The 144,179-nt window shown below is 36.9% G+C and overlaps 2 protein-coding genes, 1 non-coding gene and 1 pseudogene across 3 annotated transcripts; 2 read left to right on the top strand and 2 right to left on the bottom strand.

The window, feature by feature from the left end:
• Positions 1-24,205: 24,205 nt before the first annotated feature.
• Positions 24,206-116,656, bottom strand: LOC144252900 (DNA polymerase alpha catalytic subunit-like). The gene is given in 28 exon segments (XM_077794947.1): positions 24,206-24,295; positions 25,340-25,462; positions 25,889-26,038; positions 28,375-28,499; positions 30,312-30,411; positions 32,479-32,598; positions 33,083-33,212; positions 36,022-36,197; positions 37,432-37,548; positions 40,574-40,663; positions 41,985-42,046; positions 42,960-43,044; positions 45,933-46,087; positions 46,957-47,083; positions 47,982-48,056; positions 49,667-49,783; positions 50,532-50,644; positions 56,786-56,961; positions 57,504-57,705; positions 57,962-58,049; positions 58,481-58,573; positions 59,402-59,464; positions 59,932-60,047; positions 66,026-66,106; positions 67,136-67,232; positions 71,284-71,399; positions 76,409-76,687; positions 116,560-116,656. Coding segments are annotated over 28 exon segments (3,363 nt in total).
• On the bottom strand, positions 29,223-29,355 carry LOC144252931 (small Cajal body-specific RNA 24). Its single transcript, XR_013343083.1, has one exon.
• Positions 116,657-118,029: 1,373 nt separating the features above from the next.
• Positions 118,030-137,613, top strand: LOC144252899 (dedicator of cytokinesis protein 8-like). The gene is given in 12 exon segments (XM_077794946.1): positions 118,030-118,167; positions 118,520-118,620; positions 119,260-119,452; positions 124,419-124,562; positions 125,741-125,872; positions 126,320-126,454; positions 127,834-127,923; positions 132,174-132,244; positions 132,246-132,405; positions 134,873-135,016; positions 136,243-136,349; positions 137,520-137,613. Coding segments are annotated over 12 exon segments (1,509 nt in total).
• A 2,062-nt stretch (positions 137,614-139,675) lies between these two features.
• LOC144252898 (Golgi apparatus membrane protein TVP23 homolog B pseudogene) lies at positions 139,676-140,364 on the top strand (annotated as a pseudogene).
• Positions 140,365-144,179: the final 3,815 nt, after the last annotated feature.

The following is a 144,179-nucleotide window of genomic DNA, read 5'->3' as shown; positions in this document are numbered from 1 at the left end:
TCCTCCTAGTGACTTTATTCTTTCTTTTTTTCTGACAAAATCTTGATTTTACTCAAAATTTGGACATCTTATATCTGTACTTGCTCCAAATTTAATTTAATAGAATCAGGAAAGTTTTGGAAGAACATTAAATAGGGTCTGTCAGAATCATGTAAAAACAATTTTATACAAAATTTTGATGTAGTTCAAAACCTACTCATGTCTAAAAATATTACTAACAAAAAGTTGGAAAGTTTTCCTCAGATATAAAATATTGGTACCTTTGTTTAAAAACAAATTAATCTAAAGTGAGATTGTTCATTATGTTCAATCTTCAGAAGAATTTCTTTGAAATCAGAAACACAACGTAAATACCTGCTAACAACTGTGAAACACGTAATATTTTAAATGCACATCTTCTATCATTCAGTAATTTTACCAAAATCCTTCAATACAAAAATATAGGTACATGTAAATATTCATGCCAATTTATTTGTAAAATGTAAATTCAGCTAGGCATAGTGATGCATGCCTGCAATCCCAATAACTCAGAAGCCTGAGGCAGGAGGATTACAAGTTCAAGGACAGTCTCAGCAACTTAGAACTTGTCTAAAAATTAAAAAAAATAAAATTAAAAGAAATGGGGATATAGCTCACTGGTTTGGTGACTCTGGTTGTTTCCACATAGGAGCCTAATTGCACTGTGACTTTTGTATATAAAATTGTGTTTTTATATAGAATGTAAACAAGATTGTATACAGAGGGTGCAATGATGAAATGCATAGCTTCACAGTGAAATCAAAATATCTTTCTTATATTAGGAAATCAACTGTAGTGTGAATGTCTTTTTTATATAAAAGAGTGCAATAAAAAGATACAACAATGTACACAATTCATAATATAATGTATAATATTCCATAAAATATTATGCTTCATATCTCTAAATAAGAAACATGGATCCTAAGGCAAATTAAAAGATTAATTTTGTTTTAAAATTAGCACAACATGTTACTAAATTGTCTCATTTCTAATAAGATTTTAGTCTATCATTTTCTAATTAGACAGGATGAAAAATACTAATGACTCAAAATCAAATGATAAACAACATAAAGAAAATAATGAAGAAATTAATATAAGCTGTACACAGAATGATGAGATTTGATCATTAAAATATCTAAATTTCTTACTTGCAGAGAAAATACCAGATTTTGGTTACACAGTTTTATGTTTAAAGCCTTGAAATTTGGTAATTTTTTTTGCTATATCTAAGAGATGAAGATACAATAATCAGAGTGAGACATGTGTATATATAAATAAAAAATATCTAAGTATATTATGGCTAACATAATTGTAAAATGATCTCATTTGTCTTTAAATCAGTGGCTAACATAATTTTAAAATGATCTCACTTTTCTTTCAATCAGTGGCATTCAGGAAATGAAAATATAATAAATTTTTTTATGAATAAGCATGCACGTGCATTTCTAGTGATTAAGTTTATGCATGGATTCCTCTGAGCCACTTGTCCCCATATGTTTGGTCAAATATTATTCAGATGATGCACATGAAGGTGATTTTTTAATGAGACTGATTTGAATCAGTAGAGTGTGAAAGCAGATTACCATTTTTACTGTGGTAGCTCTTACCCAATTTGAATGTTTGAATAGAACAAAATATTATGATTAACTGAGTAAGTAATATGGAGCTTCTCACACCTGATTACCTGAACAGAAACATCTTTTTCTGCTTTGTTTCTGCCATTGGACAAAAACTGAAACATCAGTTCTTCTTTGATCTTGAATTGTCTGATGTTTAGACTGGAACATATCTTCCCTCTTCCTCTTCTATATCCCCAGCTTGCCTACTGCAGATCCTACAACTCCTCAGCTTTTATAATTGCATAAGCCAATTTCTTAACATAAGTCATATTTATGTCTGTACAAGAATGAATGTGTGGTGTGTGGATACAATGTTTTTTTTTTCTATTTCTGTAAATAATCCTGACTATCTCACTATGGAAATTAGATACCAGTAAATTTACCATATAATTTATTCAACCAGAATGAGATTTTGAAGAAGTTTTAAGTCTCCTAAAAATTTCCAAATGAGGAAAGGAATATGCAGACTTCAATCATCATGTGAATTATTCATGGCCCATATCACACTTCCCCTAAAACCTTTTTAAACTGAAATACAATGAGAATGTAGGGAAGTACTATGTAAAGGAAACAACAGTAAGAGCTGTTTGTAAAATCAATATACAGATTCTTCACCATGGTTCCAGATTTATTTGCCTACATAAATTAGAGTGAAAACAGCATCTAAGACATTAGGAGGAAATTATGAGTATGTGATTTTTCTAGAACCATTAGGGACAGTTTTTTTTTAATATTAGAGTAAAAACCCTTTCCATGAAATCTATGGACACACTTTCCTTGCCTTTTACAGTCACCTGTTCAAAACTTTCATTGAACATTTATTGTGTGACATTACATCTTCTAAATTTTGTAGATAAACTGGCAAGAATCAAGGACTACAAGATGCTTTTATGTAACCTGTTTCATAAAGGAAAAATTACAAGTAATGAAAAAACATATTTTCCAACAGCATCTCCTTCCCCTGAAAAAAGACAGCAATCAAAATTAATTTAAAAAGAGCATCATGATGCCACAGAGAGTGAGGAATTTAGAGCATGTACAACAACAACAACAACAACAACAACAAATATATCCTTTTAATTCCAGAAACACAGGAGGCTTGTGGCATAAGGATTGAAAGTTGGAAGCCAGAATGGGTAACTATCTCAATATTAAACAACAACAACAAAAAACTGGGAATGCAGGTCAGAGGTAGAGCACTCTTGGGTTCAGTTTTCAGTGCTGACAGCAAAATCAAACTATACAAAAAAGAAAGAAATCACCAAATAAATTTCTTGACTATGTGCCTAAAATGTATGTACAATAATTATTCTGACATTTATTTAATATTTTTACTAAAACAACTAGATGGAAAAAGTGTAAACAGGCTCTCTGAAGCAACATAATCAAAAGAAGTAAATTAGGCCAGGTCTGCCTGTAATCCTAGCAGCTCAAAAGGCTGAGGCAGGATGATTACAAGTTCAAACCCAGATTCCTCCACAATGGTGAGGCACCAAGCAAATTAGCGAGACTCTTTTGGAAGGAAAAGTCAAAATAGGGTTGGAGATGTGGCTCATTAATTGATTGCCACTGAGTTTAATCCACAGAACTCCCCCAAAAGAAAGCAAGTACAAAATAGTCAAGCAGAAAATTCATTTGCTTTTTAAAAATGTTTGAGAAGAAAATTTCAGTGAACAATATTTGTTGGAATCACACCTGAAAAATCAAAAGCAATCTGAAAGTAGACGAAAGTGCTCTGATAATAGCTGAAATCAATGGAAATTAGTAGCACTTGTGGAGGGAAATGAGATTGGATGGTTCCAGAAAATCTCCTTCTCCCACATGACTCTTTGGTAGTCCCTCCTGCTTTTAAAAGATTAAAGGAAAGTGCGTGGGCACTTGAAGTGAGAAAAGAAACTCATTGATTAGTTTTGATTCTTATTTAAGGACAGCAGTTACTCTCTCTTACTACGTACTTTAAAGTTTTAAATAATTTTTACAAGGAAACCACCCATGTGTAATCAACAAAACTATAATCCTTGGCATAAATATGGAATATTATTAGTTTTAATTCAAGCGTGGCAGATTTGAAAAACAAGAAGAAGTGTAGAATGGAAGGATAAGCCAAGAGAAGATACTTAAAATGGGGAAGAATTTTAATAACTCCACAAAAGTTTATCCAAATGGCCAGTGAAAATATATTCAATCTCATTATTACTACTCAAGGAAATACAAATTAAAACCACAAGATACCATTACATACATATATATGACAGAACTTAATAATTGAAAATATGTACAAAGAGCAACATGATCTTTTATGTATTCTAATAGCAGTAAAATCTGTACTAGTTTGGAAAACTGCTTAGTATTATTTCTTAAACTTGAAGATATACATACTTGATGACAAAACATTTCTATCCCTGAATATGTACTACACAGTAATTAACTGCATAAGTCTACCAAGAGACATGCACAAGAATAAAATTATGTCATTTGCAGGTGTAATGGTGGAACTAGAAAACATCATGCTAAATGACATAAGCCAATTCCAAGAAACCAAAGGCTGAATATATTCTCTGATAAATGGATGCTGATCCACAGTGGGAGTGGGGGTAGGGAAGAATGAAGGACCTTTGGATAGCACAAAGGAGAGTGAAGGGAGGGGTGAAGCATTGGGGATGGGAAGGACATTACAATTAAACAGACACTATTAGCTTATGTATATATGTATAATTACAGTACTGGTGTGACTCAGCACCATGTACACCCAAAAGAATGAGAATTTATGCTCCATTTGTGTACATTGTGTCAAAATGAATTCTGCTTTACTGTCATGTAAAACTACTTAGGAAAAAAATCACAGTACCTGGCACATAGTAGATGTTCAATAAATATTGTTAAAGTAATTTACACAAAAGAATGTTCATAATAGCAAGTTTTATCAGTAATAGAAAAACATTGTTGGGCTGGGCTTGTGGCTCACTTGTAGAGTTCTCACCTAGCAAGTGTGAGGCGCTGGGTTTGATCCTCAGCACCACAGAAAAATAAAATATAATAAAAGCATAAAAATTATCAACCATAAAAGAATAAATTACATCTTATGAAGAAAACTGGAAGAAAATTTAGTACAACACCATTATCAGTGATGCTTACATATAAGAGATGACAATATTCTTTTGTATATATGTACCACATTTTGTTTATCTGCTCATCTATTGATGAATTCTTGAGATTCCTTCCACCTTTTGGCTACCATGCACATCTCATTCTGTAAGGATTAGTGGTGTTGAGTACCTTTTTGGCCCTTTTTTTTGGAAAAATAACTAGGTAAGTCCTTTGCCCATTCTCTAACCAGAATTTTAAAATAATTTATAAATAGAAATTCTTTATACATTCAGGACATGTATTGGAGACATGATTTTCATGATATTATTTAGTATTTTAGTACTAATTAGTACTCACTCAAAATAAGTTCAATTTCCTGTTACTTTGGAATGAGAATCATAAGAAATAAGGCTGGACTAGTGTGACTTAAGGTTATCACTTTCTTTAGGAATATAAAACACAATATCAGACCATATTTAAGCCACTGTTTTAATTTAAAGTGGCTATCTACTTCAGTGACAATAAAAATCTATTTGTGAAATTACTATTTAAATAGTTTTTGAATTTTATTTCCCCAAAGCACATACATTATATGGTCAGATGGAAAAACATTTATATAATGAGAAATTGTTAGATATCATACATACACAGTTGCCTAAAATTTATTTTCAAATACATTGTTGAATTGCTGTTACTGATAGCAATATTTTAAAGTTCTTTTTGTAGAAAACACTTTTCTTTTTTGTTCTTTACAAATTGGTCCCCTCCCATGGTTGATTATAAATCTTGTTTTTCATTTTTTTCCTCATATTAATTCATATGAAGCCTCTTTATAAAGATGAATTTTAGTTTTTAAAACATTCTTCAATCATTATTTAATAGGAAGAAGAAAATAATCTCATTTCCCAATTTACAAACTCTTTATGATACAATTTTATATTCACATGAAAATATCAAGTCTGTCCTTCATTGCTAAAGACATATGTACTCTCTGACTTCAGCAAATTTAGAGTAAGCATTGGTTCCTTTTTTAGGAGGTCTGTAGTTTAAAGCTTCAGGGGAAGGTGTATTGTTACACCTCCTAAACCTTTTAGGCACATGACTTCACTTCTCTGTACTTCACTTCCTTTATTTGTGCCATGTTTATGATAAAAAGGCTTACCTTACAGGGATGTAATAAAGATTAATAAGCTAATGCATAAGAGAACATGGACAGAGAAATGCAAAAACAGTCATCTTTCTTTGGTTTAATATCTAATTTTTAAGTGTTTATAAAATAAGTCATTTATTTTAGTAAATTCTGCCAGTTTTGGGGGGGTACTTACCATGTGTAGGAACTCTAGTAAAAATGAATATAAATAAACTGTAAAATATCCACACAGGAATACTATAGAGCAGTTCAAATCAGTGATCAGATCTGATATCAACATGAATATCATTCAAAAATATAATGTTGAATGAAAAAAAGAAAGCTGTAAGCTCAAATATGATATGATGCCATTTACATAAAGTAGGCACATTAACAGGTAACAAAAGCATATAAAAAGGAAAGATATATATCAACATCATAATAGGTGCCTGCTTAGAGGGAAGGAGGAAACTAGAGAATTTACACACAAGAGACTAACAATCCATGATGTTTTCTTTTTTAAAAATGTTTTTAGTTGTAGATGGACACAATACCTTTATGTTATTTATTTGTTTGTTTGCTTTTTAAAATATTTTTTAGTTGTTGATGGACATTTATTTTATTTATTTGTATGTGGTGCTGAGAACTGAACCCAGTGTCTCTTGCATGCTAGGCAAGTGTGCTACCACTGAGTCACAACCCCAGCCCCTATGTTATTTATTTTTATGTGGTGCTAAGGATCAAAACAAATGACTCACACATGATAGGCACACTGAGCTACAGCCCAAGCCCATGATGTTCTTTTATTTAAAGGAAAACCTGAAGCAATTATGACAAACTCTCAACATATTAATTCTGGGAGATGTGTACGCAGGTATTTGCTATTTTATGCATTTTATCTTATAAAAATTGTGGGAAAATGAAAAAAAAGTCAATTTGAAAATAAGAAATGGTGTTGAGCTGGATGGACCTATTTAGGAAGAGTAGTCAGGGAGATCTTCACCAAGAAGGTGACATAGAAGGGCTGGGACTGTAGCTCAGCAGTAGTGCACTTGCTGGCATGTGTAAGGCACTAGGTTCGATCCTCAGCACCACATTAAAGATATTCTGTGTCCATCTCCAACTAAAAAATATATATTAAAAAAAGAAGGTGACATATAAGCTGAAACCTGAGTTGAAAAATGCAAACCCTGCACAAAGTTCAGGGGGGGGGGGTTTCCAGACAAAAGGAACCACATGCATAAGGGCTCTATGGAGGAAAAGAATTAAATATGTGTGCAGAATACAATAAAAATGGTGACCCATGTGGCTGAACTAAAGCAGGGATGTGGGTGAAGGGGTCAGCAGGTAGGTAGCACAAAGGTGAGGTGATACAAATTAACACCTTGGAGTCCAAGGTAAACTGAGATGGGATCCACTGAAGGGCTTGCAGATGCTATTATACTTTTATAACAGAGTTCCATCTGCTATTGGGACTATATTAGAAGGGATAAGAGAAGAAGGGAAACACCAGAGGAAGGCTGCTATGGTGATCCTAGTCACAGAGGATGGTGGCCTGACCTTATCATGGGGGTGGCAGTATCATTGAAGAGAAATGGATAATCAAAATATTTCAAAGATAGGTTGGCAGGACTTAACTGAAAACAGGATATTAGAACTGGGATGAGAAGAAAGTAATGGAAAGAACTTCTTCTTAATATAAAAATATTTGGTGTTTGCCCTTTTGTGCCCACTACTTTCAAGCATTCTATTAGATGTTGCTGAAAGATTAAAAAAAATTCCCAGCCCCTGAAACTGTTTTAAGAAAATGGAATGAACAAGCATATCAAACTCATGAAAATCTAACCTGTAAGAGTGAATGAATGTAAACGTAACCTGATGTCATTAAATTGGAGAGTGAGGAAGATCAGGTTAAATCACTCATGGAAAGTGAGTTGTGAAAAGTGAGTTGTGCACAGAAATTTGCGGTGTGGGTGGACAAAGGCAGAAGAAATGGCAAAGTAAAAACACAAACTTGAAAATAATTTGGTAAACAGCATACAAAAAAGCAGACTATACAGCCCTCAAACAAAAGAAAAACATAATTGGAGGTAAGAGAGGCTCTCAGGCCAGAAATAACAGCAAAATGTGTTTATTTTCTAGATAACATTTACTGAGTACTTTCTATGTATCACACATGCAACAAGGCATTAGCACCCATTATTCATTTAATTTTCTCAACGATCCCATTGGGTAGATACCATTATTAAAAAGAGGGAAGCTAAGGCTCAAGAGAGGTTAAATAGACATGGATTACCACTGGGGAAACAACAGAGGCAGAACAGAGTTATGTTTGCTGCCTCAGTCTACATGCTTAGCTGGTAAGCCAGGAGCCTAGAGGTGGTAGGCAGAACAGTTAGAGCAGGGAGTCTGAGGTTCCTGGGCCACTTAATAAAGTTGTTCTGCAAGTCACCTCCCTGTGCCTCAAATTTCTCATCTATAAACTGTGAATTATATCTTCCCATAACAATTCAACCTTTCCACCATGGTTGCACTCAAATAGCACCAACTGAAGGCATTGATCACTTCCCTGTTGCAAAATTCAGTGCAAAATTTTCAAAACTATCATTATTGTCTCTTCCTGAAAGCTGCCTACTACACCTCCCTGAAACACTCTTTCCTGGCTTCCATGACACCACTTGTTGCTATCTTTTCTACTTTTCTGGCTACTTTTTATAACCTACTTTTTAGGTTCATTCTCCTTCAGCAAGCTGAGGATCCTTACACCCATTCTTTTTCCACTCTCTCCTCTCTCCCAAAAAAATCTCATTCATCTCCATGGCTTAATTTACCACTTATATATCAATGACTCACAAGTTTATATCCTGCCACTTCAAACTTAACATATCCTTAACAGGGTGCTGTGGGATAGGAGAAATAAATTCTAATGTTCTATAACACAGTAGGTTAATAATGAGTGAAAACCTTTAATTGAATATTTCAAAATAGCTATTGGAGAGGATTTTGAGGAACCCTACCACAAACAAACAAATACTTGCAGGGGTGGATATGCCAATTGCCACAGTCTAAGCATTAAATATTGTATACATGTAATGAAATGTCACATTGTGCCCCATAAATATGTACAATTACTATGCAACAATTAAAAATTTAATAACATTTTTTAAAATTAACACATCCAAGATCAAACTATTCATTATTCCCTCTCCCTGCCCCAAACTTGGTCATATTCCAGTCTTCTCTACCTCAGTAAAAGGCACCTCATCCATCTATCTGCACAAATCAGGCATTCAGGAGCTGACCTTCATACTGTTCACATGCAAAACTCCACATCAAATTTATTACCAAGCTTTGATGATATTTCTCTCTTAATCCTACCCCAAATGCTATCATCAGCGAAGCTACCACCATATCTTGCCTGAAATATTCTAATAACAACCTACTAATCAGTTTCCCCTCATCCACTGTGACCCATACAATTCACTCAGAATGATGTTCTCAAAATGTCAGTGTAAGCCAATTGCTCTCATCTCCACATAAAACCCATTAACATTTGCCCCTTACTCAAAAATGGCCTGCAAGGCCTGTATGGCCTGACTGTGGCCACTTCCCAGCCTCGTCTCACATCACTCCCTACTTCTTTAGTACAATCCTGTTAAATCAGCCTTCTCTATATTCCTTGGCCACATAATGCTTCTACCCACCAAAGGGCCTCTGCACATGCTATCTTTCATCCTGGAATACTTGTCCTACAACACTTTTTCTAATTAACTCCAGCCCATACTCTGCAGACTCAAGGGCTATGGGTTCTGGAATCCTGTTTCATTCTAGGTCAAGGGCCTTCCACTGCTATCAGCACTCAGAAATTTATGTTTCTTTTCTTAGCACTTATTTTCTTCAGAATGGCATAAATATTCACTTGGCCATTTGATTAATTGCTCTCACTTTCCAAAATGAAAACTCCATGAAGACAAAATCCTTGAATACTTACTCTTACCATCAATTCTCCAATACCAGAACCATGCCTGATACCTAGTAGGTGCTCAATACCTTGCACAAACGCTTCCTCTGGGTAGTTCTAAGAAACAATAGTAGAAGGACTACACTATGCTAAGGACTTTGTAACTGAAGCCCACTGTTACCTCTGACACTATCATCTTCTGACAAGGAAGAATGACATGCTCAAAGCAAATGAGTGGGTGAACATGGCACCCTTGGTGTCTATTCTAGGGCCTTCTCCAGTGCAAATGCTGGCATTTCCATGTGGTTTTGTACCTACAGAAGATCCTTTCCCTTGTTTACTAGTAAGTAATCATGAGTTTTGTCTTCCAAGCTCTTGCTCTAGTTTTATTGGAATCATTAGCTAAGGTTTTCATCTCAAGCTGGCAGGTCACTAGCAATGTCATTTGTCTCCATTTCCCTCCATGGTACACACTCAGCAAATATTACTTGAAGAATTTCTGGCTATGAGGCAAGAAGCAGTAATTGAATTAAATATTTTCACTGTCTCTAAGTCAGTCTGCTGAAAACAAATTATTTTCTCTGCCCTATCAGGACACAATTAAAGAAGAAATATCCAGATTTTTTCTGTGGTTAAATTATCAGCTGTCCATTGCATCATGCCATGCAGTCCAACGTAAATAGAACATGTACCCTTCCCTGTTGGCCAGTGCTCAGAAATATTACATGTGGTCTCAAGAACAATGTACATTATTAATAGCCTATGAGCTTATGCCTTTCCCCACCCACCCCCAACTGTTCTCCCTACCACCCTCCTGCACAGGGCTGAAAATGTTGCCTGCCACTACATCAGCATGGGAAAAAATACTGAAACAAATATAGACAAATGTCTGATAATCCAAATTATGAAAGAAACCTAATAGCTTTTGTTCTACTCCCATCCTTACTCAACTCAGCCTCATCACTAGTTTCAAACCATCAAAGCTTTTGTTAAATGTAAAAAAGCCAATAAAAATAGGTAACAGAAAAATAAGCCCCAATCTGTAAGGAAGAATTAGTAACTAGAACAATTCCAAAGATTACATATAAACTGTTTCTGGAAATCACTCATGCTTTGCTGTCCTTTTTTAAATGTGATTAGTGATTCACTTTTCATTTACATTCCATTTCAGACTGCTTTTCAAAAGAGAGGGAATTTTCAAAGAAAAAGTTTAGATTTTTGAGACTGACACATTGAAGTTTAATATTGGGATATAAACTAATTCAACCAAAAAAAATAATAATAAAAAGGAAAAAGCTGAAAATCCAACAGTAGCACTCAATTTCAAAGGAGGGACAACATCTCTAAAACAATGACTACAGGGCTCAGGAATCTCTGGATTAAAATCAAACAGCTTCTTCCCAAATATATACATACGCAAAAAAACTATTCTCCCCAACTTCCAAAACTCCTACAACTTACCAAACTCAGGTCACTGCAATTTTACACAGTATTTATGATCTGGTGAAATGACACAGGCTTACTCTGCTCACTAACATGATGAAACACAAACAGAAAGAGCTAATTCTATTAGTTTTCCCTCAGTTAATCAGTCCTAAGCCATAAGCCCAGCAAGTTTGTTTTGTTTTTAAATTTGACATGGATATACCTTTAATGTGCCTGACTATACGCTTCGAGCCACCATACAGCACTGACAAAAGTAAATTCCTCCAATTAGCAATAAATATACCCAGCATGGCTAAAGTAGGGAAATAGTGTAGTAAAATGTTATACACTGCAGATGCAAACACTTGGGCATCTGATTAATTTGGGGTTGGGGAGGAGGAAATATGCAAGGTTGTCAAAAGCTGCCATGCCACTCATAAATATATTATCTGAGCAGATGAGAAAGGAGAAAACCTACGGGGGAGAAAAGGTCAGTATTTTAATTTTTAGCAATTCTTTCTCTTCAATCCATTTACTTACAATTTATGAAAAGAGAAAAATGGATACAGGGGGAGAAAAAGTGAAGTTATATGGTATTTTCCTCTTAGAGTAGTTTTATCCTGGAAATAACCTATGCAGACTGACTGTATAACCAGACAATTAAAGCGTACACCAGTTTCTATGCCACTGGTGAATAGTAATTAATAACTTCACACTTTTTGTCTCTTAACAAGAAGGGAATGTCACTTTCAAAATCATTACTGCTCTGTCATCTTGGTTCATTGCCAAAGCAAGGAGCTTCAGAACACCTGTCAAATAACACGCAGCTTGTGGAAAAGAAACATATACCAAAATAGGATCATATAAAATTTTCACGTATGTAGAGAATGGAATGAATTTGGGTTAACAAAAAGTCACTCATTCTGACAAGCTTTGGGGGAAGAAAGGAAGAGATTTCCAAAGAATGTATATGACTGGAGTCAATATAATGAAAATCTACCTCAGCAGTGATCAGTGGCATCAACACAAAGTCTAATAGTAGTTATATTCTCAGCCTTAGCCACATTTCCAATTGTTTCAGTAATTAAAAGGACAAAATGCCTCTGCCTTCTCAAATAAGAATGCCTAAGTCAAATGTTTAACTATCCTTTTCCTTATTCTGAGTATCCTGTCCATTCTTATAAACTAAAAATAGGTTTCCATACCAAGATTCTGTTAAAAATATTCATCACCTCACATACACCCATCTATAACTGCAAAAACATGTAGGTGAGTATCATCCCAGAGGTAAGGCAAATAAACATCTATTGCATGGTGCACAGGCCAAGATCAAATACAAACATTTAAAGCATGATCCCTGAACCATTAAACAGAAGTGGAGATTAGAAAATATAGAAATAATTTGAAGTATAGGCTTTCCTTTTATTTTTATGTTTGTTAATTAAAAAAATCAATTTAAGTACTGATACTAATTTTGTGCAGATCCATTTTAAATATAATAATAAAAAATTCAACGTATAGGTGAAAAAAGAAGCCAAACCCCATTAGCACATAGTAGGTACTAAGTTTTGTTTGTTTTAATGAACAGTTGACTATTACATGTTCTCAGTATACCATATGCTATGTGAGATTGCTTTTGTTGATGGAATTACTAATTATAAACAATATGACTTTGTAATGTCTAGTCGCTGGACAAAACTGGGACTGTCTTCATCTTTGCACTGCCAGCAGCAATTACAGCATGGAGGACATGCTGGAGACTTTCCTTGAAGATTACTGAATCCATGGAAGAACGAAGTTTCTGATAATTAGTGTTTGGCTAAGTTCAATCATTTACTAACCTGAAGGGAAGGAAATCAGGAAAAAGACCCAAAGACAATCACAAAAGTAAGATATTTTGCATATAAATGTTTGGTTAAGAACTGTCAAGAAGGTTACTACATTGATGGAGCAGCATACTTCCTAGCACTCAGCAGGTACATAAAGCTGATACATTATGTCCTCCAAAGCAAACCCAGGATAACTGATCACTCTATTTTACAATTCTAAAGAAATTTTATATTTATTATCCAACTGAAATACGTCTTAAAAAAGAGCATAAAAAGTACATTATGCTAATTGGAAAGTGGCATTATGAGAGCAATTGTATGGATCATATGCACACATTATAGGCATTGGAATGATTAACTTACATCTGTGTTTTAGGGGTAACAAGCCTCCACAGGGGTTCACTACTACTTAGTTGACTGACTTCAAAAAGCAGACAAACTGAATTATGTACACTCTATAGTTAACGCTTGTCAGTCTTTGAACAGCATCAATGAAAATCAATTTTCCACTTTCCTGCTCCACCAAAAAAATTTCCAACTTCTAAGATTAAAAATTCAGCTTCTAAGATTAATAGCCTGTGATGAAAAAGTACCTGTGTGGTCCAACATGGCATTCAAGCCACAAGACGACTGCCAGCTGGCCTGGTTACCTTCACAGCACATGCCAGAAAGCTGGTTGACAATGGATATATTTGATCAGAACAGGGCTTTGGTTGTAAATTTGTGCAGTGCTTACCCTCCACATTATGCCATGCAAATGTGCAAGTAATTGCCCTGGCTCTAAAATTCCATTGAGGCTCAAAAAAGCTCCTTTGGAGGAAAATAAGAATTAAAAATAGTTCAAGGAGGGACAAGAAGACTGAAGAAAGGGAAAGCAAGCCACAAGTACAGACTCTGACATTTACAACTTCACAAAAGCAAGTAAAACATTAAGCAGGGAATTAGATTATGTGTCTTTCTTGAAAGCTTTCCCCAAGTAAACAGACTTTCAGAAAATTGTTGCTACTACAAGGGTCCCCATTAATGAAAACACAGCCTGGGAAAGAAACAATCTGTCTCCAACACTTCTGATTGAAATGTTTAAATGAAGAGAACTAAACCCTCTACAGAGTCTGGAACAAAATCCTCAAATTTAAAATTAAATTTTGACATGGGTACTGCTATAGTTTAGATATGAGGTGTCACCCGAAAGTTGCTGTTAATGCAAGGATATTCAGAGCTGAAATGACTGGATTGAGAAAGTTCTAACCTAATCAGTCCATCCTACTTTGAAGGGATTGGCTAGATGCTAATTGCAGGCACATGGGGCATGACTGTAGAAGGTGAGTCACTGAAGATGTTCCACAAGGCTGCATCTTCCCTGTTATCATCCTTCCCTGCTTCCTGATACCACCATAAACTGAGCAGCTTTCCTCTGCTGGGCCCTTCCCTTGCGATGTGCTGCCTCATCTTGGGCCCAGAACAAAGGAGTTGGATATCTGTGGGTTGAGACCTCTAAAACCATCAGCACCAAATAAGCTTTTCTTCAGTTACTCTTTTCTGGTATTTTGGTTAAAGTGATTAAAAAACAAACAAACACTAAAACAGGTGCTCAGACAAAGGGGGTTGGGGGGATTAGAGAGACAGTCTTTTAAACCAAGGATGCTGGAACAATTTGATATCAAGAATGAAATTGGATGTGTACCTCATGCCCTATGTAAGAATTATTCAAAGAGGATCTAAATTTAAGAACTAAAACTAAAGACTTTTATAAGAAAATACAGGAGTAGAAATCAGGGATGTAATTAAAAAAATACTTAGAGGTAAAAGAGAAAACTGATGCAACATATCAAAACCTCTCGGACAATATAAGGTAGCGCTAGAAGGAAAGTTCAATGCACTGAGCTCATTCATTAAAAGAACAGAAAGTCAACAAATAAATAACCTAATATTATACCTCAAAGCCCTAGAAAAAGAAGAACAAATCAACACCAAAAGCAGGAAAGACAGGAAAATAATTAAAATCAGATCTGAAATCAATGAAACTAAAACAACAACAAAAAATCCAAAAAAAATTGACAAAATAGTTGTTTTTTTGAAAAAATAAATTGATAAACCCTTAGCCAAGCTAACAAAGAGAAAGAAAGAAAACTCAAATTACTAAAATTTGTGATGAAAAAGAAAACACAGCAGTATATCTTGACCTTAGATTAAGAAATGGTTCCTTAGATATAATGAAAAGAAAAGGCACCAAAATAAAAATAGATAAACTTAAGTTCATCAAAATAAAAACTTTTGTGCTTCAAAGGACACTATCAAGATAGAGAAAGACAGCTTAAAGAAACAGTGAAAATATTTGCAAATCATATCTGATAAGAGTCTATAATCCAGAATACTTGAATATTGAGAAGTGACATCATAACAACATATATCCATGCGATGGAATGTTATTTGGCCAAAAAAATGGAATGAAATATTGATACATGCTACAATATGAATGAACTCTGAAAACTTGTAAAGTCAAAGAAGCCAGTCACAAAAGATCACACACTCTGATTCAATATAAAAATCCAGAACAACAACAACAACAAAAATCCAGAACAAACATATCTGCAGAGAAAAAAAGGTAGTTTGGTCATTATCTAGGATTGGTGAGGCTCGGAGTAAGAAATGGAAAGTGACTGCTATTAATTATAGTGCTTCTTTTGAAAATGTTCTAAAATGGACTTTGGTAAAGATTGTAAAATTAAATATACTCAAAAGTGGTGAATGTCATACTTTATGAGAATTGTATGGCATACTTTATGTGAATCATATCTCAATAAAATTATTATATAATGTTTAAAAATTTTAAAAAAGATTTCACAGAAGTAATCTCAATTCCTTTAACATATAGCACTTCTGCATAGATGAGTAAAATAAAGCCCAGTAAAAGGTCCAGCATTAGCACTTCTTTCAATCATTCACTTGTTCATTTATTCATTCAGTAAATATTTAATAAATATTTCAGTAAACACTTAATCTCAGTAAATATTTAATAAGCACATATTATGATTCAGTTAATATTTAGTATTTATTAAGCCATGTATTACGACCAGGTGTTTTTCTAGGCATTAGAGAGAAAGACAAAAATCCCTGAGCATAGGAAGTATACCTCCAGAGGGAATATGGTGGAGAAAATACGCAATATTAGAAAGAAAAATATAGTGTGGTAGAAGAAGATAAGTATTTAAGGAAAATAAGGAGAGTGAGGAAATTAGGAGATGTTAAGAACTTACAATTTTAAGACTAGTGTTCAGGCTAGGCCTCATTTGAAAAGATGACGTCTGAATAAAACAAGAAAATAGGTGAGGAAGTGAGGTATGAGATATATGGAAGTGAAAATAAGTAGTGGATATCACAAAGGCTCAGGTGGAAGCATGCCCAGAAAGACCAGAGTGAAGATGGAGAAGACAAGAAAGAGACAAAGTCAGACAAATAACAGGAAGCCAAATCTTATAAGGTCTTGGTAGTAAAGACATTTTGCAGAAGGAGATGGGACTTTTCATTTTAATGAGATCACTCTAAACAGCGAATTGAGAGTAGACTGAAGGGAAAAGAGCAAAAACAAAGGTCACTAAGTATTTTACTGACATAATTGAGACAAGAGTTGATGGTACCTTGAACTAGAGAGACAGTAGTAGAGCTGTCCAGGTGAAGTTAGATTCTGATATACAGACACATTCATCTAGAGAGGCAGATGGCTATGAATTTGAGACAAACAGAAAAGTCAAAGAAAAATGGTAAGGTTTCTGAACTGAGCAACTTATAAGATGACTTTACACATTAAGTACTAAACACGTATAAAGCACCCAATTATGCCAAATCTACTTTACTGTGTCCTGTAATACTAGAAAATCAGTGATATATCTGTTCAAGATGTAGGTCAGCATGTAATTTACTACAGTTTTAACTATGAGCCTCTATGTAGAATTTTTTTGGGGGGGGAGGTCATTTTAGTCCAATACTTAATAAATACAAAAGACTGAGGCACATCTGTAATTACATAAAATACTAATATGGTACATTTCACTAGGGTCCTCTGGACAAAGAGATGCAGCAATATTAAGCAGAACGTCTGAAGCAGACAGGCACTCACTCTCTCCCTTGTTCAACCTAAAGGAAAATTAGCATCTGTAGAGTCCATTCCAGTCTTGACTGTAATCTAACCCAAAGGGAGAGTAGCCTATAAAAAGAACTTCTGACCTTCCCCTTCATCTGCTTTCCTTAACCATGCAAGAGGAAGCAAGTCTCAGATGTGACTGTGAAGGGAGGGTGGTGTGACTATGAGGAAGAGCACGAGAGAATTTAGATTGAGAGTGAGGAAATCCCATCTTCCTTAATGAAAGGAGGCCCTAGAACTTTGAAGGTTAGTACTGACAAAAGATTCTGAAAGATTGGAGAAGACAACCCATAACCCCAGGACCATCTCCTACTACCTCTGACATCTAGTGGTATAATGTGGGAGGGAGGGTTGCTCCTTTTCTGACAGAGACATGTATCACCATTGCAAATGGGCCCATGCCTGAATTTCCCCAAGCTCAGATGAGATAAATATATTCAAAAACTTCAGTAAATACAAGGGAAATAAGTCTAAATGGTCTTTGATGAAGCTTTCTTCTCTTATGCACACAGATCCCAGCCCATTTCACAGAGATCTAAGATAAGAATTGAGCCTATCTTTCTCTTCCCAGCTGTCTCTAACATCAACTGTTTTATGTCCACCTAAACTTAGACCTTTCAAAGTCCAAAACCCTAAAGGACACACAGAGGTCAATGTTACAGATATCTTGGAGGTGCTAGTTTCCAACTATTAAGACACGAGGATAAGGTCATGCTAAATTTGTCTCAAGTCTAAAGTTTTGGCTATTTTGAAAGAAATAGTTTCAAGTATAAAGAGTACTTCAAATCAGGTCTAAGTGTAATTCATTTACTTCTATAAATGTAATACAGTGTTATAATAAAAGACTATATGTTTATATAATAGACTATTATATATATATTATATGATTATGCATTATGACAATAAGTATATATAAAAATAAATATGTATGCATTATTTAATTTTTGGTCACTGCATTTCTCTCAAATTATTTAAAGTCTAAGTTATCATAACCTGGACTGGACTTCCATGGGCTGTTTCCCAAGTGGAGCTTCTTCTTCTCATCTTGATATTTAGCAACATCACTCTCATCAATTTTTAGAGAGGATAGAGACAAATGGACAAGAAAATGGAGATGTTCCTTAGTACAAGTTCATCAATATAAATGATCTGCAGTTAAAATGCCACTTACTTGACTGCAGAAGTTGATTCTATAGAATTTAATGACATATGACAAGAACCAAGCCTCTAAAATAACTATTAATTTGTACTAAGTACTTCAACTTATTCCATCTGAATCACCACAAATTCTGAGCTATTAGAATACAAATTAATAAAACTGAATACTACTGCATTATCAGATCTGAAGAAATGCAAAGAATTGAGAATCTAAATGTTCCTGAAATATGACAATAAAAAGGGAATAGAGCTGGGGTTGTAGCTTAGTGGTAGAGCATTTGCCTAGCATGTGTGGGGCACTAGGTTCAGTTCTCAGCACCGCATATAAATAAATAAAGGTCCATTGACAAGTAAAAAAAAAAATTAAAGGGAATAGAAGTTTCTTTGGTCTTGAATTTTATACTATAAACAACTTCAAAAGTGGTAAATTAAAAAAAAATGATAAGTAATCTATGACCACTGAAAAAGGATATTACTTTTTCTTTTATAAAATATGTCTGCTAAAATATATTAAGCCCTGATTTTATTCTTTAAAAAAAATCTCACATTAATCTTGTATTTAAAAAATCAAAATGTTAATAGGCCAGTTGAAATAAAAAATGGTCTTAATGGTGACTATTACAATTCTAGAAACAGAATGAGAACTTGCTTTCCTACCACTCATGTGGTTTACATGGGTCTGGTCTGTGAATTCTTTATTTTAGGTGACAAAAGCATACATTTTTAAGGCTTATATATATATAAAGCAACAGTTCTTTACCAGTTTCACATCAAGTATGTGAGAATCTCTTAAATGCTTTGCACTTTCTTCCCCAAAAATGCACACATAGGCACGACATACAAAATGTTACATAAAATTTTCAGTATTCACAGATCTCCCCTTAGTGCTGTACTTGATTGATAAGATGTTCACATACAACAATCAAAGAATGAGTAAATTTCAAAATTTGTATTTTTTATGTCCAAAATATGTTTTCATTCCTTCTTCCTACCTTTAATTTCCTCAATTTCACCAACTATGCCTGGCAATATTCAAAACCAGAGTTATTCTTCTGTTACACATGATTATCTTTTAGACCAGGACCAGCAAACTTTTTCTGAAAGGGTAGACAATATGTGTTTCAGGCCTTTCAGGTCACTCAATCTCTGTGGCAACTAAACTGCACACATACTCCTACCTTACAAAAAGGAAAAAAATAAGAAAAGAAAAACATAGGGAAGAACAACAAAATCAACCCTGAGAATGTAGTTACCTTAGAGGAAGACAAAAAATAAATGATAGAAGGTATGGAGAAAATGGTCTTTAGTTGTCTCTATAATATTTTACTACTTTTAATTTTAAAGGAAAAATGCTAATTTTAAGAAAAAAAGATTGGAAAAGTAAAATCTCCACCTACATTCTAGGTTAAAATGGAGGACTCCCTTAACAATTATAAGATTCTATTTTACCACTGACATCAACAAAGGCTAGAGCCTTCTGTCCCAGTTCCATTCCCAAGGCTCCTGATAAGTGCTCCCATATCACCAAGAGGATCCCAGAAAGCCTTAGTCAAGATTGTAATGTTTGCATGTAAGGATTTGGACACATTTTCTAGATGAACAAATTTCATTTCTGAGCACAACTGTAAGCTATAGTCAGTTGGCAAACAGGCTGGCAAGGACTCATTTCAGCCTACTGGGTGGGAAAATGAAAATGCATGGACTCTACGCCCAAATATTAGAGCACACACTCACTTGAAAATGCAATGAGAAATCCAAATCAAAAATAATTTTCTCAAGAGTGCAGAAATAACAGAATGCAGAAATAAAACAATACCAATGTCAGTAAGTACTAATTATTCCATAAAGACAAATACAACCATTATGCTAAGGATTATGCAATGAGTATGCTTATAAATATATAGTAAGTTTTAAATCCCTTAATAAAAAAAAACAAATTCAAAGAAGCAAAATTATATATCAAAATCATTTCTTATTTTCTCTAGATCAGCTTCTAGTACTGTGACTGAGGGAATAGTATATTGTGCCTCCATGGTCAGAGACATATTAGTTACTTGGTAGAAGCATTAGCTTACTATAATAAGTTAAATAATTAGTCTCATGAATAAAACTTGCAATTCAAATATCATCATTATTTTAAACACTAAACAGACTAGACGATTATAATCTTTTGGACAATTTTAACCTTTTATTAATAGTTTCATGAATAATAAAAGTCTAAAATGTGGACAGATTTAAGTCACTAAATGGCCTTCGCTATTGTTCACAGAATAAAATACTTAATTGATTAATGATCTTAGGGTGTCTATAGCCATCTAGTGAACAATCACTTCAATTACCACACCAGACACTTGACAACTGATAAGTTTTCATTATAGTTTAAATATACATGCCCACTTAGTGCTGTAGGCTGACCCAATTTCTTTTTTATGTTCTACTCAATACACTGAGAACAAATACAGATACAGATGGTATTTGTAGTGATTCACTTTTGAGCGTCTATAAACAATGTTTCCATATTCTCTGGAAACACTAACTTCCGTTATTCTTAAATAACTTTTCACACTGTAAGGTCTCTCATACAATTTCTTAATCATTAATCCTCTACCGCTGAGCAATTAAAAATCATGGGGGAGTTTCAGGATGAAAGATCACACCTGTGAAAAGACAATATTGATGCCCATTTGACACAACTATTAGCACTTTTATTATAAACCTATTTTTAAAGTACAATTTGCAATTACTGAGTACTCAAGTAGCCATAATATATTTGATTACAGAAATTATTAGTTCACCAGAGCCAAACATGCATGATTCCAACAAAACTGAACACACAAAAAATAGGCTTAAAAAATTAAAGGAAGGGGGAACTTCAAGGACTCCCAGACTATGCATTAATCCATCTCCAAATGCAAATTTTTATTTTTGCAAAGGTATGCCATCAGGTTTCCTTCTAATTAATTTCTGCTCTAACCTTAATATAAGGAATTGAAAAGCAAACTACTAATAAGTTCTTCAAGTTATTTTTTGTCCATTTCATCTTATCACCAAAAAAAAAAAACATTTAATAAGTTATGAAAGTATTCCAAAATCTCCTTAAAAGGACTCTCATTTTACACTTTATCCTACCTATTGTTATCCCTTTAATAACTAAGAGATGCTTGAAAATCACAGCCTTAACAGTACATATGAAAAATTCTAGCAAACACAAAGAGAGATTATCACATAGACTATTTCCATCTGCTATTGCTAATAATTACCACCAATACTTTAACAATCATTTTTATCTTAGCAAATAATTTGTGTAGAGGACTTTGAATCTTCTAGAATATTTCCAGGGAGGAGTTGTATAATTATTATTTCTCATTAACCTCATATTAAAGACCTACTTCCCATAGGTGCAATATTCATCATGATTTACTGAAAGGAATAAGGGGGGAAGGGACAGAAACAAACAATTCAAATCACATGATTATTTATACATTTGTCTGAAATTCTTTGTTTTTTAGTGAGTCGAGTAGGGGTTTTTAAATGATTTATTTAGTAAAAATTTGTTGTTGGGGCTGGAGATATGGCTCAAGCGGTAGCGCGCTCGCCTGGCATGCGTGCGGCCCGGGTTCGATCCTCAGCACCACATACAAACAAAGATGTTGTGTCCGCCGAAAAAAACTAAAAAATAAATAAAATTAAAAAAAAAATTTGTTGTTATATTTTTGTATAACAGAAAAACAAAAATTGAGCTTAGGCTCCCTATTAAAAATCTAGCTAAACCAAAATATTGCCCTTAAAATACAATGGATTAGGGGAGTGGGGGAGATTATTGGACAAATTTGGGGCTTATCATTATCAACAGTGCCCTTTTAAGCTTGTGGATTTCTGAGCCAATGCAGAAAATGTAACAACAGGGATTTCCCAACAGCAAGAGGCACTCTCCAAGGGAGTAAATTGTCAACTATTGCCTCTCATGAGAAACTTAAGAGTAACCTTGATCCAATCTCAATAGTCAACCCATGTATTATCACCCAGTTGGGGCATAGTGAGTGCATTTCCAAATACAAAAATAAGATGGTATTCTATCAGAAGCCACTGGATACATATACAGAAATAAAATTTAAATAATTTTGAAGTAAGCTTAGCCTAAGAAACTGAAAACATCCTTCTCTCACTTCAACTAGTCCCTAAAGCATCTATATCTTTCTAATGTAAAAAAAGGTCTATGTCTTATGATGAATATCAAAAACGATGACCTTCTAGAACTAAGAGGCAGAATATAAAGCAGAACCACAGTCATGAAAGATGTTCTGATATGGAGGAGATAGACCTAATTCCATAAAAGATAATCAGAAAGACATGATTCAAATTCAAAATAGCTACTTGTTATCCTTTACCTCTTTGGGGTTTTAGCTTCCTCTGCAAAAGGGGACATTAATACCCATGTCAAAAGACTCTTAGTGGTTTTTATAAAACAATGCAAATAGGTTCTAACATATCACTGGCATTCAATAAAAGCTTTGCCCTTCCTTGCTGTGCCCTAAGCCAAGACAGTGCTGCCAACAAAAGAATGACTCTAAACATCCTGATGTTTGTTTCATAATAATTAGATATGCACTATCCAATAAAGTAGCACTAGTCACATGCAGCTATTTAAGTTCATTTTAATTATAATTAAATAAATCTAAAAATTCCAGTTCTTCAGTCAGTTAGTGCTACAGGTTTCATGGCTAGAGACAATTGTATTGGACAGTACAGATAGACAACATTTCATTACCTTCAAATCCTACTGGATAGAGCTGATATAGACTCTAAAGCAGGGGTCAGAAAACTTTTTTTTCTGAAAGTGCCAAACAGCAAATTATTTAGGCTTTGCTGACCATGCAAGATTCTATCTTTTTTTTTATTGGTTGTTCAAAACATTACAAAGCTCTTGATGTATCATATTTCATACATTAGATTCAAGTGGGTTATGAACTCCCATTTTTACCCCAAATACAGATTGCAGAATCACATCGGTTACACATCCACATTTTTACATAATGCCATATTAGTGACTGTTGTATTCTGCTACCTTTCCTATCCTCAACTACCCCCCCTCCCCTCCCCTCCCATCTTCTCTCTCTACGCCATCTACTGTAATTCATTTCTCTCCTTGTTTATTTTTCCATTCCCCTCACAACCTCTTATATGTAATTTTGTATAACAATGAGGGTCTCCTTCCATTTCCATGCAATATCCCTTTTCTCTCTCTTTCCCTCCCACCTCATGTCTCTGTTTAATGTTAATCTTTTCCTCCTGCTCTTCCTTCCTACTCTGTTCTTAGTTGCTCTCATTATATCAAAGAAGACATTTGGCATTTGTTTTTTAGGGATTGGCTAGCTTCACTTAGCATAATCTGCTCTAGTGCCATCCATTTCCCTGCAAATTCCATGATTTTGTCATTTTTTAGTGCTGCATAATACTCCATGGTGTATGCAGAAAAAGCATTTGACAAAGTACAGCATCTCTTTATGTTCAAAACATTAGAAAAACTAGGGATAACAGGAACTTACCTCAACATTGTAAAAGCTGTCTATGCTAAGCCTCAAGATTCTATCTTAACTACTCAACTCTGCTATTACCACATAAAAGCAGTCACAGATGATACATAAATGAATGATCTTGGCTCTGTTTCAATAAAATCTCATTTACAAAAATAGACGGCAGGCTAGATTTGGCCCAGCAGGGCATAGTTTGCCAAACCCTGCTCTAGAGTATTCCATGCCCAGACCCCAATACAAGCATTCTACCCAGAACCACTATCTACCACCTTTAAGGATGAGTGGTCTTGGCTGGGGACGTGGCTCAAGCGGTAGCGCGCTCGTCTGGCATGCGTGCGGCCCGGGTTCGATCCTCAGCACCACATACCAACAAAGATGTTGTGTCTGCCGAGAACTAAAAATATAAAAAAATAAATATTAAAAATTCTCTCTCTCTCTCTCTCTCTCTCTCTCTCTCTCTCTCTCTCTCTCTCTCTCTCTCCTCTCTCACTCTCTCTTTAAAAAAAAAGAATGAGTAGTCTTACATTCACTGACAGGAAATAGCAGTTTAATGGAGTCAAATGAATTTAATATTTACCATAACTATTCTTTTACAAATCAAAAATAATCATGTACATAGTACTAAACAGATGAAGTTTATAGTGTTCATAAAGTCATAGTACCTAAAATGTGTTTGGTATCTGGTCTATCATTGTAAAGCACATACTCTCCATCCACATAAAGCCAGCCTGACATACTCCTGGAATTCTGAATTTACACACCCAATTAACTGCCTGCTTAATATGCCTGGAGATCTATTACTCATCTCAAAGGCAACACATACAAGAAGGAACTCTTAATCCTTTAGTAAAAGGCTACATTGGCTTTCCTCCTGACTCCCACCTTTCCCTCACAAATACCGATAGTTAAACTCGGTACCAAAAACTAGCTCCCTTATGTTTCCTCTTCAAAAAAGGCCTAACCTGACCAATCTAAACTAGTCATATAAACATTCTCTAGGCCACTGCCCTGTTTTAATTATCTGCAGAGCATTTACTTCTGTCCTAATATCTTAGTTTTTTAATGTTTGTGTATTCATTTAATTACTGTTTGTTTAACTAAAGTATCTTCTTCATAATAGCCCAGGCCTCAAAAACATGTCTCCCTGCCCCCATCATCCTAGGAAGAATACAAGCTTTGCAATAACAGAGACCTATATTCTTGCTTAATTCTCTATCCCCAGTGACTAGAACAAAGTTTGGCACATAGATGTTCAATAATTACCCCCCACCCATGAATGAATAAATTTTTATTTAAATGCCTATGTCTTAAACTTTTTCTAAAAAGTGGGTATTTAAATCTAGATAACTAGGGAGCAAACTTATCTCTCCCACACTACAAAATATATAGTTAAAAATACTCTAATATTTAGAGATGTGAATATGATTACATGATTTACCTCTCTTCCTTTGTATGTCACCAAGGCAGCCAGTGGTTTGGCGTAAAATCTGCTGTAGGAAAATCCCAGGCAACCGTACATACTGTTCGCTGTGAGCTTCAAAGCCTTCTGTTGAATGTCATACTGCAGGCCACACAAGGACGAAAGACAAACAACAATATTTGCAGATGCTTAAGAATTACATTAGGTATCTTTCTAGATCACCAATGAGAAAAAGAACCCCTCAATATCCCTGAAATAAAAAGAGCCCTTAAAATACTCTGTCTTCCAAGGTCTATGATGCCCTAACCTCCTGGAAGCAAGCATATATAGACTCCAAAGTTTCCAGAATTCAGAAAGATCTTGCACAGATACATCCATTGCAGATAGAAGTACCTCCTATTCTGAGGCAGTCTAGTGTTTTTGAATGGCAACTTACCCACAAATAAAATAAGCACATGTGCTTGCCCATAGCATCTTGAGTGTTTGTACTATTATATACTATTCCTAAATAATCAAATTGTAAAAGCTGAAATTTTCATTCAGACGTCTCTTAGTGAAAAAATATACCTGAAGAACAAGATCTGGGTTTAAATCTTGCTGTTTCATTAGCTGTTTGACTTGTTTTCTCCGTTCTACCAGTTTCCGGATTTCTCTGGGCAAAATGCCCATTTCTAAGCTTGGATCTGGCAACTCAGGGATCTGTTCTTGTTCTCCATCCTGATAAACACACAACAGAAATTTTCAGAGAGTAAAACTTCAGTAAAATAAAATTCTAAAATAATATTTGGTAGGCACTTTACCCCATGATCACATCTTTAAAAGCTTCTTTCTTATATGAGTAAAGATTAACGTTCCCTAAGAAAGAGTTGAACAGATTGCAGACCATGGCCCTTCCCACTACCACCTTCCTCCCACCCGTGTTCTATCAGCCTGTCATTCCCAATATCTCCCACCCCTGTAGTTACTCACAAATTTTGATTTCATTTAAAGGGATGGGTTTTTACACATGCTACCATCCTCTTCAACAAGATTGAGGAGCAACATGTTTGGGGAAATTGCTTTTAAAATACAAACGCTCAGACAGACTTCTAGGATTTAAAAAAAATAACCAGCAGCTAAACTACCATTTTAAAGTATTTGTACGACCAAACAAAATGCTATAGAAATTTAAAACTATGGAGAATCATAGCAATTATTGTAAATGTTTTAGACTAAAAATAAAAAGCTAAATACTAAACTAGCAAATTTCTTTTAAGAATTTGAAGCACATTTAAATAGGCCATGACATTTCTAAAAATTAATACAAATATATTCCTTAGCACTGATGTTATACTTTTTACCTATAAATTGCTTTACAATTGGCAGAAGAATAGCAACATTTTCAAAAACCAACCAGCAGTCTTCTTATATTAAAATTTACAGCAGGAAAAAGCAGGGAAAGAATTAGACCATTTTTCTCAAGTCTCCATTAATTCTATTAACAGGCTACAAAGAAAAGCCAGATGCATTTGCCCTTTCAAAGGTACAAAATTTAAAATAAACCTCTTAGCTTAAAGTATGTCAAGTCAATGCCATTTGATAAGCCAGCCTTTACAAAGTATCTAATTTTATAAAGATCAATATCTGTAAATGAACACTCTTAGAAAAGTAACAGGGACCTATTGTTTTCCAATATAGCACATGATGATAGCAGACCTATTAAAAAGATCTTGCTACACATTCCAATTTATTTACAGCAACTATGAAAGTCAAATGAAAAGTAAACTTGAAACAATCTGGAGTCAAAAAATTTGCAATCCACTCCCAGCTTCACCATCACTACCTATGTGACACTAACTGATCTGAAGATAAAATATAGTACATGAAAATGATACAGAATCCATTAATAGCTACATGTATACTTCTTAGGTGACTTCTAAAGTCCTTCTACTCTGAAAGGATTCTGTTATATATCCAAAATCCAAATTGAAAAGATCAAATAAACAAAACACTGCTGGTCAGCAGTTGGGGAAAAGGGCTGGATAATGATAATTACCACGTGCTGGTACAGTAGTAGGATAAAGCCCAAAGAACATTAATCAAAGTCAGTCACTATTTGGGAGGTTGTCTACCCAATACCACCTCTGTAAGATTATCCTCTAGTTCCATAGAAAGATTCATCTTTAACAGCCAGATTTGTACTCTGTGAACCCACTCCTGCGGTCACAAGTGATAGGACCAGAGGTGCTCACTGACCTAGGCAAGCCTATTAGATTCTCTTTTTTGGGAATATGGAATTGGAAATGAAAAACAGCTCCTGGGCAGGTGGCTGGAACTAAAAAACATGTAAATTAAGAAGCTAGAGGGCAAATAGGCATCTTCTGCTATGAAAAAAGAGAAGGAAGGAAGGAAAGGAGGACAAAGGAAAGAAGGAAGGAAAGCAAACAGGAGGTATAAAAGAAAAAATAGAAGTATCAATACATGTTACAACACAGATGGACCTTGAAAATAATGTGCAAAGTAAGATACAAAAGACCACATGTTGTATGATTCCATTCATATGAAATGTCCAGAATACACAAATCTATATAGGCAGGAAGATTAGTGATTCCCTAGAGCTGGGAGGAATGGGGGGAGGGATATGATAGTAAAATGTTTCCTTGGGAAATAATAAAAATGTCCTAAAGATGAACATAGTAATGATTACAAACTGAATAATCTAAACGCCAGGACTGCTATGTGGACTGTAATGTGTGTGAATTATACCTCAATAACACTACTTTTAAAAAGATACTGAACCAGTTTATCTCTTTCTGGACAACCTCTCTTTTTGATAACTAAGGACATAATTAATATATCCTTTAAGAAGAAATACTACAGGGACTGGGGTTGTGGCTCAGTGGTAGAGTGCTTGCCTAGCATGCGTGAGGCACTGGGTTTGATCCCTGGCACCACATAAAAATAAAGGCATAAAGAAGAAAAAGAAAAACTACAACACTAACTCCTTTGGTTCTCCTCCTCCTTTAAGCAATACTTTTAATCCTAATTTCAAGAGACCCCAGTTAAATACAAACCTCTGTAACTTTCTGTGTCTCTGAAACAACGCTTTGCACTGTTGTAAAACAAATGTTAAATTCCTGAATGATGGAAGGGTATAAACTGTTGAAGTCCAGCAGCAAAATAAACTTATCATAAAAACCTGAAATAAAAAGGTCACATAATGTCAAAAAAGTCTAAAGAAAAACACTGTCAAAACATATTAGAAGTACTCTATTAAAAAGTGTAATAGAAACCATTTACTCTTCAGCACTATAAAGCAGACAAAAGAGACAGAAGTGGACTATCACACCATAAAATGATTGGATTAGAGTGAAAGCCCAGATCACAAAAGATTGATGAAAACATTCTGTCTCCCCATGAAACCAGCTTGAACCAGTCCTTCCCCAACAGTCCCCAAATATACCATTATTATGGGAAAACACCACTCAGGGCCAATTATTTTGGAGAGAGATCATATCTACTTCCAAAAGAATGTTGCTAAATTCTCCCTCAAGCAAGCATTCCTTCCCACCCAACACCAAATAAAACACCAGGGGCTGGAGATGTGGCTCAAGCGGTAGTGCGCTCGCCTGGCATGCACGGGGCGCTGGGTTGGATCCTCAGCACCACATAAAAATAAAAGATGTTGTGTCCACCGAAAACTAAAAAATAAATATTAAAAAATTCTCTCTCTTAAAAAAAAAAAACAAAAAAAAAACACCAGTAAGTGTGTGGATATCCACTCCCAGCTTCACCATCATTATATATATATATATATATATATATATATATATTTTTACAAACACACCTTCAAACAATAAAATGGGTAGCACATTTACCTGTACATGAACTGTGCTGAAAACCAGATAAGAAATATTTATATGAATGTCAGTAGTGGAACGATCCACCCTTTTTGCTTACAAAAGGTGAACAGAAAGCTACTATATTTCTCTAGGACATTTACAAAGAGTTTCCTTCACTTTGAGAAGAAACTGAATAAAAATAATAAATGTCCAGTATTAAGACAATAACCATAAACATATATTATTGACAGCTTACCCTGTGTCAAACAATTCTATTTATTCCTTAAATCCCTCTATAGTAGATTATTCTTATGTCCATTTTACAGAAGAAGAAAACGAGTCTTATAGATGTTCAACAGGCAACACAAGATCACATAGTCAGCATTCAAGTCCAAATGTAACACCAAAGTATTACTGTTCCATGTGACTCCAACCAATAATACATCCAATTTTGTCAAAAATGTCTCCTACTCAAGAGTGAATTACTTGATAAAATTCACATTATGTCCAACAATGTGAATATGTGTAACACTACTATTGAACTGTACACTTAAAAATGGTCAAAACGGCTTAAAAATAAGATCCTTTCTAGCTCTACCACAAAACACTATCTTTGCCACTCTTGACAAGGAAAAGTTATTCTCCTGTTAAAATTCGATTTTGTGGCTATTATCTGTATTTAACTTTGTTGGCCAAATGAATTGGTCCTAGCATACTGGCAGAGGCAGAACCTACCCTCACAGAATGGAGGGAAGAAGGGAGAGGTACTCCCATTGCAGGACACATAGCTTCTACACCGGACCAGGGGTTGGCAAAGCATGCACAAACCAAACACAGCTAACTGCCTATTTCTGTATCATTCATAAGCTAAGAAACATTTTTAAGTGGTTAGAAAAAGTAAAAAAAAAAAAAAAAAAAAAAAAAAACAGTATTTCAAGATATGTAAAAATTATATAAATAAAAATTATATTAGAATAGCAGAAAAATCCACATTAATTCCATATTAGCTGACTGGCAAACAAGATTTGCACAACATACAAGATAAAAATAAGATCATTATGATCTTATTTTTATCTACTTGCTGACTTCCAAGATCCAATACAGGTCTAGCTATACCTGAAAAAAAACCCTTAACGCCCAGAGTAAACCAATCCAAGGTCTCATCTTACCAACTTTGGGGTCCAAAACCAAGCCTCCAGCATAAGCTGCTTTCTTCCGCCCTTTCTTGTATTTATTGGTATCTCCATCAATTTCTTCATCTTCATCTCTCTAATGTCAAATGAAAGATAACTTAATCAGCCAGCAATTAATTAATTAATTAGGAAGTCTTACCATTCTCTCTTTTTCAATAACAGTACTTAGTTTTAACCAACATTATTTTTAGTTAGTGGTCCTACCTATGGGAAAATACAATTATTGTAATATGTTCATGAATCAAAATGAATGCCAAGCATGGTAGTTTCCTAAGCAATGCTGTATCTCAGAATCTATGCAAGTTCTATTTTAAATATTTCTGAACTCATAGAAAGTTCATATTTTTAATTCATGATTATTAAAAATACAACTTTTCATATTATACAGAATTTGTAATTGTAAACGGGTCCTATTAAATTCATCACTCTAATATTCATGATGTAAAAAAAACTACAGTATTTCACATAGGTATTATTGTTCTCTCTCTCTTTTTTTTTGGGGGGGGTAGGTGGTACCAGGGATTGAACTCAGGAGCACTCAACCACTGAGCCCCAGCCCTATTTTGTATTTTATTTAGAGACAGGGTCTCACTGAGTTGCTTAGTGCCTTGCCAATGCTGTCAAAGGCTGTCTTTGAATTCATGATTCTCCTGTCTCAGCCTCCTGAGCCACTGGGATTATAGGCATGCACCAATACACCCCAGCTTTTTTTTTAGATGGGATTTTGCTACGCTGCCTAGGGTGACTTCAAATGCCTAAGTTCAAGTGAATTCTCCTGTGTCCTCCCAAGTAGCACAGGGACTATAGGCACATGCCACGATGCCTGGCTCACTCTCATTGTTAATATGGACACTTTAAAATAACTATGTCCACATAATGAAAATCCATTCCTGTGTAGTTTACTAATGGCCCACATTTAATGCTTCTGGATAAATTAAATAGTTCTAAATTAATATTCACTATTAATTTTGTTAAGGTTCATAAAACAAGCAAATACAAGAACTTTAATCACACTTTTTTTTTAAAGAGAGAGTGAGAGTGAGAGAGGATTTTAATATTTATTTTTTAGTTTTCGGCGGACACAACATTTCTGTTTGTATGTGGTACTGAGGATCGAACCCGGGCTGCATGCATGCCAGGCAAGCGTGCTATCACTTGAGCCACATCCCCAGCCACCTTAATCACACTTTCAACATTAAATTTCCATTCTGTATCATTTACCATCAATAGATAGAACAGTAGCTAAAGTTTTAGCCCCAATATGATGGAGGCCACTTCAGAAACCTGATTGTAGTGTTCATAATCATACTAGTTCAAACCGAGTATCCCCAATCTGAAAATCTAAAATCTGAAGTGCTCAAAAATATGAAACAGGGGCTGGGGTTGTGGCTCAGTGGTGGAGCGCTTGCCTCGCATGTGAGAGATCCTGGGTTCGATCATCAGCACCATATAAAAATAAACAAAATAAAGATATTGTGTCAATGTATAACTAAAAAATATATTTAAAAAAATATGAAGCATTTTGAGTACCAACATGATGCCTTATTCAAGTACAAAATCCCCACTTCATGTAACAGGGTACAGTCAAAACACAGGTACACTAAAAATATGGTATAAAATTACTACAGGATGTTATATAAGGCATAAAACAATTTTGTGTTTAGACTTCAATCACATCCCCAAGATACCTCATTACAAAAATGCAAATATTCCAAAATCTGGAAAAAAATCAAAATCTGAAACGCTTCCAGTTTCAAACATTTTAGATTACAGATATTAAACCTGTACAGAAAAAATGCAACATAAAAATAAAAGCTCACTGGTTTAAGGAAATTAAAGGTTTAATTGACATTAAGCTTTGGATAGTGGTTAAGTGACAAAACATTTTCCATGTGTAGCTATCTACCAAAAAGGTCTAATTCCACCTTTAAGAATTTCATATTTCACAAATAATTTTGTCTGTACAGAAAAAAGTAGAGAAGGAAGCCACACAAACCCACTGGAACAAACTTGACATGATTTCTAGTACACAGGGGATTATTCTAGAGGCAGATGTTATTGCAGCAATTTTTTTAAAAAAGCTATCTAGGTAATTAAAAAGGAGGAATAAGAAAAGCAAAATACTACGTAATTTTGGACCCACCATTTTTTGCTGAGGCTTTCTGAAAATATGCTTGTCAGGCACGATATAGTTGTTTTTGTAAAATGCATGAAGCAACAAGAACTCATTACGCTCAGATCGTCCACCCATCAGTGTCCTGGACTATTAAATAGAAATTCTTTTTACAATTTGAGCTCCAAATCACAACAAACAAAAACAACTTTGAGTTAGTTAATTTTAATTTTATCAAGATACCTCCTTCAAAACTACTACTAAAATAAAGGCTGCTTTTTTGGGGGGGAATGTAGTAAATTATTTCTAACATTTTCTTTAAGTATTATAAAAGAGACAGCTTAAATTATTAACAACTTGGCTATTTCCTTACTCCCAAAAGGACCATTCCACCAGACACATCCAGATGTTAGAGAGATGATCCTTATGTTCACCCAAATTTCAGCACACTGCACCTGGCATTCCTCCCCTTCTCCCAACCAGTTTTTCCTTTTACAAAAGATGCCCAGCTTTCAGAATCCAAGTTACTCATTTTATAAGCATGCATTTAGACTCATTATCATATAACAACTACCCCAAGCAAGCACTGAATCCAACAGGAAATGCTTTTTCCCCCTTTCTAAGTTAGGTTTACCATAATGTTTCCAGCGATGTTAGTGATCTGCAATGCTAATGGAAGAACATTTAGCTCACACATGATCTGCAAAATGAACCTGGCATCTTTCCAGGTGTGTTCCAACAGGTACAACAGATGAGAAGATTCACTGTACAGAAAAGTAAGAATGAAACAGAATCAAGTAATTAAAAGAAACAATAACTATAATCAGAACTTCATAAAATCTTCCAAGGAATTTTTGGTGTAAGTAACTTCAGAGCAACAGCACCTTGCCTTTGGAAACAATTTAAAAGAAGGTCGGTATGTAATTAGGAATTCATTTATACCACTGATCCCAGTGCCCTTCTCTAAGCACAAAAAAATTCCACAAAAAAATTCATATGTGTTAATAACTGCATACCTGAAAATCACTGAATCCTTTCATTCATTCTATGAAACAAGCATATATTGCATGTTTACTATGCACTAGGCACTGGCTATACCCAAAATGGACAGGAAGTCCTATCCTCGTGGAGTTTAAATCCTCATGGGGAAGACAAGAGTTTAAAAAATAAAAATAAATTAAATATGTAGTATATTATATAATGCAAAGTGTTAAAGAGAAAAAGTTAAGCCCCAAAGACAGTATAAAATATCAAGAACAGAGATTGAACTTTTAGTTAGAGAACCAGAGAAAACTTCATTGAAAATAAAGACCTGGAAGTGGTGAACAAGTGTTATGATTTAGACCTGAAATGACCCCCAAAAGCTCATGTGTTGAAAGCTTAATCCCCAGTACAGTACTGTTCAGAGGTGGGGCCTTTGGGAGGTAGCTGGATTATAACGATTATAGCATGATTCATCCATGATGGGTTTGGGAGGTGGAAGAAACATTTTAAGAAGTGGTCCTAGTGGGGGGATGCCCTTGAGGGTATACTTCTCTTTCTCTTTCACTCTCTCCTCCCAATGTGTTCCCCACCATGTTCTGCATTTAGACTCATTATCATATAACAACTACCCCAAGCAAGCACTGAATCCAACAGTGCTTAAACGCACAAGCCTAAATGCAACAACAGCGTCAACCAACTACAGATGAAACCTCTAAAATTGTGAGCCAAAATAAATCTTCCCTTGAGTTGCTCTTCTCAGGAAATTTTGATACAGCATAGAAAGCTGACTAACACAGGAGCAAGCCTTATGGAAAGGTATCTGAGGGAAGAGCAATCCAGGTAGTCAGAAGAGCATTCCAATGCTCTGAGCTGATTATAGACAGTGCCTAGTGCACAGTAAACATGCAATATATGCTTACTTCATATATGGTAGTTTCAGGACCTGGAAGTACATAAATATGGCTGAATGAGAGAGAATGATAGTGAGAGCAGAAGACAGTCAACAGCATAGAGATACAGTGCATAGGACCTCATAAGCCAAAATAAAATCCAGTTTTACTCCAAATGAACAGTCAATGGGAGATTTTGAGCTGACTTTAATTTCAGCAGGATAACCTTGATCCTGGATTAAAAATAAACCACGAAGGAGCAAGAGCAAAACCAAGGAGACTGGCAATATAAGACCCAGTGCTACAGTTTGAATATGGTTTATCGCTCTGAAACTCATGTTGGAATTTAATCCCCACTGTGAAATATTATGAGGGTAGAAACTTAAATACTAAAGTATTTAAAGTGGGGGCTTTGAGCCCCCATGATTGAATGCAGGTAGCTTTATAAGAAGAGAAAAAAGAAAGCTAAGGATACACACATTCACTCTCTGCCTCTCACCAGGTGATACACTGTACCACCTCAGGACTCTGACAATAAGAGGATCATCATTAGATGCAGCTCCTCAAGCTTAGACCTTCAGAACCATAAGTCAAAATAAATCTCCTTTCTTTATAATTTTCCCAGTCTGTGGTACTGCATTATAAACAACAGAAAACAGACTAAGACAGCTTCAATTCAGGGGGAAGGGGATGGTGGCCTAAACCAGGATAGGGTCAATGGAGGTGAAAAGATGTTGTCAGATCTAGATATATTTAGAAGAGCTGATAGAATTACCTAATGGATCTACTGTAGGATATCAGAGAGAGGAACCAAGGAAGCCTCAGAGATTTAGGGGAGAAGATGACTGAAGGCTTACAATGGTAATGAAAAAATAGAGGTATCATTAATTTAGTAAGGAAAGACTACAGAAAGACAATGGGAGAAGATCAGATCTCAGTTCTGAACAAACTAAAGGTTCATATTAAACATCAAGTGATTACATGAATCTGAAATGTAGGGGAAAATTCAAAACTGAATAAACACAGTGAGGAGCATCAGCCCCCATATGGTATTTAAATTTTCAAGACAATGAGATTACTTGGAGAGGATACAAAGTCAAAAGAGAGCAGTAGTCCAAGAACTCTGGAGAAACAGGTAGGAAAACATGAAAAAATAGCTAGAGAAGTAGCAGAAACCTTACTTTAAAAACAAGCAAGTAATATCTCTAAATGGCTTAGTGATTGCTCAGTTTTTTGTATTTCCAAAATATCTCATTAATTATGTGAAAGAATGGGGCTGGGGTTGTGGCTCAGTGGCAGAGCACTTGCCTAGCATGTGTGAGGCACTGGGTTCGATCCTCAGCACCACATGTAAATAAATAAATAAATAATAAAGGTACATCAATGACTAAAAAATATTTAAAAATTAAGTGAAAGAATTGACAAACTCTAAATTCATATCAATTTCCAAATTACCAATAGGAAACATCAAGGTAGTGTTAAAAAATGTGAAGGAGATGGACATAAACAGATCAAATTAGAATAATTCAAGAAGTAAACTAGTTCAAATTATGAAGTAATGGACATGGTGGTGCTGACATAAAGACAATGTTCTGCTCCATGGTACCATGGCACAGGTCCCTATAGCTTAAGGATAGTAGTGGCATCCTTCTATTGCTAATTTCAAGATAGACAGATTCTAAAGAATCTGGGATCATACCTGTACATATTTTGTACATTTTCCATTGGAATTGCAACCCTTTCCATTTTCAGAATCTGTTGAACAAGTTCAGACAAATGGTAGCTTTTGAAATGAATCAATTCCTTTGCTGAAATTTCCACATCACAGATCATTCGGCCACAGGTAGCATTTCTTTCAGCAAATCCACTCCGGCCCTACAAAGATGAGGACAAAAAGCAAGTCCCATGAATATTCCATGCTATCCTACTTTGAGGTTGACCTCAAAATTTACAAAAATAAAATTCTCATTCTTCCATTTATCAATGAAAATTTTTGAACATTTATCATGTATCTGATTGACACTATTCTAAGGATATGGCAGTGAACAAAGTAAAAAAAAAAAACTAAGAATCCTGACTTTATTTTTATTGTATATATTAAATGAATAACATAAATAAGAAAGTATATAGTTTTAGGAGTTAATAAGTTTCTGGCAAAGGGGAAAAGTAGAGTTGGGTAGGAGGGATAAGGAATTTGGGGGGACTATACCTACAGGTATAGACTGGTTGGGGTATACCTCACTGAGAAGATTCCATATTCAGAAAAGTCTGAAGGGAGTATGAAGGGAAAAAGGGGTGAGATAAGCAAATGTTTACAATAAGTAATAATAACCTCTTCACCTTAAAGATATGAACAGAAAAAGAAGAGTAAGAGTCCCAACTCTGATAGCAGAGAGCAGCAGCAGAATCCTCAAGAGATCATTATAAAAGGGACAGATTCCTAAGTTCTCTGATGAGATAGCATGCTGATTTTATTTGTAAGCTTTAGGTAAAATAAGACTTCAATCTCTGAACAGTATCAGGGTTAGGAAGAAGGTGCTTCATACAAAGACGACCAAAACCTCTCCACATGTGAAGCAAGCAAGCAGAATAAAAAGTACATAGGCTTTAAAAGAGTCAGACTGATCTGGGTTCAAATCTCAGTTCTTCCCCTACTAGACCTGTGTGAATGTCTACAAAATGAAATTGAAGTTGCTATGAGAGGCTAACTACATGAGAAAGCACATAGCTCACTGCTTTCTTATATTTCACATTAGCTCCCTTCCTTTCATTCTTCCCATCTTCCTGAATGATAATACTCAATGAATTCTGAACCCTGCAACCCTACCCTAAGGCTTATCACTTTAGGAATGCTGAAGTAAAAGTAATATGTATGTGCTGTCTTTCTTTACTATTTCTAGATTCCAATCATTGATTTAAAAAATGACCAGTGGCTTTTTCAAGTAAAATGCTGGATTCCAAGGAAAAGACATTTGGTATCAAAGTTAAAATGTACTGAAGTTCCTATAAGACAATCAATTCCTATTCAAAAAAGTATAGTACTTTCTTGGTAAGTACCCAATAAAAAAATGGCAAATAAAAGAAATAAGATTTTCAAAACTACCATTACCCCAAGCTTCGGCATGGTGGATCACTTCAGACGACCTATCTTGGACCAGTGAGGAACTTTGCACACATTAATTCGCTGCAGTAGCACTTCCAGTTCAAACCCATAAATATTATGACCCTAGGCAGAAAAAGGAGGCAGCCAATAACATTATAACAAATGCAAATTAGATGATTTACCTTCAAACACACAGAATTTCTTTGCCCTTTCTTTTTCTGGTCTCTAATTGAAGACATCACATCGTGAGCTTACCTCCGATTGGGGGTCCTTTCTTCTTCAGGAATTTATTCATCAGCAGCATTCATTAGCCTTGACATTAACAAGGCTGCTAAGCAGATTGCTTGAATTAAACTTTATTTCATACTAATTGATGCAAGGTTCATATGATCTCTTTTAATTTGCAGCGCATGCCTCACAATCTCAAAAGCAAATGTAAATTTTAACATCCCATACTTTTACATGATCACTAAAAGCTGTATTCAAACAATTCAATTTTGCTTCCTTAAAAACAGAAAACCTGCTTGTGTTGTAGGAGTTTGCAAAAAACTTCTTAGAAAATTCAGGAACTGCATTTGGCTTCTTTAAAACCTGAGTTCAACCCCTACTGATTTAGATACTTAATAAATATGCAACAAAATAAATATATAATACCAATGAATAGTTCAAGTAAAAAACTTAAAAAGAAGTAAACAAAATTGTATAGAATAGAAAATAACTCAAAATGCAACTAGATTTTTTCATTTCTATAATTCCCAATTTCTGTCACGTGAATAACATTACTCACTTAATTAAAAATTAGACGAGGTTCAAAATAATTGTTATCAATAAATAGATTTACTTGATACTAATTTTAATTAAAAACATATACTACCACTTGGAGTATACAAAATCATTGAGACAGAAGGCAGAATGATGGTTGCCAGGGGCTAGGGGAACGAGGAGGTAATTAGTACCATTTCAGTTTCAGAAGATGAAGAATTACAGAGATGGATGGTGTTAATGGCTGCACATTATGTATGTAGCTAATATCCCTGAATTGTACACTTAAAAGCAGTCAAAATGGTTAATTTTATGTTATGTGTACTTTACCACCACATAAAAACAATATACCCCATTATATATTTATGGCAGTTTTGTCTATTAAATTAAAGTCCCAAAGGATTATAAGAATGTATCATTTTCAAATTATCATGCCTGGGATCAGGGACCCAAACTCATGTCAGGACTCTATCTTACATTCGAATTTCTCACTCAGACTTGGCTCTAACATCCTAAGTCAGGCCAGGTATCATAGTGCTCCAAGACATCACTCTGGGGACCAAATTACTGTTAGTCGAGACTAGGTGAGGGCCCAGTGCTAAGCCAGAGCATCAGAGGACTATGGACAGATTTTTTCACACTTTAAATATGGGTCCTGAAATAACAAAGGGATGTGGGTGCAGAGACATTTTTAACAATCCGCAGGCTTTCAGGACAGTAGCTATGCCACTACAAGATAAGATATCTGAGAATAAAAATGAACCTGAAGGATATGGCAAACATTTTTGCAAGGCTTCAATATAACCAGATTACTTTATGACTTTTGGCAGTAAATAGATGGATCTAGAGACTATCATACTAAGTTAAATAAGCCAATCCCAAAAAAAAACATGTTGAATGTTCTTTCTGATATGTGGATACTAACACACAACAAGGGGAGGAAAGAATAGAAATTAAGTGTATTAGACAAAGGGGATGAAGGGAAGGGAGAAGACTGGGAATAGATCGTAGAACAAATAGGACATAACTTTCTTATGTTCATATATGAATACATCACCAGTGAAACTCCACATCACGTACAACCACAAGAATGGGATCCCAATTAGACTAAGTTATACTACATGTACGTATAATATGTCAAAATACACTCTACTGCCAGATGCAGTGGCATATGCCTGTAATCCCAGCAGCTCAAAAGGCTGAGGCAGGAGGATTGTGAGTTCAAAGCCAGCCTCAACAACTTTGTGAGGCCCTAAGCAACTTAGCAGGACCCTATCTTAAAAAACAAACAAACAAAAATACCCTACTCATGTATATCTAAAAAGAACACATTTTTAAAAGATCTTTTAAAAAGAAGCTGTAATATAAGAACAGTTTTTTATTAATTTTTCTAACACTAAAAAATATATATATATAGGGGCGGGGGTGTGGCTCATTGGTAGAGCACTTGCCTGGCATGTGTGAGGCACTGGGTTTGATCCTCAGCACCACATATAAATAAACAAAATAAAGGTATTGTGTCCATCTACCACTAATATATATTATAACCATATTACTAATATCATATTTAAAATATAGGTGTTTATTATACTTTCTGTCAAAAAATAAAACAATAGAGTTTGACTGATCAATTGACCCAGAAAAAAAGACAAAAGGAAAAATTCCTATCAAGAAGCATATAAAGGAAGGCCAAAAAACACACAAAAGTAAATATCTTGCTTTATAACTTCTACGAACTGGGGCAAAACAATGAATTATTAGCTCTCACTATCTAGTCGGAACATGGGAAGTTGTCAAGAGAAAAAAAATTGCTAGTATGAGCTCTCAAAGGTATGTCATAGAGATCCACTAGGCTCATAAAACTAAAATACTTAGTTTTCTGATTTGCACCCAATCAAGGGAATTAATTAACTCCTGTTGACACTATACATCTGGGTCACTAAGCAAAAATTTTAAAGATACTAATAGCTTATATACATTTACTAACTGATATGCTGGTCTCGTCAACTGTAAATAACTAGAGTATTTTAAACTTCAATAATAATTCAAGGGTTGCTTTAATATTAGAAAAAAAAGCCTAGGGGGCTGGGGATATAGCTCAGTTGGTAAAGTGCTTGCCTTGCATGCACAAAGCCCTGGATTCAATCCCGAGCAACACACACCACACACACACACACACACACACACACACACACACAAAGCCTATCTTATAGTAGGCTAGGGTTTTTCCCCTTTCTATTTGTAATTAGTATAGCAATTCATTTCACTCTGAAAAGATTCTTTGGAGCTCAAAAGTAAATAAACAATAAAAATAACCAATAAAGTCACACTGAAAAGAACTAAGAAATGAAGAGTTTCCCCGCAACATGATCAAAAAGCTACTTACCACAATGATATCAGGATCAATTTTGTGAACTTTTGCAAGGAAAAAACCTAGCAGTGTTCTTTCTGTTGTAGCAACCTCAACCTTCACATTCTGTTAATAAAAACATACCAGTCACAAACTCTTTAAAGTATTATACCTTGGCTTCTTGTTTAACCAGGATTAAGATTTCTTAGGGTTAAAAGAAACTCCCCATTTCAAAACTAAATGCAGAAATGAAATTTTAGATTCTAGGTTTTGCAATAATAATTGCACAAAGTCTCTGAGGAGCTCATTCTAGTAATATGCATGAGAATAAAGCAAAATTTTAAGTGCTAAGTAACAGCAAGAGCAGAAATGTCCTTCCATAGAGACATGTTTGTACATTGGACACATTTGAAAGCATATAAATTAGAGTACCTTTCAAAAGCATTACTTGATTTCCTATATAATCCCTGGTAGACTTCACTGTTGATGTATTTATCAGGAAAAGAAATTCCAAGGGTTGTATAAACTATTCTCAAATAATGGTATAAGAACAGATAAATAAGAAACTAGACTAAAAACAAATATAAAAATTGTGAGTATTTTAAATATAAATAAAATCTATCTTTACACAAAAGCCTTCCACTTGGATTGCTGAATATAAATCAAGTATTCAATCTGCTCTTATTAAAAATCTCTTAAAATAGAAATTGAAAACTATATGTATTCCACAACTACGTCACAAAAATGTCAGTTTGACTCTACAAGAATTCCTAGGTCACTGTACTTGGATAGGTAATTCAGGACATGTCACAAATGATAGCCTAACCTAAAAGTACCCTCAAACTGTTGGACTTCTCAAGTCAATTTAAAATAATATACATGAAACCTGACAAGGTTGCAGCATTTGATTTTGTCACGTGAAGACATTAACAAGTGAACTTTTAATCAAACATTATTACCCTATGTGTATACATGATTACACAACTAGTGTGATTCTACATCATGTACAACCAGAAGAATGAGAAGTTATACTCCATTTATGTATGATGTGTCAAAATGCATTCTGTCAGGCTGAGGTTGTGGCTCAGTGGCAGAACACTTGCCTAGCATGTATGAGGCACTGGGTTTGATTCTCAGCACCACGTATCAATAAATAAAGGTCCATTGACAACTAAAAAAAATTCTTTAAAAAAACATATTCTGTCATGTATAACTAATTAGAACAAATTTTAAAAAAGGAGATGAAAGAAAAAAAATTAAAAATGTACACTCCAAAAAAATTATTTATATTGAATACATTTAGCTTTGTGAAAAGCTCACTACATTTTATTATTCCCCTGCCATTTTATTAAGGGCCCAGAAAAAAATTCATGGAGCATACTATCCTCCTATTTTCTTTCCAAACAAATAAATACTTCATATTTAAAAGGAATAATTAGCTATTTACCTTTTCCTTAATGACTTTAAGGAAAGCACATGGAAAAATACAGTCCTTCGGTTTAGACACAACTATAAGAAGGGGGAAAAAATTCCAAAACCCATTTTATTTTAATTTCAGGTAGACATCAATGCATGTTTCCAAATAGAAATTTGGAAATTAGATATAAATATTCCCCCATCCCTAAATGTTAAAAGGTTCAAGTATTTTCATTGATCATGTTGGGATTCAAATGAATCACCAAGCACAGAACTCTATCCCTACAATTGTTAAAACTTTGATCAAATTTTGCTATCCATCAAAGTCAAAATGAATGATTATAACATTCTCTCCCAGAGGAAATCCCACCACCACCAAAGCCTTAACCAGTTTACAATGAAGTAACTCAGTTCAAACTTCTCAAACTTGGAAAAGAGTTTCTCCTCTACAACATAAAAATAGCTGTTCTCACAGTAACATAGAGAGGAGGTGAACAAAGGCTTGTTGAAATGAGCTAATGACTAGTTTCATCCACATTTTCACCAAGCTATTACCAGGGTTTTCTTCTATGTATTCCCCCTACTTAAGTAATAAACTTCACAGTAATCATAAATTTTGTTTTATGTTTAGCAAAACTAATGTGTTGCTAAAACAAAATAAATTTGCTAAAACAAAATTTATTTAACTGGCTTTCAACATGGACTATATGAGTATCCTCCTTGGAGACTGACTCATTAAACGCACAGAATTCTGTGGATGTTTCACACATTGAATTGTAGTACAACTCAATTTCAATTTGATATTACTATAACCTCTCCCGAATAGGCGAACATTAATTTATTCCTTGGCACCTGCCTCATTGCACAGAAAACTCTGGACAATAAAACTTAGTTTTCATAGCTAAAAACAACCTTAACAGTATTCACTATTTATTCTTGAAAATAATTTTTGAAAGTCTAAGAAAAAAATCAAGTCTTTAACAAAGTATCTTTAAAAAATACATACCACAGAAGTGTGACTGAAAGGGAGGTTGTGGGGGTGCTTTATCTAATGCAAAATTGTGATGAACCAAAGCTGCTATAGCAATAACCTGCAAAGAAAGGAAGGAGGAAATCACTTATCAGACACCTAATATATATTCTGCATTCTTACTGATATGTAAAACTACAGGTACAACCCTACCCCACTTATCATCTCCCTACAATTTACATTAGTTGAAGAAACTGAGTTGTTTATCCTATAGAATGCTCCGTAGTATGGATTCTGTTGCTTATATCCTAATAGGGTCACTTTCATTTAACACATTCTGTTTCTGTACTGCCTATAAATTCACAGTTAGATCAAATGACTTTATCAAAACCAGGTTCAACTATTTGGCAAAAATACTTTAGAGGTGCTACTGATTACTTCTATCAGAAAGCACAGACACATAATGTCTGTTTTTCTATATTTCAGTGAAATTAGCAGCCACTGTCAATTATTGCCTAGAGCCATTATTTCACTGGAGATTAGAAAGTGGCATTATTCCATTTTTCCTTCATTATTTATTAGCTGAAAACCTTCTAAGAACAGAAACTTCACTTCATCAATTATTTGGTTGCCTGAGGTACAGTATGTTTTCCAGAAAAGTCAGGATAATGCTTGATTTGATTCCCTCATTTATCAGTTTTAAGAATGAGTTAGTTCCCGAGTATCCTTCATAAATGAGCAATGTGGCAGTGGTATTGTTGTTAGTATCATCATGAACTGAGTGTTTCCATCTATTGCAATTATTCTTATCGTGCTCACATTGTCCCACCTTTGGTCAGTAGGATACTCTGCAAGTTGTTTCCTAGGTCCTTCTGACATATCTTCAGTAGATTTTAATATCATCCTTACTTTCTGATATAACACGATGTTCAAGATTTATCTTAAACATTCCCTGCCTTCATTAAGCCATTTCTCCACAGAGCCCTATTTACTTTATTAGGAAACAGTCTGTGAAAACCTAACTCTGGGCACAAGAGAACGGACACTTCTTTTTTAATTTTAACTAAGGACTTATTGAACCTTTCCCAAACACTTAACTATTAACTCCAATCATCTACAGAAATGATTATTTAAAGATCAGGGCTTGGGTTGTAGCTCAGTGGTAGAGCATGCACTCAGCATGCACAAGCGCTTGCATTCATTCAGTCTCCAGCACTACCAAAAATAAAGATGAAATCACATACTAAAAGAATGCAAATATTGTCCAAAATCCTCTTTTAAAAATACCCCCATTTATGTCAAAATGAAGCAAACATAAAGAAACTCCCATTGATCAGAGTAAGAAAACCATAAGGATCAAATGTAACAAGCTGACCACACTGGTGCTCGCCTATGGTTCCAGCTACTTGAGAGACTGAGGCAGGGGGCTCACTTGAGCCCAGAAGTTCAAGGCCAGCCTGGGCAACATAGTGAGACCCCATTTCAAAATAATAATGTCAAAAATAAAATAATAATGAATTCAACAGATAGGGAATACACATACGTGTGTGTGTGTGTGTGTGTGTGTGTGTAAAAACCACCATTTTAAAACTCTTAATGAAATAACTAATTGAGGTAAAATGACTAATTCATGGAGGCATTAGAACAGTAGTTCTCAACTGGGGATAACTGTACCCTCACATTTTCCTCTAAGGAATATTTGGCAATTGCTGGAGGCATTTTTAGACTGTTACACCTAGCAGGGAGAGGGGGTACACACATCTAGCAGGTAGAGGCCACGGACACTGCTCAACATCTCACAACGCAATAGACCACAACAGCACTCCACAACAGCCCAAAACACATGTAGTGGCAAGGTTAGATGAAAAGCTGATGGAGAAATATACAGTGGTTATCACCATTTGAGCCCACTGACCAATATTAGCTTCAATAATAGCAGCTTAACCTGACATTATGTGTCTTCCAATATGAAGTACACTCTACTACCTATAAAGTATTTTGGCTAAGAAAGTTGAACTTGAATCTAATTCATCCTTTAGAGATAACTTATAGCATATGGATGTATGAAGGATGGAGGAAGAGTAGGCACTCTGTTTCTATAAAGGACCAAAAAATAAGTATTTTAGTCTTTGCAGGCCTCATGGTCTCTGTCATGACTAACTGACTCTGCTGTTGTAGAGCAAAAACAGTTGAAGATATGCTGTGTTTCAAGGAAACTTTATTTACAAAAACAGGTAGTGGGATGAATTTGGCTCACAGACCACTGTTTGCCAACCACTGGTAGAGAGGAAGAAGTCCAATGATACCACAACAGAGCAAACAAATACAGACAGAAAATGGGACATTATATGAGACAACTATCAGTGATTCTTGTAATCATTCAATGTCATTGAAAAGAAAGTGGGGGGAATGGGTGGGAGTTATACCATTTAAAAAGAGATGAAAGTGGCACAAAAATTAAACACCATCTGTGAATCTTGTGTAAATCCTGATTCAAACCATCTGTTAAAAGACATTGTGAGAAACAAAGTCATTTAAGTATGTGCTGGGGATTTCAGACTAAATCAAGGAATCACTGTTACTGTTATTGGGCTTGCTAATGATGGTATATAAGAAAATGTGCATATTTTAAGAGATGTATACAAAGACACACAGGGTTAAAATGACATGCTGTTTGAAACTGACTTTAAAATACTTCAAGAGAAAAAAAAGAAGGGAGAAAAACAGGTGTCACAAAATTTGCTAACTGCTGAATATGTGATTGATATAGAGAGTTCATTGTATTATTCTCTGTGTACATTAAAAAAATATTTTCAGCAATTTAACTCCTTGAAAAAATCCACAACACCAGACAAAGAAACAAATTCAATTCCTTCTCCAAAATGAAGTTTTGTACTAAATTAGTATGCTTTCCCCTCCAAGAACAACTTTGTTGCAGTAAAGCTATACAAGTTCAGGCCAAGTATTACACCTAAGGAACAAATACAAAATATGTCCTTTTTTTTTTACCTCATGTTGATGGTTCTTTGCATTCTGCAATGTTTTCATGCTGAAAGACATCACCACAAGTGGAAGAGGACCAATATCCTTAATTACATTCACCAGGTCAGGTTTCAAAGCCATGGCCTCAAATTTACACCAACTGATTGGCTGGTTCAAGAGCTCTGAAAAAAATAGAAATAACACATCAATCGCTTTTGTTAACTTAAAAAGAAAAAGTACCATAATTATGACAACTGTGATTAACTGAGATATTCTTCAGTCCTATCTTCTATTAAAAATGACATAATATCTAACTAAAAATAAGCCACATTACTGGATGTGTGTGTACCTATGTTCATTTTCTTGAGAAAAAAAAGTCCAAACAGTGGCTGAGGCTATGGCTCGGTGGCAGAGCACTTGCCTAGCATGTGTGAGGCACAGCATTTGATCCTTAGCACCACATACAAAAAATAAGCAAATAAAATAAAGGTATGCTGTCCATCTACAGTTACAATTTTTTTTTAAATCCAAACAAAGCTTTTTGTAAAATGATCTAAAGAATCCAGAACCCAAGATAGGTTTAAAAAACCCAAAGCACTACCATGGAGGAATCATAAAACATTTTTAAGAGATTCATGAAGATAAAAGAGTATCTCAGATACAAGTGCTAGAAAATATCAAGTAACAGGCAAAACAAGTACTATCCACATTAGGATGTGATTCTTCTCCCCTCCAAAGGTCAGCAGTTTACTATGGAGAACAGCTGGGCATTATCTGCCAGGTGGGAAGTACATGTAAACAACAGCATAATGGGACGCACCCTGAACGGCTGCCTGTGCTAAGGCCTCCTTCTAAACTAAACTGCCAGGCATTACAGAGATAAAGTGATTCCAAATATACCTACAATCATCCAAGGAAAATCTTGATGAAAAAACACAAAAGGAAATAAACACACTAAAATATATAAACCAATTCCTTAACTTCCCTTTAGGGGGAAAAAAAGCACATTTATCAGCAACCTACTTAGCATTATGACTAAATTTTTCCTTACGTGGATTTTTTACTTCAAGCCAACAAGGTACTTTGATCTTTCTGTTCATCAAGAACAGTTCCAAGCTGGATGTGTTGGTTCCAAATACATGAGAAAATGTTTCTCCTTTTAAATACTGAGGAAGCTTCTGCCTAAAAGGAAAAAAATCTTTTTTGTTTAAAACTATTACTTCACATTTTCCAATTCTATATTTGAAATAAACAAAAGCCTCTCTATGAAGCAGCAGAAGAAACCCCTTTGATACATGTGAAATGTAATTTGCTACAAATGAAATCCAAAACAATTCACAGTAGGAAACAAAAACAATTCACAATGACAAAATAATGCATCTTCATGACACCCATTAGAAGAAAATAGGCCAAGAAGCTCCCCCAAGAGAGAATTTGTGTCCAAAGCTGTACATGCCTCACTGATAAAGAATAGCCAAGTAAGTACCACTCCATTAGAAGAATGAAAGCAACAGAGTGGGACTTGAAAAATTGAAATTGAAAAAGCTTCCATGGTACTTTTCATCACCACTGCCAAAAACATTTTTTAAAAGTTTCCCTTTTCCAACATTGTGGGATCAAAACACTAGAACAAAGGTAAAAAGAGATTAAGGTCTAGTTAATTAACACCCTACAGCAACGACCTTGCCTGTCACAGGAGCAAGAGCAAGAGCAGCACTATAATGATGCTACTGACACTCCTCTCTCACCTTTCCACTGCTTACAAGAGACACTTAACAGACTAATGATGTCCAACTCCATCATGTGGCATTCATTCCACTTGACAAACAATTGTGCTGTTTCAAGTTATTTGTTTAAAGATGCATACTTGAAAGCAGAGAAAGACAGTATAACCTGTAGACTATGTACTTAAAATTAATTTTATCCATTTCAGTTATTCATTACTATATGTCCACCTCAATGAACTGTGGGCTTGAGGAGTTCTGTCAGTACTACTAATTGAAAGCTAGTTGAAAGTTCAAAAGTAGAAATAAATGCCATTCACCAAAACCAGGTAATTTTCTTTGTTTAACTTACCAAGTATCTAACTTCCAAGTACTGAGACTTTTCGGGAACATCAGGTATCTCAAAAGCATAATTCTTTTCCACTGTCTGGATAAGTAGATGTTTTAAAAAATCATTAAGACAAAAAAGTTTTCAAAACTCAAATTATCCAGCATTACATAAATAATACATTTTCCTATATTAAATCATCAGGAATCTAGCATCCTTGTGGGACACAAGAGTAATTAAAGCCAAAAAGGTATCCTTTCACCTTTCAACTAGGACTAAGACTCATAGTGACAATGTTAAAAAGACTTCTCTTAGACACTACAGAAATCAAAATATTTGCATTCAAATAGGAGCAATAAGAGATTTATTTTTACAATGTTAATGCATTAAATCATTTGTCAAGAGACAGGTTGTGGCACATGCCTATAATCCCAGCTACTCTCAGAAATCTGGGTAGGAGAATCGTGAGTTTAAGTCCAGAGCTATACATGCCTCACTGATAAAACATAGCAAAATATTGTCTCAAAAAATAAAAATTATTTGTTACTAATTGACATTAAGCAACTCCATCTTGCTAGAATAATCAACATTATAATTATAGTTCATATGTAGTAAGCATTGGCTATGTGTCAAGTAGTATTCTAATCATTCAATATGAATCAAGAGATTTAACCCTTTTGACAATGCTTGCAATAGGGCCTCATTTGTCAAATAAAGAAACAGGCACAGGGAAGTCACTTGGCACTTGTTCACAATCAGATACTAGTAAGCAGCAGGGCTAAGACTTAAATCACAAGCAACCTGACTCTAACATTCATATGCTTCACCATTACAACACATTGTCTCTGGAATTTTATGTTTTTAGTTTTTGTTTGCAGTGCTAGGAATCAAACCCAAGGCCTTGTGCATTATTACTTGTGGAAATTTAAAGAAGTGACTCAGCCACAATCCAAAACTTAAGTAGTTAAGACTGTTTGCTGTATCTTTTGCAACTCAATCCTCCCTTTCTTTCCATCACTACTAACTTCCCATATTTTTAGTGGGCTACAGACCCCACAATTATGGCCAAAGGCATCAATATCTCACTAAAATCAAAATATTGTTTCTTTTTTTAGGGGCATTCTCCACTGAGCTATATCCCCAGCTATTTTTATTTTTTGAGACAGGGTCTCACTAAGTTACTATGGTTGGTCTCAAACTTGTAACCCTTCTGCTTCAGCCTCCCAAGTCACTGGAATCAGAGGCATGTGCCACCAACACCAGTTTGGACAATTTGTCATACATATCACAAATATAAGACTTTCATTCTATCAGAAATAACATCATAGTCCCTGATTTTTAAAACTAAAACTTACTTAACCTTCTAATCAAAATGCATTGGCAATAACTAATTATAAAATCAAAATGTTTTCTTTGCCATTTCAGAATAAAAACATGAAATGTAAGCATTTAAAGTAATTTGCTTTGAGTTATCTATATATTCAAATTCATGACCATTATTTTATAAGCAGTTTAAAAAGAAAGCAAACTATTTTTAAAAATCTAACACAGTTTTTATATTCATGCCTATGAGATTGCCATTCTATGAATTAGAGATATGCAGAAGGCACTTTGTATGAAGTAGATATGCAATACCTATTTACAAAATCAAGACATTAACAAACAACAAATTAAGAGAGCTGGTCAAAAATTTACAACCAAATACAAACCTTGGACTTGAACTTCATAATTTTATATTTTGCTGCTATTCTTTCATCAAATTCATTGTAAACATCCTTCATTGTAACTGGAATTTCTGTTTCCTTCCCTGTATTTAGATCAATTTTCTGTTCTCCCGTGGGAAGGAGAAAAGGGAGAAAAAGTATCTGTACATAAGATCTTCTTAACCACCAGAAACTCAAGTTTAAAACATTTTTCATCCTCCCCCATTTAAACACTTAATAGCACAGTCTCAACAATGAGTTCAAAGGCAAAACAATCCCTAAAAAATACTAAACCCAATGGCCAATTCCTCCCAAAGCACCATAAAGCAAGGCAAAGATGATCAATGCTAAGAAACAATGGGAAAATAAATATTATAAATCCTAACCAAGATGCTCCACAATTCAACAGAAATGGGGAGGGACTGATACTGGGAGGGAGCTGGAGATATTAAAAGTCCTAATAAAGAAGAAGCAAATGGAACTGATCTTGTTAAATGGCCACAGGGGAAATATTACAGCTGCCTATGCAACAAGAGCAGGAAAACTGGGCCAAATGCCATGTCATGTTTTAGAGCCTTAGAGTCCCAAGCCCAATTATTATGGAAATGAGGAGTAAGGGAAATACAACATTCTGTATTAAAACTCAGACACTTTTACTCTAACAAGTTGAAAAACTGAGTTCAACTCCATTTCTCTAATTTTCCCATCCTCTATTGGAATTGCTGACAATCAGTGGTCATGAAGCAAGGAGTAAGAAAGAATTGGGGTTGTGAAGAACTGCTGCCCTACTGAAGGACAGGGTTGACCTTGGAATAGAGAATGGGTGCCATATATAATTACTGAAATCTCAAAGCTAATCACTAATGCTTACCATTTCACGGGGAAGGAAGTATAGCATTCGCTCAATGTTTTTCACCATGACACAACAGCTCACATGGGTCTTGGCTGATTCAATAAAAACTTTTCCAAACAGAAATACCACACCTGAAAGAATAAGGGAAAACTTAATTGAAATTGAAAAGAAAACATTTCAATTACACCAAATCATGGGAACAACGTAAATGTTTACTGAACATGTCCACACATTTATACCTTTGTGATAACATTCTGACAGCAAACATATATAAAACCAGTTCTTTGTTTTTAAAATATTTATTTTTAGTTGTAGTTGTACACAATACCTTCATTTTATTTATTTACTTTTATGTGCTGAGGATCCAACCCAGGGCTGCACACGTGTAAGGCAAGCATTCTACTGCTGAGCCACAACTCCAGCCCCAAAACCAGTTCTTAACTCAGTACTTATGCCATAGTACACTATCACAGTGGTACAACCCCTGGGAGAAAGGGGATAGAATAATTCTCTAATTTAGTATAAACAGTTTCCCTATAACCAGTATTATCCAGATTAAGAAAAACAAAACAACTATTGTCCAACAAGTCTGCTATTACAACCTCTCATGAAAACATGCAAATATGAGAATATCATTCTAAATTTATTTTTTATTTACACTTACTGATAAAAAACAATCTTCATGTATTGGGATACATACATCAGTATTTTTCTGTATGTAAAGTTGTATTTGGGAAAAACAATTCATCTTGTATCTTATGGTTTGGAAATGAGGTACCCCTCAAAAGCTCCTGTTGATGCCAAAATATTCAGGAGTAAAATGATTTGATTATAAGAGCTGTAACCTTAACCTAACAGTCCATTCTAGCTTGAATGGACTAACTAAATGGTAACTATAGGGAGGTGTAGCATGGTTGGAGGAATTGGGTCACTAGGAGCATGCCTTTGAGGTTTGTATTTTGTCCCTTGCACCTCAACTCCTCTCTCTGCTTCCTGCCCACCATATGCTAAGCAGCTTTCCTCACTGTACCCTTCTGCCATGTTCTGCCACACCTTGGGCCCAGAGCAGTAGTCAGACAGTCGTTCATGGACTGAACCTCTGAAACCATAAGCCCCAAATGAACTTTTCCTCCTCTAAGTTGTTCTTGTCAGGTATTTGATCATAGTGATAAAAAGCTGCCTAACACATCTCTTATTCTATATAAACATATATATCTCATAACAGGGTTCTATTATAATCTATTTCACCCTTTCTATATCACAAGTTACTTAACATATCTAGCTAGGTAGTATTTATACTGTTCCTTTCTCTTCTGCTTCTATTTAACAAATGGTTTACTAATAAAATCAGTAGATATCCTTCTTTTGTGACCCTCAGAAATATACACAACAAAGTAAAAACATGCCTTTCTAAACATCAAGTTATTGTTCTCCCGTCTCTTCAACAGAAAACTAGCCATTAAGAAAGGACTGCTGGGCTGGAGTTGTGGCTCAGCAGTAGAGCACTTGCCTAGCACGTTCAAAGCCCTGGATTCAATCCTCAGCATCACATAAAAATTAATAAAATAAAGGTATTCTGTCCAATTACAACTAAAAAATATTTTTAAAAACAAAGAAAGAAAGGACTCCTAAGATCTGATAGTCGACCCAAGAGATGGTCACTGTAAAAAAATTCCCAGGCTCCATGAACTAGACAGCAGTAATCAACATAGCCACTTATCTGAGACACTAAGAAAATTGTGGTACATCACAAAGCCAATTACCCCAGTTTCACAAGACAGCTCATCATCAGTATTTCCTTTTGTCACTTATTCTAGTAGAAATAAGACTATCTAAGGATTTTCATTTCTGCAGATGATTAAAATTCTTACAAGAGTTGTGTGATTTTCAGCTGGGGTGAGGGAAGTGGGGAAGATAAGGGAGAGGAAAGGGCGGACCGTGGGACGATTTAAAGGAAAAAATCACAGTAGCACAGAAATTTAGAAGTCATCCTCACGACAGTTAAAGATGGGAAAACAAAATTCCATGCAAAGAAAAATAAAGACTCTAATATTGGATTCAAAGATTCAAATAGCTCATTTTACAGTCAAACTAATATCACACTTCATGCAACACATTTGACACTGTTTATGCCTCGTTTGCCACAAAAAGATCATGGTAAACAAAGATTACATTCCCCCCAAAGTTACTAGCTGAAACCAGGTGCAGTCAGGATTATTCAACCTTGAAAAAGTCATAATGAAGACAGGATATCTTCCCATATGCAAAGAGTAAGATTCTTTTCATAATTATGGTGCATTCAGCAACAACTGACTGACTTAGAATCTGTAAGAAAGTGAGAAACAATAACAGGGTCTTTGGGAGTACTTCATTTTTATTAGCATCATTGATTTCACAAAGCTCAGTGATCATTACCTACTATCACGATGAAACTGTTCAACCCTCTGAAATTAAAGGACTTTTAAAAAAAGCTATTTTATTTAACCCATTGGCATCAAAAACAGAGAAAGATGTGCCACCTCAGAGAACACAACTTGCAAAGTACCACAGAATGGCAAAGTGGACTGACAATGAGAAGGCCCGACTTCTGCCACTGAAGAGTCAACTACTTTTTTTCCCCAGAGCTTGTTTCCTACTAAGTGAATAACTAGACTAGATAATCTCTGAAGCTTTTTTCAGCACTTGTATGACAAAAAAAATATTAACTGAGCTGGCCATCATGACATGTGCCTGTAGCCCCAGCTACTCAGGCAGCTGAGACAGGAAAACTGCTTGAGTCCAGCTGGAGCATCACTTGAGCCCGTAAGTCTGAGTCCAACAGGGGCAACATAGTGAGATTCCCCCATCAAAGAAAGATAATTGTGAAATGTTTCCCTGGGCCAGAGGTACAACTCAGTGGTAGAGTACATACCCTGGTTCAATTCTTAGCACCACCAAAAAATTTTTCCCCACTATTGATTTTAAAAGCCTATCCATGGCCGGGCGTGGTGGTGCATGCCTATAATCCCAGAGGTTTGGGAGGCTAAGGCAAGAGGATCACGAGTTCAAAGCCAGCCTCAGCAAAAAAGCAGGGTGCAAGAAACTCAGTGAGACCCTGTCTATAATAAAATATCAAACAGGGGTGGGGATGTGGCTCAGTGGTCAAGTGCCCCCCAGTTCAATCTCCAGTACAAAAAAAAACCTATCTATGACACTGGCCTGATATCAGAAATTAATTACTTTGAAAATTTAGTTGTGCCTCCATGTTTCAATCTTAGCCTCCAATATCCCTTACTACAAACCATCACTAATTAAGAAAAATGTCTGTGATGATATATATTTGTTTGGTATCTGACCCATCCAATATAGTAGCTACTTTTCACATGTGGCCATTAAGCACTTAAAAGGTGGCTACTGGTTGAGAAACTGAATTTTAAATTTTATTTCCTTTTAAACAGTATAAATTAAAAGAACTACAAATGGCCATTATATTGGACATTATGGTACCTTAGTAGATCCCTGCCTTGTGAAACAATGGTATTTACTAATAAGAGTATAAACCAAAAAAACAAACGATAAAAATAACAAACTCTCTTTCACAAAGAGTTTAGTTGTGGATGGACACAATATCTTATTTTTATGTGGTGCTGAGGATCAAACTCCGTGCACCATACATAATAGGCCAACACTTTTCCACTGAGCTAAAACCCCAACCCAGAACTGTTGTTTAAGGTTCTGATCCTTGGCAACCAATGCTGGCAATGATGCTTTATAGGCACTTACTTGGGAGGGGGTCACCATCCACTTTTGTTTTACTCATTCTTATTTCACACTGCTACAAGAATTTAGGAAGCAAACTAAATAATGGCAGCAAATTCAACTCTGGTGCTCTGTAACTCTCCATGTGCATCCACCAGACTGTCAATCACTGTGTAGTTTATTTCAGAGACCATTTACTGAATGCCTACTATGGACCTGGCATTATACTGAATACTGGAAATGAAAGATTTCTAGCAGCTTAAAGGCTTTGAGATAGAGAAAAAAAACTGATTCAGATCATTTCAAAATCAGATGACAAAACTACAATGAGAAAGGGTATGATGGGGTCATAGGACTCTAAGGTCCATCTAGAGGTTTAGGAAAACTTTCAGGAAATGACAACTGAGCTGAATCTTGAAGAATGTGTCAGATAAGGGCATCCCAGTCAGACAAATACTATGAGTAAAGGGACACGCAGCAGCAATTTCTAGGGCAAAAATTCATAGACAGCAGGCATCAGAAATCTTGCTAAGGAGCTTGGACTCTGTGTTATAAGCAATAGCTACTGAGGATTTTTTTTAAATGAGGAAATGATATAGTCAATGTTACTCTTCTGATCAATCACTCTGGCAGTAATGTGGAAGACAACAGTTTAGAGATCAATTAGGAGGCTGGTACAATGAATTCGGTAGGCAAGAAGGGTTCAGGGCACCAGTTATGAGGAGATAGATTATCTACTTTAGAAGAAGTAAACTAACAAGTGAGGAAAAGGAGGGAATCAAGGATGGCTTCCAGGTTTCTGGTTTTGATGGAACCATTAACCAATGGGTTAATAATTAATCAAATCTATAAGGTCCCTTTTACCATGCAAGGAAACATCACAAGCTCCAAATGTTAGTACATAGACATCTTTAGGGAGAGGGGTCATTATGCTCCCTATTACACCTCTCAGTTCCATGAAGTTGAGAAGTTCTCTCAGAGGTCTTAGAAAACAGGAAGAAGGTTAAAAAAAAACAGGACTTAAAAAAAATCCCAGAATTAACAGGCAGCTACTCAAATTCAGAGATGAGAAACAAATGAGATATGTCAAAATTATTTTGCCTCCTATCTTTTAGGCAAAGGGTAAAGATTAAAAACAGAGAATCTCCACTATTTCTGTTTAATGAAAAAACATTCATTTGGAGGTGATTTTTAAATTTTAAAAAAAGTTATCCTGAAGAACTGAAATAATACATATTCAATTTGGTTAAAGAGAAACAGGCCCAGAAGCACCACCAGAAACATATTTGTTCAATTTGAGGAGGGTCTTTTCTAACAGTTACTGTTGTTAAAAATGGAATGACCCTCCTCTGTCATCTTAAGGGCATTCTTGGCTCTTGTAAGATGATTTTTTTTTCCTCTACAAAGAGGGAGTTAGTAAGGCCCCCCTCATCAGAAGGTCAGGCCTATGAATTCTAAAAGAGAATAAACTTTTTGTTTCATTTGTTGTGTGGCCCTCTTCTTCAATTTATCCCTAGCATTTTGTGAATCAAGAATTCACAATACTAGTTCATTAGGATGACCTGGGAATCAGTCTTGATTTCTTCTTTCCATCAATGCTCAGATTCAATCCATCAACAGGTTTGTATCAAAATACTTGTTAAATGCCTTCATTTCTCTCCTTCCCAGCCTCCAGGGTCCAAGTAACTAGTACCTCTGCCCTGGAATGACTGATCTCCAGGGCTTCTATAATTTCCTACCACCCCACTCTAGCTCACCCTTCTACAGCTATATATACAAGCATGCACACACAGAATAACATGTCTGTTATTCTCTTCACAGACAAGAGAATTCCTGTTTAAAGGCAAAGTCAATTATGGGACCATCCATCATTATATGGCCTTTTACCTTTATCTCCAACTTCTCTGCATACCAATCTTATCACTTGATAACTATGCTACTATCACACAGGCCACCTTCTTCGTGTCAGTCCTTCCCACTTACTGGATTCTTAAGCTGAAATGTCCTTTCCTCGACTCTGTATGTGCCTCACATCTTAGCCCAGGGATCATCTCTTAAGACAGGCCTTCACTGAGCATCCTACAACTAACTCCCTTTTACATCAGTTTCTTTTATTTATAGCCAATTTCTCCCCACCCACTCCCACCCCATTAAAATATAAGCAACATTATAGCATAGGGAATTTGTGCAGTTTGTTCACCCCCTCTCAGTGCCTTAAACATAACATGTGTCCAATTTGCTAAATAAAGAGACAAATTAATGACTGATTCCATTTGCAGAATAATCCTGCAACTTCAGATACATCGATGGCAAAGTACAAGCACATTCAAAAATCACAAATAACTGATTTTTGGAATAAGCATTTTAAGGACTATTCACACCACACGGTGGCTCACACACTTTACAATGAACAAGTCCTGCTCTCCTATAACACACTTACATGAGGGCAGAGCCTGTGCCAATGTTCAGCACTAAATATTCAAGGGAAAACTTGCTACTCCATCAAGACATATGGTTACTTTATCTTTGATTACCTGGTTGGTTATACTGATCTTCATAAGCATCCAACCAATAAAACTGGAACACTTGTTCTTCATCTGTCCCTTTTACCAATGGGAGTTGACTGGAATCCACTTGAATTTCTTGTGCTGAGAAACTATCATCTTCCTGATCAATGCCCCAACAAGAGTCATCTGGGAGAAAACTTCCCCTGCAGAAATTAAATTTTCCAACCTTTTCAAAATCTAACAGAGTAGGGCTGGTGCTACTGCTCAGTGGCAGAGCACTTGCCTAACGTGTGAGGCACTGGGTTCAATCCTTAACACTGCATAAAGACCTAAACAAATAAAGGCACGCTGTCCATCTATAACTATGAAAACTTTTTTTTTTTTTTAAAATCTTGGCTGGGACTGTAGCTCAGTGGTAGAGCACTTGCCTAGCACATGTGAGGCACTGGGTTCAATCCTCAGCACCACATAAAAATAAATAAATAAAATAAAGGTATTGTGTCCATCTACAATGAAAAAAAATTTTTTTTTTTTTTAATCTAACAGAGGGGCTGGGGATGCGGCTTAAGCGGTAGCGTGCTCGCCTGGCATGCGTGCGGCCTGGGTTCGATCCTCAGCACCACATACAAAGATGTTATGTCCACCAAAAACTAAAAAATAAATATTAAAAAAAATTCAAAAAAAATCTAACAGATTGATTAGAGTGCTATCTGCCAGGAAAAAAAATACCAGAAAATGCTCTTACAAGCAAGACGTGGTCTCTTTCCTAGGATCCACCTTATGTTTCATCCTCTCTGCTGGCTCACTCTCTTGGTCCCAAGTCTTGGCAGCCACAGGCTTCATATCCACCTCCTCAGCTTCCATGGGCTCATCAAAGTCACCATCTTCAAACTCCATTTCCCCTGACTCATACTCATCATCCGGACACTCTGGCTGCACCAGCTCTCCTATAGACATCAGCATATATTCCTGTCACATGCTAGTACCTGGGGCACAATGGTTTACCCAACACTGAAACATCAGCACATCCCTTTTCCTACACTTGTATTTCTCTTTAGTCTCCAAATTGGATGTTTTTAACTTTTAGTGCTACAAATCCAAATCTTTCACACTTAGACTTGCCATCACAATACCTCCACTTCTTCTACTGCTGTAAAAACAACTGCTCAACACCCTTGCACTTCTGCCTGACATCAGACTTACCAGCAAATTCAGCTCGTTTAAGAGGAGCAGGAGTTAATGAAAGCTCCTTCCTGGCGACAGGGGAAGCAGTTTTTCCTGAAGGAATTGCCTGTAAACATTTTTAAATGTTTAGTCACTTAGACTTGCATACTAAAAATATGTAACTGTCCTACCCTGACCAAAGATAATGACAGTTCCCATTTATAAAAAGATTTTATGTATTATTAATGTAATAGCTTCAATTATTTTACTGTTACCTAGATTTACAGAAAAAAATACTTGTTTCCAGGAGGAAAATTATTGCATTTAGCACAGTTGTGATACCTATAATAAACACATATTAGTTACTACAAAATTTACTATGAAAAAAGCAGGCACATGCTATTTTTGAAATACACAAAACTATATATTGAATGGCAGTCCTAATTTAAAAAAAAATCAAAAATAAATTCAAAGGCATTTCCTTCACATAGAAAAGCAAAAATACATAAATTTAAAACAATATCATAAATCCAGAAAGGGTATCTCTATACACTTTACCTTGGGGGTGTACACAGCAAAAGGATTCAGAGAAGCTCCAGTAGATCTTTTCTTCTTAGGTATTATTATAGGTGGAAGAGTTATTTGAGGTTTCTAAAAGGAAGGGTAAGACAGATATTCACTGCCATGCTTGGTTTACCACGTAACAGAGAAAGTGCATTTCGCTCACTGAAACCCAATAAGCATTTTTACTTCCCTGCCCCCCCCCCCGCAGGATCTATGTTCATACACTGTGGTTACTATAGCAACAATACTACAGAAATCACTAGAAAACCTGAATAGATACTGAATCCACCCCTCACCAATTCTTTTCTTTTTAAAATTTAACGCAGTCTTTCACTTATCCTTCCAGAATATTACATTTAAAAACAATCAAGATACATATGACTGCATAGTGTTGATGCTAGATTATTTTGATCTATGGCCATTTACAAAGAAATACACTTCTAAATAAGCACTTAGAATTTATGAGAAATGCCCAAATTTCAAATTCGCAGTGTAGGTGAGCCTATTTGAGTTCTATCAGGAATAGGACACTAACTCTTTCTTCATTCCCACTCAGAATTAAAGACTGACAGGCTTCAATCTATTTAGGGAACATATGCTATAGCAACTGAACACAAGCAGTGAGCATTCACAGAACTGATTCCTGGGTGTATTCTTACTACTTCCAACATACACCCACACAGCCCCATCTACATAATCGCATAGCTGTAACAGCTAGAAACTACTCACCTAAAATGGTGAGAAGAAACTAACTGGAAGATTTTATTTTTCTTTTTATTTTTGTGGGATATTTCTTTTGGTGGTACTGTCCTTGCATTTTTTAAATTCTAGCAAAAGTCTATTCCATACAACTTCTGAATTATTTCTAGAACCAATGTTCCCTGCACATTTTATAACTCCCAAAGAATCACTTACCTCAGTGTTCAGATCTTGTAGAATGTCACCTAGCAGTTCATCCTTAGGCAAATCTACAGCTTTCTAGAGATTATAAAGGAAGGCAAAATGAGAAAGCCCTGCACATTAAATTTTCACCCAGACCACACACATGACTATGAAAGGAAGAACCTAACCAATCAGTCCTTACATCTTCATTTCATTCACTCTAAGTGCTCAAATCTATTCAGATTTTAACTACCACCTGTGTATACGTAAATTCTAAATTTATAGCTCCCATCCTCTATTTTAATTCTCATTACATGATATTCCTTCTAGTCACTGAAATTAAACACACTTTCAATTCAGTTTTCCTGTTCAATCTTTCTTTTCTATGTCCCAAATTCTAATCATTGAGGTGCTTAAATCATTTGAAAACTAAAGTCAACTTAGTGAGTGAAGCTAGGAAAATGTTATTTAAATATGTATTAAGTTTCTAATATCTGTATAATCATATTCTAAATTCATTTCACAAAGGAAAAGACAAAATATACAGAAACCATGAAACTCACATCTGTGGTTTTCTTTCCAGCACTGGCAATGAACATTGACTTGATATTGTTTGGTTTTGTCACTGCAAGTTTCTTTACATTCTTCTTGTCTCTGTTGCGTGCTTTAGCATCCTTTCCTATTGGAACATATGTTATTTAGAAACACAAAAGGTCCCAGTTCAAATTGGAAAACAAAAAGCCTAGTAGTCACTTGTTCTCCATATATGGGAATTTGGGAAGAAAATATTAAAACTTCAAAATACAAATATATAAGATTTTACACGAGGTACATAAAGAAGAAACTTTAAAATAAGCTAAATTCAAAAACTCAGGCTAAACGTTATTACAAAAACTGATAAAACACAAGTTAAATATCAGGATGAGTTAAGTGTGACTATTTAATTGCTAATGTTAGTGTTAATAAAAAGTCTTTTTTTTTAAGTGAGACAGGAGGGCTGGGGTTGTAGCTCAATGGTAGAGCACTTGCCTGGCACGTGTGAAGCACTGGGTTCAATTCTCAGCATCACATAAAAATAAATAAAAGTATTGTGTAAAAAAAAGTGATATAGGAAAGATAAAGCCAAGCTGGAATCAAGATATTATCCTAGTAACCTTCATGAGATCATATCTTTGATTTTATATGTAATTTGACAGAACAACTTAACTGTAAAGAAATGGAATTACCAGTTATGATACTGTAGCATCCTGATTTCCATTTTTATGAGAACAGCAACTAGACACATGCAACTATGTCACATTAACACTAAACAGCACAGAGGCATTTGCTCATTAAAAGAAAACTTTTGCCATTTAATCTCTTCTGACCATTTGTAAATCAACTTTCCTAATACTGTCGATTTTAATCTCACTTTCTGATTCATCCCCAAATAGTCTCAATCTCAAAAAAACTAAATGAATAATTAAAATAGTGTGGTAGTGGCATATACATAGAGAGACCAGATGAGTAAAAAATACAATCTAGAAAAAAGACCCCATCACATATGGAAATTTAGCATATAATAAAGGTGACAACTTACATCACTTGGGGAAAAATAGATTTATAAATAAATAGTGTCGGCTAGCCATTTGTAAGATCCATATAAACATCAAAAGGAAATTTTAAAAATAAAACTATGCAAGTACTTTAGAAAAGCAAATTCCTTTGTAACCTGGGTATAGTAAAAATCTAACACTAATTCAAAATCCACTTTCAAGGAAAAAACAGATTGATAAATTCAATTACACCAGAAAAGGAATTTAAAGAAAAACCTGGAGAAAATATTTACAATATGTATCACAGATAAAGTATCCATTACCCTGACAAACATTTCCCTGATATAAAGATCTAAAACAACCAATTGAAACTCAAAAGGAATGTGAGCAATAAATACAAAGTTTTATGAGAAGATCCACAACTTTATGTATAAAAGAAATGCAAATGAACACCACACTGAGATGCCATTTCTCGCATATCAGACTCACAAAAATTCAGCTTAACAACATACTATCAGCAGGGCTTTGGGGAAATACACACTCAGACACTGTTCATAGGAGGGTACAAAAGAAAAACTCCTAGAAGAACTTGAGAACTTGGCAATATCTTGTCAACGCCTAATAAAAATTTTGTGAGCATTTACTCTCTGAGCCAACAATTCCACTTCTAGGAATTTTCCAAGGAAAACATAATATGCACAAGAGTTACTGGATGTGTGGCACTATTTGTAATAATAAATTATTGAAAATAAATGTCTACCCGAAATAATTATTTTAATAAATGATAGCATATCAATATAATGGAGTACTATGCAGCCATAAAGACATAAATAAGAAAAATCTGTTAAGTACTAATATGAAGTGATTTTCAGAATATCTTAAATGAAAAAAGCAAACTACAAAACTATCTATAGATGATATCTTTTGTCTAAGAAAGAAAATAGAAATACGTACACACAATTCCATTCCTAGGTATATATCCAAAAGAAATGAAAACAGGTATTCAAACAAAAGCTTCAACATACATGTTCATAGCAGCATTAAAAAAGGTAGATAACTCAGTGCCCATCAACTGATGAATGGGTAAACAAAATGGGCAACACATATCCAGATAATATTATTCAGCCACAAAAAAGAATAAAGCACTAATACATGCTATAGCATGGAAGGAACTTTAAAACATTATGCTAAGTGAAAGATGCCAGACAAAAAAGGTTACATATTGTATGATCCCAGTTATATAAAACATCCACAACAGGCAAAACCATAGAAACAGAAAGCAGATTAATGGTTGCCAGGTGCTGAGGGAAGGAAGACTAGAGAGTGACTGCTTAATGAGTATGGGGTTTCCATCTGGGGCAATGAAAATATTCTGAAATTAGATAATGGTGATGGCTGCAAACACTGCAAATGTACTAAATGTCATGGTAAATTCTGTGATATGTATTCTACCATAATAAAAACAGGCATTTTTCACATGGCAAGGCTATGAAAAGGTTTACAGGACATTTGTAAAATATGTGAGACCAGAGAATTGCATTAAGGAACTTGTATCTTTATTGAGACCAACTGGAGCAGTTTGAAGACAGAATATACCTAATGGTTAAAATGTTTAGTATGCAAGGGAGCTGGGGATATGGGGATATAGGTCAGTTGGTAGAGTGCTTGCCTTGCATGCACAAGGCCCTGGGTTCAATCCCCAGCAACCGCCCCCACACACACAGTTTAGTATGCAGAAATCCACAATTAGTGTTTGTTTTATTGTGCTTTTCCAGTTATTTTTCTTCATTTGGACTTGACCAATATTTTTCTCTATTTGAAAACAGCATGCCAGGGACTGGATTCACACCATAAGGAGCTGACTTTATACTCAAAACTACAATTTCTTGTAAATTTTTAAAATGGATTTCAGAATTCTGTTTGCCTTCATAATATCTTGTGACCTTACGTGGGCTCTTAGTGAGGTTCACTGAAACAATGGGGATTTGTGGGTGAATGACAGTGGCAAAGCATGAAATAAAAATTTCTAAGACTAGCTGTCTTCCAGAATATCAACTCATTCTCTTTACTAATGTATTGCCAAAACAGATAACAATATGAAAAGAAACAGTGGTGGCTCATTTATTCAACAAATACTGCATACTTCTTTCATGTCTGCTGCTGTGATCAGCCCTGGAGTGAGTGGGACATGGGTCCTTTCTTTGAGAAGCTCCTTAACCAGTCCAACATCCTAATTTGCAGCTGACCAAAACTAAAATCTACATAGGTGTTCGGGACTATGTCCAGTTGATATAATTAACAATATAGCCATAACACAGGTCTCCTTGATTCTGGGACATAATACAGTAAATGGGTTCATTCTATCTTCCAGGACGCATATAAACTACAAATACACAATTCGCCACAATTCTACAAAAGGGTCCCAGTGTATAGAGTTTCTACACTACAGTTTGGCAGAAATTGGTCCATTCATACTCTAATGGATGGATGAATGAATAAATAACATCCCCTCTGAGGGAAAACCAAACATATGTTTTTTTTAATAACTGTGAATAAAGGAAAGATAAACCAGAAATTAATTAAAATGGTTATTTATAGAGATGGGTAGAAATAAGTCAGAAGGCATAGGAATAAGAGCAAGACTTTTCTGCATATATCTCTTGATATCATTTTGATTTTGACATTATATAGTTATTTTATAATATTGTAAAAAGTTAAAGACTTTTAAAAATTTGAATACAAAAACAAATGAACCTATAAACTCTCACAATAAATCTTTAGAGGGATATACACCAAGAACAAGTAAAATTGCAAAGAAATCATAAACTTTACTTAGAAAGGTTGTTAATAGAGGGCTGGGGTTGTGGCTCAGAGGTAGAGTGCTTGCCTAGCACGCATAAGGCACTGCGTTCGATCCTCAAAATAAAATATATTGTGTCCACCTATAACTAAAAAAAATGTACCTTAAAATAAACAGAAAGGTTGTTGGTTTAGTAATTCTAAATCAACTGTGTATATTTCAGAAAACAAGGATTTTCATTGAAAGTGTAAAAATATGAATTGAGAAGATGAATTCAGTAGTATTGGACTGGGATAAAATTTATCAGTATGAATTCAAAACATACATAATTTCCTAGTTCTGTTCACCAAAAGGGCCTAGAAGCTAGAAACCATCATACCCCAAGAGCAATAAACACATCCTTCTCCCAGATCTGAATAATATTCCCCATGAAAGGAACCAGATAGTGGCTAGAAACAGTTGATTCCAAGTCTGGTACAGGAGGAGTACAAGGTAAACTTTGAACATCTTCTCAGCCCTGATAGGAAATGCTCAGACTGATTGGATCACATCAAAAGGATGCAGGCACCAACTAAAAGGGGTTTCACTCCTACCAGCTAAATCTGGGATAATTTGAACACCGAAAGGAGAAATGGTAGCACTGAATTATAACAGTAAATTTTCTAGAAACCCATGAGTTTGAATTGATAATTTTAAAAAGGAAAGAAGCTGAGTGCAGTGGCATGCACCTGTAGACCCAGCCACTAAGGAGGCTTAAGCACGAAGATCACCTGACCCTAGAAGTTCAAGGCCAGCCTGGGCAACGTAGCAAGACTCTATCTCAAAAATAATAGAAAAAATTTAAAAGGAGAGAATCATCAACAGATGCTGAAAGCACTGGGTGAAAATTCATGGGAAAATGGGATATACACATGGTCTCAAATTATCACCACTTATTTGCGTTAATCATAAAGGGGGAAAGGTAGCTTTAGAAGGAATCTGACATATCATCTTAACCAGGAGATCAAATTTATTATCAACACTAAGGGAATGGAATGCTCTTTACAGAGGGCATGAATTCAGGGCCTTGTGTATGCGAAGCAAGCCCAGGGTCAATTTCCAATACTGCAAAAAAAAAAAAAAAAAAGGCTGCAAAAGACTCAGCAAACTGGACACGTATTACTATAGACAATGATAAATGATAATATTACTGTGGTTAAGCAGATGAGAGCCTTTATTCTTAGAAAGGGACTTCTGAAGTTCAAAAATTTCACCAACAATTAGTCTGTGTCAGTGGTTGGAAAGGGGAGAGGAAACAAATGTTGCAAAACATTAATGTGCAAATGAGAGTCCACTCCCTCTGTAAGAGCATGATAGCAGAGACGTAAGGCTTTGTGGCCAAATAGGATTCTGTAACATGATTATGTATTCTTTATATTTATCGTTTTTTCAAAAAACACACTTTGGGGGCTGGGGATATAGTTCAGTTAGTAGAGTGTTTGCCTCCCATGCACAAGGCCCTGGGTTCAATCTCCAGCACCAAACACACACATGACGCACTTTGGAAACATAAAAACCTTTCCTTAGCTCAATGGCTGTATAAAAACAGATATGATTTGATGATATGGGGGGGGCTGTTAATGGAGAATGTTCTAAAATAACCTATGGTTATGGCTGCACAATTCTGTGATGAATTTTATACTTTAAATGAGTGAATTACACAGCATGTGAGTTATATCTCAATGAAGTGTTTTTTTTTCCAAAAAAATTAAGCCATAGTTTGCTGACCCCTTATCTATCACTTGGTGGTAGAAGACCAATTAACAAACTAAACCAAAAAAAAAAACAAAACCAAGGAGTATTTCCCATTCTCATTTTACAGAACTAAATCTGGCTTGTTTACCTGAAAAAAAATGCCAAGATTGTACAGTTAAGAAAATTTAACACATTCATTCATATCATTTTAAATTTCAATTAAACAAAGCAAGCTGATTACACTAGTATTAAACTTTATTATTGTACTGTACAATTACTGAAGAGCTAAAATTCTGAGTTCATCATTTCAGTAGGAATTAAAACACATCACTTACTATGGCAGTCCTCAATATCAACAACTCTAAACTGACCATAGGACTAAAAATTTCATACTTTCTGGTACTGTTTTTGTTTCTTATATTTAATTTTCTACACAACTGTGATTCTCTCACTGTCAGAACATATACTCTATCTAAAAATAATTGTGTAGGTTCTTCTCCCTCAAAAGGAGACTGTTTCAGAATACCAAGTCACCTTAAAAGTTTAGACAATTCTTCAAATCTCAAAATGACATTCTCTTGTAGGTACCTTTCTCACTGGTTTCAAGAGCATTATCTTCAAGATCATCATCAAAAATCTCTCGGCTGTCTTCCACATAACCAATACCATCTGCAGGAACAAAATTTAATATTGGGATCAAGTTTTCACAAGTCATCAACAATATTTTAGCCTTGGCAAAAAGAATACTTTTGTACCCACTCAGATGTTCTCCTAGTCTGTTCCATTTATAAGTACAGCAGAATCCTATTCAAACAGGTCTCAGACAATGCAGGTCATCCACACAGCAGATGTGGCATCAAAACCAAATATATACTATACCTAGCTAGGTGAAACAGGGAAATGATCTGGTCCCATAGGATCAAAAACTTAGCTACAAAAGCTTGCTTCACAGGTATTTTACTCTACCAGAAGAATTTTTTAAAAACCCTAGTCTACATGGGAAAATTAGAACATAGCTGAGCTCTATTACAGAAATAGAAACATAATCACAGACATAGTCTGTATCTCCTTCCTGTGGTCAGCAATCATATAAGCAGGAAGCTTTATACAAGGGACAGAAGAACAGTAGAAAAGAACCAGCTTTTACAGTACTTTCCATTGCTCATATTACCTCTCATACCTAAAACTTCATGTGCTCCTTGCAGCAATCAGGGAGATAGTTTTCTTATCTCCATTTATAGAATAAAAACTTGTGGCTCAATGGCATTAAGTAACTTGGCCACAGTCACACAGTTGCAAAGGAGAAAAGAGAACCTCAACCTCTGTCCCTTAATTCAGATGCTGTGTTTTGGCCTCACAGAAACAATTCACTCCAATTCACCCTCCTCCCAATTCACCCTTCCCCACTTTGGTGTTGGGGGTTGAATGCAGGGTCTCATGCATCTTCACAATTCCCACAGAGTTGTTTCCTGGATGATTTTTACTATATCTTGAGGTATGTGCCTTGATTCTCCAAAATGTTGCCAAATCAACTTCTTATTGTTCTGCTTCCTCATCCTCAAATAACTAAAAATGATCCAAACCAAAGGTATGATTCTAACAATGCCTTCCCTCCACCCAGGCAAAGTAGAAACTCCACATGAAAACCTACAAAAAGCAACTAACACAGTGCCTGGCAGGTAATTTCCTCCTACATACCATCATCCACAATCCAGTCATTATCCTTCCATGCCTGAACCAGCTTCAAATACTGATCTTCATCAACTTCTTCATAAACACTTGTGAAGTCCTCGATCTGCCATTATACAAGTTTGAGAAAAAGCTTCAAATGGAGTGAAAGTGTTAAACAATTCTTATGAAAAAAAAATTGTCAAATTGAAACTGGAATGGCAGCCTGATGGAGAAGCTGCAACCAAATCATGAGTTCTGACATTCAATACCACTACAGGGTTTTCCTTAAATAGACATCAATTAACTTAGTATTCCTTTTAGGTGGGTGTTAACATAAGATATTAAATGATTCCATTAGCATAATATACTTGTCACACCATCAATTACTCATCTACTTCATAAAAAACAAACTGAATTATAGCCAATTCTTCATTAGCTGCTTTGGGGATTATTCACTTGTAATTTCTAGACTGGTTGCTCCTATACTTAGCAAACCTGTAAGGCATACCACCTCTTTCTCCATTACTGATGGATGTTCTACAAATAGACAACAATTTTAATGCCTGTTTGACTAAATAAAATGCAAAAGGAAAATCTCCCTCATCCAGCCCCCTACAAAAATTTGGCAAAACAAGCATATTCTTCTATAAGCCAACAAGAAAAGGCTTTTGAGTGTTCGCTCTTTGCTTCACCACTGATCCTCCACCACTCTCAGGTTTTGAAACTGCACAGGGATTTATATGCTGAGCTGTTTGAAAGGCAAGTCCAGAGAAAGTAGCCACACTAGCTGCCTGTCAAAGGGTCATAGTACCATGAGCTACTGGTACAACTAAAGTAGAATACCTCTGCACAAAATAACAGAAGTGCACCATTGCTGCCACTGCCCATGGTAATAGGCCACATACACCCCAAATGAGAATCTGGTGAGCTGGTTAGGAAGATTTCATAGATATCTCATGAAAAATATCCGCCTTCTCTCAAGAGTTCTGCATTTTTCAAATAGGATATCAGGGGAGATGACTAACTCTACCTGAAGAGCTAAGACTCTAGGAAAAACCTGGGACACAGAGATTTGAGAGCTTGATGAACAGAGCTGACTGATTTCTGCCACACCTATAAAGCATATAATGATTACAGGACTAGGCTTTGTTTCACCTCTTTTTTAACTTACTCTCTAGGGATCACTGGCAGGTACTGATTTGGCCTTTTACCATTTGATAAAAAACGACCTACTCTACCAAACTTATTAACAAGCCAAATGTAAACTAGTCCAATTAATATTATCATATTAACCAATTTTCTTTTTTGGGAGGGGAGGCTGGCATAATTATTATTGTTGGTTGAAGGGATACTGTTGTTTTTTATTTAAATAATTGATTTATAAGCTATTTGGGGGGGTACCGGGGATTGAACTCAGGGGCACTTGACCACTGAGCCATATCCCCAACCATTTTTTATATTTTATTTAGAGACAGGGTCTCACTGGATTGATTTGCACCTTGCCATTATTGAGGCTGGCTTTGAACTCGTGATCCTACTGCCTCAGCCTCCCAAGCCACTGGGATTATAGGCATGTGCCATCACGTCCAACTGATTTATATACTATTTTTGAGGGGATGGTACTGGGGATTGAACCCAGGGGCACTTTACCACTGAGCTACATCCCCAAACCCTTTTACTTTTTATATTGAGATAGAGTCTTGCTAAGTTTCTGAGGTTGGCCTTGAATTTGTGATCCTCCTACCTCAGCCTCCTGAGCCATTGAGACCATAGGCAGGTGCCACTGTGCCCAGTTGATTTATATAATATTAAGAAGATCCTAGAAAACTTTCTCTTTTTGATACTGAGGATTGAATTCACGGGTGCTTTACCATTGAGCTAAATCCCCAGTCCTTTTTGTTTTTCTTTGTGGTTGTAGATGGACAGCATGACTTTATTTTATTTTTGTATGCAGTGCTAAGGATCAAATCTAGTGCCTCACACATGCTAGGCAAGTGCTCTGCCACTGAGCCCCAGCCCCAGCCTTTTTATTTTTTGAGATAGTGTCTCACTAAGTTGCTTAGGCTGGCCTCAACCTTGTGATCCTCCTGCCTCAACCTCCCAAGTTGCTGGGATTATAGGCATGCACCACTGCACCTGGCTAAGAAAACTATTTTTAAAAATCATTTTGGGGGCTGGGGTGTGGCTCAGAGGTATAGCACTCTCCTGGCATGTGTGGAGCACTGGGTTTGATCCTCAGCACCACATAAAAATAAAATAAAGATATTGTGTCCACCTACAACTAAAAAATAAATATTTAAAAAAATCATTTTGAATAAAAAGTTCTTTTGACTCTTTATTTTTTCAATATTTTTTAGTTGCAGTGGACACAATACCTTTGTTTTATTTATTATTTATTTATTTTATAAGTGGTGCTAAGGGTCAAACCCAGGGCCCCACACGCATTAAGCAAGCGCTCTACCACTGAGCCACAATCCCAGGCCCTGACTCTTTATTTATTAGTGCTGGGGAGCCATACAATTAATATCACAGTGTTTAAAGAGAAATCAGCCAAATTGTGCCAACATCAGAAATGCCCCACAAAACCTACATTAAAAATTCTTTACTTTTGCTTCACTCTAATTCTTTTAGCAACATTTTATTATCTGATTGCCTCCCTTAACTGAACAAATGGTGCCAGCCACATGGCAAAAAATCCTCTTCTATTTGCTTAATTGCCCAGTACAGTAAAGGCCATAGTGAAATGTGCATATTCCAAACCCAGACTGCCTGGGTCTAAATAAAGGATCTGCCATGTGATCTCACTGAATTTCTGTGCCCTCACCTCAAACTGTTGTTAGTCATAGTATCTAATTTATATATGGTTACTAGATGGATTAAATGAATAAATATATTAGTAAAATCACTTATAATAGTGTCAGCTGAAAAATAAAGTTAGGTATTATTATTTTCTAGCATTAATCACTTTCTAGCCTTGGCAGTTAAGATACTCAGAAAGAGTGCTGAAGGTAAAGCTAAACCATGATATATAGATGGTAATCACTTTACTTTTTGCATACAGGGCAAAAATAATGAGCAGAGGAAAACCACCAAAAGTGTATTACATTCAATCTTACAAGCAGGACATTGCAGAAGTAAGGTCCAAGTCTCCATTCCCTTGCAAATTAAAACAATACTGTCCAAGGAGAAGGTACTTAACTAGGCTGCTAAAGACTTTAAAGTTAAAGCACCGCTCAGTTCCCCCAGCGAAGCCAAGGGACCTAGCAGAGACACAGCACACCAAATAAGGAAAGTATAGATATAGCTACTTTAATTTTGGAATTTTAAACTCATCTGTAAAGTGCCTTACAGGAACTTTTAAGGAATGAGTACTCTCCATAATCTATAAATCTACCTCATAATTACTATTAAATTAAATTAGTATTTAGAAATACACAAATATTTCTAAATCCATGTGATTTCTTCTTTGGTGGCTCAAATATGTGTGAAAACACTTTGTAAACCCTAAAACAACTTTATAAAAGTCAAAGGGTGTTTTGTAGTTTTGCTTTGTTACTAATGACTTGTATTCAGTCCTCAACTGAAGCTATTCTGGGAAAGTATTATTTCAAGCAGGTTACAGTTTAGGTATACGGTATGCCCCAAAAGCTCATGTGTGAGACAATGCAAGAATGTTCAGAGGTGAAATGATTAGGTTATAAAAGCCTTAACCTGATCGGTGGATCGATTGACTGGGCATACTATAGGCAGATAAGGTGTGGCTATAGGAGGTAGGTCACTGGGGTGTGCCTTTGGGGTTTATATTTTGTCCTTGGTGAGCAGAAATCAATCAATCAATCAATCAATCAATCTCTCTCTCTCTCTCTCTCTCTCTCTCTCTCTCTCTCTCTCTCCCTCCTTCCCCCCATTGCCATATTCTGAGCTGCTTTTTCTCTGCCATGCCTTTATGCCACAATGTTCTGCCTCTCTCCATAGCCCAAGAGCTATGGAATTGGCCAACTATGAATTCAATCTCTGAGACAGAGAGCCAAAGCAAACTTTTCCTCCTCTATGTTGTTCCTGTCAGGTCTTTTGGTCACTGGGACAAAAAGATGACTAATACAGTTACAGAGGTGACACACACTACCAGCAGGCTATAAATTAGATAAAGTACAGGAAGAAAAATGGTTACTTACTTCTTATTTATACTTCTCACCAGCTTTAGCCTTTTTCAGTCTTTCTAGAGCTTCTTGGCGACCTTTCTTTGACTTTTTTTCTCGACGAGCCCGAGAAGTTACAAAACTTCCTGAATCTGACACAGGTGATAAAAACAGAAAGGTATAGGAGATGTTACAAAATCACAGCCAGGCATGGTGGTGCATGCCTGTAATCCCAGTGACTAGAGAGGCTGAGACAGAAGAATTGCAAGCTCAAGGCCAGCCTCAGCAACTTAGTAAGGCTCTAAGCAACTTCATGAGACTCTGTCTCAAAATAAAAAGGGCTGGGGGATGTAGCTCAGTGGTAAAGTGCCCCTGAGTTCAATCCCCAGTACCCCCCCAAAAAAAATGAAGAACACTTCTAGTCAACAATAATATGCAATTTTATTATATGTAATATTAAATTAAATATTATAATGTAAAATAATTCACAAAGCTCATGGCCAAATATGCAGATCCTGTAGTTCTTCAAAAATCTTCTCTAAGATCCTGTTACAACTGAAGCCAATGTTAATTTTTTCCAGAAAAAAAAAGGAAAGTCTCAAAGCCAACTGATACCCTACAGAAATATTAGCTGTTAGCTAGTCTACAGCCTTTCCATTGGAAATGACAGGCCACAAATAATCCAGTAGGTCATAAAAGAACAATTCATTTTGCTTCCTATTAATCAACATTTGAAAGTCTTTAAGAAGGATCTGTTCTTTGCAAAATACTAGGTGCTATGATGGACTAAAAGATCAAAAAATATGGTCTTTGTGTTTACCCTACCTACAATCTAATGTAGGAGATAAGTAGCAATTGGATCTTAAAGAATATGTAGAACACATGCCCTAATAGAAGTTCAGGTAAAGTACCTGGAATTTCAAAGAGAAATACATTAGAGACTGGGGGTATTTAACAAAGATGGTACCATAATTCTAATACAAGATGATACTATATAAAGATGCAAAAGTAAAAACATTAAAAGTGGAATTATTCTTGGGCTGGGGCTGTAGCTCAGTGGTAGAGCACTTGCCTAGCACGTGTGAAGCACTGGGTTTGATCCTCAGCACCACATAAAAAATAAATAAAGTGTCCATCTAAAACCAAAAAAAAAAAGTGGAATTTTAAAGTTCATAGTGGTGAGCTGAGGTCATGGCTCAGTGGTAAAGCACTTGCCTAGCATGTGTCAGGTACAGGGTTGATTCTCAGCTCCACATATAAATAAAGAGCCATTGACAACTAAAAAAAAAATATTTAAAAAAAAAGTTCATAGTGGTATTGAAAGATCATGACAGGATTAGAGGACAACAAAACAACAACAAAAACAAAGATGGTTCTAAGGAACCATCTTATTAATTCTATCACTGACTTCAAGACCTCAGTGGACCATGATATTACAGGTTAATAATAACACATTACCAAGGTTAAAATATATTTTGTCAAAACTGATTGAAATACCAGAGGGCCTCAGCATTCACTCATTCAACTTTTTAACTCTTCATGCTTTTGGTCATTACAAACTGACCACCCCACACACATACTGAAATGAATTCATCCACAGATACCAGCTGATGAATAATCAAATCAAGATGACAGTGCTGCCTGCCAGCCATAAGTTTAGGCTCAGCAGCCATCTACTATATTCCATGCTAATTTATTAAAATGAGTAGGCACAAAAAGGGAGATGTATTGATAAAGAGGCATCTTAAAAGCTCCAACCATAATGGCATATTCATAACAACACTAAGTTGTTTGACTGTTTGAAGTATAAGAAACAATCTAAAGAACATGTACCAAATACTGGCAATAAACTGTTGAAAATTAAATCTTAAAGGTCAAGTATAATTAGAGAATCTTATTTTTTAGCTTCCTGTAAATGGAATCTCTATAACATCTTAGCCTATTGTTTGACTTTCACATTTGACTTTTAAATCCATTTTTGGAAAGGCATTAAGTAAAAATTAAGTAATGTGGGTACTTAATGATGATAGTCACAAAATCTTGGGTATAATTCAAATGATTTAAAATTTTTGAGTAGGCTTACATGAAAAGGTTTCAGAGATTATTAAACACAATCAATAAGAGTGAAAAGCTAGCCGCAGTATATTCCCTTTAAGACTCCCTTGACATCTGACAAAATCTAAAGGTCTTCAAATGGACTTACTCCACAGGAAACACTGCTCCACTACACAGGGTTTGTGGTACAATTACAAATAAGACAGAGCTGCCTGTAGCCTCAAGAGGTTCACAGTCAAGTAAAGCAAAAGACCCTGAGACTACCATCATAATACAAATATAGTGCCATAGAAGAGGTAAGAACAGCAGACAGGAAATGTAGAGAAGAGAACCATTAATTTTCCGTGAGAAATCAGGTCAGTTTTCATAGGGGAGGTCTCCAATACAAGCCTAGAAGGAATTTCACCAGCACAGAACAGGGTAAAAAGTGGAACAAACAGAGGAAGAGGTGTGAGACAAACTACAAAGGTATTCAAATCCAAGGTGTACTCAGGAATCAAGAGAAAATCAGTGCAGAAGGTAAGTTTGACATGAGTGTAAAGTGAGCAGTACAAATGAGAAATTAAGATGTAGCACATCCCAGCTCTGCCATTTAGTAGGTAATATGAGACTACAAGTTAACCAGTTCAGCAGTGGACAGCTGTTTTATTTGAAGCTGCCCAGCATCTGAAACAATCTGTGGAACCCCCCCCCCACGCCACACACACACACACACACTTTAAGTCCCATGGGTTCACAGAGCCTATGCCTATACAAGCTGAAAGTTCCCTTTCCCAAACACACTTGCAGCTGGAGCTAGGGCATTAAAATAGGCTCTAATGATTAGAAAAACCTGCCCAGTGGCTAATGTCCCAATAAGAGATATATGGACTTAAGGAAGATTCTAGAAGTAGCAAGAGTTGCAGGAAGATTGAGAATGTGAAGCAACAGTGCCAGCAATGTCCCAAGGTACAAGATCTAGCATCAAGTATTTAGTCATGGTTGGTAATGACCTCCTCAGTGGCCCAGTTTTGTGGCACAATTTTAATCACTGTTTCTGGCTAAGCAACCTGCAGACCAGATTTCCAGTCCTTCAGGATTTGTGCAAATGCTATGGAATTCTAATAAATTCCTTTTCAGTTTAAATTAGCTAGAGTTGGTTCCTTCAGCTTATACCAAAGCTCTCTGACTAATGCAGAACCTGAGGGTCCTGTGAAATGGAAATAAACCACATCTGTCTACTTCATAAAGCTGCAAGGATTACATGAGGATGGCTATCTTCATTTGTACTTAGCAACATAAACTAATTTAATGTTTATATTTGTTTCTCTTTGTGTAGATGCAGGGCAGTCAAATACACATACATATACTCCCACATACATAGTCTGGTTTCAGAGAGCAAAAATAAAGCAAAGCAGTTTCATCAGGGAAGATTCAACACAGCACTGCATATAACTGGAAATTCATCTCAACTCATGAGGACAAAAACCATGCCTAGTCTACCCATCATCAGAGCCTGGCAGAATACCTATGCCTGGTATGTACATAATAAATATTTACAAATGAACCATTATACCCACTTTTTTGATCACTAAACTCCCCTTGATCTCTTTTCATCCATAAAAATAGTTATAGATATTTCAACTTTTCACTGCTATTGTCAAGGTGCTCCACCTACTAACATTTAAAAGAAACAAAATCCAGATTTCCCTTTTTGGAACATGTCTCTAATGCTTCATGTAAGTAACTAGTAAATAAAGGAATAAGCATGAAAAAAATCCATTTTCAAAGACTTAAATATTTGTTTTAAAATTACTATCTGGAGTACCTCCATCCTCCCCAAAAGCAGGCCAAGACACTAGCTTGCAAAAGAAGTCTTTCAGGTAACAATCTTTCAGTCTGCTCTAAAGGAAAAATTCCAGTCACAAGTTCTCAGCAAGTACTTAATCAACATCATGACTTAAGAGGGGTCTCAAGATTGCACAGTATCCTCCAGAGAGTGATTTCTTGATGTTCATGGATGGCATACAGTTTTTAGGGTGAAGAAAGGGCTTAGTGGCAAATCACTGATAGAAGGCTGCAAAGACTGTTCAGATACTCACATCCCATATCCCATTTGTAATCCAGGCTAGTCGACTCTCCAAAATAAATTGTCTTAAAAAACGAAAGGCTAAAGAACAAATTGAAATCTGTGATTTACAACTAGCTGAATGCAAAGGAAGCTGATTAGGAAGCAAGTTCTCATTAATGGTGATGTATTTGAGTGACAGGAGATGCTTGGGCTAAAAAAGTGAAGCATCTGATTTTATGTTAGAAGTTCACGGAAGTTAAGTCACATTTTAGTTGAACACTGTTCAAAAATCAGAAATCAGACGAATCTATTTGCATTTTTGTATTCTATTTTTGGAAGTAAAAGATTATCACTGACAAACTGAGTGATATACAATGTACCCGAAATGCTGAATTGATGTATTTTTTAGGAACTTCGCCAAAATGATTAGATTTGAACGCTAAAAAATAGCAGCACTTGAAGAACTTTCCATAGAATAATTTGAAAGAAAAAGTGTTACTGCATAAAATAGAAATCCATTACTAAAAAGACAAAACGCATTTGTATATGGTGTCAGCACTTGCAGCTTTCTCTCCTGCCTAGTTAGAAAGTGTAACAATTTTCTGGGAGTTTCTAGCAAGGGAGGGGCAAATATCTTCTGTCTTAGTCCTCAAGCGGGTGGGAGAAGTGAAATACCCTCGATCAGGCCAGTGCCCCACCGACCCCAGTCTCGCTGAAGTTGTTCCCACACGTGGGTATGACTTACCAAAGGAATTTTTAAAAGGGGTCACTTGCTGACAGAGATGTGACAGTCTCCCAAACAGAAAACCCTGCAAAGGGTGGCTCGGATTTGCAAGCCGCCCTACTAGAATGCTGGTTCTGAACCCGAAAGGCCCCCGCCCTGAACCACAAGGTCTGAGCCAAAGCAGACCCGCACAGCGAACCCGGCGCACGCCTCCTTCGGAAAAAATAAAGCAAAGACCCCACCACCACCACCACCACCACCACCACCACACGCAATCACGCTGCTGTCCCCACACTCCCAACCAGTGCTCTGAGTGCGGAGTCGTCCCTAACCGCTTGCCCCCAGTTCGCAGTCGTCACCGTGCACAGGCGCTATAGTCCCGCAGTCTCCCGATTCCGCGCCAACCAGCCCGAAACTGGCGCGGGGGCCGAGATAGGCGCCAGCCTGAAAGCCAAACAGAGGCTTGGGAGGCTGTGGACTTCCGCCAGGAAGGCCACTGACGTGCCGCACAGCACCGCGCCCCGCCCCCCGGGCCTTCCCGCGGCGCGCATTTGGCGCCCTGTGATGACCCCTCAGGGAAAAACTTGAGCTGAGAAGAGACCGGAAGAGAGCTGGAGAAAGAAGCGGTCAGGCTCTGTAAAGGAGCTTGGCAGAGGATCTGCGCAGGCGCACGCAAGCTACTGGGAAAAGATTTGGGCGCGTGGGAGTAGGGGCTCTCTGGTTCTGAGAAATGATTTTCTAAGCAAAGAGGCGCGGGGCGGGCAGGAAGGTGGGCGTGGTAGGGCTGGCCCCCTGGTCCCCCTCCCCCAAACCCGGAAAACGACTGCCTCCTGGTGCGCACTCTGAGTTTTGTCTGATCCTTTGCCTCAAGGAATGTGAACACTGTGTGTGTGTGTGTGTGTGTGTGTGTGTGTGTGTGTCCTAACTTAAAGGTATATGCACCGCTCAGAGCAGTGGCTCACGCCTGTAATCCCAGCAACTTGGGAAACTGAGGCTGGAGAATCATGAGTTCAAAGCGACCCTCAGCAACTTAGCAAGGCCCTGAACAACTTAGTGAGACTCTATCTCAAAATTAATAATAAATTAAAAAAAAAAAACATGGAAAGGGCTTTGATGTGGCTCTGTGGTTAAACACCCTTGGGTTCAATCCCTGGTACAAAAGAAAAAAAAAAAGTATATGCATCATCTTAACCAAATGACCAAAAGAAGCATCACTAATAAGTGGCAGTCTAACCTCATCACATTTGACCTGATGTGATGCACTTGAGAAAAGAACAACATCGCCTATATGCTCTTCTTGCAAATACAACACACACTAGCCTGAATCTAAACATGAAGAAACAATCAGACTTTTTCAAAGTATAGGACCACTTATAGATACACAGTGCAGGATGACTTACAAAGCATCTTGCCTGGACTCCTCCAAAATGTTAATGTTTTGAAAGACAAAAGGGCATTAGATTCTTGTGTATGGTACAATACATGCAATGTAAGCATCTCATTTTTTTCTTTTTCCAAATAGGTATATTTTATTGAATAATGCTTACTGTACATTGGTAATATTTTCTCTACACTTTTGCCCACATGCTTGTAGACCTCTTCTTCGTGTGATGACCATTTTGTTTAAATAATGATTAGTAACATTACTTAATACCCAATAAACCTATTTTTACTCCCTGTTTCTCCTTCTGACACATATTCAGTCCATAACATAACCTACAAAATATTTTTGAATCCCATTCAAAATTCTTATGTGCCTGGTCTTGATATGTTTCTACTTTTTTTTTTTTATTGTGCATTAGAGTTGTACATAGGAATGGGATTTTTTTGTTACATATTCATACATGCATAACAATATAATTTTGCCTTTTTAACTCTCTATAGCTCTTTATATAAACACTATCCACTGCTGGTAACGTGAAGTGTGCACTGCTCCTGTGTTAAAGGTGGCAGTGTAAATTGGTACAATATTTTGGAACATAACATTGCAATGTGAGTACAATAAGCATGGTTATATATTTTAAGCCATTATTTCCCTATGTAAATTTTTTTCAGTAATGAGGATTGAATCCAAGTCTTATGCATGCTAGGCAAGCACTCTACCACTGAGCAACATTCCCAGCCCTTTTTATTTTCTTTTGAAACCAGGTCTTTCTAAATTGCCCAGGCTGGCCTCCAATTTGCAATCCTCCTGTCTCAGCCTTCTGCATAGCTGGGATTATAGGCATGTACCACCATGCCCAACTCACATATAAAAGTTTTGTAAGAAATAATAAAGATGAAAAGAAATGCAAAGATGTTAATGCGTGCCATTTATGTTAGCAAAAATTTGGGATCTAAACGTCCACTCCAGAGCAGCAGATTAATGATGTGATATCAAAAGGAAAGTAATTAGGAAAATGCAAAACCTGGAAATTGTTTATGATATTTCATAAAGTGAAAACAGCAGAGGGCAAAATGATGTATGCTCATTTAATTGCAACAATATATTGAATAATTATGTGAATGCGATATGCAAAATGGACTGTATCTTCTGAGATGGTAGAATTATTGTTTTAAAATATTGTTTATAATTTGTTCTCTTTAATATTATATTGGAAGGATTAAAGCATCATGTAGAATCAGATTTGGGAGTTGACTCTTAGAATTCTACTTCTGTTTAAACTTGTGCTGATTATTGAGATCTCAGGCTCTTCTTTTATAAAATGTTTATACTTACCTAAGAAGCTATTGTGAAATTTAATTGAAATAATACATGTATAGTGCCATCATGAAGTCCACACCTAAAAAGCATTTAATAAACAGCTATTCTTATCACTTTGTCAGTGTGTTGGTATCAACATAATCAAAGGGATATGATAGTTAAACTAATTAAGTGTATCAGCTGGCAGAAATTTCTTTCAGTGAACATATTTGGTTATGATCATTTTTTGGAGCATGTTGGTGCTTTACCTATTATATTAAATCTCTATTCAAGAAATTTCAAGTTATTTATCCATACAGGCATTTCTCCCCATTTTTTCTAGTAATAGAATGTGGATTTTCAACTGGGCACATTGGCAGAAGGATGAAAAGACCACATTTCCCAGTCTTCTTTGCAACAAGTTTTAGCTATATGACAGATTTCTGGACCACAAAATATAAGTGGTAGTGTTGTGAGGGGATTTGAGGGAAGGCTATTTAAAGAAATCTGGCATGTCTGAAAGGGGATTCTGTTTTGCCATTTTGCCTTTTCCATGTATTTCTTCTTGCAATGCAGATGTGATGGCTGAAGCTCAGAAGCCATCTTGGGTCATGATATAACTGTAAAAATGAAAGTCACACACTGAGATGTTGGAATAGAGTGGTAACAACGTGAGTCCATAAACATTGTGAAGCTGTTACACCATCCCTGAGCTGCCCTCCTCCAGTCTTTTCCATGATGGAGAACTAAACATTGAACATATTCAAAGAAGTTGTTTGGGGGTTTATATATAATCAAACCTAATTATATGAATTATACTTATTTTACTTTCACTTTACTTACTTTACTAATTGAAACAGTAAAGTAAGTTTCAGATGGGGGAATCTAGCCTCTTATTTGTCTAACACCAAAACTGACCCATTTTTTACATTGTGTAACTTCTCTGTTTCTGGTGAACGGGTGTCTATCTCAATGGCAGTAGCAGTTAAGACCCTATGAACAACTTTCATAGCACTCATTCATTCATCAAATGTTTATTGAGTGCCTGTTCTCTTTCTGGCACTACTCAAGACCCTAGGGATAAGATGGTAAGCAAAATCAAATATTTTCTTTCTTTTTTAAAAATATTTATTTTTTAGTTGTAGTTGGACACAATACCTTTATTTGATTTATTTTCATTGGTACTGAAGATGGAACCCAGGGCCTCCCACATGCTAGATGAGTGCTGTACTGCTGAACCATAACCTCAGCCCCCAAATCAAATATTTTCTACTCCTCAAGCAATCTTTCTTTTGTAAACTAGATTTTTTTCTTCAGAGGGAAACAAAAAGCCAGGCATGGTGGCACATATCTGTAATCCCAGTGGCTTGGGAGGCTGAGGCAGGAGGATGGCAAGCTCAAAGCAAGCCTCAGCAACTTAGCAAGACCCAGTCTCAAAATAAAAAAAACAGAAAGGACTAGGGATGTGGCTCAGTGGTTAAGCACCCTGAGTTCAATCCCTACTAACAAAAAAAAAAAAGCAGGGAAAGAAACAGTCAACCAGATTATACTCTGTCAGGTTTATTTCTCATTGTAAATTAATAAATTAGCACTCTGGTGTCAATCAATATCTGCGTGAGTTTGTTAGTATGAGTCTAGGCCTCAAGTCTGATTTTCTTTGTATTGTCAAAACCAGCTTTGTGGCTATACAAAGATTCTTAGTTCAACTAGGATATTCTTTTTTAAAAATTTTTATTTTTTTATTAGTTGTTCAAGACAATACAATGATCTTGACATATCATACATTTGATTCAAATAGGGTATGAATTCTCATTTTTCCACGTGTACAAACTGCAGAATCACATTGGTTATACATCCATGTGTATACATACAGCAATCCTAGTGTCAGTTGTATTCTGCTGCCCTCCCTATCTCCCCTCCCTCCCCTCCTCTCCCTTCCCTATTGTCTACTCATACTACTGTGACACTTATCTCTTTTTTTTTCCCTTCCCTTCCCCCTCACACCATCGTATATGTATTTTGTGAACCCATGAGGGTCTCCTTCTGTCTTCCATGCATTTTCCCTTCTCCCTCCCTTTCCCTCCCTCCTCTTTTCCTTATTTCGTGGTAATCTTCTTCTCATGCTCTTCCTTCCTACTCTGTTTTGAGTCACCTCCCTTATATCAGTGAAGACATTGGGCATTTGTTTTTTAGGGATTAGCTAATTTCGCTTAGCATAATTTGCTCTAGTGCCATCCATTTCCCTGCAAATGCCATGATTTTGTTATTTTTTACTGGTAATATTCCATTGTGTATAAATGCCACATTTTTTAATCCATTCATCTGTTGAAGGGCATCTGGGTTGGTTCCACAGTCTAGCTATTGTGAATTGTGCTGCTATGAACATTGATGTAGCTGTGTCCCTGTAGTATGCTCTTTTTAGGTCTTTTGGGTACAGTCCGAGAAGGGCAATAGCTGGGTCAAATGGTGGTTCCATTCCTAGCTTTCCAAGGAATCTCCATACTGTTCTCCAAATTGGCTGCACCAGTTTGCAGTCCCACCAGCAATGTACGAGTGTACCTTTTTCTCCACATCCTTGCCAGCACTTGTTATTGTTTGACTTCATAATGGCTGCCTTTCTTACTGGAGTGAGATGGTATCTTAGAGTGGTTTAATTTGCATTTCTCTGATAGCTAGAGATGGTGAGCATTTTTTGCGTGTATTTGTTGATTGCTTGTATATCTTCCTCTGTGAAGTGTCTGTTTAGATCTTTGGCCCATTTGTTGATTGGGTTATTTTTTGTTGTTGTTGTTTAACTTTTTGAGTTCTTTGTATACTCTGGAGATTAGCTCTCTATCTGAAGTGTGAGGGGTAAAACTTTGTTCCCAGGATGTAGGCTCTCTATTTACCTCACTTATTATTTCTCTTGCTGAGAAAAAAACTTTAGTTTGAATATGTCCCATTTGTTGATTCCTGATTTTAACTCTCATGCTATAGGTGTCCTATTAAGGAATTTGGAGCCCTATCCCATGAGATGGAGATTAGGGACAACTTTTTCTTCTATTAGATGCAGAGTCTCTGGTTTGATTCCTAGTTCTTTTATCCATTTCGAGTTAACTTTTGTGCATGGTGAGAGAAAGAGATTCAATTTCATTTTGATGCATATGGATTTCCAATTTTCCCAGCAACATTTGTTGAAGATGCTATCCTTTCTCCATTGCATGCTTTTAGCACCTTTGTCTATAGGTTTAATGCAATGCCAATCAAAATCCCAATGGCATTCCTCGCAGAAATAGAAAAAGCAATCATGAAATTCATCTGGAGAAACAAGACCCAGAATAGCTAAAGTAATCCTAAGCAGGAAGAGTGAAACAGGTGGTATAGCCATACCAGATTTCAAACTATATTATAGAGCAATAGTAACAAAACAGCATGGTACTGGTACCAAAACAGGTGGGTAGACCAGTGGTACAGAATAGAGGACACAGAGACCAATCCACAAAATTACAACTAGGATGTTCTTTACATAGATATGGTGAGAGAATTGTCTACCAGCTGGAAATAGGCAAGCAGTGACAGGGGCTACATATGCTCTCAACATCCCACAAAGAGTCCTATTGATAGGAAAATGTATACAGCTCCCCTGGACAGCTAGCAGTGCCCAAGCTCAAACAATTTCCCCTTCCACCTAAGTTGCAAGTTCCCTTTTCTTACCTTACTTGACTATTAAAAAAAAAGTGTAATGACAGTGTGTAGGCCCCCTCACTAGCACAACCCTTGATGCATCCCACTGTTCATAGACAAAACACACCTCTCTGGATGGTATTTGCCATCCTGTATCCACGTGGTCATGTGGTACCTATGCTGTGTAATCTTCAAGGTGGTTGTTTAAGTCATTTGCTTAAAACAACAATGATTCTGAGGCTGATACTAAGTGAATCAAAACACAATGTAAGAGAAACTTTGACTTAAGAATGGACTCTATATAATCACCTGTAAAGTAAAACAGGATAACTTCCTGAAAATCAAATGGATCTAACATTGCGCTAGTGAAAGAGACACTGGGGAAGAAAAGCAAACTACTTGTTCCTTAGATATGATCTCTAAATAGATATAAATACATAAATACACACATTAGGTTTTCCTGATGTTGATAACAACCCCTTAATTAATTCATGATGGACACCTGTCATTGTTTTAGCTACCTAATCCCTAATGCCCCTTTCCTGTGTCTGGGGAATTTTCCACATTCTAAGTTTTGAGGGAAGCCAACCTAACTATAACTACACATTGAAAATGTTTTTGTTCCAGCAACCCTGCCAGTTACAGCATGAGCATGTCTATTGGCCATTTCCACAAGAGATTTTAATTTTGGAGCTACTGGCACAAAAATAAGGAAAATTCTTTGTGTTGGCAGTAGCAGTTTTTTGCTTCCTTCTGGGCAGCAAACTCTTCAGAGTCACTGCAAAGGTCAGCCAGCATCTAGGCCACCTTCAATGGCAGAAATGGTTAGGATGCTATTTGTCAAGTGCCTCAGAAACGTGATTTTTATCCATGATTTCAACTTAGAGGCTCCCTTTGTGTCTGTCCACTTGAGCCTGGTTCCTCTGGATGCTTAGTGATTGTGTGAACTATCTGCTATTCTCTCACAAACTTCTTTTCATCCTCCTCTACACACTCCTTCTCCTCTCTCTCTTCCTCTTCTCTTCCTCCTCTTTTCTCAAATAAGCCAGAAGTTAATTTCTGTTGCTTGCAAATAATATCCCTGGCTGATACACCATTCTATTTATCTGCTTTATTCTCATGCCAGGCTCATCAAGAAATCTTCTGGTTAGTATTTCAAAAGCTTAAAACTAGGGCAGAAGAATGATAAACAAAGGGTGGATAAAAATATTGCAGTTTCAGCATTTAGAACATGATGGTCCCCACAATCAATCAATAGGTGCCTATTCTAGTTAAAATGTCTATTATGGCTGGGCACAGTGGTGAACACCTGTAATCCCAGCAGCTCAGGAGGTTGAGACAGGAGGATTGCAAGTTCAAGGCCAGCCTCAGCAACTTAGCAAGGTTCTCAGCAACTCAGCTAGACCCTGTCTCAAAATATAAAATAAAAAGGACTGGAAATGTCACCCAGTTGTTAAGCACCCCTGCATTCAATCTCCAGTATAAAAAATAAAAATAAAATAACCTGTTATGAGTTTAATTCAAGTGTCGAGTAGAACTGTCCCTAAAAGACCATATATGGGTGCTCTAAAGGAATCTGGTCAATACCCAAAACACTAAGGACAGGACCCTGGAGACTGTGAAGACCAAGAAAGGTGACCCTAAGAAGGCTTTCCTACAACAATGAGAAATTGGCACTTCCAGACCACAATCCTCTCTAACCAGGGAACCTTCCTATGGGGCTTCACCTTCATGAGTACATCTCTGTCTTGTCTCTCACAGTATTAATTCATTGAAAAATGACTTTGACATTTGTATTCATTCATCCTTTTCAGACAAAAAATCATTTTGTAAGGTGTGGTTTTCTAGATCTATAAAATTGAGAGAAGTGAGAAGACTTACTAGAATTATCCATTAATTATTCCACTTCATATCCATTCCATCTCATATCTGCTAGTAATAATTTACCTATTACCTGATTCCAGAAAAACCAGCAGCAATTTACTGTGTCCTGGTCATGTAGATGTGTGCTGCATATTATACCCTCTGATATTTAATCCTAGAGACTAGAATACAAAACATTGAATCTAGAAAGTATATTCTTGAATGACTTGAATCCTAACCCCCACAGCCCTAGTGGCTTCTGGACAGAAAATTTCATTTTCTTAGGACAGCCATGAAAATAAATTAATTAGAAAACAATAAAAAACAAAGACATCTACATGTATATCTTAACTAAAGAGTATTAATTAAGCCAAGAACTCAGTGAGAATTAACCATCTTTGAGTCCCACATTTATATAGCTAATTTTAGCCATCCAGATCAATACATCTGTATCCTTTCCTCAGATCCACTAGTGCATAATGTCTTTAGTCCTTCCCTCCTAGAGAGCAATGTTAGATCCCTGCTCTCAAGTGATCTAACATGAATTATTGACCTGGCAGATCCTTTGTGACAACTTAGGCATGACTCACAGTATAAACATGCATTGTAGTTGTACTAAAACCTGCTATATACTTCAGAACCCTCTAAACTAGCATTTTTAATTAATAGGAATAGAAAACTAGAACTCGTCTAGGAGGTATTAAAGTTATTAGAAGAATTGTTGTTAAAGTATGAATCATACAAATTGGTCAATAGTGAATTTCAGCAGAGGATGGCAGCATGAGGATTTTGTGATTTATATCTAGCCAATGTTCTATAAAGCAGTGGTTCTCAGCACTTGGATGTAAATTAGAATCATCTGAGTAATTCTTTAAAGTTCTAATGCCCAGTAGTTCCCCAGACCTATTAAATGAGAATTTTTGAGGATGAGATTTCAATTTGCAACCAAAGTTAAGAACATGTTGTCTAGATGAGGCATTGCTAAACTTTCAGCATGATGGCTAACTTGGACAGACATATTAAATTATATATTGTCAAAATTGCCTGGACACACCTCTTCCCATGAGGAATGAGGGCTCATCTCCTACCTCTACCTTATAGGATTTGGTATTGTGGCTTTGTGTGAATTGAATGCTATCTGGGTTACCTAAAAGTTTTTATTTCAGGTCAGCACTAGCTTTACAAGAAATAATGCAAAAGATCCCACTCTTCTTGTTAAGCATCATTCATAAAGAAATCATAGTCTGACAGCATCTCTGTGGTTTGGGTTTGGGAAATTTGAAAATTATATTTAATTCAAGCAGTCATTACTTGTTGCTTTATCATATTATCCCCTGTTCCTTCAACAGCAAAGACAACTTATATTTCATTTCCATTAGTTTTAACTACATATTAAATAATTTCACCAGTGAAACAAATTTGCCCAAACACTCATTAATAGTTCAGGAAGAGCCAAGTGAGAGAGAGGGGTGAATGACCCCTCAGTCAAAAGTTCTTAGTAAGGTAAATCTGCTGAAAAGTTATGCTTGTATGTGTGAATCCGATGCCCTCCAGAGACATGAATAAATTATCCTTAGAGCTACAATAACATTCTATCTTGATTGATCTTTCATTTTCCTCCACTGGCATCAATAATCAATGGTTAAGCTATACTTGATAACTTACTTTTATAAATGTACCTTTTTTATACAATGGGCCCATTCTTAAGCATTTTTGTCCAAATTATATTTTATATGTATACTTCGTATCTTACATTTTAAAATGTTATTTTTAGATAATTGTAAATTTGTATACAGTTCCAGGATATAATACAGAAAAACCCCATGTATCCTTTACCTGGTACATAAATATTCAGTCACACAATGTGTGGTCACAAATATGTATATTCTTTACCCAGGGTCTTCCAATGGTTGCATCTTGCACAACTATAGTATTGCATCACAACTAGGATATTTATGTTGGTAATAGTCAAGATATAGGACATTTTTATCACTAAGGATTCCTCATGTTGCCTTTATTCAGGCCTACTTACTTCCCTCTTGTTTCTTATCCCTATCCTTAGCCACTGACAACCACTTACCTATTATCCATCCGCCCCCCTTTTTTGTACTGGGTATTGAACCCAGGAATGCTTTACTACTAAGCCACATCCACAGCCCTTTTTATTTTTTATTTTGAGATATGGTCTCCCTAAATTTCTAGGGCTGGTCTCAAGCTTGCAATCCTCCTGCCTCAGCCTATTGAATTGCTGTGAAAACAGGGTGTGCTACTGCATCAGGCTTAACCTGTTCTCCATTTCTATAATTTTGTGCACATGTCTTCAGAAAACCAGGTTCCAGTTCTCCTGGGTAAATAAGACTGAAATTGCTGAGTCATATAATAAGTGTATGTTTCGTTTTAAAATAAACTCTGAAACTTTACATTTCCACCAGCAATCCTCATAGATTTCTCAGCAGAACTGTCAAATTATATTTTATTTGTTTGCTTTGTTTATTTGCAGTACTAAGGATTAAGGATCTCACCAGTGCTAGGTGACCACTCTACCACTGAAGTACATCCCCAGGCAATCAGTTTTTATTTTAATTTTCATCTTAGAGGGTATATAGTAGTGTCTCATTGTGAGTATTAACTTGCCCTTCTCTGATGACTAATGATGTTGAGGATCTTTTCGTGTGATTTTTGACCATGTGCAACTGTTTTCTATTTGGTGGATTTTTTCTTTTTTCTTCTTTTTGGCTTCAGAGGAACAGTTCATATGGTTCCATTTTATCTCCTCTCTTGACATATCACTTATATATATTTTTTAAATTTTTTAGTGTTTGCCATAGGGTTTACAATATACATTTAAAAACAATCTAAGTCCACTGCCAAATAACACTGTAGTGCAGGTACCTTTTAAGTGAATACTCTCCATTCCTCCCACCCTTCCCTATTTACACAGCTGCCATTCATTTCACTTTTCCATATGCTATTATCAACCAATACGTAGTTACTATTTTGCTTTAAACAATTATCTTTTAGAGCAACAAAAAATAGTAATAGAGTTAATTTTACCTTCAGTTATTCTTTCTCTAATGCGCTTTTTAAAATGTAGACCTCAAATTCTGACCTATCTAATTTTCCTTCTGCTTGAACAACTGCTTTTAACATTTCTTGCAGGGGAAGTCTGTTGATGATGAATCTCCCAGGTTTTATCTAAGAAAGTCTGTATTCCTCCTTCACTTTTTTTTTGGTGCTTCAGCAGCATTATTTTTTTAAGACCATGCATGTAATGAGAAAATTTCAAAGCAGCATTTTAAAAGAAAACAACCATGAATTCACTGTAAACAGCATTTAATGTCCTAAGGGAGGATAATCACTCAAACATGATAATTACCTAAAACATTGAAAAAAATTAGCAATCACTAAAGGTCTCAAATAGATGGACAGGATCTAAATAGCATTAGAAATAATGAAAAACTTTCATATTTAACATAACATTTTTATTATATAAATATTTCAAAATTCCACAAAAGGTTATAAAAATCAAAATGACAAATTATAAATAAATAAACCTTAAAAGCATAAAAATACTTATCCATAATAATGATAATGGGAATGAAAAAATTTACACAATTTTTCACTCAATATTTTTTTGTTTTCTGGTCTATATATATTATCAAAATCAGAATAAATGAAGTCAAAAGCATTTCTGACCATTACCAAGAATCACATTAGGATTTCCACTTATTGCTTTCATTTCAAGTAAAAAGAATCTTGTATTTCTTCAATTCTACAGATCATTCTCAATCACATATTCTTTCTTCCCTTTGGAAGTTTAATTTCACTGGATGTAGAACTCAAGGATGATGGGTTTTGTTTTTTTCCAACACTTTAGAGATTTCACTTGGCACTCTCTTGCTTGCATGGTTTCTAATAAATCCACTATAATTCTTTTTAAAATTAGTTTTTAGATGTTGATGGACCTTTATTTTATTCATTTTATTTTTATGTGGTGCTGAGAATTAAACCCAGTGCCTCATACATGCTAGGCAAGCGCTCTACCTATCACTGAGCCACAACCACAGCCCCAAGTCCAATAATATTCTTATTTTTGTTCTTCTATAAAGTTTTTCTCCCACCACCCCTGGGCTTCCTTCAAGATCTTCACTTTGTCTTTGATTTTCTTCAGTTGGAATATGGCATTACTAGGTGTATTTTTGGTTTTTTTTTTGTTTTGGTTTGGTTGGGTTGGGTATTTATCTTGCTTGGTATTGTTGGAGATTCCTGGATCTGTGGTTTTGTGACTGTTATATTAATGATAAAATATTTGAAAAATTCATGACCATTATTACTTAAATATTTCTTCTGCCTATAACAGGTGTGTAGAGAAGCTGTCTTTGCCCAAAGCAGTGTCTCTTTACTTAGGCCTGCAGATTCCCCTTGGGTAACTAACTATAGGATAAAGCTTGGCATCTCTGCCTTCATTTTGTATCTGTCTCCTCTATTACCTCAAACTCTGTGACCTGCTCAGCCCTGCATATACACATGTTAGTCATTTAAGGAGTATTCATCTAAAAGTGGGTAATACGAGGTTTATTAGCCCAAAATTTACCTAACTTATCTTGGCCCTCTTCAAGTCTGAGGCAAAATTTGCAGGAATATTTACAACATCCTGTTTCAGCCCCCTGAAGTGGTACTTAGAAATTTCTAGTCATTGCTCTACCCCTTCCAGGAACAGCAAAGCCTTGCAGGCACATTACCACACACTGAGACTGCCCCCTTAAGCAGGAGCATATAGATTGTTCCTGCATCACTATTTTATTTTTATATTTAGTTCTGGTAAAGTATACATTAAAAATTACCATTATGTCCATTTTTTATTTTATTTTGAGACAGATCTTGCTAAGTTGCTTAGGTCCTCACTAAATTGCTGAGGTTGGCCTTGAACTTGCAATCTTTCTGCCTCAGTCTCCCAAGTTGCTGGGATTACAGGTCTGCATCACTGTGCCAGGCTCCTCATGACCAATTTTAAGTGCAAAGTTCAATGGCATTAAGTAAGTTCACATTGTTATGCAACCAATCTCCAGAACTCTTTTCCTCTTACAAAACAGAAATTGTATACCCATTAAACCACAATTCCCCATTCCTCCTCTTCCCAAACCCTGGCAATTACCAGTCTACCTTCTATGTATAAATGTGATTATTCTAGGAACCCTATGTATTTATCTTTTCAGTTAGCCTTATATTCTGAAGGTTGATTCATGTTGTAGCATATGTCAGAATTTTCTATCCTTTTTAAGGTTGAATAATATTCCATTGAATGTATATACCACATTGTTTATCCATTCATCCATCAATAGACACTTCAGTTGCTCTTGGTTAATGTGAATATTGCTGCTATTAATAGCACCATTCTTCAAAAAGGCAATATTTTTACCCTGGAATTACTTTGACACTTTAGTTGAAAATAACAACACCACATACACATATGAGTCTATGTCTGGATTTTCTATTTTATTCAACTTATCTCTGTTTATACTAATGGCAATACCACACTGTCTACTGAAGCTTTACATAAGTTTTAAAATCAGAGAGTCTGAGTTTTCAACCCTGTTCTTCTTGTCAAAATTATTTTGGCTAATCTAGGGTTTTACATTTTCATATAATTTTTGGAATAAGCCCATTTATCCCAAAACACTTGCAGGGATTTTGACTGGGATTATATTAAATTTGTAGACTAATTTGGGGATGCCTCAGTCAATTGGGGCTGCTTATGACAAAATTCCTTAGACTGAGTAATTTATAAACAGAATTTTATGTCTCATAGTACCAGAGACTGGGAAGTCTAAGATCAAGGCACATGCAGATTTGATATCTGGTAAGGGTCTGTCCCTCATAGATGGCATAGGACATCTGAGTGTGTTCCTCTTATTATCACAAATGGATGCAGTTGCATTGTCTGGAGACAGGGACATTCAGAGGTAGAGAAATTCTTAGAAATTCTTTAATTGATAGCCTCTCCCACAAAACAACTTTGGGAATTACAATTAAAGTTAAAGACTCTCTTTTTCCTTGGCAAGTCAGAGAATGGAGAAGAGGGGAGGAAGGGGAGAAAGATATGAGCCAGCCTCTTGGATCAAGCACAGAAACCTTGCATCACACAAGGGCTAACTGAAAAATAGCAAAAAGCCATGAGAAAGATGTGGAGGCAATCCCAAAATGTATCATGTCCATTTTTTTTCTCCAAATAAGTCCCACATTAAGTAGACAACTTTTCTAATGGTGAAAAATGTCTGCAAAACCTAAGTGATCCATTAAAATAATTGTTATTATGTGAGGAAAGGGGAAAAAATTCTGAATTACTTTGATTATCCCTCTAACAGCTTAGAGAAATATTGTTAATGGCCTAATGGATCAACAAACTTGGAAAACATCCATTTGCTTGGAGTTGAGTTGTTTTACCTAGTTGCTATACTGAAACTACTGTGTCCCTAAAATGAAAGTTAATAAATTTCACAGGTCTTTTCACTGTACAATTTCTCAATATTTATGTTTTTCTTTGGCATCAATGATTTTCCAGAACCTAACACCATTCCTCAGCATTATTAATGTACCTCCAGTTCTTTCAGGAGAAGAAATGACTGACACTGTCAAATCAGATTGCTTTTCCTTTGCCCTGTTCTCCTATCCACCTAAAGCCATATTGTACCAGAGGAAAATAATATCAACACCAAATTATGTTCATTAAAAAATGTTTATTCAGCACTTAATACATATAAGAAACTGGTCTAGGCACAGGAGATGTCATCATTGAAGCAAAGTTTCTGTGCTTCAATTCTGCTGGAAAATAAAAAAAAAACAATAAACATAATATATGCCTTGATGGTGGGTATTATGAAGTAAACCAAAGCAGGGTAAAGGGAAACAGAGTGATGACTTGAGGGTTATAAAATTGATTATTTAAGTCAGGGGACTATTCTTCTTAGTAGCATTCATATACTAATTAATAATTCCATGAAAGCTGATACTGTCACAATTATCTTCATTTTCATAAATATAGAGAGAAGATCAGTGAAGTAGAAGTAGGAGAACAAGAGGGATGGAGTGAAGGAAAGGGAAAGAAATATGGAATGACTCTAACAAAATCATGTTATATATGTATATAAATGTACCAAAGTAAAATTCACCTTTTTGTATATGTAGAAAGTACCAATCAAAAATGAAAAGTAAAGGAGTGAAAGGAAGATCAGCAGAGGAGGGAGAAAAGGGGGAAGGGAGAAAAGGGGGAAGGGAGAAAAGGGGAAGGAAGAAGGGAAGAAAGCAGGGGATGGGGATCCAAATCAGATTCCTTGTATATATAAATTTATCAAAAGGAACCCAAATATTATGTATGATTATAATGCTCTAATTAAAAAATAAATTGAAAAAAAGTTGTCTTCAATTTTCACCTTGTTCCTGGCTTAGCACAAGATTCACAATGAATTCAACAGAAACAGTAGTATGCAAATATACTTACCTTCTACTCTTAAAAATATTGTAGTTATAAATAGACAGAATGCCTTTATTTTATTTGTTTATTTTTATGTGGTGCTAAGGATCAAACCCAGTGCCTCACACATGCTAGGCAAGTGCTCTGCCACTGAGCTCCAGCTCCAGCCATTACCTTCTACTCTTGAATTTGGACATATGTTGACATCATGAGGATAGATTATGATTCTAGTCCAGATTTTGGAAGTGCAAAGTCCATACTTCACATTCCTTATTCAGAACTATTGATAGCTAATTATACATCAGGTAAAGCAAAGAATTAGGGGTGATGATCACAGGCAATCACTTTTCTTTAGGACCAAGCAGGCTACCATCTCCTCATCTGTTCCCTGGATTCATCTCAGGATTACATCAATCCAAAGCAACCCTGGATGTAGTCATCAATCACAGGGTTTCCACACCCAAGTTAACCAACAAATGCATGGCAAATGATGAGGGGCATGTACAAAATATTGCAGGGACTCATGTATTTTTAATAATCATTTTAAAGCAACTACTATTGTACCAAGAACTATTCAAGGGGTGGATTATTTCCCCTCAGTTCAAAATTTCTCAGCTACTTAAGATTTGGACAATCATATTGCTTACATATTTAGAGATAATCAGACTTTTGATGACAAACCACTTCACTGCAGCAGAATCACACATCCCTAGGCACAAGGGGTTGTTGAGCAGGGACTTTTAGCAGAGGGATTGAACAACAACAACAAAAATCCTGGCTATCTAGGCTGGTGCTATCCTGTGGTGTAGGATAGATAAAGGGTTCTGTCTCCTCCCCTCCCTACTTTTCCAGCAAGGAATTCCAAGTCACTTGCCCTCCTAAGTCAATTTCAAGGTATATTTGCTGAGTTATGAAGATGGAATACACATACACACACATGTACAATCTGTTAGCATGATTTTGAAGTTTTAAATATCTAGACCCAGGATATATCAGCCTCCATTTATACTTTTGCTTTGACCTCACAAATGTCAGATGTAGGCCCAGATAGAGTCATTCTGAATCATTATAGAAAGGAATGAATTGGCATTTTTCTGCCCCCATTCCATTTTCTTTATAGTCATAATTAATCAGAATCTATCTGCTCACCTCTCTCATGCTCCCAAGGGAAAAAAAATCACCTACTATAACCAGGAATTAACCAAGAGAATAGATTGGCCAGGATTCTTCTTTTGGATGTGAGACAGGAAACATGGAAATATGATCAAACACACTGTGATTCTAAGAGATGACAACAGGAGGCAATTTCAAAACAAGCCTCTGTTGTTGAACCTTTGGGCCTCGATGACACAAGAGTGTTTTCCATTACTGAGAAGAGAAAACCAATGCAAATACAGTTGGCTCCCTATATTCACTTGTTCTGCATTCATGGATTCAACCAGCTGTGGATGGAAAATGTAATTATGCCTACAAGGCTTGTGTCTGTACTCAACATGTACAGACATTTTAGTTGTCATTATTCCCTAAACAATACAGTATAACAACTATTTACATATCATTTACATTGTATTAGAAATTATAAGTCATCTAGAGATGGTTTAAAGTTAATTGGAGAATGTACATAGGTTATGTGCAAATACTACACCATTTTACTTGAAGGACTTGCGCATCTGTAGATTTTGGAATCTGAGGAGGTCCTGGAACAATCCCCCATAGACACTGAAGGACAACTTAAAGGTGGATGATTTTTCCTGATTACTGAACCAGGCTTCGGTTAGTTTCAGAGAAACTTAATTTGAGTTGATTTATCTTTGCTGTGTGGAGCTGGTTTATCATTTGAATGGATCCAGTAGATCACTCTGGAGAAAATAATGTACCTAGGAGTTAGGCCTTTTTAGTTGACTATCTAGGATCCACCCTGGTATGTGGCTTACCTCTAAAGGCCAATCCTACCTCTCTAGGGGATAAGAATGAGGATGAAAAGCCACAGGAGGGAAGAAGGAAAAAAGTATCTGCTTATATCTGAAAATGGGGAAGAGCTATAGAGAACTGTGAGGAGAGATTTCATTCAAATAGAACATCCATTTCCTTGGACTACTCCATGTTTTTAAATTCAAGATCCATCAGGTTTCCTTCCTATTGCTCTCTCTACTCTCCCTCCCAGCCCCTGCTTAAGGATTATCTCCTAATAGTCCTTGTATTATTTGGAAGACTATGTGTATCAGTCCAAGTTCCAACATGGAAGCACAATGAACTGTGGAAGAAGGGATTTATCATAGGAATTAGTCCTGGAAAGAGGGGTGGGGGAATGGAGGCCCAGAAGGGAGTTGGAGGATAGGAGAAGCCACCCACCATTAGAAGCTCACAGCATCCAGCTACCCAAGTGGAAGAGGAAACCTGTAGGGAGACCTGTGGAGAGTTGCTCCTACTTCTAAGCCTGCAGCTAACTGTCCAGTGGTGGGCCTATGGCTGCTATTGGTCAAGAGGATCAGCAACTGGAAAGAAAATCTGGACACAGGATAAGAATGAGGACAAGCTGGGACTCAGTGTAACTTAGACCTCTGTTTGTCACCACACCTTACTACATAAACCTTGGGGAAGTAAGGACTCCTGCTTTCCCCTTCAGTACATGCAACTAACACAGAGCTTTAAGGGAAGGGGAGCCTGGGAAATGTTATTCCAGCTTACCAAGTTGGCACACTACGTTCTACCACACTAGGAAACTCATAATATATCTGCTAACAGAACTACCCTAGCAACTGGCATGGCACCTAGACAAAGATGGCACATGATGAATGGATAGACAGAAAGCCTAAAAAGTATCCATCAACTGATCAGAGCATATTTTATTATCCTGGATATTAGAATATAGGAGAAAATTACTAATAGTTTTCCCACTGGGATGAGGCCAAGGAAATCTTCACTTAGCTAAGATGAATTTAGATAGGTAGATGTCTTCATTCTCAGCTGAGGTAACAGTCAGCAACCAAAGTTCCCATAGCACTTTGGTGCAGCTAGATTTTTTTTTTAACCATCTTCATTTGGCTTTATTTTGTAACTCTAGAACCAGGCAACACTTCATTTCATCAAATAGAATATGTGTTCTATGGGTTGAGCTGTGGAGGTTGGTTTTATAGACAAGGAACCAGTATGCACAAAGTCCTCAGCACTGAAAAAAGAATATCCAAGCTGGGTTGGGTGGCATGTAAACCAAACTACTCTGGAATCTGTGGTAGGAGAATCACAAGTTCAAGGCCAGCCTGAGCAATACAGGGAGGTCGGTTTCAGAGGTCGACAGAGGGCTCCATTCCTTTGGGCTGGAGGTGAGGCAGGACATCATGGCTAGACAGTGTGGCAGAGGAAAGTAGATCATATCATGGTGAATAGGAGGCAGAGAGTGGTATAGCTAGATTTTAAAAGAATCTTTGTCTCAGAAAGGCTTCAGCACATGCATATTTAAAGAGTTCTTTTTCACATACCCAGAGTTATCTGAGGGGACATTACCTTAACAGAAATTATGAAGATTCCACATTGTTAAAATGCACAAATTCATTATCAGTGGTGCTTAGAATAACTCCTTGGAAGGAATAAAAATGTTTATTAGAATAAAAGTACATTTGAGTGATTTATTTTCTCCATCTTTATTTTCCTATTTAAAGAAAGTGCTGATTTGTATATTAACACTTCAAGGTTTTGACTACTTTCTTATCTTGGAAAAAAAAGAAAATGTTTGTCATTCCGAGAGCATAATCAATTGAGCCAGCACACAATGACATAGTTAATTCACCAACGGAATTTGTTGCCATAGCTCCAGCGAGGGACAGGGTAAATTAAACAATGGCCTTTTTCACAACTGCAGCTTTCACCACAACCTGCCTGTCCCCACACAACAGGCCATCATAGCGCCAGTCCAGAGCACAGCAATTGTCAATGAACAACAGTCCAGAGAGGACAAGAGGAGGCTTGTGGTAAATAAAGGAAGAGTGTCGGGCAACTTGAATCTCTGCTTATTCAATAACTGGACACTCCTAGTTCCTCCAAGCTCATCTTTAAGCACTGGGCATAGAGAGCTGGCTTGACCTTTGGTCAAGTGTTCCTGTCTAGAACAACAAAAATTTCACTTAGGGATTCATAAGAACTTGAAAGTGAAGAGGATCCTAGTGAAAAGGGAAAGAGATCAGAGGTAGACATGGTGGGCCACCAGGAATGCACCATGGAGGAGGACACCAAGAACAATTGCACTCCCAAACTCTGGTGCAAGGTAATAAATATGTAACCAATTTCTTATTGATTTTTGCCTTTGACATCAAAGTTAGTTCAAAGAGTAAAGTCTTCTGTATCTGCTAATATAACAGACCTGTACTAATTAATAGAGTCCCACTAAAAATGGAAATATATCCATCTTATTAAGGTGATAAAAAAGAAAAACAAAATGTGGCTAATATTTCTTTATCCCCTTATGGAATGTGTAAGCTCCTTGTATAGAGTTAGGCAATAGGAGCCGAGACTCACTTTCTTAAAAAAATCAGGGGCTGGGAGTGTAGCTCAGTGGTAGAGTGTATGCTTAGCATATATGAGACCCTGGGTTTAATCCCAGCGCCAAAGCCAAAAATAAAGTCAATTTATCAATTAAATATGAAGAAATATAGGTAGCCCAAGGCAAAGAATGATGATGTGGGAGCCTGAGGACATTGGAGAAATGTTTTAACAAAATGTCCATTGTCTTATAAAATGAGGAATTCTCCTAATAAAAATGTTCCATTTTTTTAATTTTGTTTATTCTTTTTAATTATACATGACAGTTCCATGCTGTGTGACTATCACATAAATGAGTTTATCTTATGTGGTCTTTAATTTTGGGGATTGTCCAGAGGAATGTGTGTTTGAAGGGTAGCTTTGTTAAATGAAATAAGTTCTAGATGGAGAAAGTTTGGGCAGTGGGACAAAGTTTTAAGGAGAATCTAGATAATGTGAAGAAGAAATTTAAGATCAGAGGCAATCTTCCCAGAAACAGCATGATTTCTCTGGTGTTATAATGGTGAAACGACTTTTACTCCATTAACCTGAAAGGGGTTTCTCAGGCCTTAAGACATGGTCCTATCTTTTCTGTCCCAGAACTCCTTCAAAATCTTCCTGTGTACCTTGGAATGGATATGAATAGCTGCGTTAAGCACCATAGGCTCAGAAAGTAATCTGGGTCCACATCCACTGGACACTTAAGCTGATGACTGGTAGACCATTTTCCCTAGTTGGTCCCTTTTCAGATAGCCATCATGTTATCTTGGCTTTAGAGAAATTTGCATATTGAAGGTATATGGGTTTATTTTTAATGTTTTTATTAGTGCATTATAGTTATAATATTGGAGTTCATTTTGACATAATCATACATGCATGGAATATAATCTGCTTCATTTCAGTCCCCAGGACTTCCTCTTTCCCTAATCTCTTCCCTTCTCCTCTTCCCTTTCCTCCACTCTCCTGGTCTTCCTTCTAGTTATTGTTATTTTAATTAGTGATATATAAATATACATAAAGGTGAAATTCACTATGGTATACTCATATATGTATACAGCATAATTTGGTCAATTTTATCCCACCATATTATCATTTGTTTAATTCAATTAATGGGATAATCAGGAGGCATTTAACCATTGATTCATTCTTCATTCAAAAAATAGATTTGAAATGGTATCAAAACAACTAAATTCAGTTCTTGACTAGTGCAGATATAATCAATATGTTCTTTCCATGTTGGAGTCATGTAGAATCAAATCTGTGCAAATACCACTTTGTACTCTCATACTGTTTATGAACTCAAAAATAGACAAAGGCCTCCAATTTCATGGTCACCCAATAGCATCACTTATCATAATAATGACTGGCATTTTTGGTCCTTAGGTGGCATGCCCTGTTCTAAGTACATTCTATGCCTTGCTTCATGTGATTACGTTCACTGAAAGGGCTCAATCTCCTAGCCACTGGTCTATTTTGCTAATTTGTGCCTGAGTTCCTCCCTGATAAATGGAATGGGTTTATTTATCCTCCATGGGCAATCAAAATGGATTACATTGTTAATTGTAACAATATTAAAGGAGGGATTATATTAGCATTTTTATCATGTTTCTCAGTTCTCAATGTACTGTACTTTTCTCACACAGGTGATATCAACTTTTATAAAGTTAACTTTCTGTCAGGGTTTTTGTACACCATGCACTGTTATCCCACACTAACACATGACCATTTCTGGTTATTGCTAACGGTGTGGCTTATCAGCCAATAGTTACAAGCATCATTAAATATTGTATCTGAAAAGTGAGGACAACTATGAATTTAATATTATTTTAGAGCTTTCTGAGAATGGAAACTCTCTTTAAGTGATAAAGTTGGTTATTTACATCCCACATATTTAAATTTGGTTAGCACTTATTTGGAAATAGGAGAATGCCCAAACATTATTCCAATTCCTCTTGCCCCAAATCCTGTGAAGTTGATATTATTCATAATCTCATTTTCAAGTGACAAAATTGGAGCTCGTAGAAGTTAATTGTCCAAGGTAGTGCTGAAATTCAGGTTCCTCAAATTCAATTTCAATTTTTCTTTAAACCTGTGTTGTCAAATAAGGTGGACACTACCACATATGGCTATTGGGCACTACCACATATGGCTATTTAAATTTAAATTTAAACAAAATTTGAAATTCTTTTCCTCAGTCACACTAGCCACATTTCAAGTGCTCAACAGCTACACATGACTAGTAACTACCTCATTTGGACAGTGCAATTACAGAATATTCCATAATCATGGAAATTTCTTTTAAACAATATTGCTCAAAATCATAATGTCTCTTTTAGATATGTTGACAAATGTCCTCAAAATATATTTAAGTTTTGTAACAAATAATATAGATTTAAAATCTTACATTAAAATCTCATTCATTTAAAATCTCCTCATTTGCATAGTACAAGTTAACTTTGGTCTGCAAATTAATAATGTACATAAGAGTCAAGGAGAGTGTTAAATGCATTTCAGAGACCAAAGATTTTTAAGCACCATCAAATAACTCCAGAAGCACTCACTTAGATGCAAGCAATTGATATGATAATTACACATCATTTTTATTTATTCATTAAAACAGGGATCCCCTAAGGTGACCTTGTAGGAAATAATGTGGCTACCCTACTTATTTCTAGTAACCCTTTTGCTATTTCTAAATTCTCTGTAAGATCGCTTTATGCTATTGATTTACCTTCCTCTCTTCCTTTGGATCATACAGTAAATTGGTAGCACAACATACTTCCACACTGAAATTTTGACTAGCTCAAGATCTAATTCCAAAACCTTCACTTCTCCCCCTATATTCTGTGATTCCTTGGAAGAGGTGCTCCTGTGGACCCAGGATAGTGCCTGGAACATAGTAGGATTGGCTAAATATCTGTTGATTGACAGTTCTTCCAAGATACTATTTACTGAAGTGGACTTGGATTTTCTACAGAGAATACATGAATCAAATGGAAAAATATCTTCTGTTTTTTTTTTTCTTCTTCCTCCTTTACCAGTCTTTGTTCCCAAGTCTTCATGGTAAGATAAGGACTTCCCATCTGTGAGAAAGAGATGACTTCTGGGCATTCAGGTGGGAAGGGAGGGGCATGTGATCTGGCCTATGGATTTGGAAACTACATCTGCCAGCTTTTTCAGAGGGGAGAGTGGGCATCAAATATGTTGCCTTCCCAAGGCACTAGTCATCAGTTAGCTCCATTAGTCCTAAAACACCATGTTGAGTGCATTTGCTGGTACTGTGCTGGTTCTAGGTAATGAACATGATAGAAGAGAGAATTTCGACTTGTTTAGAGAAGAATGAAAGTGGGGCATGTAGCTCAGTTGGTAGAGTGCTTACCTCAAATGTACAAGGCCCTGGATTCAATCCCCAGCACCAAAAAAAAAAGATAGGAATGATACTTGTGGTTTTATTTGTTTCCAGTGCTGGGATCAAACCCAGGATCTTGGGTATAGTAGGTAAGCACTTTACCACTGAGCTACACCTCCAGACTGAAACTTACTTGTATGTCTAAATCCTTAGCTGAGGTGATTTCTTACAGCCTATTGAGATCCATCATACCAAACATTAATGCATTTTTAGCAAAAATAAAACCCAATTCCTCAGTTTAGTTATAAGTTTCAAAGAACATGATTTGTTGCTTTCTTGTCTTCCATAAGGAAAATTTCTAGCCTACAGGCCATAATCAGAGAAAGAAAAATTCATAGAAACAATGTAAATACACATTAAATATTTAAGATTTTATTTGAACAACTTAGAATGCTCAGATTTATGAAGCTGAGCATTTTTAAGCCACCTAAAGGAAAAGTAGTTGCATTTTTACTTTTTGTTCCAAAACATCATTAAACCTTCTTTCCTCTCATCTCTAATTCCTGACCATGAACCCTAATATTACAGGAACAGGCTTCTATTTGTGCAGCCTTCACCTAACTCAACATAGTCTTTGTGTCCTTCTAAAGGGTCACAAATCCTCTTAATTCAATTAGCAAATATATGATCACTGCCAGAGGTTTCTCTTCTGACACTTCTCCCCTCTGAATATGGACAGGTGGACACAACCTGCCCCAGGTTTTATAACATTTTAAAATTCTGTGTCTTTCCATGAATGACAAATCACCCCACCCCCATATACCTGAGAGAGAAAGAGATAAAGAATTTTAAAAATTGGAAAGTATGGTCCAGGACCAAGAGAAACATAATATCTGTTTCAAATATGTTTTCCTTAGTTCCATTGATTCAAGTCATAAATAAAAGCACAGAGTAATTTACATGATAATTTCTTTTGAAAACAATGACCAACATACCTCACATATATTTTTTATTTAATTTTTTTCATTGGTGTATACTTTGTTTTTGTTTTGAGGATGGAACTCAAGCCTTCCTGGATGCTAAACATGAGTTGTACAACTGAGCTACATCTGCTACCCTAAAGCAATCTTTTAAAAGTTTGTTCTACATATATATTCTTGTTCTAGATGTTCTTTTTTTTGAGAGAGAGAGAGAGAGAGAGAGAGAGAGAGAGAGAGAATGAGAATATGAATCTTTTTTGTAGATGGACACAACACAATGCCTTTATTTTTATGTGGTGCTGAGAATTGAACCCGGGTCCCGCCCGTCCTAGGGGAGCACTCTACCTCTGAGCCACAATTCCAGGCCCTCTAGATGTTCTTAAGAGTGGAAACTATCTCATTCATCTTGGATGCATGGCTCCTGGGGACGCTTAGTAAATGTTTTTTGAGTGAGTGAAAGGAATTTAAATCACTATTTATTCTGTATCTTTCTTGTCCAGGGAATCCTGATTTTGTCCATCTAGGATTACCTCCAGGTCATCTAGGAGAATGAATGAGTTTCAGTCTAGCCTTTGAAGCATGATTCAATGTTAGGTGGACCAACTTCAACTTGACTCCAGACTCTAAATTGATTAACATTGCCATTAGCACTATAACAAAGATGTTGTGGTCACCATTTACAAGGCTCTCTTATTCAATCCCTGCCGGTCTTCTAGGATTGCTATAGGTTTGTGATATTTAATGACTGGGAAGGACTGGCTCAGAGATACAATAGATGGCAGGTTCACCTTTTACAACTCTTTCTCAGCTTATCCAGAGGGGCAGGAGCTGGACCCATCAAAGAGAGATGGTTAGGACTTATACGTATTATCTGAATTCTTTCTCATGTGGCTACTACACCTTTATCTAAGGGTAAATTTAAGTACTAAGAGTGTCAATTTAATTACTTTCTTAAATATTACAAATAATTCAAGATAAAAAATGGAGAACTGGGCACAATAGTGCACACCTGTGATCCCAACAGCCTGGAAGGCTGAGTCAGGAGGATCACAAGTTCAAAGTCAGCCTCAGCAATGTAGTGAGACTTCAATCTTAAAATAATAAATAAAAAAGGGCTGATGATGTGGCTCAGTGGTTGAGTGCCTGTAGGTTCAATCCCTAATACCAAAAATGGAGAATTAATAAAAGCTTTGTAATATTTTCTCTGTTGTTCATTGAAAAATAGAATTATTATAATAGAAATTCAATTAAAAATGATAAATACTACATTAAACATCTTATTTAAATATAAAATATATTACTAATTTGACAGTCCTTTGATTGGGGGCTACTGATTAGAGCTCTGTGTTATCTCTTTTCCTTTTCTTTTTTTTTTCTAGTACTGGGGATTGAACCCAGGACCTTGTGCATGATAGACAAACATTCTACCAATGAGCTACACCCCTAACTTTATTCATTAGGCATACAGAAACATATTGCCTATTAGTTCTGGTTTTATTCTAATTGGAATGAAAACTTAAGATACTTTCAAAACACTCTGCCTATAGAAGCCTAGATTTTTTTCCAGTTTAGTCTCCTAGCTTTTACACTTGTCTTGACCTCAAAAAGCAATTCAACAGCAATTTTTGAAGGTCACATAATTACATATTCTCTTTCTAAAACAATTTAGCTTCGTAAAACAAGACACATTTGAAAGACGCAATTCACATTTAAGGTATACAAGTCAATATTTTTAGTATATTCATGGGGTTATACAAATATCACCATGATTTTAGAATAGACTACTGTCATCATCCCATAGAAGAAACCTCATACCCACTACCAGTCACTCCCCACATACCTCCTCCTATGCTCCCAGCAGTAGGTAAACCACTAATCTACTTTCTGTTATAGGTATTTACCCATTCTGGATGTTTTGAAATCAAGGGAAAACCAGAATAAACCCTCTAGGCTAAACTTATTTGACCTGCTCTTTGTTAACTTCCAGTCACCTTTCATCATGCCTCAGAATATAAATATCCACAAGGCCAAATCTTGGTGGGTAGATTTGAGACTTGGGTCTCTTGTCTCTTCACAATTGGTTGCCTTGTGAATTAACTTTCTTTTTTGCAAATCTCTTTGTTTCATAGATTGGTATATTTCATGGTGAGTAAAATGACCTGGTTCAGTAACAATTTCATATAAGTACAATTATATAACATGTAGTCTTTTGTATTTGGCTTCTTTGACTTAGCATATGATTTTAATATTCATACATGTTGAGGCATGTATCAGTACTTGGTTCCCATTTATGGCCAAATAACATTCCATTGTGTGGATATATCACAATTTGTTTCCCCATTCATTAGTTGATGGACATTTTCCACTATTTACTTATCGTGAATAATGCTTCTTACGATATTCACATACAAGTCTTGTTTGTGAACATATGTTCTTAATTCTCCTGGTGTAAAGCTAGGAATGGAATTAGTAGGTCTAATGGTAAGTCTATTTTTTAACTTTTTGAGGAAGTGCCAAACTGCTTTCCAAAAAGGCTGCACTATTTTACATTCCCCTCCAGCAATCCATGAGAGTTCCAACTTTTCAATTCTCACCAATACTTTTTATTTTTCAGGGTTTGTTTGTTTTTGTACAGGGAATTGTACATAAGGGGTACTCTGCCACTGAGCTACATCTCCAGCCCTTTTTATTTTTTGAAACAGGATCTTTACAAGTTGCTTAGGGCCTTGCTAAATTGCTGAGGCTGACCTCGAACTTGTGATCCTCCTGCCTTAGCCTCATGAGTTGCTAGGATTGTGGGCATAAGCCATGGTGCCCAGCTACTTTCCAGATTTTAAAAATGTCCTAGTGGGGGCTGAGGTTGTAGCTCAGTGGTAAAGCACTTAAGCATGTATAAGGCATTGGGTTCAATCCTTTCCACTGCATAAAATTAAATTTAAAAATAAAGGTATGTGTCCATCTACAACTAACAAAATATTATTTTTTTAAAATGTCCTAGTGGGTGTGAAGTGATGTGTTATTGTGGTTTTGATTTGCATTTCCCTAATGGCTAATGATGAGCATTTTCATGTGGTTAATGGCCATTTGTACATCTTCTTTGGAGAAATGTCTACTTAAATCCTTTGCCTAGAGGGGTGCAATGGTACATGCCTGTAATCCCAGTGGCTCAGGAGGCAGATGAGTGCAGTGGTACATGCCTGTAATCTGAGTGGCTCAGGAGGCTGAGGCAGGGGGATCGCAAGTTCAAAGCCAGCCTCAGTAATGGCGAGGTGCTAAGCAATTCAGTGAGACCCTATCTCCAAATAGAAAGCAAAATAAAGCTATGGATGTGGCTCAGTGGCTGAGTGCCTCTGAGTTCAATCCCTGGTACCCCCTGCAAAAAAAAAAAATCTTTAACTATTTTGACTTGTGTCATTTATCCCAAAGATCCATCTTGGTCCTAAAGCAGGATTTTTAAACCTCATCATTATTGATATTTTTAGTTGGACAATTCCTTGTGGAGGCTGGCTTGAGCAATGTAGGATGTTAAGTAGCATCCCTGGCCTCTATTCACCAGATGCTAGTAGCAATACCCACATAGTAATCAAATTATCTCCAGACATTGCAAAATAACTCTTGTGGTGTTTGTGGGGAAATCTTCTGTAATCAAGAACCACTGCTATAAATGATCCTTTTGAAAAACTTAGAAACATAACTCAGTTTTAGTGGAATAGTAGAGATAGAAGCCAGTCTGAGTGAGTTGGAGATGATTTAAAATGTAAAAAAGTGAATAGATCCTATGAATATGAGCTGCCCTTCCCAAATCTGATTGTTCATGAGTTAACTAACCATATAAGAGATAAATATCAAGGCACAGATGAGAATAAGTTGATATTATAAAATAAACAATAGTTTAACACAACAAAATAAAGGAGTTATAACACATTATATGAAACAATCTAGAATGATATGGTTTCTAAGAAGGAAAATTCACTGTGAGCTGATCTTTGGGGGAGAACTTAACCCTCCCATGCATGAAGTACAAATAACTGTTAGGCAAGCTCTTGGTTTCATTTATCATGTTAGTCTCATCTCTTATTGGACACATCTGTATATCTATCTTAGACACAGATTTCATAGTTTCAAGGAATAGCACTCACTAAGTTAGCTCTTTCAGAAGGGTGATTTCCGGAGTGGAGAATGCAAAGGATTATCTTATAAAATCCACAGAAAGCTGAAAAGCATGCCTCAGCAAAAACAAGAATCAGGGCAGCTTTGAGAAGCCCTCAGAAGGGACATTCACTCCATTTGTTCTAATACTCTGCCTACAGCTCAGCTCTTGACCCATTTAGCGTCCATCTGTTATTCTTATTCTTTTTGTGTGTATGTGATACTGGGGACTAAACCCAGGAACATTCCACCTGCAAGCTATATCCCAGTCCATTTTTTAAAAAATTTATTTTGACATAGAGTCTCACTAAGTTGCCCAAGCTGACCTCAAACTTGAGATCCTCTTGCTTCAGCTTCCTGAGTTGCTGGTATGCACCACTGCACCCCACTCTTATTCTTATTCATGAATGAAGAAATATGAAGATATGAGAAACCACTGAAAAAGCAATGACTTGGTGCTCTCCCTCTTTTGAGACCAGGTTTCACTATGTTGCCCAGGCTGGTCTTAAACTCCTAGACTCAAGCAATCTTTTGACTTCAACCTCCCAAGTAGCTGGGACTACAGGGACATGCCACAATGTCCAGGTTGACTCCCTTAATCAGGTGTCCCAACACAATTTTCCTGGGCTGTGGGGTAAAGCAGTTTTCATAAAAGGGGTATGGTGTGATGACAGAGAAATAAAGAAATAGGGCCATATCATAGATCCTTAAGAAATTCTAATTCCATAGAGATTTTCTCCATTCCCCACCCCCACGATTATCTTCTAAAATATTTCTTTTACTGCCCCCCAAAACACACAAAACACCTCACAAAACACCTATGGTTTGCCATCTGAATACACAGTTATCACCATGAATCTCTTTCCTTCAGTCCACGTAGCACTGTGGGATTTTATGTTTGTTTTGTTTTGTTTTTGGATACTGGGAATTGAATCCAGGACTCTACACATGCTAGGTAGGTGTTCTGTAACTGAACTATATCCCCAGCCCAACAGCACTGTGTTTTTGACTTCAAGTTCCCTGACTTCAGAAACAGGATGGAGGACAAATTGCACATAGTTGTTTCTATTTAATACTGATAGTAGGCAGACATCATCTAAATGGAGATGGGCTATTTTAATAAGAGAAATATAATCCATATGGGGAGTAGTGTCTGAATCTGCTTTATCCTAATCCTCCCCATAGTTGGGAACAAAGACTATATAGAGTTGTCAGGAGATGATACTTTTCACTAGTTAATAAAGAGATGCCCTGCTTTCGCAGTCTATTAATTAAGAAGATAATCAGTGCAAGCTTGGAGTTTGGTATTTGAAACTCAAAGGCAATAAGATCAGAACACTACTCAGTTTTTTTTTCTTCATAAAGAAATGAATAACAAATTAGGGCCTCAGAATTAGAGTAATCACATTTTTGAATGATTTCTCCTGAGCATGCTTTTAATAACCTGTATGTGTTAGGTAAGAAGAACAAAGAAAGGCAAAGTTAATTACTCAGGAAAAACTTCATCAAGGAATTTTGGTCACCTTACCCTAGGGTTTCTCAACCTTGCTACTACTGATATTTTGGATTAGACAATTTTTTGTTGTAGGATTGTCCTGTGCATGGTAGGATGCTTAACAGCATTCTGGTCTCTAACCATTAGATACCAGTAGTGCCCCTCCAAGTTGTGACAAGCAAAAATGTCTCCAGACACTTAAAAATGTCCCCTGTGGGGAAAAATCACCATTATTGTAAACTACTGAATTAAATACTACCTTCCCTCTCACTCCCTAGCCTCTAGGGCCTTCTAGGTTTTGCTGTTTGAAACCCTCAGAACAAACCAGGTGAGATGGCACACACCTATAATCCCAGTAACCTGGGAGGCTGAGACAGGACAATTGCAAGTTTGAGACCAGCCTCAGCAAATTAGCAAGGCCCTCAGCATCTTAGTGAGACCCTGTCTCAACATTTAAAAAAAAATATAAAAAGGTGGCCGGGATGTAGCTCAGTGGCAAAGTGCCCCATGTTTAATCCCAGTACCTAAAATAAAATAAAATAAATCCTCAGAACAAAACATCTCATACTAATGCCCCCTATATTTTTCAGGGAATTATTTGAAAACAAATTGAGTGGATCAAAATGATTTATCTGGATAACAGAAGGGTCTCATTGCCTTTCTGTATTGAAAAGTAGTAGACAACAAGAACAAAGGAAGATCTAATGAAAGTATTTATTTGAGGCAAACATTTGACTTATATTTAATGTCCACAAAATCTTTAGGTGCATTATTAGCCTTATTTTATTATGGAGAAAACTGAGGCTAAAAGAGGTCAAAACATTTGCTCAAGAACACGGTTTTTTAATTTTGTGGTGGAGGTAGAAGCCTGACATCATGCATTTACACATATTGTCTGAGTTTAGGTACTTAAAGTGCCAGATGCCAAATAAACCAAGGTGACCACTTTTTAAAAAAAAATATAATTTCTGGGGCTGGGGCTGTAGCTCAGTGGCAGAGCATTTGCCTAACATGTGTGAGGCACTGGGTTCAATCCTTAGCACCACATAAAAATGAAACAAATAAAGTAAAAGCATGCTGTCCATCTACAACCACAAAAATTATATATATGTATATATATATATATATATATATATATATATATATATATATATATATTTTTTTTTTTTCAGGGGTTGGGGTTGTGGCTCAGTGGTAGAGCACCTGCCTGGCATGTGTGAGGCATTGGGTTCAATCCTCAGCACTACACAGAAATAAATAAAGGTATTGTGACTATATACAACTAAAATAATTTTTTTTAAATATATAATTTTTCTTTTTTTTAAATATAATTTTTCTTATGAAGAGTTTCAGACTGATACAAAATTAGACAAAATCATACATTGCCATTTGAACTACTCACATACTCCCCACCTTGCCTCAACAGTGATCAACTCATGACCAATGTTGCCTCAACATTACTGACATTTGGGGTGGGATATTTTTTTGTTGTGACATGCACACACACAAGGCCAGGCCAGGCCAAGGTCTGACTGATTCGACTGGCAAAAGTACAACAAGTCACTTTTAGATTCAGACAGTTTATTACTTACATAGACAGCAAAAGAAACAGTAGCTAATGCTGCCAGTTTCTCATAGTCTTATCTTCACACACTGAAAAAGATAACACTGAAACAAAATGGGCCAGATGAGTCCCACACCCATCGCTCCGGGGCCCGCTATAGGCCACAAGTAAGTGGATTTCTATCTATAACTGTATACTGAGAGGAGCAGGGTAGGTACCCGCCTCTCCCAACAGAATAGAATTGGTGATTAGAAACTACCTCATAACAGCATTTCAAGGGAAATAAGGAAGGGTGTGAGAGATGGCCCTGAAACAACAGCTCACAGGCCTCCCATTCTTTCCTGTGCCAGGAGGATCACATTCTCCAGTACTCATATGAACTGTACCTCAAGCCTCTGCCTGCATGACCCAAAGTTGTCAGAGGACCAGGCAGGGCCATCCCCCTCTAGTGGAGGAGTGCCTTGTGCATTATAGGATGCTTAGCTGTGGCCTTCACTCACTAGATGCCTGGAGCACCATCCTCCAAGTTGTAAAAAACAAAAAATGTCTCCAGATATTACTAAATTTATTTTGAGGAAAAGTTGTACCCAATTGAGAATCACTGATCTAGAGCTATATCCACTGCCCACATCCAAACAATATATTTCATGTGCAAATACTACAGTATATACTTTTTTTTCCAGTACTGGGGATTGAACCAAGGGATAGTCTACCAATGAGCTACATCCCTGGTCCTTTTAGTTTTTATTTATTTATTTATTTTGGTATGGGCTTGAATCCAGGGGTGCTTAACCACTGAGCCAAATCCCTAACCTTTTTATTTTTTTAGTTTGAGACAGAGTCTCACTAAGTTACTGAGGCTGGTCCTGAACTTGAAATCCTTCTGCCTCTGTCTCCCGAGTCACTGGGATTACAGGTTTGTACCACTGTGCCTAACTACAGTATATACTTCTAAAAATTGAAAAATATAAACATAATACCATTATTATACCCCCAAATTAACAATTTATTCATGTATTCAGAAATTGTTCAGATTCTAATTGCCTCACAAATGATGTTTTTATACTGTTTGAAATGGGATACTAATAACATACCCACACATTATGACTAATTGATGGTTTTTAAATCTCAATCCATAGGTTTATTGCACATTTTTTTTTTTTTTGGTTGAAGAAACAAAGTTTTTCCTATGGAGCTTCTCACAACTTTGATTTTACTGATTGCTTCCCCATTGTGTTAAAATATGTTTTATTCCTTCTGTATTTTTTGTAATTTAGTCTCAGATCAAGAGGTGGGATCAAAGCCAGGTTCTATTTACTTGAAAGGCATATTTCATACATAGTACAGAAGTCCAAAATATTTAGGGTGGTCTTTTTGTCATCTTATCAGTGGTTAATGCTCAGAGCATAGATCTAATCATTCATTGGGGGGTTAGGAAGCAGGGATAATTCATTTCATTCTTCATTATTTTCTTATCTTCTTCATTACTCATTCTGAGATACTCCTATTTAGACAGTTTGTATAGGAAAGGTAAGATGAATGTCTGATTCCTTCTCTGTAGTTTCCAGTTTTCAAAGTAATGCATTTGTTTTCTAGAACCCACCAAAATTTTAGGGGTTCTCCCCCACCTATAGTACTGTGAACTCATGGGCTTAAATATATATAATGGGTTTCAGTCCATTGCAGTTCTTATCCTTATTAATACCTAAACTTTCCATCTTTCACAGGAATCTCTTCAAGATGTCTCATAATTTTGAAAATTTCTATCATTTTAAAAAAGTATATATACACACACACACAAAATATTGTTATATCCACAGTCTTACTTGGTAAACCCCTGTACTTACTATAGTTTTATAATTTCTTTACAACGATATTAAAGCGTGAACCTCAGGCAACATCTGCCAACTTGATCAAAATTCATATTGAGGGACCTTACTTGACCTACTGAGTTAGATCCTCTGGGCCCCAGAAAACTATGGTTAACAAATGCTACAGGTGGTTTCTATGAACATTAAAGCTCTAAAACCTTTGCTCTACAATAATTTACTTCTGAGCCTAATTTTGGGTATCTAATGCTTTCCACTTTAAGACAGGGTCACAGGGATTATCTCATCCCCTTTAAGAATCTCCCACCACAATAGGCCACTCTCTGTTCTTATTGGCTATCACTAGTAGCATAATCATCTTGGAAGGAAGTGTTTCTGATATTTTTGAAACAACTATAAGTCAATGAATGTTTGACATGTTTATGACAAATCTAAATTATACCTAAAATTTAGATATGAGTATATAATAACTGGTTCTCAGTTATTGATTAGTTGTCATGATGGAAATTTCAAAAGACTTATTCCAAATGGTTTCTTGTTTGTTTGTTTGGTGGGGGAGTACCTGGGATTGAACTCAAGGGCACTCGACCACTGAGACACATCCCCAGCCCTATTTTGTATTTAGAGACAAGGTGTCACTGAGTTGCTTAGCACCTTGCTTTTGCAGAGGCTGATTTTGAACTCTCAATCCTCCCATCTCAGCCTCCCGAGCCACTGGGATTACAGGCACCTGGCCCAAATGTGTTTTGAACAATGATGATATTACATGTGCTAGGGACTGCTATGGTTCACTGTCATGGTTTTACTCCTTTTGAGTTTTTATGGTTGAGTGGTAGTATAAGTTTATTCAAACCATTTTGAATAAAGTATTATTTTTATTTGAAGCTGTGCTTATCTCATGCTGTCTTGATTACTTAGGAGAATATTTTACTATAAAAGGATGGTTTCTGTGGAGGCCCATTGGCTACATTACTCTCAAGCACCTGTGGGTGAGCCATTTGACATAGTCTCTCACCTGACACTTTAGTAGTAGACTAGGTGTGTAAAAGGATTGTATTTGGACATATTGAAGGTTTTTACCTAGCCAGTTTCTTGAGACACATACACGAATAAGGCTTCTCTTGATGCAAACAAAATTGTCTTGAAAAAAAGCATTACTTTGGGATCAAAATCCATATGTTAATAAAGCCTCTCATCTGTGCTTTACCACAGTGGTTCTGAACTTTTAAAAGTCCTGATGCTGAACCCCAGGTCAATCAGACCAGAATCTGTAGGGTGTAGAAACCAGGACTCAGCGATATTGAACTCACCAGGTAATTCTAATATACAATCAAGGTTGAGAAACGTAAGGAGTGAAGACAATAAGATCCTTCATTAAGACATACCAGACCCCCAAAGTATTAGATTCTCTTTTTTTCTAAAATAGGATATTTAGGCCTGGCCCAGTGTGGAATGTGCCTATAATCCCAGCTAATTGGGGGAGCTGAGGCAGGAGGGTCTCAAATTGAGACCAGTTTGGACAACTTATTGAGACACTGTCTCCAAACGAAATTTAAAAGGCTGGAGATATAGCTCAGTGATAGAGTGCTTGACTAGCATGTGCCAGGACCTGGGTTCAATCCCCAGCACCACATACAAAAATATGGTATTTGGTATACTTGTGGGCTTTTGGAAACATCATTTCTTGCCCGCATCACCCATTATTATTCAGAGATGTACATGTCACTCACAGAGAAGCAAACACAGTGAATCCAGTTCTGGTTACATTGCAGAGGAAGAATCCATCAATGCTACTTTTTGAAAGATTAAAGAATGTGAAAGCATTTGTTTTCTTCTGTTAGGGATGGAACCCAGGGCCTCAGGCATGCTAGATAAGCACTCCGCCAATGTTCTACATCCCCAGCCGTGGCATCTTCTTAAGTGTGTTTTGTAATGACATTCTGCTTTGGCATCTACTGATTGAGTCAAATATTAAATTTATAGGGGCTTAATAAAAGCTTTTATCTAGCTAGGTTGTATCATTAAATGTCAAACAAACTAAATGAAAAGCTTTCAACATGAAGGCTATCCAGAGAGCAAAATGATTAGAGCATTGCAAATGTTGAGATACCAAAGCAGCAGGCAATGTACCTGGGCTTTGAAGTCCCACAGCCCTGAATTGGAAACTTGGCTGTTACTAACCATCTCTGTGACCTTGGGCAAATTATTTAACGTCTCTAAGTACCACTTGTTATCTGCAAATTGGGCATGATGCCTATATCTGACAAGGAGTAGGGATTCATAAATTACTAAGTATTAAAATCATAATCCACTTTTTGTTCAGAATATCTGGAGGTCCAGCTCATGCTAAGAAAGGTGTGGTAGGTTGAATAACAACCTCTCAAAGATGTCTGTTAATGGTCCCAAAGTTGTCTTTACATAGCTAAAGTGACTTTACAGACGTGATTCAGTTAAAGATCTTGAGGTGAGAGCAAGTGTCCTGGTGGGCCTAATGTAATCACAAGGGTCCTTTTAAGTGAAAAGAGGGAAACAGACAACTTAGAAGATGAGACTGTGAAAGATGGAAACAGACAACTTAGAAGATTAAGACTGTTATAGCAAAGGCTAGAATGATGCAATTGCTGGTTTTGAAAATGGAAGAAAGTGGGACATGAGCCAAGTAATACAGGCAGCCTCTAGAAGCTGGAAGGGAAATGGATTCTCCCTTAGAGCCTCCAGAAGAAATGCAATTGTGCCAATACATTGATTTTAGCTCACTGAGACCCATTTCAGACTTCTGACCCTGGTCCACACTTATGATAATAAACCTATGTTGCTTTTAGACACTGTTTGTAATAAATGGTTGCAGCAGCCATATGGACCTAATACAGAAGATTAAACCAAATCTTTCTGTGCATTCAAAGATTCTGAGTGCAGGTTTACAAGATGAAGAGTCACTTTGGAGACCAAATCTTCAAAATCTATTAGTACAAATCTAAGGATTATAATAATAGTTTAATTGTGAATAAATGTATCCATCCTGGCATTAGATAGTCTTCATTATTCAACTAGCCAGTTGAACTCATTGGTGTCACATTTGAAGGCTACAGGCAAAATCCTTAGGATCCTGCAGTATTTGCTACAGTGCTAGGAGAGTGAGCCTAGTGGTTCAGCAAGAAGGAATAAAAGTGGATATGGCAGATCAATAACCAAGAAAGAAAACTGTTTAACAGTATATGAACAGGTGTAAATGTGATTAACCATTCTGGAAGACATTTGATAATAGTATCAAAAAGCATGTACCAAAAGCTTTAAAAAGGCAAGTACTCTGAGTCAGCAACTCATAAGAAAATTCATCCTAGGGGAAAAACCTGGATTAATATGCATATCATTCACTTACTTAAAAAATCCTTTCATGGTTCCTGTAATTGCTTATAGATTAACACCTGGGGATACTAAAGGGCAACAGCAGTATATCCATTTATGTTGAATAATTAAGACTGGCAGGTGTTCATAACCATAATAGCTTTGTATGGACTTGAACCTGGTTAGATTATTAACCTCTGAAGGTCCCTCAACCACTTTTGGTACATTTGGTCTTTTTTCATTAAAATCACAGTAAGAGTGATTGTTACTATCTGTTTCACTGTTAACTTGGTGCCTGGCCTTGTACTTTTATCACCCAATTTTGTGAGTTAAGTAAATTAATTTTTAATATATGTGTGAAATCAAGTCATTGTTAAAAATCACCTACAGTCTTACTTATCCACTGACATCAGATAGTATATTTGGCATGTTGTGAATTCAAAGAATGCTCAAAGACAAGTAAGAATCTTTATCCATTTTTTTTGGTTGCATTACAGGTTTGTCATATGTCTGGACCCAAACCCCAAGGAGGAGGAACCAAAATTTATACAGCATTCTTGAGTATGATGGCGGCTGCATTTGGAGTTTTGATTAAACTGCACTACATGTGTGATTATTACTTGTAAACAGATGATTAGATATTAATTAGACAATAAGTGATTGTAAAGCACTTAGAAAATAAAAGTGTTTATAAATACCACCAAGTAATAGCAACAATAATTCTTTACTGACTACACAGCTGCTAATGTCAGTTACACTGATTTATTCCAGCTAAGGGCAACTTTATTTTATGCCATCATATCTGTTTTGATACAGCAAAACAAAATATATTTATAACCATTTTATCATCAACATTTAGATAAATACATCTCATTTTGATTAGAAAAACATCTTTAAATACCTTTTCAAACACAGGTACAACCATTATAGTATGGTGTCCTTGAGTACTAAGAATTCGGGACCTCCTTATTGCTTGTCTTTCTTACGTCAAATATTTTAAATATTAGATGTAAAAATTTATTTTCATTTATGCAGTAAGTTTTTCATGTTGGGTCTGTTCAGTTTCTCCCCAGAACATTACAACTGTGCTTGGAATTGATAAATTTTGGTCAAATGGATGAGTGAAGGTCATTTTTTTTTTTGGCTATTATAAAAGTGGAAAAAGAATAAAATACATTTAAGAATTAAACAAAAACAGTTTCCATTTTGTCATTTTTTCCAAAAAAAAGTTTTGAAGCTCTATTATATCTCACCATTAATTTTTCTCCTAATGGCCATTATGGGTCATAGCTCTGTATACATCCAGTTCTTAATCCAGTGATGAATCTGGCAATGCTGCCTTGTTAATTTTTAAGTCATAAGTAAATGCAGGCACCTACAATGAATCCAGATGCTTGTATGCATGCACAGATTTGAAATGAACTAAATGAATAAAAGTGAAGAGTTCTTAATGTTTCATGCATTCAGAAGAAAAGAGGGGAGGGGTTATACTGAATGATGAGAAGTATATGAGTTAATAACCATGTTAATAAAGCAAACCTAACTACATTAAACAGTAGGGAGTGTAATATGGTGGAAAACTGTTCAACTTTGATTCGGGAGGCCTGGATCAGGTGATACTTCTATCACTCACTGTATGACATTGCCATGTCATTTTATATGAATTGGTTTATTCATCTGAAAATTTTTAGTATTAAAATTTGGCAATCTCAGTGTGCTAATCTGATATAATTTAATATGTAAAAGTGCCACATGAGAGGTGAAATTGTTTCCACTGCAAAATATTTTTTATTACCATGACTTTCCCAGAGTGAATGGAAAAGACATATGCACAAGTTTCATTACTTGGTATAATGGAGATTTTTCCAGACCATCAGGATTTCTTTTTCTTTAGATGGGATCTTGCTATATTGCTCAGGCTGGTCTTTAACTCTTGGGCTCAAGTGATCTTCTTTCCTCAGCCTCCCAAGGAGCTGAACTACAGGTTACAGGTGCACATCATCATGCCCAGCACACATTGTCAGGTCTTAGGCCCTAACTTTAAGCCACATCTGGAGAATGGGAGATGTGGCTCAAAAAATAAAAATTTGGGGCTCTGTATGTGGTTCAAGTGGTAGCGTGTTCACCTAGCATGCATGAGGTACAGGGTTCGATTCTTTTTTTTTTTTTTAGGGGGGAGAGAGGAGAGGGAGAGGGAGAGAGAGAGAGAGAGAGAGAGAGAGAGAGAGAGAGAGAGAGAGAATTTTAATATTTATTTATTCTTTTTTTTTTTGTTGTTTAGTTTTCGGCAGACACAACATCTTTGTTTGTATGTGGTGCTGAGGATCTAACCCGGGCTGCACGCATGCCAGGCGAGCGTGCTACCGCTTGATCCACATCCCCAGCCCCAGGGTTCGATTCTTAGCACCACATAAAAATAAAGATATTGTATCCACCTAAAACTAAAAATTAAATATTTTTTTTAAAATAAAAATAAAATTTGGGGCTGGGGTTGTGGCTCAGTGGTAGAATGCTCACCAAGTATGTGTGAGGCCATGGGTTGGATCCTCAGCACCACATAGATAAATAAAGGTATTGTGTCCATGTATAACTAAAAAGTATTTAAAAAATAAAAATAAAAATTGTAAAAGATGAAAAAATAATGAAATTCCATAAGAGGTAATACTGGTTTCTGGAAATCTTAAATTCTTCTGTCAATTTTACCCTCTATTTTCCATCTTCCTCCCTTCTTTGTAATAAATTCCTTGCTTGGTAAACTTGAGACTGTGAGAAAAAAATGAAAAGTGGAAGAATAGTGGAATCAGGAGTGATGGTTTTAGGGAAAGATTTGGAATAAATGTTTTACATGTGGCCTTAGTGATAAATTTTAAGAGCAGTATGGCATCTGGAATGGCATAAAGATTATAGCTAAATAATTTTAAATATTTGGTAGAATTGTCCTAACATTTTAAAACAATGTATGTAAAATCCCCAGCCTCATTACTAAAGATTGGAAAATAGAAAAGAATTTAAAAAAAAACTTAAAATTAATGCATTTTAAAAGGCTAAAATATATTTATTAATTACCTTATGATTTGCTTTTATCCACAAGTGATGAGGATGTGAAAGGTATTTTACCATTAAAAATATTAAAGCCAGGTGCTGTGGTGTACTGTTTCATGCCGGTAATCCCAGTGACTTGGAGGCTGAGACAGGAAGATCATAAGTTCAAGGCCAGCCTCAACAATTTATCAAGATCCTAAGCAACTTAGTGAGACTCTGTCTCAAAAAATAAAGAGGGCCAGGGATGGTAAAGCACCCCTGGGTTAAATCCTCAGAACCCACCCCCCCAAAAAAAATTAGAACTTTACGATGGGGCACTGAAGTATCCTCTTAGTCTGAGAGGACCCAAAGGTAGACCCCAAGGGAAGGATTCAAGTTTACGTAGTTTATTTGGTAGGCAATCCCAGGAAACACCCACATGAATGTGGGCAAGTGAGGCAAGGAAATACCCCTAAGAGGAGTCTTGTGTAAAGATGCTATCAGTCATTCACACCCTAGGATAAATTGCTGTATTCAGGCAATTCACATTTATTACAGGCCTTCTGAGGGTCTGTGCCAGGCCTAGTGACAGTAGACACGCCTCTGAAGAGAATTAGACCTTTGTCATCGCTTCCCTGGGCAACGCTGGACATGTTGACTCCTTTGGGGCTCGAGCTCCTATCTGCAAAAGGAAGACAGAGTCAGAGGGATGCTGTTTGGTCTCAGGATTTCATTCAGTGGGAATCATTTTCCACTGTGCTCTGAAGAAGCCGTAAATCATTAGATAAGCAACTGCAAGATACCTTTGTTAAAGTCATTGGTAGAAATTATTGACCTGAGAAGGGCCAAGGTTGTATGTTTTGTGTCACCTCAAAAATGACCCTCCTTGGCAAGAGACAGACAAGAACCACCCCACCACTGTGCATGCTGCGTTCAACCAGAATTGAAGGATTTTCAGCTTCCCCTCTGAAAGGAGAAAGGGCTCTACCTACAGCAGCTCTTGACTGACTTCTGTGTATATTTGGCTTTCTGCAATTTTGCTTTTGAAGAAAAGTTTTCCAGCTTGAATAAGTGACCTGATGAGAAGATTTTAGAATATCTATGAACCTATCAGCTCTGATGGCTTTTAGTGTCTTGCAGTTTTCCCTGTTTTCTGTAGGTGCCTGGGCATGTTCCCAGGGACAGAGAGGTCTAGGCACAGGACTCTGGACCAAGGTGTTTCCATGAGCTGATCAGCCAGGCCTGGGCTGCTGTGTCCCAGCACCGGTGTGGTAGTGGAGGAGGTTCTGCAGAAGCATAGGGGCTGTTCCTCCAGTTTTCCCAGGGCTACTCCTAGGCTGATCAGAGCCTGTCCTACCTTCTTGGTGGGAGAAAGCTTCCCCAGAAATGTAACCATCGTCCCTCCAGAATTATATTGTAAGAAGTGCATTCCAAGGGACCAGCTTGACCCACAAGTACTTTAAGGAGAGGAAGGACCAAGTTAGAGATTATCAACAAGATTAGTCCTACAGACACTTGTGAGGATAATAATCTGTTGCAATGCTCAGGGAATAAAGAAAAATATAAAGCATGTCACCTTTATCTTTTAACTTCAGCTTCTAGCCTACTCTAGGATTGGTTCCCACTAGAGTGAATGAGGGAATGTATGAATGAAAGAATGAATGGGTGAAGTTTTTTTTCTTCCCTTAGTGTGAGAGCCCTATTTTCCCAGAGCTCTCCTGCCTTCTCCAGTAATGTTAAATCCTCATTCTCAGAATCTTTTTCCTCTCCTCTCCCCTGTACCAAATCCTGTCTCACCTGTTTCTTCTCCACCATGTTCCTGTAAATTAATCTTATTCATGCAGAGATATTCACCAACAAGACCAAGCAAAATATGGGCAGTACAAAAGAGGTCTTCAATGAAATGAGTATGGTGGAAGAAATTTTAGGAGCCCTGGAAGTTGACAGAAGGGATAAGATGATATTCTGCAGCTGAGTCACTTGCCAGGGTCTATGGATCAAGACACAGTCTATCAGGTTTTGTGTGATGCAGTCTCCCCCTTTGGCTTTTGTAACTAAGAACAAGTCGTTCTCAGAGGTTCTAAAAACTCTGAAGCCTTGGAGAGATCCAGGAAGCTTCAGAAACATGAAACCCATGTTGTGGTCCCAAGCTTCCTCCTATCTGGTATAAAGAACCCTGATAATTCAGAGTAGAGCTTATAACCTTTCAGGTTACAAATAACTAAAACTAGTTCAAACAAATTTAAAAGAAAATTGTTGCAGTGGGAGGTAGCATGAAGATCCAGGGCTGTTTCACAGATCCCAAGGCCAACTCACATCAGGGTCTATGAAGCACATGGACTTGCAAACAACTGAAGAACCAAGAATCCATCTAGAGTCCCCTTCACATTTATCATTCAGTTTTTTTTTCCTGAGCAAAGCTTTTCTGTACCCCCCACATATGTTTTCTATGTAATCCTATCTCCTTTCCACAAACTAAAAAGCCAAAGTTATTTGAGGGCTTACATTTTTTGCAGGTGGAAGAACTTCTCTGCAATCTGAATAGCATCTTATATGACACAGTGAAAATGAGAGAATTTCAGGAAGATCCTGAGATGCTTATGGATCTCATGTACAGGTGAACTTTTCTGATAAAATCTAAAGGGCATCACCTGGGGATCCCATATTTGTCACTATGAAGTTCTTACTAATGTAATTACCATAGGTATATGGACAGAATTGTTTTGGATGACATCCAAAGATGTGTATGATAATCAGTAGAAATTAAAATTCAAAGTGGTTTGATTCATATACACATTTTCAGAAAGATCACCTTAGTTCACTAAAGTGAGGTACCCACTCTATAACACTATCTTCTGTTTAACTATTATCTGAATTGTTTTCTAAGTGATTTGGTTCTAATTGTAAAACTTTGACTTCCAGTCCTTGTTCTGTAGAAATGATTTACAGAGGCAAAATTGTTTGTATGTAACATCGTAAGAGGCACAATACTTTTGTCTTCTGTCATTATTTTGAGAAAAAGGAAAGGAAGATAATTGCTTTAGATTCATGACAAAGGACATTATTTTTTTCATAAAGCTATTACTAAGTGCTCTTGGGGTCAAGCATACCTTAGACATGGAACAAAAACAGTTGAGTCAAAGTATTTGACTTTTCTCTCATGTTTTCAAGATATAAGGGAAAATCAGGGTGAAAAAAAAAGTTGTACAGTGTCATGGCCTGCTGCCCTTAAAACTGTTACTCAATCTGTCTTCAGAATTGCCAAGAGTTACCAGACATCTCCCGATCTGCGGCTGACCTGGCTCCAGAACATGGCAGAGAAACACACCAAGAAGAAGTGCTACACGGAGGCCGCCATGTGCCTGGTACATGCTGCTGCCTTAGTAGCCGAGTATCTGAGCATGCTGGAGGACCACAGCTACCTGCCCGTGGGCAGTGTCAGCTTTCAGGTAAGGACACATTCAGCTTTACCCAAGAACAGTGAACTCAACCAGGAGACAATTCTGCCCACACCCCCTGCACTAACAATGTCTAGAAGCATTTTTCATTATTACAACTGGAGTTGGGAAGATGGGTGTTACTGACATCTAAAAGGGAGGGTGTCACTGAACATTCTACAATGCATGGGAGAGTCTTTGCCACTAAGAAGTGCCCAACCCTTTGTCAACAGTGCACATTTGCCTTCTCTAATTGCTTTGCCATTTTTTATTGTTGTTTATAATAATGGTACCTAGAGGAACAGGCACTTTAATAGGTGTTCTGAACTATTACTCCTACTTCACAGATGTAGGATGTGAGAAAGCAATTTTTCTAAGGTCATTTAAAGTCTTTCTCAAAGACTTATAGGTAGCACCATATAATGATAAGCAAGAAAGTACTTCTGAACATTGAAGAAAATTATTTCTCTCATGGCCCAATCTTTTGATTCCATTCCCCAATTCTGTAGGGTCCCACTCAGATCCAATGTCAAGAAAGAATGAAATTGACCTGGAAAGGGAAACAAAAGGCTGAATCCATGTTTTCTGAGAATAACCTAAAATTACTCATAGTTGACAAGGGGAACTTGTCTGCCAGACCTAGAAGATGGCTCAGTGGCCACTTGTTTGTATGTAACATCGTAAGAAGCACAATATTTTTGTTCTTCCTACATAGTTTAATACAGTCTAGAGAGAGAGAAAAAGACAAAGCAAAATCAGTGTTATTAGTACTGTTTTTTAAGAGACACAGTGTGTAGAGATGGCCATCCCTAAAACCATGAACAATACAGCTACAATAATAGAATTTTTTTTCAAGCCAAACTTACAAAGTCATTTATAGTGTTTGTATTATTCTTGTCTGAATTTCCATGACAGATTTTATGAAAGGCTTTGTTCTCAGTATTGTTCTTCAACATGGTATTGTGATGCTTTGTGAACCAGAAAGAAAGGACAATTCAAAGTGGCTTTCCCAGGCTTAGAGAATAAGTCACTAAAATGATTGCTGGAAGAGTTAGGAGCCTCTCATTTCTAGAATAGTGTTCACCTGCAAAACTGGGTTTCACCTCATGTTATTAACCCCTCCCTCCTTATGGTCCTCAATAACAAAAATATGTATTCTATTATTTTATTCTCAGTAAATAAATTTTATTCTCAGTTCAGAAATGTTTGTTATAAAAATCAGTAATTTATTTCTCATCCCAAAGCATAAAAACATTACATCTGATTTTGAATAACACAAAAGCAAAACAGAAAGTTATAAAAATTCTTTTAGGTTCATCTTCTTTCATCAAATTTATTTTGGCCACTTGATATTACCAAGGATAAGTATTACAATTTTTCTTTTTTTGTTTATTTGTTTGTTTTTGGTAGCAGGGATTGAACCCAGGAGCTCTTAAGCACAGAGCCACAGACCCACCCCTTTTTTATATTTTATTTAGAGACAGGGTCTTGCTGAGTTGCTTAGGGCCTCACTAAGTTGCTGAGGCTGGCTTTGAACTCACAATTCTTGTGCCTCAGTCTCCCAAGCCGCTGGGATTACAGATATGTGCTACCATACCTGGCTTTGTATTACAATTTCACTTTCCAGAAAATCTTCAGACTTATCAGTTAGAGTTGAATTATACCATCCCCTTTTTTTATTTTGTTTACTAAACTATTTCTTATAATTTACTACATTTTATTTAATATACTATATTTTATTTAATATTCCCCTATTATTATCTTATTCCTGTTTTTATATTTTATTTAATATTTAATAACTGAAGTATTAATTTCATTTCATTTTTAAATTTCATATGTAATAAGCCCTCTTATTCTTATTTTACTTATAATTCAGTTGATTGGCTTCTAATGAGACATACCAAGGTGAGACAGAATTGTTATTCTAGACCTAATATAAAAACTCCACATTATCCCTACATGGGAACATAGACCTCCATCTTTTCATATATCTTTACTCCTTCATTCCTGCTTTCAGAGCATAATTTATTGAGAATTTCTTCTGTCTTCATGACCTTTATATTCTAGCCAGAAAGATATCATATAATTAATTATTCCATTCTCAATCATAATTATGATAAATACTATTATAAAAAGACACAAAACACTGTGAGCTTTTAGACTGTGGTCCCACCTTAGGGTCAGGAAGGAGTGCAGAAGGTGAGAAGGAAGGTGAGGAACTGTGAAACACGGGTCTTCATGATGGACAGTACACAATGACTAGGTGTTCTCAGATACAGAAATGATGTCAAATTATGTCGTGCTTATGGGTGAACTGTTATTTCTCTCAAATGAGACATAACCAATCAGTTTAGAAATGGGTGCTTGAACGCGACAGAACTTACAACCCACAGTGCCTAAGGTACAAATGGAACTTACCAGCCCACATGAGGGAAGCAAGCCTGGAGAAGTACTCACCAACTAGAGCTGGAGACCTCAGAGATCATCAGATCCCAGAGTCATTGCCTCTTCCTGTCCTAGCCTCTGTTGGGCTTCACGCTCCCCACATTTACAACCTAAGATTTAGGTTTCCATTTCCAGAAGCCTGTTCAGAGAAAGTCTCAGAGTATCTTTTCATTCTGATGGGGTCATGTGCTCATTCTGAATCAATCATAATTGCCAAAGAAATCAAATGCTCCAACTAACTGAGCCAGAGTCACTGGTCTATACCTACAACTCTGAGAGGTTCTCCTAAGAAAATTAGGATGCTTTACATTGTAGAATGAAGGAATTCTGGGCAGTGTTATCAGATGTCCACTGTTAATCTCTTAAATGTTCTTTGCTTCAGTTTTTATCCTCATTCGGCTCCAATAAAATCGAGCCTTTGGAAAATACTTGTAAATTGGAGATAAGTCTGTGCAAGGAAAAATAACTTCGAGGTCACTGAATTCCAAGAAACTGAAATCATTGAAATTCTATGCCCTAGAGAGCAACATTTATTTCACAAATGTAGATATGCACACATTCTCAGTTTCTGCAACAAGTTTTACATCCCTAAGCCAGAAGCCAGGAAAGTCTTTCCCAAATCTTTTTCCTCTGGGTAATAAACTAATAAGTTGTTGAGCTTCATATTTATTTCTCTACATGTGGAAAATTGCATGCAATTCTAATAGTACTAGTTTCCTGAGTTATTAGATTCTTCCAACTGAATTTGTTGAACCTCTGTTATCTCCAATTCAGAAACATAATAGGCCTTCATTCTACATCTTAAAGCATACTAATTTTCTTTGGAAGAACCCTTCATAGTTTTAGGTATGGACCAGTGATGCTGGCTCTGTTATTTGAGCATTTAATTTCTTTGGAAGAAAGACTGGTAACAAAAGATTTTGAGAAACTCCACCTATATTCATTAAAGTACATTATGATATTGGATAACAACTATTTCTTCATTGGCTGCTAAAGTTGAACTGGCAGACAGCATTTACTTTACAAGCCATCTCTGATCTAATAGGTAGTGGTGACTGGAGCACTATGCTGAAAGAATTTTGAAAATATATCCAAGTTCAGAGGGGAAAGAGTGCTATAATTGACTAGTTATGTCTACCATGTGCACAGCAATAGGAAGGAGTGGCATATGTGCTACTGGTTTGCAATACCTAAGCTAAGAAGGTATTTAATTTATGCATTGTATGCCTTTCTTCCATAGCTGTGAGCCAAAAAAAAAAGACTTTTAACCTATCAAGAGTTAAAGTAATTGCCAAGATCATAGCTTTGGTAAGGCAAGCAAAGAGCACAATATAAAGAGGTACTTTACTCTCAGGACCAAACAAGTAAAGAATTAGCACTTCCGTAACCATGGGAATAAGTACTTCCCCAAATTTTGTGCCTTGGTTTTTTCATTCAGGTCATACTATCCCTGACCATGAGGCTCTATCTTCTATAATTTATATAAGTAAAAAATGTGTAGAAACAAAAATGTTCAGGGGAAAAAACACTAACTACTGCACTTCTGTTAAAAACTTCCATAAATTTGGCACAGTGGTGTATGCCTATAATTCCAGCCACTTGGGAGGCTGAGGCAGGAGTATTTCAAGTTGAGGCTCAGCAACTTAGTGAGACCCTGTCTCAAAGAAAAATAAAGGGAAATTCTGGTGATGTAGCACAGGCATAATCACTTGCCCAGAATGTGAAAGACCCTGGTTTCAATCCTTAGCACTTAAAAACAAAGAAAACACTTCCATAAAGAAACCATTGCTTGTTAGTGTTATCTTATCAATATAAACACAACTGGCTATTTACCTGAAAGTCAAGACTTCAGGAGAAAAACACAGAAGTCGGAGATTTATTGAGCTATGACAAAGAGCCAAGTTAACTGAGTGTTGGCCTTTGCTTTTTAAAAACCAAGACCCTTGCTGTTTGTCCCTTAGGGTTGTTTTTGCTAATGTGGGGTTGTTTCAACTCAATTGTTGTTATATGAAGGGAAATGTTCCTTATATAAAATCTCCTGGTGGTTAAAAGTAGAAAGGAAATGTGGGGGTTTGAAGACTGGATGCTCAATGTATGCTTTCAAAATGAATGTCAGCCAGGAACTCTTCTGGGTAGAACATCAGACCTGCCATAATCACAGCCTTGGTGAGGATCCTGGGGTTCTTTAATATTTATTTGTTTGTTTGTTTGTTTGTTTGTTTGTTTGTTTTTGGTACCAGGGATTGAACAACACAGAGGCACTAGACCACTGAGCCACATCCCCAGCCCTATTTTGCATTTTACTTGTAGTCAGGATCCCACTGAGCTGCTTTTTGCCTTACCATTGCTGACGCTGGCTTGAATTCCTGATCCTCCTGTCTCAGCATCCTGAGCCACTGAGATTACAGGTGTGCACCACCGTGCCTGGCTAGGATCCTGGATTTCTGCTTCCACACTCCTACCTTCTGGGTTCCTATGGTCCAGTATTCAACTGGTCCCATGTTCTCTGGGCTCATACTGTGTTTTCTTACAGAATATTTCTTCCAACGTGCTGGAGGAGTCTGCAGTCTCTGATGACACCTTGTCACCTGATGAGGATGGGGTGTGCTCAGGCCGGTACTTCACTGAGAGCGGCCTGGTGGGCCTCCTGGAACAGGCCGCCGAGCTCTTCAGCACGGTCAGTGTCCAGAGGGCATCCCAGGGCTGAGCTCGGGAATGCCCAGCCTTAAAGGCTAGTGAGCCCTCTCCACAGATGCCAGGGGCATGCAGGACAGGGGCAGGGCCCAGGGAGGACTTTGATGTGCACAGAGTGCATCAGCTCTCCAAGGGAGGTGGGAAGGCCTTTCATCACTGCTGTGTTCTGGTTTTCACTACATGCGTGTTGGCTGGACAGTAGTTTCACAGTATTATTTCCATTTAATAGGGATGGAAGCTAAGCCACAGTGAGGTGAAATGGCTTGACCAGGGTTACACAATAAATGACTCCCTCATTTTCTCTCTCAGAGAGAAAAAGATGGGAAGGAGCCACTGCAGGGAGAGGGCAGAAATCCATGGTGTCCTCCCTCCTAACAACCGAGTCATCTTCAAGAGCCTCACAGGCAGGACCAGCTCAGAGAAATGCAGGAGCAAAAACCACAGACACTCCCCACATTAGCCTAATCAGGGTCTGAATGCTCCAAATAAGAGAAAAAAAATACATAGAAGACGTCACTGGATTCAGATCAAAGAGAAAAGCCTCTTATCCATTTTTGCTTTAATGATCTCCTTCCCCCACATTGTAATCCATGTAAATATTTAATATTTCGCTATATTTAGAATAACCAATTTATTTTTCTCCCTATATTATTCTTTATTTTCTGCTTTTCACCTCCAAATTTTCTCCCTATAACTTCTATGTATATTAATTATTGTTTTAACCATTGTCTTCTTTTTTTTCGTGATTTCTCATTCAGGATTCAGAAAAGGTCCAATATACTCTTATTTTCTTGAAATTTTAGCTAGAATCCTGTTAACTCCCTGGTGGGCATGCAATGAACATCTGTCTAGAGGAGGACCTCTGACGCTATTTAAATACATAAAAGCTGCCTTCCTGAATGTTCTTAGTCCTCAGTGTCAAATCTTCTCTCCTTTTAGTCTGAGAAAGCCCTTCTCTTTCACATCTTCATATAGGACCATTTAGCAATGTGTCTGGGTCATTTTGAATGTTGAGATGCTGGGACAGCATTCCTGCTGTGTAAAATACTGGGACGCAGAGGTATATCCATTCTCCAGCACATTGTTTGCATAGTGAACTCTGGTTGCTCTTAAGTTTCCATTGTATTAAATTTTCTTTGATGTTCTTCTCCTCTCTCTAAGGGAGGCTTGTATGAGATGGTTAAGGAGGTCTACAAGCTGGTCATCCCCATTCTGGAAGCGCATCGAGATTTCCGGAAGCTGACCTCCACTCATGACAAGCTGCAGAAGGCCTTCGACAACATCATTAAGAAGGTAGCTGGGGGTCTTTGCTAATGGGTACTGTTACTGAGTGGTAGATGATCTTGTCCTGGAGATGGTGGCCAATCCTCCTATCTCTCTAGAAACTCATTGACCTTGAGCACATTACTGCAGTTCTCACCCATCAAACAGAAAAGGGCTCAAAACTGACAGAGGTCCAGATTTCACAGTGTGAAAGGCAGCTTGACTTACTTTATGACCTGGAAATGTGAGAATCTTTTAAATTCACATAAAATAAAGCCCAAGAAATCTTTCATGGGATTTCTTTCATTTTTATTTCCAAAATTTATTCTATAAACATTGAATTTGCTTAGTAGAGGGATTTTTGTTTACATCAACTGTAGAATTGATATGTTTGTAACATAATAAAAAACCCTTTTAACCCAGGGGATCCTTAAGAATGACATCACTAGAGAGAGGTTTTCTTATTTTGCTTAATAGGATCACAAGAGAATGTTTGGAACTTACTTCCCAGTTAGTTTCTATGGATCCAAATTTGGGGATTTGGATGAGCAGGAATTTGTTTACAAGGAACCTGCAATTACAAAGCTTCCTGAGATCTCACATAGACTAGAGGTAAGAAAAGTGATTTTGTGTGCTTGCCATTGTATACTTCACAAAAACAAGTTAGAGTGAATCACTACCAAAAATGAAAAAAAAAAAAGGCCAGGATTCAACATTGAGGTATATATACTTTTTCCACATTGCATTTATTATATGAAGGAGTAGCTGAGATCATGAGGTAAAGCAAGATTTGCATAGTTTTCCCCTAAGATCCTGTACATGTCTTTAAAAATTTATAAATCTACATCATGAATGTTTACTTTTCAGGTCTATATAAAATCCAGTCAATGTCACATCTTCTTATGCTCCATTCCCAATGTTAGTGATATATACTAACAGATGCAGAGTAAAAGGGTTTTTTAGGATGAAGTTTGCCATCTTAACTTCTAAGCAATCCAATCATACTTCTGAGTCACCCTCCTGCAAAATGTTGTGGCTGTCATTGTGGTGTTGCTGGACAGCACAGGCTGTTCTGATAAGGACATTCTTGACAGTAGCTGCAACCTGCCATCTACACTTGGTCAGTAATGTAACAATAAAAAAGCAGCATGTTCTGGCAGGAAAGGCTGAAAAGATGGACAAAAAAGAAACTGTATGAAGAAAAATCAGAAAAAAAAGAGAAAAGAAATAGTTATTGAAAGGAAGACTATCAAAAACCCAGGAAGAAACCCAAGGGGTGCCTCCAAAACAGCACCTTCTGGGGCTGAGTGACTAAGGTCCCTGAAGTGCTGACAACTATTAACCAAAGAGTCACTCCTTATTCTTTCTTGCTATTGCTTGGGATATATGCCCTTTTATGTCTGTAAACTTAAAACACTTTTGTTACCTAATTGCTCCTTGAACTATTATCCTTGCCAAATAAGAAAAGGACTTTTATCCTTACTTGACTCAAAGAAGCCATGGCCCAGAGTGGTTGGGCGTCTTGCCCAAAGACAATAAGCTCATAAGAAGGAAAAGTAGTCACTGACTCAGGCCAATTGGTTCCCTAATATTGTTCCCCTGACATGGAATTAAAGGTGTATATGTTGTCTTCTTGCACATAGTGGTTTGCCACATGATGGGAAGCCTGGTGACCTCTAAATTCTCAAGATACAAAAAGAGGTAAACTGTGCCATACCTCTGCAGATGCCTCAGGAAATAGGATGACGCTCACTAAATTCAAGACAGAGTTTACATTTTGTAGAGAATCATATATCAATTGATGGTGCTGGACTTCCTCATATTTTTATTTATGTCTCAGGAAATGCTGAACTGTGCTCATTAGCTCAGAGGGACTCTGAATAATCAATGAACAAACTGCACTTGTTCCAAACTTACTCCACTTCTAAGAAGACAGAAAGTTGCATTATGTTAAAAATTATCTTTATAAACTATTGTTTCCTCTTACCTAGGGGTTTTATGGTCAATGTTTTGGTGCAGAATTTGTGGAAGTGATAAAAGATTCTACCACAGTGGACAAAACCAAGTTGGATCCTAACAAAGTATGGAGAAAATTTGCCAAAAAGAACCATCAGGTTCCTGAGTCCCCTTATGCTACCTTAAGAATACAAAATGACCTCCCTCTGTCTGAATTGACTCACCAGTCTTTTTTTTTAAAGGAGAGAGAGAGAGAGAGAGAGAGAGAGAGAGAGAGAGAGAGAGAGAGAGAGAATATCTTTTTTGGAGATGGACACAACACAATGCCTTTATATTTTATTTTATTATATTATTTTTTTAATGTGGTGCTGAGAATCGAACCTAGGTCCCATCCATGCTAGGTGAGCGCTCTACCACTGAGCCACAATCCCAGCCCCTCACCAGTCATTTAAAGGAAACCAAACATTTTTGTCTAGGGCTCCATTACAGATTTATTAGGTCTCCAATCTGCCCCTGCTCCTGCCCCCAGTACTAGGGATTGAACCTAGGAACATCCTACAACTAAGCTACATCCCAAGCCCTTTCTGTAAATATTTATTTTGACTCAGGGTTTCATTCAGTTGCCAGGTAGGCCCTGAATTTGCAGTCTTCCTGCCTCAGCCTCCCCAGCAGCAGGAATTACAGGTGTGTACAACCACATATTTGCATATGTGGTTATTAGGTCTTCAAGAAAACATACTCAAAGGCATGCATCACAACAGGAGCTTTCATTTATCAAGCCCCAACTGGAACTGGGGATGTAGCTCAGTGACAGAGTGCTTTTCTAGCATGTGGGAGGACCTGGGTTCAATCCCCAGTATCAGAAAGAAGAAGAAAAAAAAGCACCTACAGGGTTCCTGGCACTGCATCAGACCCTTTATCATCCTTTCATTTCATTCCCAAACAGCTCTCAAAAATAGACTTTGTTGGGGCTAAGGATGTGGCTCAAGTGGTAATGCACTCACCTGGCATGCGCGGGGCACTGGGTTCAATCCTCAGCACCACATAAAATAAAAAATAAAGATGTTATGTTCACCGAAAACAAAAAAATATTAAAAATTTTTCTCTCTCTTTCTCTCCTCTCTTTCTCTCTCTCTCTCTCTCTCTCTCTCTCTCTCTCTCTCTCTCTCTCTCCCTCTCTTTCCCCTCTCTCTTTAAAAAAAAATTAAAAATAGGCTTTGTTGTTTCTGTTTCCAGATATGAAAACTGAGGTAATAGAAATGTTGGGCAATTTTCCAAGAGTATCAAAGTGACAGAGCCAATACTCCAACATGGGGTCTGTCATGTCCAAACCCACATCACTGCTCTTTACTGGCTTTCTATAAACTCTTTAGACTCTCAATTTACAACATATTTAAAAAATGTAGACTTCTGCCTGACAGCTATTTTTCCCCATACTTTTATCAGTCATTGTAATTGTACATAACAGTGGGATCTGTTGTTACATATTTGCACATGCCCGCAATGTAATGATATAATTTGGCCAATGTCATTCCCCTGACTGTATTTAAAGGTATCATTCTTTAGGCTGCAGGTACTCCTTCCAGCTGAGTGCAGGATCTCTGTGCTGTTGGAGAAATGACAAAAAGGGCTTGACCTTCAGTTTTCCCATGTTTATCCCAGGCTATTCCATTTCACCCCATCTATGTGTACCTCAATACAACTCTGATGCTTACCACCCAGAATTAGCATCAGACTCCACAAGCTCAGTCCTCCATCGAACTCAGAGGCACTCAGCCACCGAGACACATCCCCAGCCCTATTTTGTATTTGATTTAGAGACAGGGTCTCCCTGAGTTGCTTAGTGCCTCGCTTTTGCTGAGGCTGGCTTTGAACTCATGATCATTCTGTCGCAAACTATCAGGCTGCTGGAATCACAGGCGTGTGCCATAGCACCTTGCCCACATTTCTAACTAGCTACAAATTTAGGAGTACCCATGACACCTCTAAGGTCAGATAATTCACTAGAATGACTCACAGAACTCAAGAAATACCATTCTTCTGATTACAGACATACAGTGAAGGGCACACATAGGCGAAGGTCTGGGATAGAGCACATAGTTTCTGTGCCCTTGCTGAGTAGAATCCAGGCACAGTACTCTGCCAGCACATCACTGTGTTTGTCAGCCAGGAAGTTCCACTGAGTCTCCGGGTGACCAGTTTTTATTGGGGTTTCATGACATAGGTGTGTTTGAATAAATCAGTAGCCACGTGATAAAACACACTGTTCAGCCCCTCCCCCTTCTCAAAGCTCAGGGGGCTCAAAGTTCCAGCAGTCTGATCACAAGATTGGTCTTTTTGGTGACCACCTGAAGCTATTCATAAGCCCAGGGCTGGTCACCTTATTAGCATAACAAAGACTCCTGTCACTCAGGAAATTCCAAGGGTTTTTGAAGCTCTGTGAAGAAAACAGGGACAAAGAGCCAACATATTCTTTATATTGCCACAGGGGGAGAACTGCCTGCCCGGTCCACTTCACAGCACATATGATGTTCTGGGCTGCTGGAAATAATGCAATGCAGGTGCTACAAAGGGCCAGGGACAGGGGGCACTCACCATCTGATATAGCACTGTATGTGAACTGTGAACCATCCAGACTCCTCCCTCAGCTCTGTCTTCTGGGATGTTATGAAGATGATGCAAATAGGGAGGAACTAGCCATATTTCAGAGTTTGCTTTTCTTCTACATTTTTCAGAATATTTGCTTGTTTAAGACACATTCCTAGCCTAGACTTGAAAATAGTAACTGTGATAAGAGTTGAACTAAGCTTTAGACAGAAATATCTGGAGCCCTTGGATTGGCTGAGTGGCCCAGAGCAATCTGTGCATAGTGTAAACTATGCAGAATCACCACTAACCTCAAGAATCACCACTAACACAAGGAGCACGTCTCCCCTCTTCTTAAATCCCCAAGGTGGGTTATGAGAGCTTGGATGAGAACCTAAATCCAGAATCACAACCAGATTTCATTATACCAAATAGTGATTCACGGTCTGAGGTCAGTGACCCCACCCGTCCACTCCCCTGGGAGGGTGTCCCAGCATCTGTGCCCACTGCCATTCTTTTTCTTTCTTTCTTTATTTTTTAAAGATGCCTTTCTGCTGCATAGTGGTGCACACTGTAATCCCAACGACTCAGGAAGCAGAGGCAGGAGGATGGTAAGTTGGAGGGAGGTTAGCTTCAGCAACTTAGCGAGACCCTGCCTCAAAAATAAGAAAATAAAAAGGAAGGGGATATAACTCAGTGGTAGAGCACCTGAGGGCTCAATCCCCAGAACCATAAAAAAATAAAAATAAAGATACCTTCTTAATTAATAAGCACCTTTTTCACTGTGTGTGTGCACACATGCATATGAGTATGTTTAAATGTTGTACATACAGTTAAATTCAATGTTTTCATTTTAGTTCTTTGAGTTTTGACCAATATGTGTAGCCACAATCATGATATATCACTCCAAAACATTTCCCAATGCTGCTTTGTAGTGATTTTCTGTTTCCAGCCCTGACAGTCCTTCATCTGTATTCCATCTCTGTACCAGTGTCTCTTCCAGAAAGTACCCATGTGGAAACACACATAGCCATTTGAGGCTGGCTTCTCTCACTTAGCATGGCCCATCTGGTGCATCCATATTGTTCTGGTTCAGTCCTGCCTACTGATGAATACTATTCTGCTCTCTTCCTGTGCCACCGTTTGTTTATCCCTTTGGTTTGGTTTATTTCTAGTTTTTGTCTTATGAATAATGTGATTATCGACGTTTGTGTACAGAGATTTTTGTGGCTATAAGTTTTCATTTCTCTTGAACACCCATGTAGGTAGGAATGAGATCGCAGGGCTGAGGGCCAGTTCATTAACTATATGAGAAGTTGCTAACCTGTTTTGCCATGTGGCTGTGTATCCTGCATCCCCTCATCTGTGCATGAAAGTTTCAGCTGCTCTCGGTCCCTGCCAGCACTTGGTACTATTAGTTTTCTTAGTCTGACCATGCACACTTTCTAAGTGTGTTACAGTCATGGTAACTCTGGAAAATAAAGCTTGGCTCTTGGGAATAGCAGTTTGCAAATCTCCATTCTGAGGCTTCTGTTGGATCCGTCTGCTCTGCTTGGAAAGAGCAGCTGGAGTTGGAGACTCTTCCACAGGCACATTCCTCTCCTCTTCCTCTTGGCCCTTTCTTTCCCTGGGGTGGAAAGGAGGAGCTGCCGGTTCTGAATGCTCCCTTGATACGCTCAGCCCCAGTAGCTTCCACGCGCCGCGCCGTGTTCCAGCATGCCCTTCAGTGTGTCATGGATCCTCTTTGCAGAATGGCTCATCTCCTCCTTCCCCTTGCCTCTCCCTCCAGGCCTACATACAGATCACTTTTGTGGAGCCTTACTTTGATGAGTATGAGATGAAAGACAGGGTAACCTACTTTGAATTTCAACCTGCAGAGGTTCATGTACACCACCCCCTTCACTCTCAAGGGACGGCTTCGTGGAGAGCTGCACGAGCAGTACCAGAGGAACATGGTCCTGACCACCATGCACGCCTTCCCCTACATCAAGACCAGGATCAGCGTCATCCAGAAGGAGGAGGTAACATGCCCAGAGGGGAACAGCCACCATGAAGGAATGGGCCTAGGTGAGGCAGGCTGGAGTGGAACATGAAGAGGGGCACACTTAAAATACTGTGATTGACCCAGCAGCTTAGGAGGCTGAGTCAGGAGGATCTCAAGTTCAAAGTGAGGCACTAAGCAACTCAGTGAGACCCTGTCTCTAAATAAAATACAAAATAGGGCTGGGAGTGTGGCTGAGTGGTTTACTGCCCCTGAGTTTAATCCCCAGTCTCCCCTCCCCCCAAAAAAAACCCAACAATATATGATTGAGCCATACCCTCAAGATTCCAGGGAATCACATTTAGGCATGTACGTGTTTTATAGCCCTGTTTTATATTAACTATTCAACACTTTAGAGCTATATCTCTAGTGTAAATACGTTTACATATTTAATTGCAATGTTTAATATTTATTTCTATTTTAAATATGTACTTAAGTAAAATATATATACAGTTGTCCCTTCATATCCTCCACAGCCATCCAGTCAACCAACTACAGACTGAAATACTGGGGGAGAATCATTTCATCTATACTGAACACATACAGACTTTTTTATCCTCTCTATTCCCTAAACAATATGCTTTGACTCTATTTACATAGCATTTGTACTGGGTTAGGTACTATAAGTCATCTAGAGATGGTTTAAAGTACAAGAAGTATGTACACATACTATACCATCTTATGGGAAGGGCTTGAGCATCCTCAGATTTGGGTATGGGAAGGGGTGTCCTGGAACTATGCCCATGGGATGAATTATTTAAGTTTTAAATATTTAATGTAAAAATTTTAAATACCTAAAAGCTCATAAATGATTTAGGCATAGTTTTTTGTTAATTATTAGAGACAGGTGCCTGAGTGAGGAACCCCATGGAGTTAGTGGTGTGTTATTGGAAGAGACCATGAGACAAGTGAACCAACTGACTTCTAGTCCACGCTTCTTCTGATGACTTTGCACAAGCTACTTGTCCCCAATTTCTTCATCTATATATTGACAGGAAAGACCTCTGCATACAGAAGACTGTTGACCTGTTTTAATAGGACTGATCAAAAAAAATCCTCAATATTGGACTTAGTAGCACAGCCATATAATTCCAGCAACTCTGGAGACTGAGGCAGGAGGAATGCTAGTTCAAAGCCAGCCTCAGCAACTTAGCAAGGCCCTATGCAATTTAGTAAGACCCTGTCTTAAAATGAAAAGGGCTAGGAATATGGCTCAGTAGTTAAGTACCCCTAGGTTTAATCCCCAGGTTAAAAAAAAAAAGGAAAAAAAAGAAAGTTCTTAAACCACAGAATTGTTCAAAATTATATGCTATAAGCATTTTATTTTTCTTTAAAACAGCTACATGTCATCTTTTTTTATATATAGTGATACAACCTTCTCTGATTATGGGTTCACTGATCACAATTCATCATTGTCTTTCTTGTATAAACCACACCCATAGTGCATTGTCCATGATTTTCAGTTTTGCTTTCTGTAAAGAAGAATGAGGCCTTAAAGATTCTTGTTTAACAATACGAGAGTAGAAAGCTTCTAGATTTTTATGATTTCTTCCCCTAGCATTTTATAGTTGTCTTGAGCACACCTAATATGACAGGAATTTTTATAACAGCTCACTTTCATGTTGTCTTGCCCAAGCACTCAGCTCAGTTTTCTTAGAAACAACTCTTTTTCTATCCACACCCATAGTTCATCAGTTTAGGCTTTATTTAATTAGATTAGGTCATTAAAATAACAAGTATAACAGGCATCATCAAGTCAGTGAGCAGTAGATGGCTTGTGAATATCCACTTCATTGGGCAAGCACAGCAATGGCTGAGCCCGTCAGCCAGTGTTGAGTAAGACAACCGTGTCGGCAAAGGGGTTTCACAGAGGGCACAGAGAGCATGACCTGGGGATTCAGTCAACAGGAGGTGGGTTTGGAAGGCATTCCTGTGTTTCTTATTGTTTTGACTTTTGAACACTAAATTATTCTAGGCATAGCACAGAAATAACTTGATTACCTCACTGAAGGCCTCTGTCCAAATGGGGTCACATTCAGAGCTACTGGAGGTTAGGACTTCAACATATGAATTTGGGGGATAGGAATCAACCCATCGCATTCAGGATCAGAATGGAAAGAACTTATGAATGCAGACCTAATAGAACCTTGCTATTGACTGCCTGTGTCGTTTTATAGAACTTAAGCTTATAAATCCCCCTTTGAGTATAAAATGGAAAGAATGGGAAAATAGTTTAAAAGAATAAATGTTACATGTATATAAAGTTCCTGGAACGTGGTAAGTACTCTGGACACGTTAGGTCCTTCCTTCTTTTAAACCTATTAAGATTACTCAAAAAGTCTTCGCTGCTTTTTCAAATCCAGGTGCCCTCTCTGATATAGCTCCAGGTTTGTTCATGGCTTGTGAGATCAGACAGTAGCTTCCCCATATTTGTGTCTTATGTTCAGTTTGTTTTGACTCCAGTGGAAGTTTCCATTGAAGACATGAAGAAGAAGACCCTGCAGTTAGCAGTGGCCATTAACCAGGAGCCCCCTGATGCAAAGATGCTTCAGATGGTGCTTCAGGGCTCTGTAGGAGCCATTGTAAATCAGGTAACAAGTGAGTTGGTGGCAGCTCCTCTAGTTCTCAGTGTTTTGGTTGTGATGTCTACCTCCTTCCTTGGGGTTGATAAGTCTGATCCACGTACAAACAATGTTTCTAAATTTAAACTGAACACTCGTGTGGTTTGGAAGACTTTTAGGAGGCCTCTTTTTTGTTTAACAACTTAAGGTAGAAAAGAAATCCTAGAGATAAGCGGACCAGGTTTAAGGAATGCCACATCAGGGCCAGACCTGGCAGTATGATCCAGGACTGGGGTCCTGTTGAAGAGAGCTTAGTCATGCCCGGTACAGGCAAGGTTGTTTCAGGACTTAAGACTAAGCTAAGCCTCTCTGTAAGAGAGAGGAGCAAAGGCTTAGACCATCCAGCTCCTGGATCAGTCACCAGATGAACTGACAGGCCAAGGGCCTTGCCAGCAAGGAGTTCCTGGGAATCAGGCTCCTTAGGTCACTTCAGACCCGACTAGACCTTCTCAGACTTCTTAGAACTCTAATTCCTAAACTCAACATGGGACTAACCCTGTCTCAATTGGAGGGAGGTACTAGCCTAGAACTCTCTATTCAGTGGGCCCCCTTAATGTCAGTTCTAGATGCTCCATTGTCCCACACTCCACACTCAAAAATTCAAGGTGCATCATGATTCTTTACTCACTGAACACATTCTCCAACTGAGGATTCACTAGCAAAATTCTGAGTCCCCTTAACATCAAGAGAACTGAAACAGCTACAGGAGAAATGACTGTTGCCTTTCCAAGATCAGAAAATAATTAGGAAGATTTTGTTTTTGTAAGGTGCCAATCCTTTCATGGAAGACTCAGTAAATCCATAGCCACAGACTATCTGAGTCCTGTACAGCTCTCCAACTCTAACTGGCACTTGTGCAAAATGATGTCAACACTAGGGTAACCAGATAAGTGGGTATGAGCAGAGAGATAAGGCAATTTTTAGAAAAACTGGAAGCACATAATTTTTGATGCATTTGCTTGACCTTTATGTATCAAGGAAAGCCTATTTGTACCTGTGAGTATTCTCCTAAAACTTAGGATTCCTCCTAAGGAATCAGAGTTACCTGAGAAGCTCAAGACTTTCAGTGACTTTTTGTTTTAGTCAAACCAACTACAAAATTAAATGTTAAAACTAAGAAGCCACTCCAACATTTTCTCCAAATAATGTAATTTTCTTTCCAATATCAATTTTGTTTTCTTACTTTTTTCCATCAGGGACCACTGGAAGTAGCCCAAGTGTTTTTGGCCGAAATTCCAGCTGACCCAAAACTCTATCAACATCACAACAAGTTGAGGTTATGCTTTAAGGTATTCATAATGAGGTAAGAATGGAAATGGGTGGGGATTTCAGTAAGCAGTGGTTCTCTAAATGTGTTCCCCATACCAGCATCTTTAGTATCACTTGAGAACCTACTAAAAAGATAAGATGGTGCTGGAGGTATAGCTTAATGGTAGAACACTTATCTAGCATGCACAAAACTCTGGGCTTAATCCCCAGCACTGCAAATATAGAAAGGGAGGCAGGGAGGGAGGGAGGGAAGGAAAGAAGGAAGGAAGGAAGAGGGGAAAGAAGGAGTCTCAGGCACCTCTCACCTACCCAATCCCATGGGGTGGGTTCCAGCAATTTCTGCATTAAAAGTTCTGCTGGGGACTGGGGTTGTGGTTCAGTGGTAGAGCGCTTGCCTAGCACATGTGAGGCACTGGGTCCAATCCTCATCACCACATAAAAATATATAAATAAAATTAAGTATTTTATTTTATTTTATTTTAAAAGTCCTGCTGAGTGATGCTGATGTGCACTGAAGTTTGAGAACCACTGCAGTAGAGCAGTACTACATCTACTACTAATAAGTAATTTATACTTGAACTGTGAAGTGCCACTTCATGCCTACAATCTCATGAATGGCTCACAATCACAGTGTAAGACAGGTACATCATCATCCTCATTTTACAAAAGAGGAATCAGAGGTTCAGAGATGGGATGTGATTTCACTTACAGTCACATAGCCAGTCAGTGGCTGAGTTCAAACCAGGTATTCTGCATCTGAACAGTCCACATTTCCACCAATGTTCTGATAGTCCACTGATGCATTAGCATCCCAGAAGTTCTTAGCATTGACAATTTTTGTAATTTCCCAAATCATAAATAACTTGTTTTTAAAAACCGAGAAAGAGATACTGCCTCAAATGGAGAGGTAAAGGTAAGGTTCTCAAGCTGGGATTTTGCAAAAGTGTCATCCTGAAGACACTTCCCCTTGTCACACAGGCCTCATCTCTGCTTCTGAATTCTGCAGTGGAACTGGCTTCCAGAGCAACTGGGTCAGCCTGGACAGGAAGTAGGTCTTTGGGCACTCTTGGAATCTCTTAGAATATAGACAGGTGTATTGCATCTCTGAGACCTTTAAAGAATTACTAGGAAGGATGTGATGGCATTTCACCTACAAGAGAAAAGGACGTCAGAAAAATGTATGCCAATGTTTCTTTTTATCTAGAATCTTAGAGCAGCAGTTGGGATTTGGATATGAAGTGTCCCCTAGGAGCTCCTGTATTAATATGGGAATGTTCAAGGAGGAATGCTTGGATTAGGGGAACCATAACCTTAGCACTCCATCTTAATTTGAATATGGACAAACTAGGTGATAACTGTAGGCAGGTGGGACATGGCTGGAGGAGGTGGGTCACTTGGAATGTGACCTGGAAGGGTTCATCTTCCCTGTGGCCCTTTTTCTCTTGCTCTCTCTGCTTCCTGGCTACCATGATATTAACCCTCACCTTGGGCCCAGAACAATGGGGTCAGCCAACCATAGACTAAACCTCTGAAACTATGAGCTCAAAATAAACTTTTCTTCCTCTAAATTGTTCTTGTCAGGTATTTTTGTCACAGAAACAAGAAGTTGACTAACACCATAGCATATAAAGGATAGGAATAAGCTTACTTGACAGAATTAGGAGAAAGGAGGCCAAAAGTTAAAGTTTGTTAAAGTCATTGAAAACTCATCAGGATGCTAGGGTTGGGTGAGGTTGGAAATATGGCCTTCAAAGGTTGCAGTGGTCCAGGGCTCTCTGGACTTCTGAAGGGACCTGTGAAATCTTTAGTGAGTACTTTCTGTGACCCAGGTATGATATTAGGGGAACAAGAGCAGGGAGCATCTGTTCTTGATGATCCTCCACACCAAATAACAACACAAAGCAGCCTGCACTAAGAACTCTAAGTGTTCTAAATATAGGACTACAGAGATAAGAAAAGGCAGGTCCACTACAGAATGGAGTGATTAGAACAGGCTTTGTGGAAAAACACCACTTAAACCTTGTCTTGAATATCTGTTGGGAAGAAAAGGGGTAGTGGGAAGAGGAAGCCATTACTGGTAAATGAACCATCATGACCGCAAGACTTGGAGTCAGGAATGCAGACGGTGCTTCTGGACTCCTCTCAGTCCTGCTAGAGCAGCATGTTCTTGAAAGCCTGCCAGGACAGGAAGCAAAGGTCAGAGAGGCGACAATATTAGTAAACAGGACTTTGCGTACAGTTTAAATGTAAAGGGAAGCTTATTAGGGAAGAAGTGATTTTCCTTTTGCTTATAATTCAAACTGATTTCCTGTACTACATCTTCAATCTAATATCTTGTGAGTGTGATCATCTCCAGGACTCCACCTGGTTAAATATATCTAAGAAATCCTTATTGAACTCACATTCCTAATTAGCTCCCAGCCCCAGAAAAAGTTACTACAAATGGAGCTGAGAAAACTAGTCTCAGGCAAGAGACACAAAAGACAATGGGATTTTCTAGGAATGGTCCTTTAATGATGTTATAATTTAGTTTTTGAGGATGTTATCTATCTTTATCCCAACATGGCTTGCAAAAATGCTAAATTTGGGGCTGGGCATGGTGGCACATGTCTGTTATCCCAGCAGTTTGGGAGGCTGAGGCAGGAGGATCTTGAGTTCAAAGCCAGCCTCAGCAACGGAAAGATGCTAATCAACTCAGTGAGACCCTGTCTCTAAATAAAATACAAAATAGGGCTGAGGATATGGCTCAGGGGTCAAGGGCCCTTGAGTTCAATCCCTGGTACTCCCTACCCTCAAAAAAGCTGATTTTTAAAATTGAATTCACCATTTGAAATGCTATTCTCCACCCCTCTCAGTGATCATTCCCATCCTGATGAGACCAGACTGTAGGCCCACTTTCCTGGCTGCCCTTGGCCTGTGGCATTTTGTTCTGGGAATGCCAGGAGACCATCAGTGCTTCCCAAACTTCCCTGCACTTACACAGGACCTGGTCTTGTCAAAATATAGGTCCTGATTTAGTAGGTCTGAGACTGGGGCCTGACACTGCACTTCTAATCAATTCCCAGGTGCTGATGCTACAGCTGGATAGAGGAGACTGAGTAAAAGAGGCTGTAGAGTTTGCTTGGTTGCATCCCTTTCACATTTTTCCCCTACCCCAGACCTAAACCCCTCAGGCCATCTCTGTTGTCATTGGCCTCTTTTACCTTCCCCATCTTCCCTTCAAAAAAGTAAAAGTTCTCAAACTGCTACTCCTCCAACCAACATCAGCAAACCCTTAGCACAGCTTCCTGCCACATGTATGGGGAGACAAAGTCCTAATTCAAATGGGACAAGACGAAGCGGGGCTGGCACACAGTTGCCATGTTGTCTCAGGACAGCAATGATGACAAAGATGTTTCATTGTTTGACACAGAAGAGACAACTAATAGACCAAGAAAATCCAAAACCCGACATCCAGTGGCATCATTTCTCCATTTGTTCTTCCGAGTCAGTGCCATTATAGTCTATCTTCTCTGTGAATTGCTCAGCAGCATCTTTATTGCCTGTATGGTGACAATTATCCTGTTGTTGTCATGTGACTTTGGGGCATGAAGAATGTCACAGGTAGACTGATGGTAGGCCTTCCGTGGTGGAATCATATTGATGATGATGGAAAGAATCATTGGGTGTTTGAGTCCAGGAAGGTATCTCCTCAGGAGAATAACACTGTTTTAGAGGCTGAATCAAGAATCTCTTGGTTAAGACTAATTGCCTGTCCAGTGCTATGGGTGATATTTGCCTTTAGTACTCTCTTCTCCTTCAGAGTGAAGTGGTTGGCTGTGGTTATCATGGGTGTGGTACTACAGAGTGCCAACCTGTGTGGTTACATCAGGTGCAAAGCGGGCAGCCAGAAGAATTTAACCAGCATGGCTATCTCGTATCTTAGAAAGCAGTTTTTAAAACAAAACACTGGAAATGAACAGAGAGAAAGCTTATGTTCTCTGTCATATTGGGGAAGGGCAAAGAGATTCTTGATTATGAACTGTTTAGAGCTCAGTCCAGTTGCATAGAGGAACATTGTTTTTTGTTTGTTTTGTTTTCACTTACAAAGTTACTATTAAAACTGTTTTCTTTTTTTAAACAAAGTTTTTATTTTCTTTTTCTAGTAGTTGAGGCTGGGAAGTATGATGATATCACTAGAAACATTGTCAGAATTTATTTTATGGTGTACATATGTATGCATATAGTAATGTATCAGTATATCCCAAATTAATGTGTTAGGTTTACACATATTACAGAGATATTTGCATTTTGATCCATAGAATATAGGATATTCTTAGTCTATCTTAAAGGTATGTGTGTTTACATACTATTTCTGTAGATTATTTTCAGAAATAAGTTGATTCCATGATTAAGAATAAGCACTTGGCTTGTGTATGAGTTAAAAAGTTAGAAAAAATGTTAATTTTAAATATATACTTCATGTTGAAATTGCTTACCTTAGATATGCACAAGTGAAAACCAAATTCAGGCTGGTAGTGTTAACTAGTTTCTAAGATTTTCTTTTATTTTTATACTTAAGGCCTAAATAATAAATGGAATCTTTATAGTTTATGTTTAAGGGATACCCAGGGATTGCTGCTATTCTACTTATTTCATGGAAAGGATAGTCAGATTTTTATTTTGGAACTTCCTGGAAATTCTTTGGTGGTCTTTGGACTAATAATATCTTTTAGTACTAAATTAATATTATTCTTATGTCATAGTAAGAATAATCATTTAAATATTTGGTGTAATAAATGCCTAGTGACATTTTATTTTATGAATCTATTTTTTCTTGCTATAAGGGGGATATTATAAATCATACATTTGTATTAATAATATTTCTTAAACAAGGAAATATAGTTAACTGTAAACTAAACCAATCTACAAATTATTGTAGGCATTTGTAAATTCTGTTGTCGGTACTGGAAACTTTGTTGGAATCTTTTAATCAGCCGATTATGTTGTGAATGTATTTGTACATTGTTAAAATATTTTTAAATATGTTTTGTTTTAGTTGAATAAATGTCTGTTGGAGTGATAGCTTGGAAGATGCACAACTTTATATTTGTATAAAACTATTGTTTACAGAGCAAAAAAAAATTGTGATGGGGCTGCAGGCAGAACCACAAGCCCTCTCATATTTCATCTATGTCCACCCAGGTGACTTTTCCTCCACTTTATTTCATATAGATCAAAAGTGGGAGGTGAGGTGGTATAAATTCACTAAAACTCACCAACACTACACTTAAAATAGGTGAACAGTGGTATTATGTAGATTGTACCCTTAGTAAGTAGTAGATAAGTCAGGTGTGGTAGTGCACACCTATAATCCCAGATGCTCAGAAAGCAGAGGCAGGAGGGTTACAAGTTCAGTCTCAGAAACTCAGTGAGACCTTAAGCAACTTAGCAAGACCCCGTCTCAAAATGTAATAAAATTTTTAAAGAGCTGGATGAGGATTTGTGGTAGAACTGTGCAAGGTTCCGGGTTCAATCCCTAGCACTAAAAAAAAGGAGAAGAAGAAAAAGAAAACAGTAGATGTGAAAACCTTCTTTTCTGCCCCCACCCTGCTTTATTGCTTCTAACTCCAATCAGGAAGTTACAGCTGTTCAACATGTAGAGTAACTGTTTTGTCAAGTGCGTTTGTTGCCATCTCCCCACTCTGCTTTAGAGAGTGGAGGTGACAGGAGTGGGAAGTGGGGGCTGAATTGCTCTCAGACTTCCCCTTCAGTGAGCTCCAGCTTCCCACACACCTGGGCTGCTGATCAATAAGCCCAGAGTTCTGAGAGGTCCAAAGTGAGCCTACTGATGCAGAACTCATAGCGGAAACATGACCTTGCCAGGTCCACATAGCTCGTTCTGCTGCCACCTGGCAGTGGCCTCTCTGACTCAGCTGTAGCGGAACCAGACACAGGCACAAAGAAGGCTGGCAGCTCACCTGCTGCAGCCAGCACTCCTCCAGCCAGACCTGCTGTCCTTCACACCACTGCCAAGTGGGACCTCTGTCCTCTACTGTCTTTCCCTGAAGTAAAAGAGAACACCTCAGAAGCTCAGAAGCCAAGAGTTGCCATGCTCTGTCCCCTCCTGGCTCCCTAAAGCACCCAGACCCTTTTAGGCACTGCACTCTTTCTAAATTTTCTTCTTACATATCTGGATTTTTCCTTCCTATAAAGACTAATTGATTTATTTTTTAAAAAATTATACCAGGGATTAAATCCCAGGGGACTTAACCACTGAGTCACATTTCCAGCCCTTTTTATATTTTTTATTTTGAGATAGGATCTCACTGAGATCCTATCTCAAAATAAAAAATATATAAGTCACTGAGTCTGGCTTTGAACTTGGACTCTCCCTGCCTCAGCCTCCCAAGCCACTGAGATTACAGGTGTGACCCACTGCACCTGGCTAAATTTTATTTTAATTTAAATCAAAGATAGCAGTACAGGTGCCCTTAAGAACAGTGTTTCAGATACTCTCCAAGAGAGCTCTGCTTCACATGTACAGTTATTGAGTCAGAAAAAGGGTGTTAAGTGGCCATGGTTTCAAACTGGAATTAGGGTCTATGAGAAAAAGAAGAAGGAATTTGCCCAAGTAGTGCAAGGAAAGCCAAGTGCACATAGTGAGGATGGAAGAAAAAAAATAAAGGGAAAAAGAGCTGAATATTTAGTGGGAAAGCAAATCTTTATCGTGAGAGGTTGCTCAGAAGCAGGTCAACAATGGGAAAATATAAGTGACTTGACATTTTCCCAGGGCCACAGAGACTGCATTAATGGGTTAAAGATGCTAGGTAAAAAACTGAAAACCAAGTGGAATCGCTAATGTGCCTGTGGGCACGCCCCCACAAACACACACACACACACACAAACACACACACACTGCTGATGGGCAGAATCACAGCCTTTGGGACAGGAGTCCCCTGTGTTTCTCCTGTGCTAGCAAAGCAATAAGCCTTCTTTTTCCTTTGTCTAAAAAAAACAAAATTAAAAAACAAAAACAAACAAACAAAGTCCTTGCTCAGTCCAAAGTTATCTGGCATTTCTTTTATGATTCTACCTAGTAGTTTCATAATGTCATAATGTCTTGTTTTATATTTAAGTCCTTAATTCATTTCAGTTTTTTTTTCACATAGTGAGAGATAGAGGTCCAGAGAATAAAACGACTTGAAATTTTCAATACACAATCTAAACATACACTGTGAATATGGTGGCAATCATGCAAAAGGAAACACCTTTTGACTCTATGCATAACAACAATTGAGTCCATTATTCAAGGTTTGCATAAAAATTATTTTAAATGATAAATTGTTCAGCAATCACAATAGAAGCTATGGAATTCTATGAAATTTTTGTTTCACATTTTCTCAACTGTTTTCATTTATCTTCCACATGTTCCTAATATCTAAATTATCCTCTTTTTCTCACTTAATAAAACTCCAAATGTTTTTGAGAGATAAATCTAAATTAAATGTAATAAAATGTATTCCATGAACTAATCCCTGTAAATAGTTATCATATCCAATTCAGTGCTATAAAAAGATTCAGAAAGAGTAAAGGGGTTATTATACATATTTAATTAATTTCTCATTTCCATACACTTTAATTTATGTAGTGATTATAAAACGTCTGATATAGTAAGAAATTATATTTTATTGGATTAAATTTCTATAGATGGAAAATGTGTATGAGGTGAAGACTTAACATTTAAAATGTAATTTAGGTTTCTTTCCTCATTAAGAATCTAGACTAGCTTTATGAGATATTACATTCTCGGTGATACTTTAATTTTAATGTAGGAAAAGTTTGTAAAAGCTCTACTCTGTTCCCTAAACTAAATGAATGCCTT

The sequence above is a fragment of the Urocitellus parryii genome, unplaced genomic scaffold, assembly GCF_045843805.1.
Source record: "Urocitellus parryii isolate mUroPar1 unplaced genomic scaffold, mUroPar1.hap1 Scaffold_67, whole genome shotgun sequence".
NCBI lineage: Eukaryota > Metazoa > Chordata > Mammalia > Rodentia > Sciuridae > Urocitellus > Urocitellus parryii.
Note: the sequence above shows the minus strand (reverse complement) of the source record. Positions and strands in the feature narration are given on the sequence as shown.